The sequence below is a fragment of the Atractosteus spatula genome, chromosome 5 (genome assembly GCF_055471065.1).
Source record: "Atractosteus spatula isolate fAtrSpa1 chromosome 5, fAtrSpa1.hap1, whole genome shotgun sequence".
NCBI classification, from domain to species: Eukaryota; Metazoa; Chordata; class Actinopteri; order Semionotiformes; family Lepisosteidae; genus Atractosteus; species Atractosteus spatula.
The window spans coordinates 12,561,488-12,702,968 of record NC_142710.1 but is presented as its reverse complement, the minus strand read 5'-3'; the positions used below and the strand labels follow the sequence as shown (position 1 = coordinate 12,702,968).

The 141,481-nt window shown below is 49.5% G+C and overlaps 6 protein-coding genes and 1 non-coding gene across 10 annotated transcripts; 1 reads left to right on the top strand and 6 right to left on the bottom strand.

The window, feature by feature from the left end:
* Positions 1-30,789: 30,789 nt before the first annotated feature.
* On the bottom strand, positions 30,790-39,665 carry LOC148834152 (zinc-binding protein A33-like). Its single transcript, XM_088915746.1, has 7 exons — positions 39,535-39,665; positions 37,927-38,051; positions 36,970-37,086; positions 36,787-36,804; positions 34,081-34,098; positions 32,590-32,616; positions 30,790-31,612 (listed from the first exon to the last, which is right to left on the bottom strand). The coding sequence occupies exons 1-7, from the start codon at positions 39,663-39,665 to the stop codon at positions 31,026-31,028; spliced, it is 1,023 nt and encodes a 340-aa protein (XP_088771872.1). The 3' UTR covers positions 30,790-31,025.
* Positions 39,666-44,882: 5,217 nt separating this feature from the next.
* LOC148834151 (tryptase-2-like) lies at positions 44,883-54,105 on the top strand. Of its 3 annotated transcripts, none has more exons than XM_088916723.1 (6): positions 44,883-45,087; positions 45,290-45,401; positions 46,318-46,492; positions 48,616-48,869; positions 51,357-51,502; positions 53,441-54,105. In XM_088916723.1, exons 2-6 carry the CDS (start codon positions 45,350-45,352, stop codon positions 53,597-53,599), a joined length of 786 nt encoding a protein of 261 aa, XP_088772849.1. In that variant the 5' UTR covers positions 44,883-45,087; positions 45,290-45,349; the 3' UTR covers positions 53,600-54,105. The 3 variants fall into 3 exon arrangements, with proteins under 3 accessions (XP_088772849.1, XP_088772847.1, XP_088772848.1); XM_088916721.1 differs by having other exon boundaries at positions 48,616-48,875; XM_088916722.1 differs by having other exon boundaries at positions 44,906-45,024; positions 48,616-48,875.
* Positions 54,106-54,364: 259 nt separating this feature from the next.
* Positions 54,365-64,540, bottom strand: LOC148834150 (serine protease 27-like). Its single transcript, XM_088916720.1, has 5 exons — positions 64,356-64,540; positions 63,026-63,197; positions 57,182-57,453; positions 56,582-56,727; positions 54,365-56,234 (listed from the first exon to the last, which is right to left on the bottom strand). The coding sequence occupies exons 1-5, from the start codon at positions 64,399-64,401 to the stop codon at positions 56,067-56,069; spliced, it is 804 nt and encodes a 267-aa protein (XP_088772846.1). The 5' UTR covers positions 64,402-64,540; the 3' UTR covers positions 54,365-56,066.
* Positions 64,541-84,331: 19,791 nt separating this feature from the next.
* Positions 84,332-88,341, bottom strand: LOC148834149 (uncharacterized). Its single transcript, XM_088916703.1, has 3 exons — positions 87,881-88,341; positions 86,508-86,692; positions 84,332-85,537 (listed from the first exon to the last, which is right to left on the bottom strand). Exons 1-3 carry the CDS (start codon positions 88,131-88,133, stop codon positions 84,563-84,565), a joined length of 1,413 nt encoding a protein of 470 aa, XP_088772829.1. The 5' UTR covers positions 88,134-88,341; the 3' UTR covers positions 84,332-84,562.
* A 3,426-nt stretch (positions 88,342-91,767) lies between these two features.
* On the bottom strand, positions 91,768-123,641 carry LOC148834148 (uncharacterized). Of its 2 annotated transcripts, none has more exons than XR_016091073.1 (16): positions 123,329-123,641; positions 111,535-112,218; positions 109,431-110,237; positions 107,568-107,674; positions 105,854-105,920; positions 104,192-104,317; positions 103,143-103,199; positions 101,477-101,656; positions 100,706-100,977; positions 99,197-99,264; positions 97,333-97,523; positions 96,938-97,249; positions 96,058-96,369; positions 95,173-95,240; positions 93,845-94,035; positions 91,768-93,761 (listed from the first exon to the last, which is right to left on the bottom strand). XR_016091073.1 is itself a non-coding variant. In XM_088916685.1 (16 exons), exons 1-16 carry the CDS (start codon positions 123,351-123,353, stop codon positions 93,322-93,324), a joined length of 3,867 nt encoding a protein of 1,288 aa, XP_088772811.1. In that variant the 5' UTR covers positions 123,354-123,641; the 3' UTR covers positions 91,768-93,321. The 2 variants fall into 2 exon arrangements, 1 of the variants encoding a protein (XP_088772811.1); XM_088916685.1 differs by having other exon boundaries at positions 96,058-96,329.
* A 734-nt stretch (positions 123,642-124,375) lies between these two features.
* On the bottom strand, positions 124,376-124,448 carry trnaa-agc (transfer RNA alanine (anticodon AGC)). The gene has a single exon. It is a non-coding gene; the product is annotated as a tRNA-Ala (tRNA).
* A 3,858-nt stretch (positions 124,449-128,306) lies between these two features.
* On the bottom strand, positions 128,307-131,183 carry LOC148834146 (CD59 glycoprotein-like). Its single transcript, XM_088916738.1, has 4 exons — positions 130,956-131,183; positions 129,827-129,913; positions 129,497-129,628; positions 128,307-128,653 (listed from the first exon to the last, which is right to left on the bottom strand). Exons 2-4 carry the CDS (start codon positions 129,876-129,878, stop codon positions 128,553-128,555), a joined length of 285 nt encoding a protein of 94 aa, XP_088772864.1. The 5' UTR covers positions 129,879-129,913; positions 130,956-131,183; the 3' UTR covers positions 128,307-128,552.
* Between the last annotated feature and the right edge of the window lie 10,298 nt (positions 131,184-141,481).

Sequence of the window (141,481 nt, the reverse complement as noted above, 5' to 3'; positions counted from 1 at the left end):
TGCCGACATTGTACTAAATTGGGAGAAACATACAATTAAATTGTGTGTTATCCACTTTTGTTTTTCTCAGTGTTTTTGACAGCAAGCTAGAATGTACAGTATTACTTTGGTGACGGCTGTCTCTTCTTCGCTCCTGGCAGTATTTTTAATGTTTTAGTATTCTTTAAGCTCATTGTTTTTTCTTAGTTTCACCTTTGCAGTGGGCTGCACTGCTTCCCTGCGATACAGTTCACGCGTGACCGGTTTGGACATGACAGTGGGATCTCGGAATTTATCAGAATTCCCTGCAGAGAATAGCCTCCCCTATACAGTCACGTAATGCACTGCAATATGTCATTTGCATAGTTAAAAGACCTCCGTAGCTCTCCCTCGGTTGATATTTAAAGTACAAATGCATGGACTTTCAGTTTAATTTAAATAACATCTCACTTACATTGATCAGCTGAAAGAAAGCACACGAGTGACAGGCGAACAGTAAGCAGCTGAGACCAACAACATGAATCCCTCCCCCGCGCGCGGTGATGATCACAGCCCGCCGTCTTGAAACGGGCTGTAATGCGGTGGGGTCAGAGGGCATCTAACGCCTGTCAGTCCTCACCCCACCGACCCCGCACCGACCCAGATCCCAAGGGAGCGACGTGGCGCGTGCGGCGCTCGCGGGTGTCGAGACGCTCCTGTGTCTGTTTTCCAACAATTCCTAACACCCCCAGGCTCCCGTCGTAAGGAGCTGGTTCGAAACCACCTGGGACAATGCATTCACTTGTGTTGTCTTTTGCAAACAGAAATAATGTAGGGCGTGATAGGAATTGAAGTGCATGAGCAGTACAATATACTATCAGTATATAATATCAATATATTTCACGGTATATACTGTATATCGAACTGTATATATGTAACTATATATAATATAACAGTGCAATGTCCTATCAGTATATAATATCAATATATACTGATGGAAAAAAGAAACGCAACACCCCCTCCTCCACACTCTGGCCCTCCCGTCTGCGTGGAACAAGGTGAAGAGGACATCTAACAGGCTGACGAGTCCATCGCAGCCTCTGTCTGGCCCGAGCCAGTCGGGTGTGATGTCTAGGAGGTGTGAGCAGAGGGCCTCTGACAGGTCTCCTTGTTCTAAGGCCAGCAGCATGGAGCCTCACTGTCCTGTCACTGATGTGGGCAGTGTGTCTGCCGGCAGTTTCCGAATGGAGGCGTGGGTTCATATCCCACTTCTGACAAACATTTGGGCGGAGCGGTGGCACTGTGGCTCAGGATCTCCGCCGGTTCGAATCCCACAGCCAGCAGAGGAATCCTACTCTATTGGGCCCCTGAGCGAGGCCCTTCACCCCAGTTGCTCCAGGGGTGCTGTATAAATGGCTGACCCTGCGCTCTGACCCCCAGCTCCTCTCCCTGTCTGTGTGTCTCATGGAGAGAAGCTGGGGTCTGTGAAAAGACACATTCCTAATGCCAATATGGCCAATAAAGTGATCTTATCTGAGTTTCAGCAGCAGTACAGGTGGCAGATCTGAAACGATCTCTCAGATGGACCAGTCTGATGTGTGAGTCATGCTCTGGTGTGGTCACTTGAGGGGGAAGGCTTAAAACAAATTGACAACTTTTTGTGAAAGTACATCAGCTATAACTATAGTATTCTCATTCCAGAAAATGTTGCGTTTCTTTTTTCCATCAGTATATGTAACAGTATACAGTATATAGAACTGTATATATGTAACTATATAGAATATAAGCACAATATACTATCAGTATATAACAGTATGATAGTGAAAATGCTTGACTGAAGATATAATTCATATAATACATATAATTCATCTTAGCAATGAAACAGAAGACTTACACTGACAGTGTGGTCAGCCAGCAGGCCCAAGCTGGAGAAAGAAAGAAAGAAAAGTATGAGCATTTGAGATAAAAGCTTGATAAGACCCATCTTGGAGAGAGAAGTGCTCAAACCTCTCCGCCCAACCTTTTTCTCACTGCTTCGCTCAGGGTCCTGCGGCAGCCGGAGAATATCCCAGCCAGCAACGGGCGCAAGGCAGGGTACGCCCTGGACAGGACACCACTCCGTCACAGGCCAGACAGACAAGGGGACACACACTCACAGCGGGACCAATTCTCCCAGAAGCCAATTAACCGACCCGGTTAATGTCTTTGGACTGGGGGAGGAAACCCACATGAACACAGGGAGAACATGCAAACTCCACACAGACAGCACCCCAGGTCCGGAATCGAACCCAGGGCCCCAGCGCTGCGAGGCAGCAATGCTGACCACCATACACCTCCCAGACCCTCTGCACATCTTTGTCTTTCACTGGTTGGAAAACGATTCTGCCTGGTACTGTTGTGTCTACGGTCTAAAACGTCCTGTACTTTTTTCTGGTGTTTTAATTGGCCCAGGCTTTGGCCAAACGTTTCATCGGGGCCTCTGGAGCTCCTCGCTTCACCTCCAGAGCCATCCCTATGGGAGAGCATGCGCCAAGCTTCTCCTCCTCTGCGGCCCCCTTCTCTCTCCGGGGTCCCTGCCCTGCGGGCTCATGTCCGTCTGCAGCTCACACAGTGGCGAAAAGCTGCCCCTTTTGGACATGAACGCTCTGCCGTTGAAGAACAAGACTCTCCGGCTCTCGGCCACTCGAGTTCCCTTTTCTAACCGAGCCCTGCCACAGACTGAGGCAGTTTTCTAGGATATTCCTGAACGGCCTCCACCTGAATGAGGGTTTCCCCTCCCCCTACTTCTCATTAATGTAATGTGGAAGTGCTGGGAGGATGAATCCAAACCTAGCTCTAGGGATGTCAATGGCTCCCCCATGTGGCCGAAGGAAGAACTACAAGCCTCAGTTTATCAACAGCTCAGTTTACAGAGTGTCGCGGTTGTGAGGCTGGGTGCTGTGTGTATTTACTGCGCAAGAGTGGTGTAAAGGGCTCTCTTCTCGATATAAACCATGTGAGAGTGAAAATATGTAACTGTGTTGTAAAGGAATACATACCGACTCGAAAACACAGGTTTTTTATCTTCATTCTCCAGTCTCAGATGTGACACTTGGAAGAAATCTGAAAAAAACACACACACAAGAAGAATGAAGAGGTTGGATCTGTCTGCTAGCAGAGAGGAAAGGCACTGTTCCTCTCACAGTCACATACCCATGCCGTCCAGACAATTTCCATTTGCATCTTATTATATACAGGGGACCGCCATCTATCCATTTTCTAAACACTTCATCCAATTCAGGGCTGTGGCGCGGCCGGAGTCTGCCCCGGCAAGCAACAGGTGCAAGGCAGGATACAGGCTGGATGGGACGCCAGTCCATCGCAGGGTCACACAGACGCACACACACTCTCACCAGGGCCAATTTTCCCAGAAGCCAATTCACCTACCAGCACGTCTTTGGACCGTGGGAGGAAACCGGAGCAACTGGAGGAAACCCACACAAACCCAGACAGAACGTGCAAACTCCACACAGACAGCTCCACCAGCTCCAGAGTCGAGGCCCCAATGATAACCACTGCACCACCGTGCCGCTCGCAGTACACTACCCTTAAGGGTTAAATAATGGAAACGGTTTATTTCATGAATACAGTGGGCCACTTGGGTTCCTTCACTGACCAGATAGTTTCTTCTCAAAGACCAGACAGAGCAAAAGATCGTTTTCTTCTGTAGCTATTGGATTGGCTTGGAATCTCTTCTTCCACATATCAGACTGTGCCACCTCCGGTTGCTAGACGCAGTCCCTGCCTATGATGTACTCGTTACCAGAACCATACCCCCATGCAGGTGCCTGCCCTCTTCAAATAAACAAGGCACTTATCTGTGTAGTTCAAACTAAATTTTTTAGCAGGAGGTATCACAGAGCGTTCTTTATGAATAGCTTCCAAGAGATCTCTGACTGTCTTCTGAAGACTCAGCACGTATCTGCCCATCCATCATCAGAAATATCCTTTTCTTGGTGAAAGTCATGTCAACCCTGACCCTATCCCAGAACCCCTTGAGTCCTAGACCTAGGCCAGGCTGCTTATTCCTTGGATGGGACACTAGCCCGTCATGGAGAAATGGATCATTTAGAATAGCCAATCAATCCTAGCCAGTCCATCTTTGTTGGGTGAAGAGCATGGGTTCCTCAAACAGGTAGCCCGGACAACCCACTGTGTCACCCTGAAAGAAATACCTACTACTGCCCTGAACGCAGGCATCTTCTCCCAGTGCAGCCCAATTGGAAGAGACAAAAAGGTCAAATACTGCAAAAAAAAACATGCCAACACTTGTTACCTTTTCAGGTGATAAAATCGCATCTTAAAACAATGCCTCCAATTTTCTGTGCAAGGCTCAGCAGCGAGACGGTTTCAGCAAAAGTATCAACAACCGCTCAGGAAACTCATTTCTGTCGGGAGGGTTGATCTAAAAGATGATTTCGACTGTCCACACATCTACAGCCTTCCCTGCAGCTCGATCCAGACGGTGAAGGAGAACGAGTACGCCCAGAGGTTATCAAGGTGGCTTTCAGTAAAAATCGCAAAAATCAGCTGGACGCACGTTCTCTCTACTCCAAAATGTATTAACATTTTAGCACACGGTCACGCCCACGCACAATCAGACACAAGCCTCCTCTAATTCCTGCAAATGGCGACTCAATAACTAATCATCCAATCCGTCAATACCACACCACAGTATTTAAGGACTCCTCTCCCGTCAACACATTGCTCCGTATTGGGTATCCCACTGGAGCAACCTTAGTCTCTCCTTGCTCTCTGTGTGCTCTCTGTTCCCTGAATCTCCGGCTTATTGACCTCCGCCTGTTACGAAGACGACTTTGGGTTCTACTTACTGGTTAAGAACGCTGGGCTCGCACGAAACCTGTGTTTCGATTTTTCCGTTCGCCACACAGGGTCCTGCTTTGATTTCGGCTACTAGGCCGTAACACACACACACACAAGCCTTCGTCGGGACACACACGCCTCTGGCTGGGCAGGGAGATCGTATACAGGATGAGCAAGAGTTATATACCCGCTGCCGGGCCAGGTCAGCGCAAGCCCTGTGATTTTAAAGGAACAATCGTGGAATAAACACATCCATCTTTCCAGGGCTGAGAATCCAGATCCGCTGCAGAAACCATCCCAGGAAAGAGGGACACACGAGTGACAGGACAGTTGCTCACCAGGAATCTGCTGATCAATAATCAATTCACTCGGCATTAGCTGTAGGGTCTCATTTCTTCCCAAATAATAGTCTGGCTAAGTTGTCACGATCATCACCCCTCTTTTAGAGGGCGCTCCTACCTTTTTCATTCTGTTCCCCAGCCTTATGTATCCCAGCTGTTTCCTATCCCCGTTTCCCTATTTAAGCCTGGCGTCTCCGTAGTTCTGGGCTCACCTTCGGGAGACGGGCGTCTGAAGGCCCGCCTATCCACCGGGCTCAGGAGCAGTCCGAGGGCAAGGCCTGTTCCCCAGACGTCCTGACCTACTGAGTCCGGGGCTCGGAGCGCCCTGTCCCGTTATGGTTTTAACCCTTCATGTTCCTGTTCCCGTTTTTAATCCTCTTCGTCTCTGTGGGATCTCCCGGCACCTGGATTTTTGGACTGCACCCTGATTGGACTTCCTTTCTGATTTGTTCGCCTGCACTCCCCCCAGATAACAGTCTTCACTGCCCCCCTGTCCGTCATCCTGTCCATCCCTCGCCGTGTCCTTCCCTGCTGTCCTTCTCCAGCCACGTCCGGATTATACCGTCACGCATAGGGTCTGTCATAACACGCTTCGCGGGAGTCAGAACCGGCTCTGCTTTTGCTTATGGACGCTTACCTTCCAGGAGTACTTAAAGACACCAGCAGTCATGGTCAGAACGAGGAACAAGCTGATCCCCAGACTGGGGCAGCATGGGGCTGTGTCACTACCCTGCTGCGGTCTTTCTCAGCAGCAGGATACTGCGCCCCAGTCTGGTCAAGATCATCACGTGCTCACAGAGCCGACAGCCAGCTGAATGCCATAACACACTCATCGTCACGGGGGCCCTACTCTCCACCCCCCTCCCCTGGCTCCCTGGCCTAGCAAATATCAGCCCCTCCACTCCCCCGGCGACTCTCAGCCCCCCACAACCTGCTCGAAAAGGTCCCCAAACGCCCCTCTCCTGCCTCCGCACAAGGTCACGTTTAATCCCCCAGGGACACGCCTGCCTTCAGGAAAGCCCAGCCAGAAGCAGCCTCCCCAGCACGGCTTCAGAGCAGATTCCACCTGGGCTCGAGAACGGCCATCACTGGACGTCGCCAACGAGGGGGTCATCACACGCCCCACCCACCGACCTCCTGGCTTTCACCTCCCCAGACAAGAGCGGTCCACTCTGAATCTCTCCCGCCAGGAAGTCAGGAAGCCATTGGAGCTGATCTCTCAGCCCTATCCCACATCTATCAGTCACGGTACGAGTCTTGCATAAAGCCTATTCCGTCCTTGAGGGCCCTTCGCACCCTTTCTTTAATGAATTCCAGTGGATCCCTGCAGAGCACGGATACTGACTTCCCAATCTGACAACAAACAGGTTTAAGTTCGTGCGGCCTTAACCCTGCTCCACAGATGACTCTCCTGTGCCCGTGTATGCGGGGCCGGATGTTGGTGCTCGTAGGCCCGAGGCACTTTCACTCCGAAATGCGCAAAAAGAGGGGTGAACGCCAATTGAATGACGTCAAATGGCATGAGGCACTTCAAACTATTCTCATGCTAAACCGCGTGATTGATGGAGCGAGTCGAGCGACCGTCACTTTGACACTTCTAGTTTCTAGAACAGCCGCTGGAGAGGGTATGGTTGCTGATTTGGAGCACCTAGAGTCGAGCGCAAGCATGTTGTTGACGCTCGTTTTTCGTTAGTCACTAGTGTTTCCCTCCTTTGTAGGCCCTAGGCACAGTGCCTAATGGGAAATCCGGCACAGTGTGTATGTGTGTTGCTTATTTGTGTGTTTTTCTTCATATTGTCTGCTGCTGAAAAATGTACTGTCCCTTAGGGACAATTAAGACTCTCTGTGCTCCACTCTGCTGTCCTGGCCCATGTCGGTAGATGGGGACTCCGTGCCAGTCCTGTTCCTGGGGGGATGGGGCAGACTATGCAGGTGCGGAGCGGTGGCTCTGTGGCTCAGGAGCTGTGCCTGTGGCTGGAAGGTTGCCGGTTTGAATCCCGCGGCCAGCAGAGGAATCCTATTCCATTGGCAAGGCCCTTCACCCCAGCTGCTCCAGGGGTGCTGTATAAACGGCTGACCCTGCGCTCTGACCCCCAGCTTCTCTCCCTGTCTGTGTGTCTCATGGAGAGCAAGCTGGGGTCTGAGAAAAGGCACATTCCTAATGCAAGAGATTGTATAGGGCCAATAAGGTGATCTTATCTCTCTTACATCCCGGAGGACTGCCCTGTCCACAGACTCTGAGGAGGACAACACACCCTCGACACTGGAGCAATCGCTCGGCTCAGGGACTCTGCATTACAGAAATTCCCCACCATAATATCAAACAACAGCTCGCCGTCTCCTGCTGTCACCTGGGCAACAGCTTGCTGTGTTTTCTGTCACTATGCACGGGGTCAGGACAGGACAGCACAATACACACCCAGAACCCCGGTCAAGGGATGTGGTCGGAGCACAACACCTACATTTGTGAACTCAGAAGCCTTGCTAATGTCACAGCAGAGATGAATCACAACACACACCCTGAACATGACAGGTCTCATGCTTAGGAGCCTGAACTGCACTGCAGGGGGCAAAGCTTATGCTGGAGGGCACTTTCTTTGCTCCACCCAGTCAGTTTGCTCAATAGATATTTCGCCTCGCAATGGCTAAGTACAACATGAGCTAAACTGGAGGTGCCATTGTCAAATAGCTTGAATTTTTCAAACAAGCTTCACTTATTATATGAAGCTGTTGAAGGAGATGTGTGGCTCTGATATTTATGCCTGCAGCTTTACAGGAACAGGCAGAGACTCTCCTTGCTTTTTGCTGGGGACTCACGGTATTTTCTGTGTGCGGCTGATCACTCCATTGTCATTTACACAGCGTAGAGATTTTGGACTTCTGGATCCTGCTGCTCTTGTCCTGACACCTCAGCATCTGCTCCCAGCTGGCTCCTGCATCTAATGTCAAATGCGTCTGCTAAGCTTCGGTGGCATCAGCCCTCCACACACTCACTGATCTCGTGTCTAATTATTCAGCCGTGGACCTGCGGGCGCAGAGCTCCTGGGTACGAGCCATACAGTGCCACACCCTTTGTGCGACGGAGTCTTCTGTCCCTGTGTCCACAGGCCCTCCCAAAGACATCTGGAAAGCCCACTCCTTTTAGGTTTCAGCTCAGATTATACTTGTCATGCCTTGCCGTGAAAGGCACTTCAAAGAACTGTGAAGTCAGCAGTGCGCAAATGATGAAGAGAGCTGGTGACACCAGTGATACAGTGTACTATAGTATACTTCAAAGGAACAGGTAATAGGTTTATTCCATGCTGAAAAAATGAAGAAAGAAAACACAAAGTTTCAGGTGTGAGCACCTGGAGAAGGCTCCACGGCCGAAACGTTGTGATTTCTTCTCTTTTCAGCCTGGAATAAACCTATTACTTGTTCCTTTGCAGCCTACGCATGCTGACGCAGCTCCCCACCTGAACTACTATAGTATACTTTCCTAGTCACTGCTTCCTATCCAATCCGGAGAAGTGCGTACAGTTGCAGCCTGTGCATTTGACTCTCTTTATGGAGGAGGCAGAGCCAGCAACCAACTGGCACAAGGCAAGATGCACACTGGACAGGGGGGCAGTCCATCACAAGGAAGACACACACACACACTAGGCCCAATTTTCCCCAGACATATTTTAACCTACAGTACTAGTATGGCTTTTGACAGTGTGGAGGAAACCCGGAGCACCCAGAGATACCCCACACGGACAGGGGGGAACATGCAAACTCCACACAGATAGCACCCCAGGAACTGAACCCGGGGTGCCCCCAGCTCTGCCAGGCAGCCATGCTAACACCATGCCGCCCCGTGTGAGGGCAATATTCCAGCAACAACTACAAATGGAAACACTCTCACTGCCCCCTCGCAATGTTCCACTTACTGTATCACACACACACACCAACGGCAACAAAAACGCACAACAGGAAAATCTGGACGAGCGGAACAGCGCCCTTTAATGTGAATAATGACACCTAAGATTAGCCCGTCCCAGAGCAACAAAATTATTAACACGGCATATAATACCGTAGCTGTGAGATGAGCACTGCGCCGCCCGACACAAAGGGCTCAGGAAGGCGAAATACCTGTGGCCTGAGTAAGTCGACGTGCCCCACCCACCCTCTTAATAATTCATTCATGTCAGAAAACCGGGACAATGGAGGGTGTAGGAGTCCTCCGCGCGAATTGGGATCAGCTCAAAGGTCTGATAAATAAATCTCGAAATCAATTCCAGCCATTCCCGTTGGCGTGAAATAAGATTTGTTTTTAAAATGACGGATCTTTTTCACGTCATATCCCCCTCATCTGCGTGATGGTACGCAACAACACTTTATTCCAGAAGCGAAGCGCGGAGTATTATTGTTTCAATTTCATGCAGAACTGTGAGCTGTGTTGAAATTAACAAGTTTCCCGGGTCTGTCTCCACCTCGTATTCCCGATGTATTTTGACACTTAATTTTTAATGTAACAACTCACAATGTGTTTTTTTTTTTACCAGCGACTTCATAGCACACTATTCATATAATTTTGTTATTACATTTAAGTTGTTTTTGTTAAGCGCATCTCATCTCCAATGTAAATCAATAATAATAATAATAATAATAATAATAATAATTAGCAGAGGGATTAACAATTAACAGCGTATCCCACTCACATATATAACCCGCTTTCTATGCAATGTTATACACTTAGTGGTTTTATGCTTTCTTTGATCAATTCTTAAGATGCAATAATACTGGAGACTGAAAAGGGGCCCACTCTGCTGCACCGTTTTAAATGCGTTTACATTGTCACGTTCGATTAAGGCTTTTATTTCAGGCGAGCAAAAACGTCGATTATTTTATCGCGCATTTGGTTAGTTCGACCAAACTTCAAGGCTGAATTAGTCGCCAGAGAGTGCGCTGTGCCGTTCCCACCCTGCATTGTCTAGTTTTCTCGCTTTTCATAAACTGAGCTGTAAGGGAATGTAGCAACCAGACACCAGGGAGTCATTTCTTTAATGAATCTGGCCCTGACAAAGGTCATGTTTCTTTTCCTCCCCATTTGCTTTATCCAGAAGGAGCGGGAGGGTAGACACGGCGGGGACCGGGAAGAAAGCAGGCTCAGATAGTGTCCTGTCACAGCCTGAGGAACAGTGAGCCTGTCTCTCAGTAATGCTCCATGTGTTTGAATGGAAATGCCTTCTGTTGTGTCTGTGTCGTGCATGTCTGTCGATTTAATGTGAATTGTGTTTGCTTTGCTCTGGCAACACCGATTTATCCATTGGCCATGGCAAGAAAGCATCTTGAATTGGAATACGGTAGAATAGCGCCCGCAGACCGCCAGCGCGGTAAGCGCACTAGTGTTCACGGGAGCGGTAGGTTGCAGCGCGGCTGAGCGCCTGTAGCGATGACATCCTTCAACTAACCTACAGTACAGGACAGAAGTAAAAAAACAACTTTCAGTAGCTCCTAGGTTAATAATTTATGTCACATTCTCCGATTTAATCACGGCCCGAAAACAAAAAGTTGTTTTTTTTTAACGCGACCGGTTTTTTTTTCTCCGTTTGAGATCAAAAACGGCGTTTTATCGACTTACGGAGTATGCAGCAGTTGAAATGCGCCTTACATTTTCCACCTGTGTGCCATTTCCACAAGCGGAACGCGAGTCGAATATTGTGTGACAGCGCCCGAAAATCGCAGAAACAGCAACTAACCTGTCGGTTCAACCTGTCAGGACGGAACAGACGCGTAACTAGGGGATTATCTCAGTCTCCGGCAAACAGGAGTAGGCCCGCGGAGTCTTGGATGAGCTCTCAGCGCTTGAAAAAAACCACTACCAGCGTTGGTCTGGACGACCCGAAGCAATGAATATTATCTATATTCAATAGGTACACGCATGCGATGCGTACCTTGTAATCTCAGCAACCCCCCCCCCCAAAAAAAAGTCAACAGGTGTCTTACCCGGCTCTTTCTGTCGCCTTTCCACCTGTCCGAAAGGCGGGCGAAATTTACGTCGGACGCTGTATCGGTCGGTAAGCGCGGGTCCCGGTTAAAAAGCGAGCTGATCGTCCCTTGCTATGACAGAATAACGGGCCGGTCTGTTTCTGGCGCCGCACCTGCCCAGAACAAGTTTTAAAGGTGAGGTAGTCACACCCTCACCTGCGCTCCCCTGCCGCGGAGATCAGAGCGAGTCAGGCAATCAGAGGCGAGGAAAAGGGCCCTCCGCTGCATTGCTCTGCATTAACACGAAAATAAACACTAGCGAACGGATTTATACCGTAAGCTTTCGGAAGTGGTCAATTTTAAACGCACCTTTTCAAATCAACTTCTTTTGCAGTGCGTATACGAACTTTTTTTTTCTGTACCGACTTTTTCTGGATTCATCGCGTCTACTGCATTGTTTGCATTCGCGGTAGAGGCGCAGCGAAACATAAGAGATTCTTCTATAAATGTCTTCTCGAATCTTGCTCCTCTTTTTGTGTTTTTTTTTTTAAATAATTGAAAACTTCGTGAATCCTAGTAACGAAAAATATGCATTTTTGTTTTCAAACAGCGGGCGATTAAGTCCGATTAATTTCTCACGTAGGGGGCGGGATCTGCCGAACATCATTCACTTGTCCGAAAGTCCACACTGTACATCACAGGAACCGCCTGAGAACCCCGTGTTGGGATTCAATGATTCAATAAAAAATTCGCGGCCATTAGTCGACAAAAAAGACTGGAACAATTCATAGCACAAATCTCGGAAATCTAACACAAGATAAAAGATCTTATCTTATTATCTGACATAATATATATATGATAATAACATATTTGTAGCCTATGTATTGTTACTGTATTATAATATAATTCATTGTTAATATACTATACAAGCGCTTAAGTGCAGAGTCCAGAAAAGCACTATATTAGTGTACGGTATTATTATTATTATTATTATTATTATTATTATTATTGTTTTAATTGTTACTTAGTGCTGTTCGTTTCGAAGCGTTCAGAAAGGTGGGTGTTGTAAAAATGGGGTCACATTCCAATATATAACCTCGCCCTACCTGAAGGAGTGTCTGACGTTCTACCTGAAAAACAACCGAAATATGGCTTTTGAATACACTAATTGCTATTTGTTATTTTTAGTTGTGCAATAATCGCGGAGAGCCCGTCCTTATTTTGTTCCATATTAGGAGGGTGTGAATTTTGTCTCTGTGTGTGCGAGTACAGGCGGGGCGCACGCGAAATGGAGATTCTGTTTAGTTGGCTTGACACTTTTCATGTTCCCTGTATGAGCTACAGTGTGTGCTCGTTGGTACAGAGATGCAGCTCATCGACCAGTGTGTTTTTTTCCCCAAAATTTCGGGTTTTATTTCAAAGCAGTAGCAATGTTTTAATTTAAATTTTCTTGTATGTCGATGTGATAAAAATGTGATGTCATTCATTTAATATATAGTTCAGGTTCTGTCTTTTTTTCTTCAATTTTTTGTAGACCGGGTGTTTTTTTTACAGAGTAGCTGCTGTTCAGGTGAGACTGTTTTGTTTAAACTAGCCCATAACGCGCGTTCTAAGTGATCCGCCCGCTTGAAGTTAAAGCTGTTTCGGATCATTTCATTCCTGTGGAGAAACGTGGGCGATGTATACTGTAGGTAGTGTAGCAAAAAGTAACACTGTGAACATCGGAATTGCCAATTTGCAGATCACAGTTGACATAGGTGCTGTTTGGGGTTTTTCTTACCGAAGTCACCACCTACGCACAAAATAACTAAGTGTGGCGGTTTGCCGCGTTTGTAAAGAACGAAATGCGCGAGAGGAAATTTAGTTTATCCCGAACAGCACCTGCTGGGATCAAGCATTTTGAGCTGCACACATGCTCTCTTTTTCGAATCACCTGGATAGACGGTAACACATTTTAATGAACACAGACACAAACCCAAATAGGTTTTAGTATTTTCCACTGGTACCTATGATCTGCCCCAGCCCCGTTTGTTTTTTCCTGCTCAAAGGATGCTAACCCTGCTCTAAAATCTAAATCTTCATTTAGATTATCACTGTTGGAGTGAGTTAAATGAGTCATATTAATAAAATCTCTCATGTCAGTGCGTTGAGCGAGTTGCAGAAGCGACTTCACTGCCCCCCGTCGTCAGTGTTGGCCCCTGACTCTACCCCCCCCCATCAGCTGGTGTCCAACTAGGCGCGGTGGTGGCCCCTGACTCTCCCCCCACTCCCCGGGCTCTTCCACATGCACGCACCCTCGAGCTGTCCTTCTCAAGCACGCGAGACTCCGGTCTGCCCTGAAAGACCACAGCTCTAGCCTCTGTCTTTGTGGTTTCCCCTGGAGCAGAAAATCCTTGAAAACTGGCATTCAGCCCCGACAGGCCAGAGAGTTCACTGTCGGTGCTTCCAGCTTGAGTCCGCGTGTTGGAACATGCCTGCGCAAGGTGCAGATGAGAGGAGGCCACTGGTTCTGACTGATTTTTACAAGTCCTTGATCGATTTGATCAACCCGTGAAGCTAGCTGGGGACCAGCGTCAAAAACACAGACGAGACAGGGAACCTTATTCTAGATGCTTCGAAAACATGTTCATTAGAGATTCAAAAACCTACAGAGGACTTGCTGTATATGTTCTGGCCTGCCCACATCCGAATCCTGTCTTTTATCTTCACTCCATAGGAGCAGTGGGGGACCTTGTGGGACCACAGAAAGTGACTTTACACTGGACGATTTTCCAGTTCACGTGAGAAGACAGTTGCAGCGTTTCACTGTGTTGAAGCAATAACTGTATATGCAGTCTTCATTCCAGAAGGCCTGCATTCCTGCCTCGTACAGAACAATAAAGAAGAGTCCAATTCGAAATCAAAACATGGTTCAAAGTGATTCGCTAAAAGGAAATAGAGAAGTTCCAGGAAAACAAAAGCCCCAAAGTTTATTTTCAGTCTGATTTAAAGGTGCCAACGCTGCCACCGTCCCCCACCTGTCCCCGATCTGTCGATTATTCCACCATGTCAAAATTTCCCCATTCGAATACAGATGGCCGACGGTTTGTGAGGCCCGGAGCCGGGTCTGTAGAGGCCCTGAGCGAGTCACGGGCCGGCGAGGGAGAAATAGGACTGCGAGCGAGCCTCCTCTCAGCCAGCGCTCTGGGGAGATAAGGGCTGCGGAGGAGTGAAGGTGTACTCGGAGAAGACACCTGCTTTTCGGTGCAGTTTATTCCAGCTTCACTCATGAGCCTCGCCTGAACTTCATCGGATTTCTCTTACATGAACCTCCTATCCACCGCAGGCCACTGTGCAGCGTCACGCAGAAGTATCAGAGCTCTGCCAATCCTAAGGAAATCAATCATTTCCCACGCACCCCCGTGAAGGTACCCTTATGAGTCTTCATTTCACTGAGAACACTCTTTACACAGGCGACAGTTACACAACCCCCCTCCCCGGCGCTGTGATGACGCTGATCTTCTCTGGTCTTCTGTCCTTCTGTCTCCGGTGTCTCCCTGTGGCCTGACCTCAATCTCCTGTGCCTCCAGCTGATGTCAGCAGCAGGACTTTCCCAGAGTGACAAGGCAGAGCGTCCGGGTGGAGTGGTGGCTCTGTGGCTCAGGATCTGCGCTTGTGTGCTGGAAGGTTGCTGGTTCAAATTCCGTGGTCGGCAGAGGAATCCTACTCTGTTGGGCCCCTGAGCGAGGCCCTTCACCCCAGCTGCCCCAGGGGTGCTGTATAAATGGCTGACCCTGCGCTCTGACCCCCAGCTTCTCTGTGTCTGTGTGTCTGTGTGTGTCTCATGGAGAGCGAGCTGGGGTCTGGGAAAAGACACATTCCTAATACGAGAAATTGAATATGGCCAGTGAAGAGATCTGATCTCCTCAGTGACAGTCCTAAAACCGAACCCGGTGTGACGGCAGATGGTGTGTGGTGCAGGTCCAGTAGGATCTTTAACCCGCAAGCTTGACGCCAGTGGAGCGTCGAGATGTTCCAACCGACTGACGGGCAGCTGCAGACCGAGAGCATCAGTGGCTGAAAGACCTACATGTGTTGGTGAACTTCTACCGCTGCACCATCGAGAGCATCCTCACCAACGGGATCACCGTGTGGTATGGCAACACCTCTTCTTGAGAGAGAAAGGCACTGCAGAGAATGGTCAATATGGCCCAGAAGATCATCGGCTGCGGTCTCACCGAGATTAAACAGCTCTATGAGGACCGCTGCCGTGGTAGAATTCTGGCCATCACAGAGGACAGTCACCACCCCGGACATGAGCTCTTCACCCCACTGCCCTCAGGCAAGAGATATAAGAGCATACGGACACTTACCACTAGATTCTTCAATAGCTTCTATCCACAAGCACTGAGACTGGCGAACACATTTAGCCATCCCTCTCGGACCACACCTACACCATCACCATCTACCTCTTTATGATTTCTTATCTATTGCACATCTCCAGTCATTGTTTACACGTCTGTATTGTTTACATTCAAACTGTCTACATGTTTACTTGCACATTGTCTACTGTTTGTTTCTATATTGTCTTGATGCACTGTCTGCACTTTGTTTTGTTTTTTACACTTGTCTTACAATCGAGAGACTTTCTGTAACCAAGAATTCCATTGTACCAGTACCGGTTACATATGGCAATAAAATTCAAGTTCAAGTTCAAGTTCAAAAGACGGGGGTGGGGGGGGACAGGCCCGCGGAGACACAGAGCAACCAACAGAGAGAGTGGAGGACATGGCGCAGGGGGTACAGCCAAGGCGCTTGGGGCAACACCAGGGTATTCAAAGGGGAAGGGAGGATACCTACTGTAACTGCATCTTAAGGGCCGTGGGTCTAGTGGCCAGACGCCAGGCTCTGGCGTGGACACCCCCACAGTGGTGGCAGCGGCTCAGAGGGAGCAGGAGAACGGGGATGGGGAAGCAGGGGTGCGATCCGATAGGAAGAGCCAGCTCTCAGGCAGAGGGAGGTACGCGGCTGGGACGTGGGCCTGGGGGGGATATTCGGCACTGGGAGTGGTGCTGGCGGATGCTGAGGGCAAGGCGGAAATCTCTGAATCCAGGGAGCGCCGGCGGGAGCGCCGGTGGAGGCCGATGTGGGCGAGGGGGAAGAACAGATGACCGGGATGATACATCAGGCAGCTGTGGAGATAAAAGCAGAGTTCCGGGAGGTTCCAGATAAGGGAGAGAGAGCAGGCTTAAAGAAGGGCTGTCCGAGGAATGTGAATCAGGGCGGGTGGACGTGGGAGATCCCGCTGGCAGCTCCTGTAGGGAAATAATGGGTGGTGATGGTTTCCCCCATCTTGAATCTTCAGCGTAACCAGACAGGTCACCAGGCCGTGCGCCCCTGGCAACCGCGGGGCTTCCACAGCTCACCTCCGGTCCTCCACGGGGGCCTGGAGGAGTGTCTGGAGGTGGTGTGCTGGGTTCTGAGGATGGAGGGGTCAGCCGGCCTGCAATATGCGGACGACGTCCTGCTGGCCAGCGACACATGCAGGCGCTGAGAGCAGCCTTGCTTCCTGGAAAGAGGGTGTAAAGCAAACCTGGGGGGGGGGGGGCACAGGTGGGGCACAGGCAGGCGGTGTATCGAGGGTCAACTATCTCTCGAGGAGGAAGGGAGCCCACCCAGGACAGCGTGTTGCGTTCCGAGCCTGCTTTCAGGGGGAAAGGGGGAAGGAGAGGAGCCAGCGGCCTTTGGGAAACAACACGGGAGCTTTGCCGATGCGAGGGCGAAGACACGGCGCTCGTGATCTGTGCTGTCCTGAGGCTGACAGGAGGAGGTGCATCGTGGAACAGCACCAGGACTCCTTCCTGGGTGAAGAGCAGACAATGGCTGCTCCCTGCCCACAGAGCGCACCCTCCCCAGCAATGACAGCAAATTGACAGGAGAGTGGCACAGAAAAATGAAGCACAGTGGACTGACGTCTGCATGCCTGGAGGTGTGGGCTGAAGCATGCAGTGAATTCCCCAAAAGAGAAGCCCAATGTTTCGATTGTTTTCTTCAGCAGGTTTCTGAGACATGCGTGCTTTCTGCGTGATTTCAGCACATCGAAACGTCCTGTGAGGGAATGAAGGAGGCGAGGACAGGCGATGGAAGATTTTTCAATAACTGCTTTGGATAGCGACGGTTCGTTCAGGGGACAGTGATTATGCTTCTCAATGACCCCCAACTGAGATGCTAACACCACTTGTAGGCGTCATATTTATTGCTTTCTAAATATGTGTCCTGCAGTGTGTCTGAGATGTACTGCAGTGCGTATAGAACTGCAGTGTGACAGAGCTGTACTGAGCACTGCGCACTGTGTGTCTCAGTGTGTCAGAGGTTTACTGAGCACTGCACTCTGTGTCTCAGTGTGTCAGAGCTTTACTGAGCACTGCATTGTGTGTCTCAGTGTGTCAGAGCTGTACTGAGCACTGCATTGTGTGTCTCAGTGTGTCAGAGCTTTACTGAGCACTGCACTGTGTGTCTCAGTGTGTCAGAGCTGTACTGAACGCTGCGCAGTGTGTGACTCAGTGTGTCAGAGCTGTACTGAACACTGTACTATGTGTCTCAGTGTGTCAGAGCTGTACTGAACACTGCACTGTGTGTCTCAGTGTGTCAGAGCTGTACTGAGCTCTGTACTGTGTGTCTCAGTGTGTCAGAGCTGTACTGAGCTGTTATGTAAATCAGTGTGTGAGGTAATGTTGTGTAACTCAGTGTGTAAGTGTTAATGTTGTGTTGCTCGGGGTGTCGGAGTTATTGCTTTGTAACTCAGTGTGTCAGAGTTATTAATGTGTAACTCATTGTGTTAGGGTTATTATTGTGTAACTCAGTGTGTTAGGGTAAATGCTGTGTAACTCAGTGTGAAATAGTTATTGCTGTGTAACTCTTTGCCTTAGAGTTAATGGTATATATTTATTTTTAGCTGTGCCAGAGGAAAAAAGAAAGGCGGAGTATTTCTTCAGCTAAAACACTCCTTAAGGTCTGAAGTATTATTGAATCGCTGCCAGATTTTTAAAATATTCTGCTTAAAGCAAAATGGAACAGGTTCTTCGTAACCATTTCCAAATCAAAAACTAGAAAACAGTGCTTGAAAGCAATCATCAGTCCATGCTAAAAAAAAAGAGGATACAATATTTCACCTTAGAAATATCGCCCATATTAGGCCATTCCTATCGATGTCTGATGTCCGAGTGCCTAATTCATACATTTAGAACACCAAGGCTTGATTTTTGCAAGTGTTTACTCTCTGGGCTCCGTAATACTCTTCTCAGTTTCTCAATTTGCAAAAAGTCCAAAATTCTGCAGCTAAACATCTAACCCAAACCAGATCTCAGCAGCAGATCACTTCTATACTTAGATGTATCGGTTGCCTATAAAGTCACATATTCAATGTAGAATCTCGGGCTTTTGGTGACCGTGCCTTTGGTATGGAATCCCCTCCCGCTGACTCTCTGAGAGATGATTTCTTTTTACTCTCTTCAAATCTGAACTGAAAGCCACCTTTTCTCCAGGGCCTGTGTATGATTGCCTCCATTATATTTTGGACATTCTTGTTTATGTGTTTTTTATTTCATTGTACTTTTGTCTGTCTTTTCTTTATTGCTGCATACAGTATCCTTGGGTTTGGAAAATAGAAATGCAATGAAAATAGACTGTATTATTATTATTATTATTATTATTATTATTATTATTATTATAATTATATTGAATGACGACAAGATATTCTGCCCAGGAGCTACAGTAGATTTAAGCAGACTAAATATTTCTGACTAATTCTAATTGAATATAAAACCTAATGAAACCTTATAACACCCAGCTTTGTCAGATCTGCGTGAGAGCTCACTGACTTTGCTCTGTAAGGTTGTGTGGTTGTTTGCATCTCCGTTTTTCTCTCGTATGCTACACTCCTTCCGAAACCGGCGTTACATTGCAGGTCTACCTCTGTCTACCTCTAAAGTCCAGGTCAGATGTATTGCCGAACCAACCCTTGGGCACGTGAGAGATGTTCATGCTCAAAATAACACAGATACAAAAATAACAGAGAAATAACTGAGCTACGAAAAAAAAAGACACAAGAAGATACAAGAAGAGAAAGAAAATTAATAAATAACACACATAACATACACAAATACAATGTGATGCTACATCGCAGTGAAGATAGACTCCGCACATTTACAAATAAATAAAACATATTTTGGAGATGCAGTCTCCAAAGAACACACACAGGCAGAGCGACACCGCATTGCCACAGACCAGCGCCATCTTGAATTCCTGAACTCCAGTGGGCATGGCGGTGAGGTCTCAACAGCACCAGCGGAGGGGGGGTTGTGCAGCTGCAGGAGGCGCTACGGAGCTGCGCCCAACTGCCCCTCACCCCAGCCCACGAGGCAGAAGAATGTTGGATGAGATACTGAGTGTCTATGAGATACTGCTGCTGTAGGTAATTAGGACAGGGTGACACTCAGGCCACACCTTGCCCTTTGACCTGGTCTGCTTCAGCGCAGGGATGCTGATCAGAGGATAAGCGCTTGCCTGAGGAAGGACTGCAGGCGCCAGTGTCCTCCTTCCCACGAGGAGTGTGGGTCGCTGAGCATGGTGCTGGGAAGACTGCACGCCCCTGCTCGTTGTCGGCCTTGGCCCTGAGCCCCAGGCTGCTGCGTTAGCGGAAGAACCGCTCGGGAGGAGAGGATGGGCAGGTGGCATGGCGGCACAGCGCTGGGGCTCTCGGGTTCAGTTCCAGACGTGGGGCGCCATCTGCGCAGAGCTTGCACGTTCGCCCTGTGTTCGCCTTGGTTTCCTCGGGACGCCCCTGCTTCCTCCCGCAGTCCAGAGACAGGCTGGTTGGCTGGTAAATTCGCCTCTGAGAAAACGGGCCCCCTGTGTGAGTGGGTGTCTGTGTTTGTGTCCGTCGTCCCACCTAGGGTGTACCCTGCCTTGTGCCCATTGCGTGCTGGGATAGTCTCTGGCTGCCCCGCGACCCGGTACTGGATTAAGTGGTTGGAAAATGGATAGACAGGTGTGCGGAAGAGGTCTCATACAGTACCCCTCAGCTGGAGCTGTCACTGTTAGCCACCAGGACTGGCATTTCCATATGGAATACCAAGGTGCTGTTGATGTTCTGACGTTAGTGCCAATGCCACATGACTCTGATCATTTCCCTGGCTCTGTACTGCTGCAACCAAGCACTTTATTACCCTAGCCTGCCGCTGCCTCAGCCTCTCTGCCCCTGCCTATCCTCACTCCCTGATCTCCCCCTACGCCCCACTCCCACTCTCTCCCCTCCTCCAAGTCCACCGGAACCCCTCTCCATTCCCCCACTGCTAGATCCCACTCAGTTCCTGGGAAGCTATCTGTGAGGAGTTTGCATGTTGCCCCGGTGGAGGAAACAGTGGCCCACGGGATGTTCAGCCACGGACCACCTGGTTACAGCAGTTCACTCACAAACACACACACACACACACACACACACACACACACACACACACACACACTGGGAGAGCATGCAGACTCCACCAAGAAGACACTCCAGTGCAAAACCACAGCCAGGGCCCAGGAGCTGTGAGTCAACAACACCAAGCCCTCCACTGCCATGTGCCTGCTCATTATAACTGACAGCTTAAATATCTGTGTTTAAAGACACACCTCTTGCCTCACGGAGGTGATGTGGCACGGTTTTCACGTGCTGGTGCTTTAAAGCCTGCAGTAATGACACTTTAAAGTAGCGCTTCATAGGTGTGCACATTCAAAGCAAAAACGGAAAAATAAAGAAGGAAACAGGTCACACAAAAATGGAAACATGATTGCAGCGTTAAATCACCAGTGCCATATATCACCTTGATAATTAACATACCGGTTTGTCTTTGGACTGCGAGGGGAAGACCACACAAATACAGGGGGAACATACGAACTCCACACAGATAGCACTCCACTTATTGAACCCTGGACCCCAGTGCTGCAAGACAGCCAGACTCACCACCATACCACCTCAGACCATACAGACTGTCTTTCACATACACGTTTCTCACCTTCGTCTTGAGGTCTTACAGTACCAGTCTAGCAGTATATTAATTGTTTGTAATTTTGTAAGCTCTCCTCAGCGTGCACGCCTGTAGTTGTTATCTGACATCAGCCGCAGGGAAGAGTAAAGCTGATTGATGACAACGTGTTCCTCTTAAGTTTTGTAAGAGCTAGCAAGGAATTATGTTTGGATTAACTGGGGACTAAAAGTTACTCTCCCACATGAATGAGGTGGCAACAATGCGAGCTTTGTGAGGTATTTGTGTTACTGTATGTGGAGATCATAAAAGATAAGCACCGTTGTGCCAGTGTAAACGCAAATTGTTTTTTTTTCCATGGAATTGAAAAAAAGGCTGGTATTAAAAACATCGCTAAAATACATGAAGTGCATTTTAACAAAGTCTGTCTTTGTTGTGGCTGTTGCGCTGTACCAATACAATGTGACAGTAGAGAATGAAACATGAGCATTGTACATATTCATCAAATCTTAAAAACCACTCTGTATATACTGACTAAAAGATAGCTTGTCTTTTTTAGTACATTACTCTTTCTTTCAAGTGTCTACATTCTACATTCTTTCAAGTGTTGGTGAATTTAACCTCTTCTGATATAAACTTCTAACATCAATGGAGTTTACAGATGTTAGGGAGGAAGGTTAGGTCCTAATCTCACTCATTTCCACTGCCCTTGTATACTGTATATAACTGTGAGACTTCCCTTCACCTGTCTCACTCACACTCCCCACCTCACCTCATCTACACTCCTGCTGCAGCTCCCTGGTTCATTCCTGGCAACAGAGAGGTGGGCCGGGCACCCTGATGCTCTCAGCTAGACTGTCACTCCCTCAGTTTGGAGAGCAAAGTCACACTCAATACTCTCTCCACATCTTGCCCCTGTCTTGCCTTCATTAGGATCTACTGTAACTGAAATCATGGACACGTCTTTATGGTTGCACTTACTAAGACTGGGTTCCATAGAGCAGTATGTGGTCTGAAGTGAAAGAAGACATTTTTTGTTGCACATCTCAGTTCCCTCCATATCAATTAAGAGCAGATGATGTCACACTATCTTCAGTGCATACTGCTGGGAGAAGGGCCATAGATATTGATGAGATCACACTTTCTCCAGTGCATACTGCTGGGAGAGGGACTGTAGATATTGATGATGTCACACTGTCTCCAGCGCATACTGCTGGGAGAGGGACTGTAGATATTAAAGATGTCACACTGTCTCCAGTGCATACTGCTGGGAGAGGGGCTGTTGATATTGATGATGTCACACTGTCTCTAGTGCATACTGCTGGGAGAGGGGCTGTAGATATTGATGATGTCACCGTGTCTCCAGTGCATGCCGCTGGGAGAGGGGCTGTAGATATTGATGAGATCACACTTTCTCCAGCGCATACTGCTGGGAGAGGGACTGTAGATATTGATGATGTCACACTGTCTCCAGTGCATACTGCTGGGAGAAGGGCTGTAGATATTGATGATGTCACCCTGTCTCCAGTGCATGCTGCTGGGAGAGGGGCTGTAGATATTGATGATGTCACCCTGTCTCCAGTGCATACAGATCTATTTGTTCATTTAATCTGATTTATAAGAATCCACATCTTTGGTTGGTTAAAGAGGCTGGTGTTGGGACAGCATGTCATGAAAGCCTGTATGTTGCTACAGCATGTGTCTCCACATGGCATCACATGGCAGCCCTGTCTGTGAGGCTGCGGTGACGTAGCTCCAGCTCTCTACAGCCAGGAGAACAAGGGCAGGTTTCCACACGCAAGGCAGGAGCTGCTGGGTGAGCCACACAAGTTGAAACAGACTGTCTCACTGGTAAACAATTAGCTTAAACTGTTCCTCCTAATTAACAACCGCTGTAATTACCGTGCTGCTGGAATACGTCCAAATCGTAGAGCCCTGATGATCGCTTCAATGACTCAATGTCAAGGGAGCTTGTGGGTCGAGTTGCTGGGCAGAGAGGAATTGAAAGTGTGGCTCAGGGGTCAGGTGATGAAAAGACCACCCCGTTTACAAAGCCTAAGGCCAGACAACCTGAGCCTACTCTGACCTTGCTATAAAATAGCACTGGCCTGCCTTTTGTGGCACACCACTTTATGATTATTGCTTTTAGCCCTGTATAAAGAGATATAGGGCGGCACTGCGGTGCTGTGGTTAGCATTGCTGCCTTTTAGTCAGGGGACCCTGGGTTCAATTCTTGAAGTGGAGTATCTGGGTGGAGTTTGCATGTTCTCCCCATGTTCATGTAGGTTTCCTCTAGATTGCTCCAGTTTCCTCCTACAGACCCAAGACATGCTGGTAGATGAGTACTGGGAAAATTGGCCCTGGTGCAAGTGTGTGTCTGTCTGCCCTGTGATGCACTGGTGTCCCGCCCAGGGTGTGCCCTGCCTTGTCCCCAGGAAATACGGGGAAGGATAAGGAGACAGATGATGTGTAAGATTGGAGTTGGAGTTAAGTTATACATTCATAAGTTTTGTCTCGTGCCTTTTCTCATATGTGAACATTACACTGAACTTTCATTTTCTGTTACACAAACACAGGGAGAGCATGCATACTCCACGCAGACAGCAACCCAGGGTTTGAGCCCAGGGCCTCAGTGCTGCAAGACAGCCATGCTCACCAGTGCGTCACCTTGATGCCCTATTTTTATACATTTGCAGCTTACATATTATCAGACTAGGTATCATGTACATTTTTAATGCCTGTGTATCATTGCTGTACATGTAATGTTTTATTTCTATATACAGTATATGATACCATCACACTGTCCACTTGTGTGACATTGTAGGGGGGGTGTCCCTCCCTGCCTCTGATTTGTATCTGCTGCAGTTTGTAACGTGGGATAATGGTCATCCCGGTGTGTCCTGACTCACACTGCAGGTGTATCACCACGGGCGCCCCAGCAGACCCTCCAGCACCACCTTGTGGCCGGCTGTGACATTGCTCCGACCGGCACGAGCAGCGTCCGCTTATTCACGTCTGCTGACCATTCCACTGCACCTGTCACAGGTGTTACCTACACGCAGGTGGCCGAGATGCCTTCTCCTGCTTTGGGTCCCAGATCGATCAGAAATGAAGGGATGCAATTCCGTGAAAAAGTTGAAAAGCTCGGTGGGTGGGGGGGGTAGATGGTATAAACGGCCGACCCTGCGCTCTGACCCCCAGCTCCTCTCCCTGTCTGTGTGTCTCATGGAGAACAAGCTGGGGTCTGTGAAAAGACACATTCCTAATGCAAGAGATTGCATATGGCCAATAAAGTGATCTCTTATCTTATCTCCCTCAACACTGTTGTACTGTCTTCTCTGTTGGTGATGTCTGTCGCCCTTACACATACAGAAATCGGACTCTGGCCTGGGGTCACTACTGCTGACCTGGCCTGAGTGCATGTTAAGCAGACGCCTGTTGTTGTACGTGACATCTGAGAAATAGCTGAGAGGTGGGGATAACATCTTCAGGAATAGCCTCTGGGCCTAAAGTAGAAGCATTTTGTCAATGGTCACTCAAACACCCCTTCATGGTAATAACACAGGCTGACCGTGGAAGTAGCCAGCCTATGAAACCCTCTGAAACGCTGTTGTAATTCTGGGCCTGTGGGAAATACACCCTGTCTCCTTCGGCATTCGCCGGAAAAGGTCATTTTTCATCACAGAATTGAACTCCTTTCAAACCTTCACTGGATTGCACTGTGGCTCCTTGTATCCCTGCACCACAAACCCCCCCTCGAGGATATTAAACTGAATTGAATGCTGTTTTACCCCAGTGGCTCCAGTCCACCCAGCTGTATAAGAAAGGGGCTGGTGGGGTAACCAGTGTCCTATCCAGGGGCAGGAGGGATGGGGGGGGGGGGGGGGGGTTGTCATGAGCTCTCTCATCCACTTAAAGCTACAGACACCTGGAGAAGCTCAGGCTGGTGACTCCATGGCCCTGGTCTGGATGTGAATCTTACCGTGTGGTCAGGTAGGTCTGCATCGACGCCTACGTGTCACTCCTGCCCAGACACGCACACTTGGAAGCCCTCCTCCGTCGGTCTGTTTCCCAACAATCCGTGTGTCCATCCACACCTCCCATCAGAGCGGCCGACACAGCTCCTGGATTCACCCCTGCGGAGGACCTGGTCCCCCTGCGGCGCGCTGACGGGGAGAGGGCTCTGCCCTCGTGCTAAGCAGGCCCTGCTGCTTCCTCCTGTATGTTATTTAACTTGTGGCTGCTGTTCTCTGTTTAAGTATTTGGTGATTCCTTTAATGTCTGTGTATTGGTGTCCTGGCCAATTTTCCCATTGGCCCCTTACCAGTCATGGCCTCCTAATAACCCCCCTCTCAGAACTGATTCCATCACTCTGCTCTCCTCCCCACTGAGAGCTGGTGTGTGTGAGCAGACTGGAGCATCATCCAGGTGGGGCTGCACACTGGTGCTGGTGGAGAGGAGACTCCATCACCTGTAAAGCGCTTTGAGTGGAGTGTCCAGAAGAGCGCTATATAAGTGTAAGCAATTATTCTAATTATTATTATTATTGCAGCGCACATGCAGATTAGCATTTCATTGCACGTGTGCGTCTGACAAATAAACTGAACTGAACTGAACTGTGAGCTGTTCTTTCTCGGCCTGACGCGCGGCCCCTGCAGGAGTCAGTCCCTCAGGGGCATCGTGAAAGATCAGTTGATCAAAACAACATAAAGCATCTCTAAGAATCTACAGTACAGGCACACGGCGTTCAGAGCAAGGAGTCTCTTCTGGGGGGCCGGTACCAACCTAGGATCAAATAAGGTCACCATAAAACATACCGAAATGACAAGGTGAGGACAAAACTAAGTAATAGGAGGCGTCCAGCCGGCCGGCAATAATCGCTTTGATGCCTGGCTGGCGCACCTGTTAAATTTCGTGCCTGGAATTCCAGAATGAGCAACCAAGTGAGCTACACTGGCCGAGAGCTTCGTGACCTTCCAGATCTTTAAATTCTTCCCCTGTTTGAGCCCAGGGGCACAAGCGCACAGAGAGGCCAAGCAGAACAAAGGCACGTGGGTAATGAAGGGGGCAACGAGAGGCTTGTACCTGTGAGAAGGGAGTGAAGGTCATCCCTTTGTTCAGCGCTGTTCAGCGCTGTCACAGGTGACGCCCCCGTGGGCGTGTGAACGGTTAAGCCCCTGAGGAGGAGGAGCTGGACAGCTGGGGTTTAGGTAGCAGGTCCAGTAACGAGAGGACCGTCCGCGTTCCTTTCTAGAAGATCAGCCTCTTTGTTTCTGTTGAACAGGGTCACACTCACCTGTCTCACATGGCATCAGCAGAGTTTGGTCAGTGTTTTTATCAGAGGGTTTTTTTCCCATCTGTTTTCTGACCGTTTTATCCAGTACTGGGTAGCAGGGGAGCAGGAGTCTATCCCAGCAAGCAATGGGTATGAGGCAGGGTACAACCTGGACAGGACGCCAGTCCATCACAGGACACACACAGACACACACTTTCACAAACCCTGGACAGGACGCCAGTCCATCACAGGACACACACAGACACACACTCTCACACACCCTGGACAGGACGCCAGTCCATCACAGGACACATACAGACACACACTCTCACACGCCCTGGACAGGACACCGGTCCATCACAGGACACACACTCTCACACACTCTCACACGCCCTGGACAGGACGCCGGTCCATCACAGGACACACACTCTCACACACCCTGGACAGGACGCCGGTCCATCACGGGACACACACAGACACACCCATGACAGGACGCCGGTCCATCACAGGACGCACACAGAAACACACTCTCACACACCCTGGACAGGACACCATTCCATCACAGGACACACACAGACACACACTCTCACACACCCTGGACAGGACACCAGTCCATCACAGGACACACACAGACACACACTCTCACACCCTGGACTGGATGCCAGTCTATCACAGGACACACACAGACACACACTCTCACACACCCTGGACTGGATGCCAGTCCATCACGGGACACACACAGACACAAATACTGTCCAGGTTGTGTCCTGCCTTGCACCGATTGCTTGCTGGGATGGGCAATAAATAACTAGAAAATGGACAGATGGATATTGGGAGGAGAGCTCTAGCTTAGGTATTTCCTGACTTAAATTAATTTAATTTATGTTGCAGGTACCTTAGTCCTAGAGCAGCAGTCGCTGAAGAAAGCTTTCAACTCTGCCTGTGTTACTGCCTGTGTTTAATCTCTCTGCTGTCCAGAGAACAGGGAGACTGAGAGAGCGAGTGCTGCAGTTTTGGAAAGAAGACTGTTCTGGGAAGTGAATAGTTTTTTGTAGGGATTTCTCATTATTTATCTGTTTAACGCACAGGGAGTCTAAATTACAACTTTCCTGAAGTCCCTTTCAACCTGGAAGAACTTGCACCAAAAGTGTCAGGAGTGTCCTTGTGCAGTCAGTGAGACTGATGACATTTCTTTTCCTTACAGTAAGGGGTGGTGATGTGGTTTAGACTGTGTTTAATCACCATTATTGCAGATTCATTCTGACAATGAGGGAAATTCAGATGTCTAAATATTATTTATTTTCATGAGGTAGATTTAGTGCTGAATGCCCCGGTGAGCTGGAGCTATATGATCTGATTGTCCTTTAACAAATCGGATGCACAGAAACATGACCACAATCAATGACTGCAAATGCTGATTTAAAACCCTTAGTCAGTAAATATAAACAGTAGTTTATAAAATACACTCCGAATATTGGACAGGCTGGTTCCATTAGATCAGTTATTTGCACACGCAGCAGGGCGTGACCTGAAAACGAGGGAATTCGCCTGCAAGGAATCTGGCCTTGCCATTCTGGAACAGGTTCGTCGTGATCTGTCGGCAATATCTGCTGGTGTAAAACTTGTTTTAGGAGGAGCAATATTTTCAGACGCCTTTAATGTTTCCTGACCCTTTTGCTTGTGCCTTGCCTCTTAGTGACCCTGCACATCCCTGTCTGTAATAAGACAGAACCCAGATTTTTACAGAAAAGCAGCAGCTGTTCGGGGAATTTGTGAGCTCACAGGCGAGTGTACGTCCTGTACAGATAACACTACATGTACGTGTCCAGTAGAGGGCAGCATCTAGCTGTCACATTTAGACTTGGACATACAGTATACTGTAGATAGAGGAGTTAATTTACCATGTTCGTGTCCTATGGGATGCTTGATATGTTCTATCAGGACATATTAATTGTTGTATCAGGACATGCCCAGTACAACAGATAACACCACACAATGCAGATGGTACATTCCGAAACAGTAAACAATAGTGACAGTATGTAGAGTCAATAAACCTCCCAGTCATGTCTCAATGAGCTGAAGCCCTCCTTTTCCAGGACATTGACTCGGAAAGCAAATCACTCTGGGCACTTATTTCCTGTCTTCAGACAGGATGAGGTGTGGGTTTGCGGTTTTGGGGTGCAGTGTTACATTAACACCGGCAGAAAGAAGAGAAAAATACTGACACATTTTGTAACTCAATCACCACTCAATTCAAAGCTTATGAGACGAGAGACTGATAGACATTCATAAGCAATGATAAAGGAACAGGGGTGCCCAGATTTGGTAGCAATTGTGAGTTTTTAACTTTCATTTTCTTTTTTAATAGGTATTTAGTAGTTTGTCAAATTCTAATAAAAGCAAAACGAGCTAACAACATGGAGATGTAGGCATAGGACACTTAATACCTTGGCATGTATTGACAGGGCTGACGCAGATCAAATAAGAAGAAGATGGAAAGAAGAATATTTCCTTGGCACAGTCACAACCCCCCTCACTCACCAACAATGAGCCAGGGAGACAGCTGTGAGAATGAAGTTGGGATGGGGGAGGGTTAGAAAAAATGAGTTCAAAGTTGTAAGTAGGGGAGCATTAGAATCTGACTCCTCCAGAAGTAATGTGAAATATTAGATATTATTTCAGTACCTCAGCAAATTCTAATAATGGCAAAACACAGTGTCAAATAAAAAGGGATAGCGGGCTCAATACTTTAGCATTAACTCGCCTGATTGAGGAATCGACTTCACTGGTCGAAGATCATTGTTGGTGCACCCCCCTGAGGCGCTGAGACAGATTTGGAAAACAAAACTAAGAGCAAGCTGCAGCTAAGAGCTAAGCTAATAGCAGTTTCATGGAGTGCATGATGCAGGGTTGAGCTTGATTGAATGAGAAGACTCTGATATGCCCTGAATGAGAAACATGTACAATGCAGGACCTGCCAGAGGCTTCAACTCCGTGGACAACACTGTGGCATCCCAGAAGAGTAGCTTGGCAGTAAGAAGAGCACTATTGTTTGCTGACATTTACTAGATGGAAAGGATGAGGATGCATTCTGAGAAGAAAAGAGAGAGAGAGGAATTTATTTGCCATGTGCACATGTACTTTGGGATTTTTCATTCGCACCACTTACTTGCAATTGTTATTCTAATGCATTCTCCTTTGGGACACAGTGCAATAGACAACACTTTCTCAGACTGTGCACAGTACATTACTAAACAGTAAATAATAAACAATGACGGTAAAACACAACAACATTTAACAGGTAGTTCAGAGCAATAAATACACAAACACACAGGTCAATAATTACTATGTGGTAGCCAGGTAAATCAGAACTCCCAAAAGAAAGTGTGTGACATACGTATGCGGACTGGAAGCTTTGGGAAGGAGAAAAATCGAGGGCCAATGCCGCACCAGTTGGACACCAACCAAAGGGGAAGTTGAGGGGGAAGAAGCCCCAGTGAGAAAACGAGAGAGACTAAAGACATCGTACAGCAGTGCCACTGTGCCTCTTTGTACAATTGTTCTCAAAACAAGACACTGTCATCTCCCTGGCTGCTTGGATAATGGCAATTTTGTGTCTCTTTGTCAGGTCTCTCTCTGTCACTCAAACTGTGGCTCTCCTACAGTTCCCTGATGTGTTGTGTCTATTATTCTGGCCCCAGCTACCTCACCCAACTACTTATAAATAGTACACATTGAACTAGAGAGAAGAACAGTTGTCTAGTAATGGCATGATGGTAATGGCAAACCTTTGCATCCTCTTCAATTCTACATCTTTTAATTTGAGAACAATCCTTTAATTTCCATCCATCAGACACAAATGTGATCCCGTTTCCCCCCACAGTCCAAAGACATGACTGGCTTCTTGGGAAATTGGCCCTGATGTGAGTCTGTGTTTGTGTGTGTGCGCCCTGCCATGGACTGGTGTCCCGTCCAGAGTGTATCCTGCCTTGCGCCCATTGCTTACTGGGATAGGCTCCGGCTCACTCGTGATCCTGAACTAGAAGGTGTGGTTTACAAAATGGACGGATTGAAAATTGGTTCTGGTGTGAGTGTGTGCATGTATTCGTTTGTGCCCTGTGATAGTCTGGCTTTCTGCACCCCACAGAAAACGTTCAGGCTCCCCTGATGCCCTAATTTGGATAAAGCAGTTAGAAAATGGATGGATGAAGAAAAATGAGCTTTATTTATTTTTAGTTTTGCTTTTATTAACTAAAGTAAATCACCCTGGCACACGTACATTTGATAGTTCTGTTGCCCCTCAGAAAGTTCTATAATTTAAACAACTAAGAAACTGACTATATTGCACAGGAAGAAAAATAATTAACAGAACAGTCTGAGATCACATTTTAAAGCAGTTCAAAAGTTTAATTTTGCTAAATATTAACAGTCACTGGATAGATAGGGAAATTGTCATTTCACATTATCTTTGATTACGTGTTCTAATGTGTTCAGTCATAATGAAACTAAAACCTGCTGCAATAATTTGTTTCATAGTCCTGATATTATTCATCTCTTGTTGATTCATCCTTGTTGAGGTACAGGTACAGATCGACGCTGTGCACTCATGCCTGCGGAGCAAGTGGATCATCAGCAACTGGAACGGCTCCAGCATGGACAGCACCAACGGAGGGGTGGGCGGGGGGAAGAGATAGCAGAGATGATCAGAGGGGCTGAGTTTTTACCCCCCTCGTTGGTACAGGGGCTGAAGAATGGGTAGAGCTTCTCCCTGAAGGTGTCGTAAAAGGTGAACATGCGGGACCTGGCCTCCACGTTGTAGAAGGAGACCTGCCCCTCCTCATAATCCACGTACACCCCCACCTTCCGGGGCTTCTGGGTGATGTTGAGGAGGATAGGGGACATTGAGTTTGCTGTGTACGTCCCATCACTCAGCCACACAGTCCAGAAACCGTCCTCAGGGCACAGTGTGATCTGCCCCTTCCTGTCGCTGGACTCTCTGGCGACTCCTAAAGTCCAGCTGGTCTTCTCCCCCACCTCCACCTCCCAGTAGTGTCTCCCTGAGGTGAAGCCCTCGGCGCCCAGGACATTGACACAACAATAAAATCTCTCTGGATTGTCAGGGAGATCCTGTCGTCTGTCACCATGTCTGACTTTTTTACCATCGTTGGACAGGACGAGGTGGGGATGGGCTGTTTCGGCGTCCAGAGTCACATCAACTGGCAAAGAAAAATATTGATCTCATTCAGCATATGAGCACATGAAATCTTTCATTTTTTTAACTTAAATTGAACTGTGTAAAGTGAGTGAGGAGATTAAACAGATTTTTATAATTGGGGAGTGATGAATATCATCGAGAAATGGAGCAGGAAATTATCTCACCTTTTACTAAGAAAGGGATGTAACTGCAGGAACGAATAATCGTGCATGTTGTGCACCCTGAACTGGCAGTTAATGACCAATTCACCATGTGCTAAATACTCTTTGCATTCATGTCCACAGTGAATAATGGACAGATTCTCCACCCCAACATGAATAAAATGCCTATAGCGATGGCGGCAGGGCTGATCCCAGAGTTAGGAGTGTTCACAACATTGTTAAAGACACATGTACGCTATGCTCTGTTTACATGACCGTTTATTTCTCTAGCAGATGTATGTAAATGTATGATTTATGTTTAGCAGATGTAAGCCTCCCATCACACCTGTTTGCCTTCATTTCTTTGAGGATTTCTTCTTGAAGGGAGTGGGATTTCTTTTCCCGTCTTATTATTCAAAGTGTGCTGGAATCAAATAAAGGCCGATCAAGAATGAAAACCAACCCCGTGGTCAAGAATAAAACATAAAAAAAATGTTAAAAAAGTAACAAGTGTTTTGGGGCCAGTAGCCATGAATTCCAATTTATTCCAACTTCAGATTGTGTTTTTCCACGTGAATAAAGTGGAACAGTTCAACTAACGTTTTCCCAATCAGAGTTCTTGTTGGAAATCATATTTTCATAACTTATCTAAGCACCTGCTTCATTAACTTTCATGAAATGTTTCCAAATCTTCAGAAACTGAGAATTGAACAGTGATGTATTTAAACTGCTGTAATCAAACGCCAGAGCTGTGAGGCAGTGAGTTGACATTCATGACACTGCGACACTGTTTGATTCTTTCTTAAGTACTACATATCTGAAAATAAAATAGCCTCACCCGCATGCTTTCGCATCCTCTTGAAATCTGGGGGGAAAAAAATAGAGAATTAAGAGTAAAATTCTCCTTGTTCTTCCGCCTACCTCCCATTATTGTGGGGTTCTAAATATGGGGGCTGTAATGAAAATAGATATTGACGTCACACATCAGGCAGACGTCAGTCCGGTAAAGGAACAAGTAATAGGTTTTATCCATGCTGAAAAGAGAAGAACGAAAAAGGAAAAGAAACAGGAGGGCAGTACAGTATGTGCCTTCAGTGCAAAACTAATGGTAGTGACTAAATTAACATGTTCCTCATTACCCTCTATTGAGCTGGCTAACTGTAGGACACTGAAGCAGTTCAGGGAAAGAAGCACATTTAGCACTGAACTGGAGACCCATTTCACTTTTACATCCTGTAGATTGTTATACAGTTAGTGGAAAATACTGTATGTGTGCCAGGCCTCTTCCGAATGTTCACGAGGAAGCTGTTGCACTGCGACCTCCTGAGCTCGGCTTTGGCACTTGAGCTGCTGAGGCATCTGCAGTCCCCTTAAGGTCTTCTGCTTTGTTTGCCTTTTGGCATAAGAACAGGGAGTGTCTTGTTTGATTTTCAGACTGTGTGAAAATCTCTACTCTGCTTGTATAAATGAAAACCACAATCAACATTTGATTGCCACAGAATGCATTTCTGAGATGCCAATCCATCCCACCGTTTTCTGTTTTATCCGATCCAGGGTCACGGGGAGGCTAGAAGCTATCCCAGCAAGCAACGGGCACACAGTGGGGCACACCCTGGACTGGATGCCATGGCCAATTGTTCCTAGTAGTCAATCCACATAACAGCATGTCTTTGAAATGTGGGAGGAAATCAGAGCACCTGGAGGAAAATCACATGAACACAGGGAGAACATGCAAACTCCACACAGACAGCACTCCAGGAATTGAACTCAAGGCCCCCAGTGCTCGCCACTGTGCCACCATGATGATGCCAATCATTATGTCATAATATCAATGAAAGTGCAAGCTCAAGACATCCACCAGTAAGGAGCAGGACCTCAAATCTCCGTGATCACCTTCAGACAGCAGCTGCAACAGCTGGAACAAGAATGCCATACCAATATGATGGGTTCCAAGCGTCTAGTTGTAATATACCAACTCAGTACTGGAATCCTATGGGTTTGCCTTCTTTAATTGGTAGCATTAATATAACTTTTTTATAACTTTGCCGTGATAGCCTTCAGTCTTCAAATACACTTAATTAGCAGCTAACTTGAATGGCTCGCCAAAGAATTAGCAGCTGATTATCTACCAATATATTCACCATATAAACTGGAACAAGATCTTCTTCTCCGGTTAACTCACTGACTTGAAACTCTCTCTATACAGACCAGGCACAAACTGTGGTAGTGTAATATCGCTGGCAACTACATGCAGTGTTATTTGAGGTTGCCAGGACAAGGGGGTTTTGTGCGGGTGCAGCCACAGTGGTGCAGTGGCCTTTCTCCTCACCTTTAGGTCTGCATTTTTCTGAAAGAAAAAGGGAACAAAAAATCAGACAAATCAGACCAATCATTAAAAGAGAAAATACTGTATATTAGAAAAGCATGGACGCTTGGGTCTCAAAGCACTGAACCCTTCGCTGGTCAGCCATTTATACAGCACCCCTGTAGCAGCTGGGGTTAAGGGCCTCGCTCAGGGGCCCAACGGAGTAGGATTCCTCTGCCGGCTGTGGGATTTGAACCAGCAACCTCCCAGCCACAGGCACAGATCCTGAGCCCCAGAGCCACCACACTAGCCAGCACACCGCATTGATAGCTCACAGCGGCAGGACCCTGGTTTCATCTTTCCTCGTGCTCGCATGGGTTTGCTCCCACAGGCCACAGGCCACAGGCCACAGACATGCTAGTAAGCTAATTGGCCCTGATGCGAGTGTGAGAGAACCCCAGTGAAGATCTGGTGTCTCGTCCAGGGTGAACCCTGCCTCGCGTCCATCCGCAGACGGATTCACTAACGGGGCTGAGCAAGCCAAGCCCAGGGCTCAAGCCAGAAAATACCCAGAGAGTCCAGGGTGTACCCTGCCTTGCACCCATTGCTTGCCAGGATAGGCTCTGGTCCACCACTGGCTAACCCTATACTGGATAAAGAGGTTCATAAATGGATGGATGTATACATAGTTACGGAACAGTTCTTTCCAGACCCTATGCAGACGACACAATCCGCAATCCGGGGTGGAGTGAGGAAACACTAGGAAAAAGTCATGCAGGATTCGGGAATGTATATGGGGGGGGGGGCGTGTCCAAAGTGCGCAGGTGTCCAGGGGTGTGAGTCCGGGGCAAACAGCCCAAGGATGAGACGAACGGAAAATCCAAAAGACAGGGCAAACGTCCAAAAGCCAGGCGATCCATACGAGACAGACGGGTTAAAAACAGGAACCAGGTCGGAACCGGCGGAGGGAACGGAAACTTAAAAACATGACAGAGCCAGGCGATTACAGGCTGGCACGATATGGGAATCAGATGCAGAGCCCCGAACTGAGTGGGTGTCTGGCTTTTAAGGGCGACGGGAAGGAGGCTGGAGCAAGGGGCAGGTGCACAAAATCAGGTCCGAAGTGAAAGAGCCGGAGCGCCCTCAAGGAGGAGGGACTACAATCGTGACAGACATTAATGGGGCTGAAAGAGCATGTCATTCATCTAGCTAGGTTATTACTACTTAAATATGAGCTGGAAGTGAAGTGCTTCAGGGATCTGTGAGATTCCAGATCCGTACAGATGGGTGAGCTCTGTTAGAGGAGGAGCACTGTACTGGTTACAGGAAGGTAGACATGCACATAAACCTGAAGCTCAAAATCCATCACAGTCTTACAGTGCCACAGAAGGGGACAGAAGGAAGACAGGTCCCCTTGCTGGCCACTCCCAGTTCCGGTGCAAGGAGGGCACGTCACGTTAAGCTTCCTTTCTGTTTCTTATGGAATATTAGCATGGACCTCGGAACTGCAGAGAAGCAGTGTCCACCTCCATTGACTGCGCCCAGCACTTCATTGTTTGACACTGGGAGTAAAACACTTTTTCTGATTGTCCTTTGCTTAGTGATCGGTTGTTCCAGCGTGTGCATGGATTTGTTAAAGGTGATCTGATTCTGTGAAATAATGAGCTGTTCTGCTATTCAGGAAAGGGGGGGTGTGCAGACTCCTGTCCTGATAAAGATGAGATCATTTTAATGGCCATATACAATCTCTTGCTTTAGGAATGATCTTTTCACAGACCCCAGCTTGCTCTCCATGAGACACACAGACAGGGAGAGAAGCTGGGGGTCAGAGCACAGGGTCAGCCATTTATACAGCACCCCTGGAGCAGCTGGGGTGAAGAGTCTTGCTCAAGAGCCTATTCCCAATAGAGTAGGATTCCTCTGTTGGCCGCGGGATATGAACCAGCAACCTCCCAGCCACAGGCGCAGATCCTGAGCCACAGAGCCACCGCTCCACCCTTGCATCACGGTTTCCATGGTGTTCTTGCATCATGTCCAGTAGAGCATTGGAGCACCTTTCACATCAATGCTTAGCAAACCTCGCTGCCTCTTCATGAAATATGCTCCTAGTGGTTATCTTAGACTTGGAGGGAAACAAGTTAATTGACTTGAATGGTTTAAATCTGAGAGTGTAATCAAGTTTTACAGAGACGGCTTGAATGACACTGAACCATTAATTTGTTACATTAATTACTAATAAGTGTTACATTATTAAGTCTATACAAAACATAATTCCAAAGCGGATGGGGAGGATGGTACAGTGGCACTGGGGTTAGCATTGCATTAGCGCTGGGGGTCTGGGTTCAATTCCAGGGGGTGTTGTCTGTGTGGAGTTTGTATGCTCTCTCAGTGTTCATGTGGCTTTCCTCCAGGTGCGTGGGTTTCAGGATAGGCTCTGGTCCACCACTGGCTAACCCTATACTGGATAAAGAGGTTCAAAAATGGATGGATGTATACATTAATGGGGCTGAAAGAGCATGTCATTCATCTAGCTAGGTTACTACTACTTAAATATGAGCTGGAAGTGAAGTGCTTCAGGGATCTGTGAGATTCCAGATCCGTACAGATGGGTGAAGTCTATTAGAGGAGTAGCACTGTACTGGTTATAGGAAGGCAGACATAAACCACATAAAACTGAAGCTCAAAAACCATCACAGTCTTACTGTGCCCCGGATAACTGTTTCTCCTCACCTTCAGGTCTGCGTGGTTCTGAAAGAGAAAGAGAAAAAAAAATCAGACTGGATTTTTTCATCATTACAAGATAATATACTGTATATTGGAGACATCAGCAAAGCAGGGTGTGCTGTCGTTTCCGTTTGCATGCAAACTTCCTGCTCCTTGCCCATTCAGGCAGGAATATAAGGCTGATATCACCTCTGGGCATCTGAGCAGTCATTGACCACACATTCAGCCTTGCTATGAGAGAGGTCACTGAGCCCCAGGGGGTCCCCACTTGGGGTTCCCTCATGGACTCCATCAGAGCTCCAGCATCTGGAATTTTGTGCCGTATGAAATTTTACCAGATGATTGAATGATTTTCTCATTGGTGGGCTCTTAGCCCTTTGTGTTCGTACTGTGAAAGCCCCGGTAGGGACCCCATGCCCCCGATTCCTTGCTGCTCTGTCACCTGACCCGTTGGAGGAAGACGATTGGTCAGGTGACTGCTTCAAAAAACAGGACGAGGAAGCTTCCAGAGTCGGCTGGTGGGAGCTTGCTGCCAGAGGGGCTGGAGGTACTTTGTGCAGTATGCATTTAGCATAACCCTTACCTCTAAAACACACTAGTCTAGTACACACTTATTTCGCAACATTTAGAGGGCAAAGTATCAGTTTCCTAACCACTTTTTATGTGTTTATGGTTGTATTGTACTTCCACCTTTGCTACAATAAAGCAGATTTATGTTGAATCCTGACACTGATCAATTAACTGTGAGCAAAGGGTAGTTGTACTGTACAGTTTCTATTAGTCTATTATTTCCCATTACTCCCACTATATCTCAGCCATCCTTAGTTATCGTATTTATCCTGATTTACCCAAGGTTTTATGAAGTGTTGTCATTGTTAGAACAGAGTTCCTTGTTTTTCTCTGGGGGGCATCCAATGTAATCACGATTTAGCCCTTAACTAGCGTGAACAGGCCATCATCCAGTGTCCATTTATGAACTGGGAGCAGTGGGGAACCGATGGTTTGATGAGCCACAGCTGTTGGCTGACTTGTTCATCCAGCCTGCCTGACCTCTTTCTCGATAGAGAGAGGGACTGCACAGGCTCTCTCGGACGCCAGGGAGAGAATTTATCTTGATGAAAGCAATGAAATATCACTGGCAACTACATGCAGTGTTATTTGAGGCTGCCAGGACGACGGGTTTTTGCGCGGGTGCAGCCACAGTGGTGCAGTGGCCTCTGGGTGCCGCTGTAATGTAGTTGGAAATGGAGTCCACACTCTCTGCCGGATCTCTGAGGGGGCGATATGTGAGCAGCAGAAGGCAGACGGCTGGAATTGCCTGAGATATGGTGGTATGGAGCCATGTGCTGAGTGCTGGCCTGTGTGTTTGTGACAGAGAGGACAGTAGGTGAAGAAGACCTACAGTCTTCCCTGGTTGGGAAACATCATGGGAGAGCTGAGCTCCAGTGGGCTGCCAGCTGTGAGCTATGGGGTGATGGCTGCTGGCAGTATTTGCAGTGCTTTCCCTGGAGTAGGGAACTGTTGGACATCATTGAGTTGAGTGGAGAAAATATGCTTTTCTAAAAAACATATTTAACTTGTCAGGAAGAGTTATCTTGATCAAGGCGGACTGGAGTTTCACAACCGTCAATAAACATGTCCTGGTCAGACGTCAGACGTCTGGTCATTTAGTCTCATCTTTGGAAAAGCACAGACTAAAGCTCATCCCTGTACTCTTGTTGAGAATTGCCGTTCGCCTGCTTTTTCGCCAGCTTGTTCCGCAATGAGCGCACGTGACCTACTGTAAAACCACCCACAGTAGAGGTTTGTGTACTTTCAGAACCTCTTTCTCGTTAGTAAATGAAACAAAGACACAGGACCACAGGTGGACACTAACAGGGAGTTCTGTCAGGACACAGAAGAAAAGACAAAAGGCTGGGTAACTCTTGCACAGACTCAAACTCGAGGATCCTAATGGACACAGCTGTAAACGTCAGATATTTTAGCTATAGGCAAATATGCAACAAAGGAAGAAAGATCTTCCTATATGTGTTTTTTTTTAAAAACTTTTTAAGCCTTTTCCATTTTTTCCATTTCCATTTAAGATTCTTAACTGCTCTTAGCTTCCCTCTTGCATTTACCTTGCCTGCATGAGGCCTTCTGTGCAGACCCCTTTTCCTAGCCCAGTCTTTGAAAGGTGGTTACCTCTTCCTCTTACAAGTGTCTTTTTCTCTGTGAAAGCGATCCTGCTTTTTTTTCGTACAGGGGGTCCCTGCTTAATCTGCCCGTTTTTACTTTCTGATCCCCTACACAAGACAATTCCCAAACCGCCTGTGCAAATCTATTAGGTACACCCTAAAACAGAAACCAAAGGGTAAATAGAGCAGATTTCAGCTAAAACCATTACAAAATAGCTTTATATTGCATAGAAAGTATTATAGTTCAGGTGGGCACACACCCGAAGAAGCTCCTCAGCCGAAACGTTGTGTTTTCTTTCATCTCTTTTCAGCCTGCAATAAACCTTTTCTTGTTCCTTTATAAATTATTATTATTATTATTATTATTATTATTATTATTATTATTATCACATCTGAAGTAAAAAGTGAAAATAAATCTGATGAAGATAAAGTTAACTCACCACATTGTGCCAGCTTTTCCAAATTTAAGGCCAAGTCATTTTCATGAATTTCACGTAAAATTTGAATGGCCAATTCCACTGCGCCACGCTCTCCACAGACGGCAACCAAGCGTGTTGCCAGATCTATCGGATCACACCGGGTAATTTCTGCCCTGGGGAACTTTCCTCCTCGTCCCTTGTCAATGAGCTTGTCCTTAAATCTCTTGAGGCGCTTTTCTTCCAGGTCTTCCAGGCTGTGTAGGATGTGATCCTTGATGGTTTTTCCCATCTTGCACAGTAAGATATCTACTTGTTTATGTTTCCTACACCGTTCATGTCCATCAACAAAAGATGGAATCAAAGAGCAGCCAGTCTCAAGCTTACAAATATGAAAGAAATGGTATTTCAGGTGTAATTTCAATCAAATTCTCCTCTCTCTCTGCTGCTGTGTGTTGCTGTGATTGCTGTTGTGGGTGCTTTCAGTTTCACCTGAGCTGGGATTGATAATTAACAAGGTTAACTTGGCTGTTTAGCAGTCTTATTGTCTGGAGGTAGAAGCTGTTCCGTAATCTGTTGGACTTTGACCGAATGCTTCGGTACCGTTTACCGGATGGTAGGAGGAAAAACAGTTTGTGACTGGGATGACTGGGGTCCTTGAGAATGGACCTGGACTTCTTAAGACATCTAGCTGAGTGGATATCCTGGATGTTTGGTAGCTCACAGCCGGTGATGAGCTGCGCTGACTGCACCACCCTCTGCAGTACTTTGCGATCCCTGGCGGAGCAGCTCCCATACCAGGCAGTGATGCAACCAGTCAGGATGCTCTCAATAGTGCACCTGTAGAAGTTGGCCTGGATATGTGACAGCATGCCGAACTTCTTTAGCCTGCAGAGAAAGAACAGGCGCTGCCGTGCTATTTTGACCACGGTGTTGGTTGGTTGGTCCAGGTTAAGTCCTCTGAGATGTTAACTCCCAGGAACTTAAAACTGCTGGCCCTCTCCACTGCAGTCCCATTGATATAGATAGGTGTGTGATCTCCTCCCTGGTGTTTCCTATAGTCCACAATCATCTCCTTAGTCTTACTGATGTTCAGAGAGAGGTTGTTCTCCTGGCACCATGCTGCCAGGGTTTCAACCTCCTCCCTGTACGCAGACTCCTCGCCATCTGTGATCGGGCCAATGAATGTTGTATCGTCCGCAAACTTGATGATGGAGTTTGAGTCATGCCTGGTGACACAGTCATGGGTGAATAAGGAGTAGAGGACAGGACTAAGCACACAGCCTTGTGAGGCTCCAGTGTTTAGAGTCATAGAGGATATGTTGGTGCCCACCCTCACCACCTGCGGACGTTCCGTCAAGAAGTCCAGGATCCAGTTACAGAGGGAGGTGTTCAGTCCCAGGTCCTGGAGCTTGATGACGAGCTTTGAGGGCACTATGGTATTGAATGCTGAGCTGTAATCAACAAACAGCATTCTCACATGTGTTCCTTTCTTATCCAGGTGTGAGAGGGCAGTATGGAGGGCAGTGGCAATAGCACCCTCTGTTGACCTGTTCTGGCGATACGCAAATTGCAGTGGGTCTAGGGTGTCGGGCAGTGAGGAGGTGATGTATGCTTTGACCAGCCGCTCGAAGCTCTTCACGATAACTGATGTGAGTGCAACAGGGCGGTAGTCATTCAGGCAGCTGACTCTGGGTTTCTCAGGGACAGGGACAATGGTGGTTCTCTTAAAGCAGGAAAGAACTATAGACCGAGCTACAGAAAGAAAGATTGATTATGTCCGAGAAAACATCTGCCAGCTGGTCTGCACATGCCTTCAGAACACAGAGTCTTCCTGGCTGGATCTGTGTTACTGACCTCAAACCGAGAATAGAATGAATTGAGCCCTTCAGGAAGAGAGGCAGACTGTTGTGTCATATAGCTGCGTTCCGTTTTGTAGTCTGCAATGGTGCATACTGTATACAACTCCACATGGTCCGTGTGTTGCAGTTGTGATAATATGACACTAATTGTACTCTGTAGTTGTATTTAGCTATGGCAGGTGAAATTCAGATTATTTTAGAAATGCAATCACTCAGGAGAAGAGACGAAAACTCTTTACTAAAGTAAAGATGATCATGCCTGGTTCACAATATATGTGATTATGAATATAAAATTATTTGTTTAATTTATTATTAATAATACAATTATTAATAAAAAAATTATAAGACAAGGCAAGAGATCCTACTTACTTGACTTTGATCCTGGTACTGGTTGATCTTTGTGCAGTGACGTCTTTGAAGATCTATTTTTACCCTGGAAAAGTTTGGGTAGAGGGATGAATAGATTGAAGGGTGGAGGGATGGAGGGATGAGGATAATACTGGAGTTGATATATTCAAGGCACAGCAACAGGCCCTTTAGCATTGTTTCCCCCAGACCTGACTTATCGAGTGGGAGTGTGGAAGAGAGGATTGGGCAAGGTGGCTCCCAAGTCCTTCTCACCCTGCTCCCTTGAGCCAGCTTTCTGATCTCTGTACACAAGGTTTGCACTCTGCCTGTTCTTCCACTTACCCCCAGTGCTGTCTGTTTAGAGCTGATCCGACCCCAGTGGGTGTAGGAAGCAGCCCACGCAGGTGAGGACAATGGGAACCACTGCTGGGATACCAGGAAGATGGCTGGGATTAGAACTGATCTTACCAATTAAAATCGAACCAAACAGAAAATAGAAGTTCTTGTGAAAAGGGCTGTCATGCGTTGTCACTCACTTGCTGCCAGAGGGGATGCATTCTCAGAAACAGTCTATGTGGTCACCAGCCTGGGACCAAGATAGAAACAGTTCTGTGGTTTATTCTGACTGACAATGTCGAAATGGAAAATGATATATTTCACGGTACCTTATAAGGTCTTTATCTGAGACCCCCTATGGAGCCCTCAGCGTTTAGCTCACTGACTGACCACAAGCTCTCTGCCGGATCTCTGAGGGGGCGATATGTGAGCAGCAGAAGGCAGACGGCTGGAATGGCCTGAGATATGTTGAGAGCTGTGTACAGTGAGGACAGTAGGTGAAGAAGACCTACAGTCTTCCCTGGTTGGGAAACATCATGGGAGAGCTGAGCTCCAGTGGGCTGCCAGCTGTGAGCTATGGGGTGATGGCTGCTGGCAGTATTTGCGGTGCTTTCCCTGGAGTAGGGAACTGTTGGACATCATTGAGTTGAGAGGAGAAAATATGCTTTTCTAAAAAACACTCTTGCATTTACCTTGCCTGCATGAGGCCTTCTGTGCTGACCCCTTTTCCTAGCCCAGTCTTTGAAAGGTGGTTACCTCTTCCTCTTACAAGTGTCTTTTTCTCTGTGAAAGCGATCCTGCTTTTTTTTTCGTACAGGGGGTCCCTGCTTAATCTGCCCCTGTTTTTACTTTCTGATCCCCTAGACAAGACAATTCCCAAACCGCCTGTGCAAATCTATTAGGTACACCCTAAAACAGAAACCAAAGGGTAAAAAGAGCAGATTTCAGCTAAAACCATTACAAAATAGCTTTATATTGCATAGAAAGTATTATAGTTCAGGTGGGCACACACCCGAAGAAGCTCCTCAGACGAAACGTTGTGTTTTCTTTCATAACTTTTCAGCCTGCAATAAACCTTTACTTGTTCCTTTATAAATTATTAATTTGTATTATTATTATTATTATCACATCTGAAGTAAAAAGTAAAAATAAATCTGATGAAGATAAAGTTAACTCACCACATTGTGCCAGCTCTTCCAAATTTAAGGCCAAGTCATTTTCATGAATTTCACGTAAAATTTGAATGGCCAATTCCACTGCGCCACACTCTCCACAGACGGCAACCAAGCGTGTTGCCAGATCTATCAGATCACACCGGGTAATTTCTGCCCTGGGGAACTTTCCTCCTCGTCCCTTGTCAATGAGCTTGTCCTTAAATCTCTTGAGGCGCTTTTCTTCCAGGTCTTCCAGGCTGTGTAGGATGTGATCCTTGATGGTTTTTCCCATCTTGCACAGTAAGATATCTCATAGGCCTATTGCCACATGCTAGAGCCTCTAGTTTGACTGGAAGAACCAATACTATAACCTCACAAGGAACACGGAAGTCAGGCTCGCTGGTGTGGAAATGCTTGGTTTTGTCACCCTGCTGCATCAGCCATTTCTCAGCCATTGAGTATTCGCACTGTTATTTGACTACAGCAGGCAGCTGCTGGGAGCATGGCTGAGACATTTCTCCCTTAGGCTTACAGTCATTCTTTTAGGGCATTAGTCTTCAGGACACACCTGAAGAAGGCTCCACGGCCAAAACGTTGTGTTCTCTTTCTTCTTTTTTTCAGCATGGAATAAACCTATTACTTGTTCCTTTGCATGACTAATTGTGGCTCCTCACTAATACCAGCCACAAAACTGCAAAATCCCCACACTTCAGTCTCTCTCCGAGACAATTCACAATGCTTTTTCAGATCAAAACACACTTCCTTGGCCCTGTGCTGGAGGTGACAAACAGAGGATCCGCCATCCATCTTCAGACAGCGGATGGAGACCTGGGCCCAGGCTGACTATGGCTGATAAAGAGTAAAGAAAGTGATTTTAGCGAGGAGTGATACTGCTGGTGGGAGAGTGGGTGGAGGGATGAGAGTTGGATGGATGAACGGATTGGAGGGATGAATGGTTGATTGGGTGATTGGATGGAACGATGGACAGAGGGGGGATGAACGGAACGGATGAATGGATGGATGGGTGCAGGGATTGAGGGTGGGTGGATGGAAGGGTGAATGGATGAATGGGCAGAGGCATAGAAGGGTGAATGGGTGGAGGGATAGAAGAGTGAATGGATAGATGGAAGGGTGGGTGGGTGAATAGGTAGAGGGATGAATAGATTGAAGGATGGAGGGATGGAGGGATGAGGATAATACTGGAGTTGATATATTCAAGGCACAGCAACAGGCCCTTTAGCATTGTTTCCCCCAGACCTGACTAATCGAGTGGGAGTGTGGAACAGAGGATTGGGCAAGGTGGCTCCCAAGTCCTTCTCACCCTGCTTCCTTGAGCCAGCTTTCTGATCTCTGTACACAAGGTTTGCACTCTACCTGTTCTTCCACTTACCCCCAGTGCTGTCTGTTTAGAGCTGATCCGACCCCAGTGGGTGTAGGAAGCAGCCCACGCAGGTGAGGACAATGGGAACCACTGCTGGGATACCAGGAAGATGGCTGGGATTAGAACTGATCTTACCAGTTAAAATCGAACCAAACAGAAAATAGAAGTTCTTGTGAAAAGGGCTGTCATGCGTTGTCACTCACTTACTGCCAGAGGGGATGCATTCTCAGAAACAGTCTATGTGGTCACCAGCCTGGGACCAAGATAGAAACAGTTCTGTGGTTTATTCTGACTGACAATGTCAGTACGGTACCTTATAAGGTCTTCATCTGAGACCCCCTATGGAGCCCTCAGCGTTTAGCTCACTGACTGACCACAAGCTCAGGAAGTGGAGAAGGGCTATATTAGGTGTGCGCACGCGAAGCTGCAGCCTCTCCACCAGACACCCAGTCTCAGCACCTGCACTGCACTCTGGCACAGGGGGCGCGTCGACCTTCGACAGAGAGGAGGAGACCCGGCCCTCGCCCCTCCGGAAGAGAGCAGCTAGCATCCAAGAGAGCTCCTCTGCAGGTGCGCGCTGAGCTCTGATGAGCATTGACCTGCATCTGGACACGGAAAGGGTCGTTACCGGCTGTAAGTTCAGATCTCCAGCAGCTCTCTGCTGCCCATTAAGCTATGACTGTGTTGGTGTCAGGCGCCACACAGAGAGAGAGTGCCATAGTTTAGGGACCGTACTGCACTGTAGCCTTGTGATCTGCCCATCTTTACTCTCTGTCTCTTTTTCCTCTTTGACGGTGCTCTCTCCCTCTCCCTCTTCCACTCTCTCTCTCGTCAGGTTGATCCAGCTGAAGCTGCTCCGGTTCTGTCCAGCCCGGAGTGAGAGTCCAGTGGAGGGATGGGGTTTCTGAAAGAGCTGTCACTCCTCTTGCTGCTGAGCCTGCTGCCAGGTCAGATCCCAGGGGCACTGCTGTGGTTTGCCCTAATGATACGCCTTCAAGACTAACCGACTAATGCCCTAAAAGAATGACTGTAAGCCTAAGGGAGAAATGTCTCAGCCGTGCTCCCAGCAGCTGCCTGCTGTAGTCAAATAACAGTGCGAATACTCAATGGCTGAGAAATGGCTGATGCAGCAGGGTGACAAAACCAAGCATTTCCACACCAGCGAGCCTGACTTCCGTGTTCCTTGTGAGGTTATAGTATTGGTTCTTCCAGTCAAACTAGAGGCTCTAGCATGTGGCAATAGGCCCATGAGTGATATTCAGCGTGGATTTCGAAGAGGTAAGTGTCACGATTGTGATCCCTCGTCCGGCTCTTTCACATTTTAGTGGAAGATGTGCACCTGCCCTCAAGAACTGTATGACTGCTCTGGAATCAGTCCCTGCCTGAAAGTAATGTCCTACACAGAAAGGAACTGAATCTCTTTAGTCTTGAATAGAGAGGACTATGAGGCAGTCGTGTCAAAAGAATGAAAATCCTCAAAGGCATCGACAAAGTCAACCCAGCAGACGCCTACAGAATGAAACAGTGAATGGAAGTGCATTTAAATCTGAGGACAGGATGCTCTACTTTACACAAACGGTGGTAGGAGTGTGGAACAAATTGTTGAAGCCCATACCCTGGTTTCTTTCAAGAAACAGCTGGATGAGCTCCTCCAGTCAGGACAGGAGGCTCTACTTTACACAGAGGGTGGTGGGGGTGTGCAACAAACGGCCCACTTTTGTTGTTGAAGCCGATAACCCTGGTTTGTCTCGAGAACACAGCTGGGGGAGCCTCTCTTTACCAGATGAAAGCTGGTCTCTTTCACCCTGGGTCACTGATTCCACTCTCGCTGTCTGTCTGTCTGTCTGTCTGTCTTTCTTTCAGGCCCCGAGGCAGCTCAGCTGCAGACTGGCATTGTGGGAGGGAGAAACTCTAAGGAGGGCCAATGGCCATGGATGGCGGCTCTGTTTGTGAAGGACAAGCGCGGGGTGTATGAGTTCAATTGTGGGGGGTCCCTCATCCACCCGCAGTGGGTACTCACTGCAGCTCACTGCGTCAGGTCAGAGGTCATCTTAAATCTCTTCTTCTGTCCACTTATAAAACATCTGTCACGCCTGGTGCGGCCCTCAGTTGGAGAGTTATTTTTTTTCATCTAGTTGTCTTCTCCTTTTTCTCCGGGTGCTGCCAGTTAACATATTAAGCAAATGAGGCAGAAGCATTTGAAAGGGAAATGGGGGAGAACACTGAGAGATCAGGAGATGGCGAATGAGGTTAGTTGAGTGGTGTGGGGAACAGACATGTTGTGTGCTTTTCTTTTTTGCTTTTAGTTTGGTTAGTGTAGATACGGGTAGGACGTGGAAGACTTTTTTTTTGGTACGGCCTCATTGCTGGGCACGACCACCTCTATTTTCCGGTTCTAGCCTACCTAGTTGTTTTTGTTTAGCCAGTTAGTCTGTTTTTTTTTCTTTCTTTCCCCTCCCAGTTGGAATACAGATGTCCACGTCTGCCTCCCTGGGAGTTTTTTTGTGGTATAATGAAGTTGATTTGTTTTCTGGGGGATGCCCGATCTCTCGGGCATTCTTTTGTGTTGCGACTTTTGCTGGGACACGAGATGCCTTTTTAAGGTCGTTACCCACCACATGTGATGTGTCACACCATGATAGTTTCTTGATAGGAGCTGGAAACTATACCCCGTAAGTTGTGTTTTCAACCCATAACCTTTCACCTTTCAACCTATAACCTTTCACCTTTCAACCTATACCTTATAACCACCTGTTAATGTGTAAGATTGAAACTAAGATTGTTCCAAGTTATTTGCAAGCTAAGTTTATGCCAATTGTTCCTTGTAACTTGCATCTGTTTCTTATATCTCCGCTGTTAATGGTGGACATGGCTGTATATTGATTTGGTTAAGTTCACAAACATTTTTTGGTTGAGTATAGCTTATTTCTGTACTTAGTGCAATGATAAATAGGCTGCTTGTATTTGTATAGAGGTGCTGCCCCCACCTGGGTGACGCACAGCACATCAGGGGGAGCAGAGAGAAACTGTTGCACCAGCTGAATTAAGGGCAGCTTTTAGAGAGGCCAGACTCTCCAATCCCTGACTGGAGCTGAATCCAGACACTGGGGTTCACACAGGTTTCCAGGTCTCTTTAAAGCAGAAGCACCTGAAGAGCTAGGAGACACTTAATACTTCCCATCAAATTAGTAACCAGCTGGTTTGTCTCATTTAAAAGTCGAGTTAGAACAAAAACCAACACACTGACTGGTCCAGGACTGGACAGCCCTGCTGCAGACACACTGACCCCTCCAGGACCAGGACTGGACAGCCCTGCTGCAGACACACTGACTGACCCCTCCAGGACCAGGACTGGACAGCCTTGCTGCAGACACACTGACTGACCCCTCCAGGACCAGGACTGGACAGCCCTGCTGCAGACACACTGACTGAGCCCTCCAGGACCAGGACTGGACAGCCCTGCTGCAGACACACTGACCCCTCCAGGACCAGGACTGGACAGCCTTGCTGCAGACACACTGACTGACCCCTCCAGGACCAGGACTGGACAGCCCTGCTACAGACACACTGACTGAGCCCTCCAGGACCAGGACTGGACAGCCCTGCTGCAGACACACTGACTGACCCCTCCAGGACCAGGACTGGACAGCCTTGCTGCAGACACACTGACTGACCCCTCCAGGACCAGGACTGGACAGCCCTGCTACAGACACACTGACTGAGCCCTCCAGGACCAGGACTGGACAGCCCTGCTGCAGACACACTGACCCCTCCAGGACCAGGACTGGACAGCCCTGCTACAGACACACTGACTGAGCCCTCCAGGACCAGGACTGGACAGCCCTGCTGCAGACACACTGACTGACCCCTCCAGAACCAGGACTAGACAGCCCTGCTGCAGACACACTGACTGACCCCTCCAGGACCAGGACTGGACACTCTTTGTATGACTCCAGTTCTTTCACCTACAGTATTTGTAATTTAGCCCAGAGATTGCTGCACCCACACAATAGCATCCTTGAGGATCAGGCCCGTTCTGCAGTGTTTTTTGTGCTTTTACCTGCTGGACATGGCTCAGTGAGGACAACAGCGGCTCTAAACCACACCGCTCGAGGCCCAGGGCTGTCTGACGGCGTGGCTGTCTCCCTCTGGTCTCGGCAGCAAGCACAAAGTCAGCTCTTTGAAGGTGTACCCGGGGATGTACCAGCGGGACGTTCGGAAGGCGCCCAGGGAGGTGACGAGGGTGGTGATTCATGACAGTTATGTCAACGAGCTGAGGTTCGACCTGGCCTTGCTGCAGCTCCGTCAGCGTGTCCGCAGATCCAAGCACATCCGGCCCGTCAAGCTCTCCCGGACGCCCTTCCCCCCGGGAACGGAGTGCTGGGTCACTGGCTGGGGCCGCACAGGACCAAAGGGTAAAGGTCAAGAGCTGATAGCACTGCATCACGATCCTTTAATACTGTACCTGCGGTTCAAGTCCAGGTCACCTGCCTCTGCTCACCTCATTATCTCCTCTCTGTGTGTGTGTGTCTCCTCTATCTCTCTCTCACTGTGTCTCCTGTCCTGTTGTGTGTGGGATTCTCTGTGATCTCCTCTCTCTCACTGTCTCCTGTCCTGTTGTGTGTTTATTACTGAGGGATTCTCAGTGATTTCCTCTCTCTCACTGTGTCTCCTGTCCTGTTGTGTGTGTTTATTACTGAGGGATTCTCTATGATCTCCTCTCTCTCTCACTGTGTCTCCTGTCCTGTTGTGTGTGTTTATTACTGAGGGATTCTCTGTGATCTCCTCTCTCTCTCACTGTGTCTCCTGTCCTGTAGTGTGTGTTTATTACTGAGGGATTCTCTGTGATCTCCTCTCTCTCTCACTGTGTCTCCTGTGCTGTTGTGTGTGTTTATTACTGAGGGATTCTCTGTGATCTCCTCTCTCTCACTGTGTCTCCTGTCCTGTTGTGTGTGTTTATTACTGAGGGATTCTCTGTGATCTCCTCTCTCTCTCACTGTGTCTCCTGTCCTGTAGTGTGTGTTTATTATTGAGGGATTCTCTGTGATCTCCTCTCTCTCTCACTCTCCTGTGCTGTTGTGTGTGTTTATTACTGAAGGATTCTCTGTGATCTCCTCTCTCTCTCACTGTGTCTCCTGTCCTGTTGTGTGTGTTTATTACTGAAGGATTCTCTGTGATCTCCTCTCTCTCTCACTGTGTCTCCTGTCCTGTTGTGTGTGTTTATTACTGAGGGATTCTCTGTGATCTGTTAGTATACTGAATATCTTCTTTATTTTTGCGTATATAATGTCTAATTACTGTATTTGTGTCCACTCTTTGCCTGTGAGAGAGACCACACCTTTATTTCTGCTGGTGCGGGTAACTACCCTTCCTGTAGAATAAAAGGGTAACTTGATAAAAGAGCGGTGTTCCATGATCTATCAGTAACTGACCAACTTAGAACACAAAGATCAGTATAGGTAGAACAGCAGGTCCTGTCTGCTGGATGCAGTACTATCATTGATCTCTATTAAAACTGAACCCTGTGTTAATCACTGCAGGAAAAAAGAGATCCAGTCTTCTGGTTAAAAAGAAAGCAGTTGTCACAGCAAAACCTTCTCTGTCACAATGAAAGCTACAGTAGCCCTGTGCTTGCAGTACAGTAGTTACAGTCTTTTTGAGTTGCCAGCTCAGTTCACCGATCCATCTGTTTCTTAACTGCTTCATCCCACTCAGGGTCAGAGGGGGAGCACACGGTGGGGTACGCCCTGGGCAGGACACCAGTCCATGGCAGGGCGCGCGCGCACACGCACGCACGCACCCACGCCAACGGGCCCGTTTTCCCAGAAGCCCGTTGTTATGCATTCCACTCGCGTCTCTGTCCCGTCCTGCATCCCCCCGCCCACACCCTTTAGCAAACGCTCACGCCGCAAGTAATACACCTGCAGTATCACCGTTTACTCCCCTCACTATGTCAGTCCTCCTCTCTCCTCACGTCCCCGCTCACTGATGCGGATACTCCTAGAGCTCCCCAGTGCGCGGTACTCTCTTCCTGCCCACACCTCGCTATGTGATCTTTTAGTCTGCTCCTCGTCTTCGACTTAGCCTTACGTTTTGGATTGTTGCTCCCGTGTACAGACCTATTCGCTCGCTTCCTGGTTTTCGTTTTCGCTTAGCGATTCGGCTCGGTGACTTCCTCTCTCCCCCCCCCCCCCGAGTCCTGCACAGGATCCGTTCACCCTACCTGCCCGACCCTGACAGAGACGCAGATTAGAAAGCCTACTCTCTACTTGTTAGCAGATGTTTGTTTTGTTTGTTTTTTTTCCTGCGAGCGAAAGAAGTGACATGCCCAGGTATCCCCCTCACAGGTACTGTACAGGCTCACTATTCTAATCAGGGTCGGGCAGATCGGGTGAACGGATCCTGTGCAGGACTCGGGAGAGAGAGAGAGAGAAATCACCAAACGAAAACGAAACCAGGAAGCGAGCGAGTAGGTCAGGACACGGGAGAGACAACGAGGGAGCAACAATCCAAAACAGAAGGCTAAGTCGAAAACGAGGAGCAGACTAGAAGAGAATACCGCGCACTTCGGAGCTCTAGGGGTATCCGGAATAGTGAGCAGAGAGGAGGACTGAAACAGTGAGGGGAGTAAACGGTGATAGGCGTATTACTTGCGGCGTGAGCGTTTGGTAAAGAGTGTGCACGTCACTTGCAAGCATTCTCCTGGCTGTGGGGGGACTCCAGAGGCAAGCCACGTGAACATGGGGAGAACATGCAAGCTCCACGCAGACAGCACTGCAGGGTCCCAGGACTCTGAGACAGCACTCCGCACCACACTGCTGATGTGACCCCCCTGTTTTAGGTCCTTTCTGTTGACAAGGTATGTGTATCAGTCCAATCCGCGGTGCTTCTGTCCTCCTCAGTGAGCCTCAGATCCCCAGGGATTCTCCAGGAGCTGAAGGTGACCCTCCTTGATCAGGAGAGCTGCAAGCAAATGTACCCACGTGACTCAATCGAACCCGGCAATCTCTGCGCCTGGGGCAAGAAGAAAGGCAAAGGGACCTGCCAGGTCAGCTGTACCGCCTGAAAACACGCTGCACACTCGCACGGACAATGCAGTGAGCTGACTGCCTGAAAACATGAAAAAAACATACTGAGGGACACAGGACACACGAAATGAGCACACTGTAGAGTTGTTGTAACATTGCTGGTTTATTAGATTCCTACTGTACTGGACTGTAGCTCCTATTGTAACAGGACTGTTCTACTGTACTGGACTGTAGCTCCTATTGTAACAGACTGTTCTCCTGTACTGGACTGTAGCTCCTATTGTAACAGACTGTTCTCCTGTACTGGACTGTAGCTCCTATTGTAACAGGACTGTTCTCCTGTACTGGACTGTAGCTCCTATTGTAACAGACTGTTCTCCTGTACTGGACTGTAGCTCCTATTGTAACAGACTGTTCTCCTGTACTGGACTGTAGCTCCTATTGTAACAGGACTGTTCTCCTGTACTGGACTGTAGCTCCTATTGTAACTGGACTGTTCTCCTGTACTGGACTGTAGCTCCTATTGTAACAGGACTGTTCTCCTGTACTGGACTGTAGCTCCTATTGTAACTGGACTGTTCTACTGTACTGGACTGTAGCTCCTATTGTAACGGGACTGTTCTACTGTACTGGACTGTAGCTCCTATTGTAACGGGACTGTTCTCCTGTACTGGACTGTAGCTCCTATTGTAACAGACTGTTCTCCTGTACTGGACTGTAGCTCCTATTGTAACAGGACTGTTCTCCTGTACTGGACTGTAGCTCCTATTGTAACAGGACTGTTCTCCTGTACTGGACTGTAGCTCCTATTGTAACAGGACTGTTCTACTGTACTGGACTGTAGCTCCTATTGTAACAGACTGTTCTCCTGTACTGGACTGTAGCTCCTATTGTAACAGACTGTTCTCCTGTACTGGACTGTAGCTCCTATTGTAACAGGACTGTTCTCCTGTACTGGACTGTAGCTCCTATTGTAACAGGACTGTTCTCCTGTACTGGACTGTAGCTCCTATTGTAACAGGACTGTTCTACTGTACTGGACTGTAGCTCCTATTGTAACAGACTGTTCTCCTGTACTGGACTGTAGCTCCTATTGTAATGGGACTGTTCTCCTGTACTGGACTGTAGCTCCTATTGTAACTGGACTGTTCTCCTGTACTGGACTGTAGCTCCTATTGTAACAGACTGTTCTACTGTACTGGACTGTAGCTCCTATTGTAACAGACTGTTCTACTGTACTGGACTGTAGCTCCTATTCTACTGTGGTTTTCCCTCATATGTCATGTCTGCTTGGAGTAGTGCAATGTGTACTGTTTTTCTCACACTTGCTTCCACTGGAGCCCTGGACAACATGTGCTAAAATCGCCACGGCATCCACCAGAGTTTCTGCTGGACCTTGTAACAATTACAGTAGCTGGTTGCCCCAACTTCTCGTTCTGGCAGGAGAACAGTACCCCCTGCGCGTAATTAAGCACTTCACTTACTTCATCAGTAGGATGATTTTTAGAGTGGTTCTTGTGCCACTTCTATGCTTAGTCTTAAAGTTTCATCCTCTAGTCTCAGGGACGCGAGATCTCGGTATTCCTGGGCTTTGACCTTGCTTGCTTTGGGTTTTCCCCTGTGCAACGCTCTTGACCTCGATCTGCCCGTCTGCCTCGTCCCTGTGTCTTTCCTTGCTTGCGTCTGAGACTGCGTCTGCCACTCTGGGTTGTGTTGGCTATGCCAGTCTGCCTGCTCAGCACAGATTCCTCGCTTTTCCTGTGCCTGGCTCCTCCTCCCTGACTCAGACTGCTGTTCCCATTCAGGTATGAGCACCACATCGCAGTTTTACACAATTCAGAAGGTTTGTGTGTTGAATCTGGGGCGGCTGTGTTCAGGAAGGATGCGTGGAGTTTTGGAAGGCACTGGGCTTGGCCCGTGAGCGTAGGAAGGCTCACTCTTGCGTCTCTCTTGTGCAGGGGGACTCTGGGAGTCCGCTGGTCTGTCAGACATCTGACTCATGGGAGCAGGCAGGCATTGTGAACTGGGCGGACGGATGTGCACAGAAGGCCACAGTGTACGCCAACGTGACCCACTACATAGACTGGATCACAAAGCACGTGGGCGGCCTGGACTGACACAGAGCCAGGTTACAGCCACCTCCGCAAGTCTGTAACGAGCTGATCATACCATGAAGACACATCACACTGGACTGTTCCTCTATACTTGACTTTAGCTCCTATTGTAACAGGACTGTTCTACTGTACTGGACTGTAGCTCCTATTGTAACAGGACTGTTCTACTGTACTGGACTGTAGCTCCTATTGTAACAGACTGTTCTCCTGTACTGGACTGTAGCTCCTATTGTAACAGACTGTTCTCCTGTACTGGACTGTAGCTCCTATTGTAACAGGACTGTTCTCCTGTACTGGACTGTAGCTCCTATTGTAACAGACTGTTCTCCTGTACTGGACTGTAGCTCCTATTGTAACAGGACTGTTCTACTGTACTGGACTGTAGCTCCTATTGTAACAGGGCTGATCTACTGTACTGGACTGTTCTACTGTGATTGTTTATCATATGTAATGTGTGCATTACAATCTCTCCTTTTTTATACAATTAAAAGATTTGCAACTTGAGTACATGAAGGTCTTCTATGTCGTCTGTCACTGCGGCAGTATTCTGAGCGCACCCACAGGAAGATGGTTTGGGCCCAGGAGGCCTCTGGACGGGCACAATGCTTTGTAGAAAAAAACTCGAAATAACCAGAACACAGTATGTCCTCCTAGTGCAGCTTCAGCAACCCTAATAAAGCACTGCTGCTTCTCTCTGTTCTTGTGAAAGCTTCACATTCCTCCACCGAAAGCAGGATAAACAAATAATGCACACCTCCAGACCAGTGGTTTGAATGCTTCATGTTTATTGGGTTGAGCAGAGACGCAGCAGAGCGAAGCCAAGAGCAGAGCTTACACCATAGGGAAGAGGACTGGACCAGGGATACAGAGGTGGGCAGGAACGGGGATACAGACCTCATATCCCATATCCCAGATGGAGAGCAGTGCACGTCAGCTAAAGTACAGGGGAGTTTTAATGGATGATGGAGCAGGAAAGGACACATGGGCGACCCCCAGCAGGACTGAAAGGACCTCGGCCTTGACATAGACATCATGCAGAATATATTTCAGAAACCACCCTGCTCTTTCCACCATTGGTTTCAACTGATCAGATCTCATTTAGGCTTTAGATGAGCAAAAACAGTGAGTGTGATCTCTCACAGAAACAATACTAGGTATACTAGATCACTGTCAACGTGTAGATCTTGCTCGAGGGCAATGTCCGTTAACTGAAATACAAGGATGTTTCAATGAATAAGGAAAGCAAGACCCATGGATGAAATTTAGGCAGCTCTGAGGAGCTGGCAGGCCATTGTGTGTTGGAGGCAGGTCCTCACAAGCGCACTACCCATCCACAGAATCAGTCTGAAGGGGCCTGGTCTCAAGGGGGGCATTTCCCACCCCTGGCAATGCACAGTGTCACTCGCTTTTCCTGTGCTCAGGGAACAGCGTGAGAAGCCAGCTCGTGCAGATGCATGGACCCTCCCCCCAGTCACATCATGAGAGATGGGGCGCACGGCTGTTCATAACGGGGCGTTCGAGTGGCACAGTGCCCACAGAAGAGTGCGGTCTGGTGAATGGAGGGAGAGCTCATGGGTGACGTTCATTCATACTGTAAAGGACCTCAACATTCACACAGGCACGGAGGAGAGCCCTGGCGGCAGAGTGGGATTAACAAAGTGGGTATCATCTGGGCACTGAAACACCTCACAGGTGCTCTCTGACCCACCCCAATGGGGTTCTCTGTGTTGCTCTGGACGGAGACAGCAACCCCAGCCCACACACGCCAACCAAACAGCCAGTTACGCCTCCAGCTACGCATGATAGAGAGGGCTGCCATGAGAGCTCCTGCCATCTGTCTTATCGAAATATCCTGAAAGTGGTGAAACCACTGAAAGTGTCTGCATGTCCTGGTGGATCTGTCACTTTGGGAGAAGTACTTTTGCAAATTGGACCTGGTTGGGGAAAATTGCCCAACTTAATTAGCTAAACCACTGGGGTGAATCAGATCAGACTAAACGCCCTCTGGTGGGTAATAGATGGTCAAGACTGGTACAGAGCGAGGGACACACCCTCTCCACTGCGAATCCGACTGCTCAGGGTGACACCTTTGTGCCCCAAGGGTAACAGTAATAGATTTATTCACCCTGCAATTTGTCTTTTGTAGGAGAAATAGTAGAAATAGTCATGGCCCTGACCTCTTTGGTGGTGATGGTTGTTGTGCTGTATTGTTAAGCTGGACTCAGCCAGTAAACTACCATCTTAGGGGAAATCAGTCAAGCTGGTATTGAATTTGAAGTAAAGAGTCTTCTCTGCTTCATTCCTTACTGAGGGCAATGCCACATCAGTCACTCTCCCACTCACACACACACACACTCTCCATTCCTCCGCCTGTGCTCAGTCAACAGACCTTAATCTCACCAGGCCACGCAGCAAAAGCACAGCAGCAGCAATGAGCTCAGGAGCCAGCTGGGGGCGCTGTCCACGGGCTTCAGTAGCCTGTGTCTTTTGTCTTTTTTCGGATCCAGCGCAGGAAGCTGGAGACCCGGGTGTTGATTCCAGGGAAGTTGGGGCGAGCACAGCCATCCCCAAAGCTCACAATGCCAACCTGCACCCAGCCCCTACGCTTCTTACAGACCAGAGGGCCCCCAGAGTCACCCTGGACAAGAGATGAGAGAAGATCAGATGATAACCTGACCACACACACCTGTACACCTGACCACATCCACACCTGTACACCTGACCACATCCACACTTACCTGTACACCTGACTACACACACTTACATGCTTGACCAAACCCATACCTCTGTATACCAGATGACTCACACACACCTACACACTTGACCTTATTGTAGACACAGTATACACACACACACCTGTACAGACTCTTACTGGAGACACTGTATACACACACACACCTGTACAGACTCTGTACACACACACCTGTACAGACTCTTACTGGACACACTCTACACACACCTGTACAGACTGATGCTCTGACTCACCTGACAAGTGTCTTTCTTCCCTTCTTTGTACCCAGCACAGACCATTTCGTCCATGATAGTATAGTTCTTTAACATCACCTGACAGTCCTTATTGTCTAATACAGGAAGACGAACCTGCTGCAGAGTCTGGGGGCTTTGCAGAGGTACTGGGGAGATGAGAAGCTCAGTGAGGAATCAGGAAGAATTCTCAATCAGAGACTTTGCAAGAGGAAGTGCTGCATGCATTGTGGGTAACTTCAAAACAGCCCTTCCTTAAGGCACATATAATGAATCTATTCATCCATTCCTTTTCTATCTGCTTCATCCAGTACAGGGAATTCAGGAGAGCCGGAGCCTATCCTGGCACCCTGGACGGTACACCAGTCTATCACAGGGCAAACAGACACAAACACAGCAGGGCCAGATTTCCTAGAAGTCAATTAATTTAACAGTCTTTGGAAATTTGATCCTAGGGCCTCGGCACAACACAACTTTGTCACCCTCTAATAAATCTGTATAGAAAAAAAACAGAAGCTGTTTTCCTGCAGTAACAATCTTTTTTTTTTTGGCGCTCAAGCACACGTGCGCTTTCCTCTGCAATGTCCAGTATTTTGAACTCACCGTTTTCCTTAGTGTCCCCCCAACCGGTGGCCCAGCAGTTTATGTTGTTGGCAAAGTCATCATTACGCCGAGGAAGAGGAACGGGACTGATGTAGCTGCTGAATGTCACCTTCCTGTCCAGCTGCACCACGGCGATGTCATACCCGGAACTCACATCTCTGTACTTCTCGTGGAGGATGACATTCTTCATCCTTAGCTTGACTTGGTTATTGCTGGGCTTTTCCAGCTGATAAGCTCCCAGGGTCACCAAGCAAGTGCTTTGGTTATAGCCCCTGAGGAACAAGAAGTCCATCGATCGATTGGTTAATCAACCCATCCTTTTCCTTACTGCTTCGCTCATTTCAGAGCCAAAGCCTATCCTAGCAAGCAACGGGCGCAGGGCAGGATACGCTCTGGGTGGGATGCCAGTCCATCACAGCGCAGACACAGACACAGACCACTTCCTCCCACAGTCCGAAGACCTGCTGGTACGTGAATTAGCTTAGGAAAAACTGGTCCTGCTCTGGGTGTGTGTCTGTGTCTGTCAGGCGTGTCATAGACTGGCGTCCCACCCTGGGTATATCCCGCCTTTTGCCCATTGCTTGCTGGGACAGACTGACTCTAAAATGGATCAAGTGGTTAGAAAACGGGTGGATGTTGCCTTACAGACTGGACTTAAAGTGCATTCAAAGTTGTTGTTTTTTTTAATTCATCGACTGAATGGTTGGATAAGTCCCCCCCTTTAGAAACAGCAAATATTAAATTAGCTCTGGTGTAATCACAATAATAATAATAAACTTAATTTTATATAGCACCTTTAAATGCGGCTTCTCAAAGTGCTTGACAACAAACATAAAAAATACGCAAGATATGCACGATGGCAATACACAGTGAGAGGAGACAGTAGATGGAGGTACTGAATACAGTAGGAGCCGAGCAGTAAAGAACAGAACCAGTTAAGTACGGGCTCTTCTAAAGAAGAAGGTTTTGAGTCTGGATTTGAAGGAGTTTAGAGAAGGTGACTCTCTAATATCCTAGGTGTAACAAATCGCCTTCAAAATCAAACACAATGTTTCTTAGCCTCCACCTGCATGAAACTGTAGTAATGCGTGTGACTCCCACAGGCTCACCCTGCTGGGATGTGAACTTCATAGCAAAGACTCAACCATGAGCACCAAGGTGCTTTCAAGACAACTCCACAACAAAGATGTGGAAAGGCATCGATCAGGTATGGGCATAAAAACAATTCAAACTCCTTGAATATGCCTTGCAACAGAGAAACCCACTGATGTAAGGTGTTACTGTATGTGATATGTCTTGATTGTGTATGATATGTCACATGAAGTGCAGTAGCCAAACAGAAAGCAGTAACCAGTAACCAAGGGAAAACAGCTTCAGCTGGCACAAACTCGTCCACATGCTTACCATACTGTCACTCTTGGTGCTGCTTGCCATTGGCTTTGAGCAGCATCATGTATCAGCACTGCCGTTTGCAACATGTTTGCAACATGTTTTACTCATCAACACTGGTGTGTGTTAGTGGTGCTGTTTGACAGTGGTGTTGATCAGTGTTAGTGGTGATGTTTGGCAGTGGTGTTGATCAGTGTTATTGGTGCTGTCTGGCAGTGGTGTTGATCAGTGTTAGTGGTGCTGTCTGGCAGTGGTGTTGATCAGTGTCAGTGGTGCTGTCTGGCAGTGGTGTTGATCAGTGTTAGTGGTGATGTTTGACAGTGGTGTTGATCAGTGTTAGTGGTGATGTTTGGCAGTGGTGTTGATCAGTGTTATTGGTGCTGTCTGGCAGTGGTGTTGGTCAGTGTCAGTGGTGCTGTCTGGCAGTGGTGTTGATCAGTGTTATTGGTGCTGTTTGTCAGTGGCGTTGATCAGTGTTATTGGTGCTGTTTGTCAGTGGTGTTGATCAGTGTTAGTGGTGATGTTTGGCAGTGGTGTTGATCAGTGTTAGTGGTGCTGTCTGGCAGTGGTGTTGATCAGTGTCAGTGGTGCTGTTTGTCAGTGGTGTTGATCAGTGTTAGTGGTGCTGTCTGGCAGTGGTGTTGATCAGTGTTATTGGTGCTGTCTGGCAGTGGTGTTGATCAGTGTTATTGGTGCTGTTTGTCAGTGGTGTTGATCAGTGTTATTGGTGCTGTTTGTCAGTGGTGTTGATCAGTGTTAGTGGTGATGTTTGGCAGTGGTGTTGATCAGTGTTAGTGGTGCTGTCTGGCAGTGGTGTTGATCAGTGTTATTGGTGCTGTCTGGCAGTGGTGTTGATCAGTGTTATTGGTGCTGTCTGGCAGTGGTGTTGATCAGTGTCAGTGGTGCTGTCTGACAGTGGTGTTGATCAGTGTCAGTGGTGCTGTTTGACAGTGGTGTTGATCAGTGTTATTGGTGCTGTTTGACAGTGGTGTTGGTCAGTGTCAGTGGTGCTGTTTGACAGTGGTGTTGATCAGTGTTATTGGTGCTGTCTGGCAGTGGTGTTGATCAGTGTTAGTGGTGATGTTTGTCAGTGGTGTTGATCAGTGTTAGTGGTGCTGTTTGTCAGTGGTGTTGATCAGTGTCAGTGGTGCTGTTTGTCAGTGGTGTTGATCAGTGTCAGTGGTGCTGTTTGACAGTGGTGTTGATCAGTGTTAGTGGTGATGTTTGGCAGTGGTGTTGATCAGTGTCAGTGGTGCTGTCTGGCAGTGGTGTTGATCAGTGTCAGTGGTGCTGTTTGGCAGTGGTGTTGATCAGTGTCAGTGGTGCTGTTTGTCAGTGGTGTTGATCAGTGTTATTGGTGCTGTTTGTCAGTGGTGTTGATCAGTGTTAGTGGTGCTGTCTGGCAGTGGTGTTGATCAGTGTTAGTGGTGCTGTCTGGCAGTGGTGTTGATCAGTGTCAGTGGTGATGTTTGGCAGTGGTGTTGATCAGTGTCAGTGGTGATGTTTGGCAGTGGTGTTGATCAGTGTTATTGGTGCTGTCTGGCAGTGGTGTTGATCAGTGTTATTGGTGCTGTCTGGCAGTGGTGTTGATCAGTGTTAGTGGTGATGTTTGACAGTGGTGTTGATCAGTGTTAGTGGTGATGTTTGGCAGTGGTGTTGATCAGTGTTATTGGTGCTGTCTGGCAGTGGTGTTGGTCAGTGTCAGTGGTGCTGTCTGGCAGTGGTGTTGATCAGTGTTATTGGTGCTGTTTGTCAGTGGTGTTGATCAGTGTTATTGGTGCTGTTTGTCAGTGGTGTTGATCAGTGTTAGTGGTGATGTTTGGCAGTGGTGTTGATCAGTGTTAGTGGTGATGTTTGGCAGTGGTGTTGATCAGTGTTAGTGGTGCTGTCTGGCAGTGGTGTTGATCAGTGTTATTGGTGCTGTCTGGCAGTGGTGTTGATCAGTGTCAGTGGTGCTGTCTGACAGTGGTGTTGATCAGTGTCAGTGGTGCTGTTTGACAGTGGTGTTGATCAGTGTTATTGGTGCTGTTTGACAGTGGTGTTGATCAGTGTTATTGGTGCTGTTTGACAGTGGTGTTGATCAGTGTTAGTGGTGCTGTCTGGCAGTGGTGTTGATCAGTGTTAGTGGTGATGTTTGGCAGTGGTGTTGATCAGTGTTAGTGGTGATGTTTGGCAGTGGTGTTGATCAGTGTCAGTGGTGCTGTCTGGCAGTGGTGTTGATCAGTGTCAGTGGTGATGTTTGGCAGTGGTGTTGATCAGTGTTATTGGTGCTGTCTGGCAGTGGTGTTGATCAGTGTTAGTGGTGCTGTTTGGCAGTGGTGTTGATCAGTGTTATTGGTGCTGTCTGGCAGTGGTGTTGATCAGTGTCAGTGGTGCTGTTTGTCAGTGGTGTTGATCAGTGCTAGTGGTGCTGTCTGGCAGTGGTGTTGATCAGTGTCAGTGGTGATGTTTGTCAGTGGTGTTGATCAGTGTTATTGGTGCTGTCTGGCAGTGGTGTTGATCAGTGTTATTGGTGCTGTCTGGCAGTGGTGTTGATCAGTGCTAGTGGTGCTGTTTGACAGTGGTGTTGATCAGTGTCAGTGGTGCTGTTTGTCAGTGGTGTTGATCAGTGTTATTGGTGCTGTTTGACAGTGGTGTTGGTCAGTGTCAGTGGTGATGTTTGTCAGTGGTGTTGATCAGTGTCAGTGGTGCTGTCTGGCAGTGGTGTTGATCAGTGTCAGTGGTGCTGTTTGTCAGTGGTGTTGATCAGTGTTATTGGTGCTGTTTGTCAGTGGTGTTGATCAGTGCTAGTGGTGCTGTTTGACAGTGGTGTTGATCAGTGTCAGTGGTGCTGTTTGTCAGTGGTGTTGATCAGTGTTATTGGTGCTGTTTGACAGTGGTGTTGGTCAGTGTCAGTGGTGCTGTCTGGCAGTGGTGTTGATCAGTGCTAGTGGTGCTGTTTGACAGTGGTGTTGATCAGTGCTAGTGGTGCTGTTTGTCAGTGGTGTTGATCAGTGTTATTGGTGCTGTCTGGCAGTGGTGTTGATCAGTGTCAGTGGTGCTGTTTGTCAGTGGTGTTGATCAGTGTTAGTGGTGCTGTCTGGCAGTGGTGTTGATCAGTGTTAGTGGTGATGTTTGGCAGTGGTGTTGATCAGTGTTAGTGGTGCTGTCTGGCAGTGGTGTTGATCAGTGTTAGTGGTGCTGTTTGTCAGTGGTGTTGATCAGTGTTATTGGTGCTGTCTGGCAGTGGTGTTGATCAGTGTCAGTGGTGCTGTTTGTCAGTGGTGTTGATCAGTGTTATTGGTGCTGTCTGGCAGTGGTGTTGATCAGTGTCAGTGGTGCTGTTTGGCAGTGGTGTTGATCAGTGTTAGTGGTGCTGTCTGGCAGTGGTGTTGATCAGTGTCAGTGGTGCTGTTTGTCAGTGGTGTTGATCAGTGTTAGTGGTGCTGTTTGTCAGTGGTGTTGATCAGTGTTATTGGTGCTGTTTGTCAGTGGTGTTGATCAGTGCTAGTGGTGCTGTTTGACAGTGGTGTTGATCAGTGTCAGTGGTGCTGTTTGTCAGTGGTGTTGATCAGTGTTATTGGTGCTGTTTGACAGTGGTGTTGGTCAGTGTCAGTGGTGCTGTCTGGCAGTGGTGTTGATCAGTGCTAGTGGTGCTGTTTGACAGTGGTGTTGATCAGTGCTAGTGGTGCTGTTTGTCAGTGGTGTTGATCAGTGTTATTGGTGCTGTCTGGCAGTGGTGTTGATCAGTGTTAGTGGTGATGTTTGGCAGTGGTGTTGATCAGTGTTAGTGGTGCTGTCTGGCAGTGGTGTTGATCAGTGCTAGTGGTGCTGTCTGGCAGTGGTGTTGATCAGTGTTAGTGGTGATGTTTGGCAGTGGTGTTGATCAGTGTCAGTGGTGCTGTTTGACAGTGGTGTTGATCAGTGTTATTGGTGCTGTCTGGCAGTGGTGTTGATCAGTGTTAGTGGTGCTGTTTGGCAGTGGTGTTGGTCAGTGTTAGTGGTGCTGTTTGGCAGTGGTGTTGATCAGTGTTAGTGGTGCTGTTTGGCAGTGGTGTTGATCAGTGTCAGTGGTGCTGTTTGTCAGTGGTGTTGATCAGTGTCAGTGGTGCTGTTTGTCAGTGGTGTTGATCAGTGTCAGTGGTGCTGTTTGTCAGTGGTGTTGATCAGTGTCAGTGGTGCTGTTTGTCAGTGGTGTTGATCAGTGTCAGTGGTGCTGTTTGTCAGTGGTGTTGATCAGTGTTATTGGTGCTGTTTGTCAGTGGTGTTGATCAGTGCTAGTGGTGCTGTCTGGCAGTGGTGTTGATCAGTGTTAGTGGTGATGTTTGGCAGTGGTGTTGATCAGTGTCAGTGGTGCTGTTTGACAGTGGTGTTGGTCAGTGTTAGTGGTGCTGTTTGGCAGTGGTGTTGACCAGAGTTACTCACAGGCGCTCAGTATATCAGTGAAAGGGGTTCCGGCTCAGACGAGACACTCACTCATGAAAGCAGTGTGCCGCAGTGAGGACCCACTGCTCGCTGATCAGGGAGCCTCCACACCTGAACGCTTTGTTGCCGACCACTGTCATTACATAAGCCTGCCAGGGCCAGGCTCCCTCCTTCGCATCCTCACCCCCAACGATGGAGCTGCGGGCCAGCGGGGTGCCGGACACTGGGAGGAGAGAGGGAGAGAGCAGCAGTCTGTGTGAGGAGGACACTGCCTGGCCTGCAAGAGCCCTGCAGCGCACCTGGGCTTCAGGGCTCAAGGGACTAGCCTGAGCTGAGCTGAGTCCCGGCGGTTTCACAGGACGTGATCCCCTTTCAAGAGGACCCTGGAGAGGCGATGTCATTGTGTGGGGTTTGACCCCCGCCCCAGATTTCACTGGAACCCCCATGTCACCTTTGTCCCTGGATTCATTTGAGCAGTAGAGAGGAGAGGAGTTTATTGCCACGTGTGCACATGTGTGCACTGGAAGTCTTATTTGCGCTGTTCTCTCGGGACGAGCACAGCACAGAAGACAGCACCACACAATGCAGACAGTACATTACGAAACAGTACGCAACAAATAGCAACAACCAGAACAATAAATACGTTGCAGAGGGTAAAAAAATATGTGGCGGTCCAAGTCAAAAGTCCATTGAGTTCTGAGGCCCTGCAGTTCGCTCGTAAGGACGCACACTGCTGTAGGGTAGAAGCTGTTCGGAATCCTAGTGGTCTGTGCTTTAATAGTGCAACACCACTTGCCAGAGCACAGGGGGGAGAACAGTTTTTGCTACGGGGCGGAGGGGTGGTTCTGTGGCTAAGGATCTGCAACGCTGGCTGGAAGGTTGCTGGTTCAAATGCTGAGGCCGGCAGAGGAATCCTACTCTGTTGGGCCCCTGAGTGAGGCCCTTCACCCCAGCTGCTCCAGGGGTGCTGTATAAATGGCTGACCCTGCGCTCTGACCCCCAGCTTCTCTCCCTGTCTGTGTGTCTCATGGAGAGCAAGCTGGGGTCTGAGAAAAGACAAACTCCTAATGCAAGAGATTGTATATGGCCAATAAAGTGATGTTATCTTAGTTTGTGGCCAGGATGGTTGGGATCCTGAATGATGTACTAGGCTTTACTGAGATAGCAGAAAGAGGATATGAGAAATACAAATTAAAAAAAGAAATTGAAACATGAATTGTGGTTTGAAAAAAAGAAATACAAATAAAACTGTGTCTGAAAGACTACAATCTGGTTAAGGAATATTTCTTGCAATCGTCTGGGCTGTCTTTTGCTGCACACTGCTCCTATAATTCTCAGGATCAGGGTAGGAGGGATAACCTTAGGATTCTTAAAGTCTTACCTTCAGTCAGGCTCAGGATCCAGAACAGCAGCTGCACGAAAAACATCTTAACCCTCTCAGCCTTTCCCTGCGTTCACAGATCTGGCTCTCCCCAGCTCTTGCCTCTTAGTGACCCCAAAGATCTCTTCACAGCTACTGCTTCTCAGTGCTCACTTAGGTCTCCCTGCTCATCTGCAAACACAGTTCACAATCACTGTGCCTTATATAGCCCTCAATGACACACTCGTGCAGCAAGACACGCACACGCGCACACACACACACACACACACACACACACACACACACACACATTCGGGTCTTGCTCTGACAAACGTGACGAACTTTGAATGTTCAGTTTCTTTACTGATTGCCAGCCAGATCTCTTTTTCTAATAATTCTTCAGAAGAATCCAAATTCACGTTAGGTCAAGTTCACATTTTTTGGTAAAGCAAAGCACACACACGTTTAGATTGTATCAGAGCCTGATTTGTAATTTATCTGTTTTAGTAGCTGTTTAGGTGGATGCATTTGAATAAAAATAGGAAAAAAAGTATTTACAAAGTTTACATTGTGCCAAAAACATGAGCGTCTCCCCATTTCTTTCAGCACGGACATTAAAGTCTTTGAGCTGCATTCTGATAAGACTTCAATCATTAGGGAGTGAAAACGTCATTTTAATCCCTTCAGCGAGTGATCTGCACAAATAAGCAGCTTAGTCATTTTTGAGTGAAAATACCAACATCTCTTAGTTTTCGGGGGTCACACTACAATGATTGAGAGCAAAGTTTGAGCACTGTTCAGGGGGATCCTAACTTCAAGATGTTCGAGCGTGTTCCCACAGATGCACCTCTGCACCTCATTTAAGTAAATCAATTAATCAATTAAACTGTAAACCGGTCAAAGCTGAGAACTCCCAAGTCTCTACAAACCGCTGATCTCCATGTCCTTGGTGGGGCAGCCCTGAGACGTACTGCTGAATTGTTCTGTGTTGATTGCTGCTATAGACATGACTAGAACAGTTTTTCCATACATCTGTTTTCTAACGTTTATCCAGTACAGGGTCGCAGGGGACCCGAAGTCTATCCAAGCAAGCAATGGGTGTAAGGCAGGGTACACCCTGGACAGGACGCCAGTCCATCACAGAGTACTCACAGACTCACACCGGGGCCCATCTTCCAACCCAACTCAGAGCCCCAGCACTGCAAGGCAGCAATGCAAACCACTGTAGCTTGTGGTTTGAATTGCACTCATCATTGCTAGATCTTTCTTACTCCGAAACATAAAAAGAGTGTTGCAGTCTGGCTTTAACTTGCCAGATTGCCAGATAGCTTTATCTCGGATAAATCTGCATCAGCATGCAGTTATGACTCAGCACATGTCACAAACAGTTCTTTCCGTGTCACGCCCGACATCCCTCCCTAGAGGGCGCTCCATTGCTCTCATTATTGTCCGTGTGATTAAGCTCTCCAGATGTACCCTTTTAGCGTTATTATTTAAGACCAGCTCCTCCAGTCCTCGGGGCTCATCATTAGGGTAAGATGTCGCGAGGCCCGCCTAGCACCAGGAAACCCTACGTCCGTCTCCTGAGGGCATAGGCCTCATCCCCGACACCTCCCGCTTCCCGAGCCCGGGGTCTGGAGGATCTCGCCCCGTCACCCTTGGACCTCCATGTTTTGTTTGTCTGTGTGCTCCCCCCTCCCGGGGATTTTAACTTTGTCGCGTTCCAGGATGGATTCCTTGCTGATGGACTCTCGGACTGTGCTTTGACCTGCCCTTGGACCCGTTTGGATTTGGATGCCGTTTTGTCTTCCCTGTACACTGTCTCACGGACTGTCACTATTATTTTGTGCACTATTAAACCCCTGTGTGTTCCCTTTTACCACGCCTCCTGTTTTCTCCAGCTCTTACCGCATCGCATAGGGTCTTCTACAAGATCTGACACGGATTTCAGTCCGTGTTCGTGACATTCCGGGCCCTGTGCAGACCACACGATCCGGAATTGTGAAGAAACACTGGGGAAAAAAGTCGTGCAGGAGAGGGTCTGGAGACAGGGGGCGTGTCCAAGGGGTGCAGGTGTCCAGGGAGAGTGAATCCGGGGCGAACAGTCCAGGAGTAAATCCAAACGGGTCATCCAAGACAGAAGGTAGAGTCCAAGGCCAGGGGATCCATCCAGGGAATAAAACCATGAGCCGGGTCGGGACCGGCAGGGTGGGGAATCAGAAACAAAAGGTTAAAAGCATAATGGAGCCAGACGCAGCAGGATCCCGGGCTCTCATGAAACGGGACTCAATGAGGAGCCAGGAGCGAAGTCTGCGTCTGGCTTTTAAGGGGGAACGGAAATAGAGAACAGGTGCAGGTAATGGGAGAAAACGAGGAAGGGCTGGAGCGCCCTTAAGAGGAGGATTAGCGATCGTGACAGCACGGCTAAAGTCCATTTAGGATCATTTTCCTGGAGTTACTGTAGAATGCAATACCTCAGTAATTACATGGTAGTTCATTAATATTCCAGCAATAACTTTGTTTTATGGGTTCGAGTCCAGTGCTTTTTCTAGTGTTGCACTTTAGTGGCAGCCACATGGAGTGATGGCTAGGGCTCTGGACCAGAAGGTTGTGGGTTCGAATCCCAAGAAAGACACTGCTGAGCCGGGTTCTTCACTCTGACCACTACAGTAAGAGCACTAAACAGGGATCCAGGTCAGCACTGTAAACAAGAATTTGCCATCAATGGCTCGTCTTCTTAAGAAACAGGAATAGTTTCTGCTGCAATGAGGTATTTCAGTACGTCTATCTGTTCTGACACTTGGAATGTAATATGGTGCAGAAGACTGTAGGTGAGACACCCCAGTTCAGTTAGTACAGGAGACCCCAACCCCGGTCAGAGAGAGCCCCAGTCCAGTTAGCACAGGAGACCCCAGCCCCAGTCAGAGAGAGCCCCAGTCCAGTTAGTACAGGAGACCCCAGCCCCAGTCCTGGAGAGCCCCAGTCCAGTTAGTAGAGGGGACCCCAGCCCCGGTCAGAGAGAGCCCCAGTCCAGTTAGTACAGGAGGCCCCAGCCCCAGTCAGAGAGAGCCCCAGTCCAGTTAGTACAGGAGACCCCAGCCCCAGTCCTGGAGAGCCCCAGTCCAGTTAGTAGAGGGGACCCCAGCCCCGGTCAGAGAGAGCCCCAGTCCAGTTAGTACAGGAGACCCCAGCCCCAGTCCTGGAGAGCCCCAGTCCAGTTAGTACAGGAGACCCCAGCCCTGGTCAGAGAGAGCCCCAGTCCAGTTAGTACAGGAGACCCCAACCCCGGTCAGAGAGAGCCCCAGTCCAGTTAGTACAGGAGGCCCCAGCCCCAGTCAGAGAGAGCCCCAGTCCAGTTAGTACAGGAGGCCCCAGCCCCAGTCAGAGAGAGCCCCAGTCCAGTTAGTACAGGAGACCCCAGCCCCGGTCAGAGAGAGCCCCAGTCCAGTTAGTAGAGGGGACCCCAGCCCCGGTCAGAGAGAGCCCCAGTCCAGTTAGTACAGGAGACCCCAGCCCCGGTCAGAGAGAGCCCCAGTCCAGTTAGTACAGGAGACCCCAACCCCGGTCAGAGAGAGCCCCAGTCCAGTTAGTACAGGAGGCCCCAGCCCTTGTGTTGGGGCACAACAAAATCCAACAGGGTTTGCTCAAATTTGTTTTATTATCAGTACTTGAACAGTAAAGCAAGACGTCCTTTTTCAGAGTCTAATCAGAAATCTAGAGTTTAATATCCAACACGTATAGACGTTTGTTTACATACTTCAAATCTGATCGTAGCATAGTGCTTATTAACTCACAAGGTCAAGGACTGTGGATAATTGATCAATTAAAACTCTCACATAAAGGGAAGCTACAGTAACACCAAAATTAAACTGTTCGATGATTTTTCATCGTACAACTTCTCCACTTGACTTACAGTACATAAAGATAACAAGAAACCCCGGTTACGGCTGTTTACAAGAAGTGTTGTTTTTTTAGAAGACCGAGCTTTGACATAACCTCTTATAACCTCCCTTAGAAATCTGTGTGCGTTTCTACCATTTTAGAAGAGTGGCTTTGATCCACCTGTGGGCAAAGTACTGCCTGCCAGCCAGTTGTAACCGGCCCTTGAGGTAAAAAAATAAATTAGTCAATATTCCACTTTGTTTGGTGCCGTTTTTTCTCACATTTCATTATTCGTGCCGTTGAATGGCGCATGGATCGTTTTAACACAGTGATTCCAAACTGTGCATCGCGCCATTGCCGGTCAGGGGCGTCTCAGGTATCGCCAGTCAAAAATGTCATTACGATAGAAACCCGCTGTTCGTGCACACAGAATGTACGAGTCGTGCGCTGCCGAGCTCGATTGTGTCACTCGACAGCGGGCAAGAGAGTCGGCCGTCTGTAAGCAGCGTACCAGTGGACCGCTTCTTGGGTGTTCATGTTTCTATGAGCGGTCATTTTGTGAGTTTTTTGTTACGCGATCGCAATTGAGAGGATTTTAAATACGAGTAAAAAAAAAAACCGTGGAGGACGTGGAGCCTAGTTCTGAAGAGAAAAGGCAACGCAAATGTAGAAAGCATGACGGCAGTTTCTTGAATTTCGGTTTCACAGCACGATTGTGGACACTGAAGAATGCTGTCTGCCTCAAAGTGTGGGCTGCTGAGAGCGTATATATTGAAACGTCATTTGGAAACTGTTCACAGTAGTTTGATAGGTAAGCCTGGCGAGTGTTTTTGGCGCAAGTTTAATGAAGGACCAGAAAGCTGCTTTTTCTAACCAAACTACAGTCCCCAGCAAAGTTCTTCTTTCATCATCCAAAGTTGCGTACCGAGTAACACAATGCAAAAAAAAACTCACACTGTTGGAGTACCAAGGAAAAAGCAACAGCTCTTTGATTTCTGCTTCCCTTGGCAATATCCTGCTTTCATGAAGCTGGGTTTTCAGCACTTGAAATGATCAGATCCAAGTTCAGCTCAAGAGTCGGTGTTGAGAAGGTGATGCACGTTGCTGTTTTAAAAATACTACCCAGTATTTTTGATTAATTATGTTAACATCATTTATTAAACAAGACCACCTACCCATTAAGAGGCACAAACAAAAAGACATTGTTGTAAGATTTAAAAAAACATTGATGTCAGATTTTAACCTTTTTATTTAGTCATTTTATTTGCATTTTACAAAGATGTCGACTATTTTTTAAGTTTTTCAAATTGTTTGCACATCCAAACAATTTCAATAAAATAGTATTTTTACTATTTTGATCAAGCCTATTGGTTTTGAAAATGATTAAAAGTAATACAAATCGGATCAACTTTGTTTTTATTTTGACCCATCATTTCCTTTTCAAATGTATAATCTTTTGTAAAATAGCGCACTGCCACAGAAGGTCGCACCCCATCCGTATGGTGTGGTTCATTTGTCACATCTACAACGTTTCTTTTTCTGCCTGTCTGCCCTGATCGACGCCCGCTCTGAAGTGGCACATAACCTATACAGTATATACCTCAATATGCAACCCTGCAGGGGGCGGAGCAGTGGCTCTGTGGCTCAGGATCTGCACTTGTGTGCTGGAAGGTTGCTGGTTCAAATCCCACAGCCGGCAGAGGAATCCTACTCCGTTGGGCCCCTGAGCGAGGCCCTTCACCCCAGCTGCTCCAGGGACGCTTTCAGATTAGATCAGATGAGATGTAAAACAGAGGTCCGGACTCTCTGTGGTCAGTAAAAATCCCAGGGTGTTTCTCGAAGAGAGTAGGGGTGTTACCCTGGTGTCCTGGCCAAATTTCCCCCTGGCCTTTGCCAGTCATGGCCTCCTAATAACCCCCCTCTCTGAACTGGCTTCACCCCTCTGTCTGTCTGTACAGTACATACCTTCAGTGAGTAGTGTTATTGCAGAGGGGACAAAGGACTTCTTATACATGTTTGTATGTGAATTTGGTCTCCCTGATGGGAGTATTGCGAACAGAGAATGGAGTGGGTGTGTGGAGTCAGCTGTGATGTTTCCTTACCATTCTGAGAACTGCATTATGGTACAGTATAAATCGCAAAAAAAAACATTCTATAAAATCATCAACTATTTTTCCTGCTATTTTCACAACCCTGGACAGTTCGGCTTTGCTTTTCAGCCCCAGGTTTCCAATCCACACTGTCGTGTTAAATGCCAGGCTGCTCCCACCAAGGATTTTATACGCCACCTCTAAAGATCTCTTCAAGTTCTCTAGTCTATGAATTCAAAACAGCCGCTGGTTTTCTTTCTTATAAATGTTGTCTCTATTGTCACTGCAGGACTGCCCTGACGGGGTGCCAGCCTGCAAAAACTGTCTGCCCAGTTTGCCGATCTGCTGCCTTGCTGGGAATTTGGCTTGGAATGCAGAAGTCTGGCTCTTTAATAATAATAATAATAATAATAATAAACTTTATTTTATATAGCACCTTTAAAGGTGGCTTCTCAAATTGCTTTACAGGATGACAACACCAATAAATAAGGAGAATACACAAGATTAAACACAATTACAATACACAGAGGAGACCGTGGATGGTGGTACAAGGAAGAGCAGAGGGGTGAAGAATGGAACCAGTTCAGTAAAGGCTCTTCTGAAGAAGAGGGTTTTGAGTCTGGATTAGAAGGAGTTTAGAGAAGGTGACACTCTGATATCCTTGGGGAGAGATTTTAAGAGCTTGGGGGCATCCCAGGAGAAGGCCCTGTCACCCATACAATGGAGATGGGCTTGGGGGACAGTAAGGAGGGCAGAATTAGAAGAGCAAAGGTTGCGAGGTGGGGAGTAAGGCGATAATAGTTCAGAGAGGTACTGAGGTGCCAAGCCATGCAGAGCCTTATAGGTGAGCAGGAGGATTTTAAAGTCCACACGGAATTCGACCGGAAGCCAGTGCAAGGACTCCAGGATAGGAGTAATGTGAACACTTGCACTCGACCTGGTCAGGATTCTGGCTGCTGAATTTTGGACATACTGCAGTTTAAGAGCTCACAGTCCCGGTATGATCTGTAGGCACCAGCCAAGCACAGAGGTACTGCTGGCCCCATCAAGATGACTCTCTCATACGAAAACTGCACCAAACAGTACTATCAGATCTGACAGATGAACACCACCCTCCCCTCTGGGTGTTACAGCTCACAGCCCGACCACACCAGCTCGATAAAGAGAATGTTTACAGACCACAAGCGATGGCTGGTCACAGCTTGTGGTTGATGTCTTGGTGTGAGAAAGATCTTTGGGCCTATCACTAAACCCCCCTCTCTTACAGGAAGAGGGAAGATGGCTGATAACTGCAAAACTGCAGAGGTCTGTTTTTGGTCACACAAATTAAAATTTCTAAAAAGATAAGAACACCAGAAAAGTTCCAAAGGAGAGGAGGCCCATTTGAAAAGTTTGCAAAGTAATTAATTCATTAATCCCAGTATCTCACCCAGCTGTTTCTTGAAAGAAGCCAGGGTATCAGCTTCAATAACATGTCTGGACAGGTTGTTCCCCACCCCCACCACACTTTGTGTAAAGGAGAGCCGCCTGCCCTGATAGGAGAATCTCACCAAGCTGCTTCTTGAGAAAAGCAAGGACATTGGTTTCAACATCATGGCCGGGCAGCTTGGTCCACACTCCCACCACCTTTTGTGTAAAAATTCACACCTTCCTGAGTGGAGTTTGTGATTCTTTTCAGCCGGTGTTACTGTTCTGGATCCCTATCTGATTGCCCTTATTTCCCTATTCTGTCTCTGATACAGAGCTGCTCCTGGTCCTTCTTCAGATGCCTGGCCGGTACCTGAATGCAATAGAACAGCATTTTCCAAACATCTTAAAGTCATTCAGACTTAAAGGGGAGCTGTAAGGCTATTTTTATATTTCGGGGGGTTAGAAAGCATCGGCATTGATGAGTGCATTTCGAAACACATCGAAAGTCAACTGCACGCAGTAAGTTGTAAGACCCCCAATTTACATCACAAAATAGACCAAATTTCCAGGTCTGCGCTGTGCCATATCACTATCACTGTCTTCATTTCAGAATGAGGCAGCAAAACTTCCAGTGATGTGTTGCGGCCCCACGATATTGTAATCAAGCAGGCCTGTGAACACACCTCTTTTAATCCAATAGAAATATCGCTCTCGACTTGGAGGTGGTTTTACCAACAAATACTACTTAGTTGTTAACTCTGCATGCAGAACGTGTTGGAACACTGACATGTCTGCTGCACAACCTGTATTTAATTCGCTGCATCGCATTACGCATTACGTTGGTCAGCACAGTGACTAGTGAGCAGGAAGGGCCTCTTCATGTCACAATTCTCACAAACCCTCGCTCTCGCCCAAGGCGATACCAGGGGTGTGTGACAACAGTGGGGAATGTGAGAGTACAGTGACTAGTGAGCAGAAAGAGCAGCTTCATGACACAATTCTCACAAACCCTCGCTCTCGCCCAAGGCGATACCAGGGGTGTGTGACAACAGTGGGGAATGTGAGAGTACAGTGACTAGTGAGCAGAAAGAGCAGCTTCATGACACAATTCTCACAAACCCTCGCTCTCACCCAAGGCGATACCAGGGGTGTGTGACAACAGTGGCGAATGTGAGTTTGCAACCACATAGCAACTCACAGTACTGTCAAAAAGTTCCTATTTTGGGGCTAATCTGACAATTGTAAAAAATGTTCTACACCGTCAGTGAATTTATTCTGTTACTGGGATTTCATAACCTGTCTGAGAAATTGAGACAGCAGTTCCCCTGTAAGTTTCTGAAACGCTTTGTTTGAAAAATAAAGGCTGTTCCAAACATCGTGATTAGATTTCTTATGTCTTCGGCGCTGCTTCTTTAGTCTCCTAAGAGCACAGCTAGTAGATCCACTCGGAAGGCAGAACCGTAAGAAGAGACCCATCACTCAGTCTGGGTCCAAAACAAGGCTACTTCTGGGCAGAACCAGAACTTCCTCTGTTGGGCCAAACCTTCAGGGGAGGAGAAGTGAGCTCTCCAAACCCCAGAGATTCAGCCTTTTACTAACCGGTAAGATTTTATGAGGCAGTTTAAACTGAATAATTGTAATAGAGAGATCCATAATGGTCTTATACAGTATATCAGGTTAAATACTTGATTCTATGGAACTGGCATATCTGAAATATATCCCCAGCTGTTCTGTTTCTTTACTGGACCAGACCACAAGCCTTTAATCTCTGTACAAGAGATGCAGACCTTCTTATTTATGTAAATATTGTTCAGCCACAGGTGATCCTTTATACAGTATATGGAAGGAAAATAGCCTGTATTTTGAGTATTCCATCTATTCAAGATATTGTTCCATGTTTTAGGTATTGCTGCCACAAGCTGTTTAAATCATTGTACCCTACAATGTATCATTGCACAGGTTAAAGAAGGCGTGAGGGTGCCATTAGTGTCAATGAGAGCTTTAATAAAGATAACACTATTTCTGCATCATTAAATTCCACACAAGGGAATTTCCATTTACTATGTATGAATATCTGAGTTCAGCTGGAGGATCTGCTAATGGACAAGCTGCTGCTCATCAGCCAGTGTCTCAGGGCTTTAAACTGAAACTCTAACCCATGTTGCCTCATCACTTCTGAGAATCCTGATGCTCTGAGTCACAGATCTTTTCTTATCATTCTAAAAACCAACAGGGCTGCAGCTACAACAAGAGAAATAAGCCATTTTCAACAGCCGTCTGGTAAGATCTCAATAATTCACTATGAACCCATACCTTATTGAAACGCAGTTTAGGAATCAAGGCAGGTTTGAGAACATCATTCAAGGCTCTCAAGTCGATTCATTTTAGGCCACCCGCACTGTACTTTATCATTCCAAATAAATGGAAAAATCTTTTGTTCATATGACTTAAATAGACCACAGCTGTAGATGAAAGACGTACAGTATGTTGTAAACTTTCACATTTTATTGAAAGACCATTTTATTGTCAGATTACACTGAAGCAAAAAAAGATCTTCTTAAAGAATCCGCACACACAGAACAGCACTTCTCATAGCTTGGTTAGAGTCCTGACGTATCTGAGAAACAACTGAGATCATCAGCTAAAGCCAACAGCGAAGACAATTTAGGCTTAAGTCTGTATCATTGGCAAAACGTAGCTGCTTTTAAATCAAGATGATTAATCTCTAGACCTGTGACTGGGTCATTGAGTCTACCCTTAATGGCAATATTTCTGTTGCAATTATGAACAGATATGGGGGAGAGGGGACATCCTTGTTTCGTTCCTCTTAATAAGGGGGTATTCTTCTAGAGATAAACCCATTATTCAAGATTAATCTTCATCCATTTCCTGGAGGATTCCCCAAAGGTCACATAATCTAGACAGCTAAATTGATCATCAAGGTGCACTTTATCAAATGCCTTCTCCAAATCTGCTAGAAAACTCAATCCTAGAATATTATAATATTTTATTATCTCCACAAGTTTGCTAATATCATCTGCAATATATCAGCCCTGTGAAAACTCCAGACTGGTCCTGGTGTATCATTCTATGCAACACTTTTCTTCATGGATTTACAAAACACTTTGCTGAAACATTGGTGTCATATCACTGGAAGGTCTCCAGTTCTACAAGCTTACAGTGTCCTAATAATTCCCTTCTGCATCCTGTTTCAGCACATAGAGCTATCAGTCCTTCGATCTGTGTACCTGTAAGCCTGCTTTGCCACACGGGAAGACAAAACATGACAGGAGTGGCTCTTTAATAAATTCATGAAAAGACTGTGTCTTGTAATGCTTAAAAGACCAAATTGCTTGAGACAGGTCCTCCTTAGTAATAAGACCGTCACGTGACTCTGTTTCTTCTTCCGATAACTTTAAGTCCTCTTTATCTGGAAAGATTTATCTGCATGCGAGAGAGATACAGGCGATTGCTGAAAGGAACAGAGCTTTGAGAGCACACGATCGCAAGTGGCTCAGCAAGAGCTTCATGAGTACCACTTATACGTTTTGTCATCTTTTTCTTAGGAATGCTGTATTGGAGATTTTAAAAATAATTGAGTACATTTCTCAACTTTTTTCCAATCATCTAGCTTGATTTGAAAAAAAATTGAGATGTGTTCTCCTAAAAAGGTCTTTTTTCTTATTTGCTATTTTTTCTGATATAGCTCAAGGAGTTGCTTTCCTATTGTCAGCATGCCCGAGTTTCTGAGAACTCGATGAAGTTGTTTTTCTTCTGCGGGGGCTTGCTTTCATTACCCTGAGCTGTAACTTATAACGTGCCCACAAGGAGCACTTTTGCACACTGTACCCACGTCATGCTCCAAATATCTCCTTGCTGTGGTAAAAGTTTGTATTTTCTATCACCAGTAACGGGTTAAAATTCCGAATATCCACACCTGCTTGGAAACTGTCATCCAACAGGTTGCTGGTCAGACCTGAAAGAATCAGCAGTTGTTGTTTGTTAACTTTTGACACTGTTGGAAACCATATAAGAAGAGGACCGATTCTTGTTTAGTACTCGTTAATCTCCGCACATCTACAATATCTGAGATAGCAGTCAAGGCTTTGGGATGATCCTTCCCAATATGCATTTTTTCTTCCAAACTATTGCAGTGTTTAAAATGGAATCAAAATCTCCAAACATAATGGCATAATCATCGCTGTCTAACAATCTAGCAAGGATCCTGTCATGAAGCGTTCTTTCAGGACCCTAAGCAGATAGCACAATCCGGGGAGGAGTGAGGAAAACACGAGGAAAAAAGCATGCAAAGGGGCTGGAAGGAAAACAGGGGGCGTGTTCACGGTGCGCGGGTGTTCGGGGGAGGTGCGGCCCAGGAAAACAGTCCAAGGGAGTCCGAGGAAAATCCAGGAATGTAGCAAAAGTCCAAAGCTGGGTGATCCATTCTGACAGTTAAAAGCCGGAGCGGGATCCGGCGGAGAATCTGGGAAATAAATGGGGGGCCACGGGACCAGACGCTCCCTAATCCCAGACTCAGATGGTCAGGACGCCGTGATGAAGCCTGTGCCGTCGAGTCGCTCCTGGACAAAGCTGAGCCCCGATCGCCTGGCTTGTCACGGACGTCCAAAGGGACTAACCGTGGGGAGCAGGAGAGCGGAAAAAGACCCATATGCGTAGCGTCGAGACGGGAAAAAGGCCCGGGCTCATTAGTGCAAAGAGTTCAGGAGTGCCGTATAGAAACCTGTGCCCTCAGGGAGCGGACGTGGGGGCGACCTGGTGCTAGGCGGGTCTCAGGACATCTGAACGTCAATGCTGAGCCAGGACAGAGTGCAAGACCCGGAAATATATAGCCCAAGGGAAAGAGAGGGACAGGAAGGACAGCAGACCGGAAACTAGGGACAGGACAGAGAAGGAGCGCCCTCTGGCTGCAGAGGGCGTGACAGGCTCCTATAGCACGGCAGGCAGGAACCGGAGGCAGGTGCAGGGGATGAGTACAGAACAAGGAAGAGCTGGAGGGGTTTACGAGCGTGACAGATCCAAAACAGACAGAATGATCGGCATTTGGTGCAGACTTTATAAATCGATAAGGGTAATGCTCTTTCTAGTTTAAAGTCTTATTGAATATAATCCATCTGGCTTGTAAATCTATGTGGCTTGTGTTTTCTGTAAAGATTTTATTATCTGTAAAATCGCAACACCTTTAGAACTATTTTATCCATGTGGAAACTATACAGGATATAGTTCAGCTCCATTGACCGACAGCAGAGTGGCGCAGGGGAAGCGTGCCTGGAATCGTTCGTCTGTCGAGTGAGTCGAGCCTTTCGGCTTCCTGCCTTGAAGCCGGAGTCTGTCCCAGCATGCAACAGGCGCAAGGCAGGACACAACTTTGTTCAGCCAGAGGTGATTCTTTATACAGTATATGGAAGGAAAATAGCCTGTATTTTGAGTATTTCATCTCATTTTCCATGTTTTAGGTATTGCTGCCACAAGCTGTTTAAATCATTGTATCCTACAATGTATCATTGTACATTCCAGTGTATCCCCTATTCCAGTGTATTGCATGTCTAATGGTGCCATATTGAAAAATTAATCATAAAAAAAGAAAAGAGGTTTCACAACCCAAAGCAAGGCTTGGAAAGGTCAGAGGACCTGCTTAGTGTGTAAAACACTTACTTGCAGCATTGTGGGTGCTGTGGTTTAAATGCTATTGGCTTGTGAACAGAATCCCAGTATCCCAGTTCATTGTGCCACATTAAATAAAAGCTCGAGAAAAAGAGATTCAGAACGCAAAGCTGTGTCAGTGTTCTGTGTAAAAAATCGGTTTGAACAAAAGAATATTTTAATATTCCTGCTGTCAGTAGTATTGTGAATATAGTTGACCCTTACCTGAATGAAAACAGGACATAAAGAAAGGGTTTCAGAAAACAAACAAAGCTTTATTCCCGTGCTTACAGTCTGGGTAATTGGAGACTGCGCTGTTCTGCTTCCTATGGTCATATACGGGTTTGTCGCACGAAGCCGTATTGAGCAGTATTTCTCGCGTTGTGAACATGTGTACACAGCGGTCCCCCCGGGTTCCAGTTAGTGCGTAATTACACACCGATGAAAAACAGTGTCAAAAGCAGCACTGAGATCAAGAAGGATGAGTATAGAAAGAGAACCAGAATCAGCAGCTATTAGAAGATCGTTGGTGACTTTGACCAGGGCAGTTTCTGTGCTGTGAAGCTGACGGAAGCCAGATTGGAGGGGTTCGAAAAGGTTGTTTGTCATGAGGTGGTCATGTAACTGAAATGTGACAGCACGTTCCAGAATTTTTGCAAGAAAGGGTAAGTTGGAGATGGAGCAAAAATTGTTTAGATTGTCGAGAGCCATGTTAGGCTTTTTTGGCATGGGGGTAATGGCAGCAGTTTTGAGGACCGTTGGTACAATGTCAGTGCTCAAGGATTCATGTATAATATTGAGGACAACGGGGCAGAGAGAAGAGAAACAGGACTGGAATAAGGTGGTGGGAATGGGATCTAAAATAGAGGTGGTGGGTTTCATATGCAAAACCAGTTAATCCTCATTAATGCTCAAGAAAGAAAGGAATTCTGAGAAAATGACTGTAGATATCACTTGTTTGGTCTGAAAGAGCTATTTATAATAAAAACAGATGAAACAGTAAGAGTCCTGATTATTGAAAGGAATCAGCCTTTTGAGTAAAGATTGCTGTAATCCAGCCTCACAGAGGACCGAGTCACCCCCTCTAGTGGCGAAATGAGGTACAACACCCTCCCACTGCTTGAATAGCAAATCGGCAGTTGGATCCAACGAGATAGCTTCCTTCATTCCTTATTGGTAAGAGACTGCACGGAGGACTGGATGTGATGCCACAACACCTACTTCTTTCCCTTACAAAATATCAGCTCACAATATTCAATAAAAATACAGAAACAGAAGGCACATTAATTATTCAAGGAGGACGTGGGCTATGCTTGTTTGGTATCAAATGAAAATGCAAGAGTTGGGTAGTTCAGAAACTCCCCCCTCTCCAGGCAGGAATCCATCGACTTGCACCCCTGGGCCATGCTGGATCAGCCCCTGGGCCGGGACACAGCTCCTGCACTGACGAATCCTCAGGGGTCAGGTGCTGCCTTCTTCCCCACTAGCCAAGAGATAAGCAATGGGACAATTCAATTCAAGCTTTGCTGCCCCCTAGGGGAAATTTGTTTTACGGCACAGTCAAACACAACCCAGTGACAATGCACATCAAAAGGGAAGAGAATACAGCAGTGTTACAGGAGAAAGAGACAAGAGACAAGGTGGTTACTTTGCATTGTTTAAGAGTGTGATTGCAGTGGGGATGAAAGATTTCTGAGTCTGGTGGTTTTACACCTGGGGGCACAGAGGCGTCACCCAGGTGAGAGAAGTGTGAATTCACAATGGAGGGGGTGAGACACACACTCCCTGATGCTTTTGGCTTTCTTAGTCACCCTCTGTGTGTAAAGGATGCTTAAGTTGATTTGATTATTCCTGATTATTTTGCCACTTATATTGACTAATTTACCCAGCCTATTACAATAACTGGTACTTATGTTGCCAAGCCCACAAGTGAAGCAGTATGTTAAGACACTTTAAATGAATGATTGTGTAAGAATAGTTTTATCTACCTTAAAGTAGCTGAGTTTCCAAAGAAAGAAGAGTCTCTGTTGGCCTTTTTCATAGATCGTGTCACAACATTTGTCCCATTTCGGGTTTTTGTCGATGACCAGTCCCAGGTACTTACAGTCATCGACAATTTCAACAGGCTGACCATCAATTGTAGTGGGTTGAGGGGGTGTGGTATTTTTCCTAAAATCAGTAACCTGTTCCTTTGTTTTTGAAACATTTAACTTTAGGGAGAACTCGTTGCACTAGTGAGTAACATCATTTAGAATGGGCCCATGATGGTATGCTGTGTCCTTTGATAAACTGAACAGAGCTGTGTCATCAGCAAACTTAATGAGATGTCTATCTGTGTGTTTGCTCATGCGATCATTAGTGTACAAAATGTACAGCAGAGGGGACAAGACACAGCTCTGTGGTGATCCAAGCCTGGTGAAAACACCAGGCTTCTCCAGTCTGTGCACTACTGCACCTCCTACAGGGATAGTTCACATTTACCTTGTGCTTGGGTTCACTGCTTGATAGAGACGGTGTAAAATGGTTATCTGGATAAGAATTTAATGTCACTTTATGCCTTTTGCCTCACATTGGAATTCATGTTTACCGGCACTTAGTTGTTCTGTAACGTAGCTACTTTCCAACCTTTTCTCTTTCTCTCTTTCCATAAGCCTTTTTGTTTGTATTATTTTTTTTACCTAATAAACTCCTCCATTTGAAGAAAACAAAGGCAGTCCTGAGTCGAATTCCCGCAGATCAACCTCACCACTGTCTTGAGTCACAGCAGTCCCTGTACTGACTAATGCAATCTGATGTACGCGTGAATAAGTACAGGTTGTGCAGCAGACATTTCACTGCAGAAATGTTCCAACGTGATCTGAATGCAGAGTTAACAAGTAATATTTGGCGGCAAAACCCTCTCGAATTGGAGAGCAATATTTCTAGTGGGTTAAAAGAGATGTAGTCACAAGCCTGCTTGTTTACAATGTAAAAAGGCCACATCACCCTCATCGGAAGTTTAGTTGCCTCGCTGTGAATCACAGAATATGGAGCTACACATACCTGTCTTTTTTCGTCTATTTTGTGATGTAAACTGGACGTTTTACAAGTTGCTGTGCACATTTTACTTTTATTGTGGTGTGAAATGCACTCATCGATGCTGATTCTTTCTAACTTCGAAATATAGCGTTGCAGTTTGCGGAGTGTCTAATTTAAGACTTGTTTAGGTTTATCTCAGCACACACATGTACCCGACTCACCCTTCAGACCACAACCGGTCTGTTTCAGTCAGCACATCATCAGCCCTCTCTAAATGAGCTGCCTGAAGATCGTGCTAAGATTGCACTCAGTACTACCAATTCTCTTAATCCTTCACAGCTCGATGGGTCTCAAATGCCAGGTCCTCTCCTTGGTTTGCTGATGAGCTATGAATTATGGACACCCCTGGATGCAGGCGTGTATGTGGGGGGGGAAAGGGTTCTCAGTTCACCTTGAGGCTTTATAAACACCATTTATCCAGTCACAATAACGACCTGAGGTCGGCCCGTTCTGTCACGGAAAATGACTTTACATCTCTTTTGGAACGTAAGCCAGCTCTTAGTCCCTGTTAGATCTCCTTTCACTCCTTCTGTCAAGTTATGGAACAGGTTCCTATATCTTGTTCAGAATAAGATCAACACTACTGGGCAGACCATAACAAATGTAACTGATAAGCCTTGCCAATTCTTTATTCTTCAGTTTACTCTGGAGCCATGCTTTCAGACTTTCAGAGCTTGACCCCTCTCTGCTCTGACTCATTTAGCTCTGAATGGAAATATGAACAACAGTTTTCTATATGTAGTTCTCAGGTAGGTAGGAGGGGTTTCTCAGAACTAGCTCCTACCATTTGTACTATAATAATCTCATCCCCTTCATCAACTCCCCCACAACTGAGCATGACCCCTCTTTTGAAAAAGTCTTGCCTCAGTCAATGTCGATCTTAAAATTTTACCCCTGCTTTAAAGTTTCCACTTAGCAAAACTACCGGAACACATGGAAACATCCCAATTGCTTGTATAAAGTCTTAACTCCTTGTGCAAAACCTGTCCATCGGGGTTTAGGGCTGCCTAGAGTCCTGAAACTGCTGTGGTGAAAGCTGCTAATGACCCTCTCCCCTCTGCCGATGCTGGCTCTCCCTCCACTCTCACTCTCTCAGACCTTTCAGCAGCGTTTGACACTGTCATGGAGCTTATAACAAAAGATCAGGAGGGATGACAACAACCAAGTTCAATCAGCCTCAGCTGTCAGTAATCAGCCATCGCTCCTGACAATCCATTCTTCTCCCAAACTCTAGAAATACTTACGAGATCCCTATCTCTCTCTCTTGTATGTCTCTTGTATCCCACCTCCACCTCTGCAGCTGCCCCTTGCATGGGGGTCCTGGTCTCCTTGTCCTAAGGCCCGGGAGGCCAGCCTTCAGCCAAGCGGTTTCAGCCAAAATTTCACCCCATGATGCTTTCAGCTTGGGTGGTGTCATTCCTAGTGAAATCCATGAACCGACTCAAGCATTATGCAATTCTAAGGGGGCAAAGTACTGCAGTGGTTTAAGTCCTAACTTTCTAACAGACAATTTGGCAATATTAAATCAGATCCTGCCCCTGTCATCTCCGGAGTCCCCCAGGGCTTAATCCTTGACCCTCAACTTTTCAATGTTCATGTGTTGCCCTTAGGCCAGGTTATCAGAGCAGAACTCGACTACCACTGTTATGCTGATGATACTCAGTTCTGCCTGCAAACAGATACATCACCTAACCCTCAGACTGCTCGATCAACACTGATCGAACGTCTTGAAGATACACAGTGGTGGATGGCTCAAAATGATCGGCAAATAAAGAAGAATGAAGCCCAGATGATTTTGATCGGCGTTCAAGTCTCAGAATTAGACCGTCTACAAGTCACTTGCGGTGATACAGAAACTGTTCCCTGAAAATCTGGGAAAGCCTTCCAGGTGATTTTTCACTCCTCCCCGACTTTCGAATCACATGTCCACAAAGTCTCCAGCACATCCTCCATCCATTTGTGAAACACATCCTGTTGAAGACCACTTATCCCTCTTTCTGTGGGCTTCTGTCTCCTCAAGCCCAGACTCCTACAACGCTTTGGCAGCTCGGACCGTCTCAGAAAGGACTTCAGAAAGTCCGGCATGTCCAGAGCCATGCTGCTCGACTGCTGACCAAGTCTGATTTCTCCTGTGCTGAAACTCTAGCACTGGCTACCAGTCTCTTACAGAACTGACTTGAAAACACTCTTATTGATGAGCCAGGTGCTGCACGCGAGTGGTGAGCGTGACTCCGCGCAGCGCACTGGGGAGATAACTGGCCCTTGGAATGCTCTCGGCAGTGCTACGCCAAACCAGGGACAGAGGCGGACAGGTTTCGCAGACGTCTGCTCTTTATTGTGCACGTCTTGGAACGGAGAATGGTAAAAACCCGCCAAGGTACCTCAGTGTTGTAACAACGTCGTAAACATAAGTAGATGCGGTTTTCGACATACCGGGCAGGTCTGTCGCCTGTTCAAGAGTCCCAGTTTGAATCCCACGGCCGGCAGAGGAATCCTACTCCATTGGGCCCCTGAGCAAGGCCCTTAACCCCAGCTGCTCCAGGGGTGCTGTATAAATGGCTGACCCTGCGCTCTGACCCCCAGCTTCTCTCCCTGTCTGTGTGTCTCATGGAGAGCAAGCTGGGGTCTGAGAAAAGACAAAGTCCTAATGCAAGAGATTGTAGGGCCAATTAAGTGATCTTCAAGAGTCCCAGTTTGCTCACTTAGTTCCGCTGGCTCTAGGCTCTTCCAAATTTGACGGAACCTACACCCTAAATTAGGGGACTGTGTGTTTGTGGGGCTCAGACTGCGGAGGCTGTGAGGTTCCCTGCGGATCTCGGGGGAGATAAGTGTGGAAGAAGCGGGCCACTATCCCTCTAGCTAAGTAACGGCTCTCGGAGAGCTCTGGGCAAACCTGAGTTCATGGAGGAGTAAGGCTGGCCGTGGAGAGGGCACCTCCAATCATCTGTTTCTGTACAGAAGAAAGTGTCAGAGCTCTGCCAATCCTAACGCAATAACTTCCCACACACCCCTGTGCGGGTGTCCTTATAAAGCCCTGTGGCTCTGTGCTTCTCCAGGAACACTCCTTACGCACCGTACAGTGAGAGGGTGGTCCTCCAGCACTGTTAAGAAAAACCCCGATCAATTCTGCGGTCTCTGTGTGGCCTGACCTAAAGTCCCAGTGGAAGCCGCTAGTTTTTGAATCACTCTTCCCGACTCTTCCAATTAAAGACTCCCCCTTTCTGCTGATGTTTTTAAATCTCACCTCAAAACCTGCTTTCAATCGCCATCAATTCTTAACTAGTTCTTTCTGTTCATTGCACACTGATACCTGCTTTTTTTTTACCGTACTGCGGAAATTGATCGAACGTCTGTGTAATTGACGAACATGGTAAACACGGATGCTTATATTTTCACAAGCCTGCACAGCTAATTCCATTCTTCAGTCTCGGCGTTCTCCATCTCATATCTGTAATTCCTGTTTCTGTTAGTCAAGCTCGCGCCCATTCATCGGGTCTATGTTTTGAAATTCCTTTGCAGCCTTGGTTGCAGATTCTTGGGAGTCTGTAAAAACTGACCAGTCCACTAACTGTACCAGAGTCTGGATCATGAGATCAGTGGTCCTAGAGGTACCCCACTACTAACATCACCACCCCCTGAGCCATCACCCTTCATCTGTACTCCACTTCCCAGTCCAAAATCAGCCAGTACTGGGCCTGCAGTTTCAGAATAAACGTTTCACTCTTCGCTTTACAGAGCTACACTTTTAACTCCGTATCCTCTCACTTTGCTGGCCTCATCGATTGTTTCCCTACTCCATCTAGGAGATGTACGTGACGACACAACATCCACACTCATACTTAAGTCCATGAAGACGGGAATAAGCTACCCCTCCATTGGTGCAAAAAGCACATTTAATCCTTAAAAACAATTGGTTTTTAATAAAACATGACACACTGGACACTCCTGGAGTTCCGTCAGCATGCCCACAGTATCTCAGCAGTTCACGCATTTCCAGTCCAGGTAAGGTTTCGCCCACATTCCCGCCTGCTCTCCCCTGCACTCATGCAGCCCAGCAGCCGTGCAGCCGTGCAGCCCGGAGGTGAGGGGCCCAGCCCCCCGCAAGCGCTACGTCTTCTTGCCGCAGGTGTTGAGCAGGTGCACGCGCAGGTTTTCCGAGCGGCTGAAGCCCTTGCCGCAGTGGGCACAGCGATGCGGCTTCTCGCCCGTGTGCGTGCGCTCGTGCCGGCGGAGGTCCGTGGTGCGCCGGAAGGGCTTGCCGCAGTGGGCGCAGCGGTGCGGCTTCTCGCCCGTGTGGATGCGCTGGTGGATTTTGAGGTAGATGTTCTCCGGGAAGCCCCTGCCGCAGTGGCCGCAGCGGTAGGGCTTCTCCCCCGTGTGCGTGCGCTGGTGCTTCTTGAAGTTGGCCTTCAGGGAGAAGCTCCTGCCGCACTGGGCGCAGCCGAAGGGCCGCTCCCCCGTGTGCGTGCGCAGGTGGTCCCGGAGCGAGCCCTTGACCCGGAAGCTCTTCCCGCACACCGCGCAGCCGTGCGGCCTCTCGCCCGTGTGCGTGTGCCTGTGCCGCTTGAGGTCGGCGGGGCGGCGGAAGCTCTTGTCGCAGTGGGCGCAGCGGAGCGGGGGGGCCGCGCCCTCGCTCTCAGCAGGCGGGGTGGCGGGGCTGCAGGGCCCGCGTGGCGGCGGCTGCTCGCTGTCCGGCCCCGGGCACCATGGTCTCGTCAAACTGGCCGCCCGCGACCCCTCCTCCTCGCCGCGGGCAGCCTGGCGCTCGGGCTCCTCTTTGACACGCCTGCGGTCCGGCCCGTTAACTCCGAGGTCCCCGGAGCCCAGAGGGGGACCCTTCCAGCTCTGGACGGGCTGCGGCTCCGCCTCCTCTTTCACACAGAGGGGCTGGGACTCCTGCTCCTCTTTACAGCGCACAGGCCGCTGCACAGCCCCAGACGGGCTTGGGCCACCCCCGCCCGTCTTGGCACGCCTATCTTCCGCCACGCCTCTCTCCCCCTCCCGCGGCCCGTCACCGTGCTGACTGGCCGGCTCCCCGGAGCCCTGCTGCAATCCGGGCCAGCGCTCGTCCGCGGCTGGGAGCTGCAACAACAGAGGAAGAGCAGCGTTTAATCCAACCCGGATAGTGGCTCGCACGCGCAGGCGGGCGCAGCTCGGGCTGACCCGGAACCCGACTGGACAGCCCTGCTGCAGACACACTGACCAGTCCTCCAGGACCAGGACTGGACAGCCTTGCTGCAGACACACTGACCCCTCCAGGACCAGGAGTGGACAGCCCTGCTGCAGACACACTGACTGACCCCTCCAGGACCAGGACTGGACAGCCCTGCTGCAGACACACTGACCCCTCCAGGACCAGGAGTGGACAGCCCTGCTGCAGACACACTGACTGACCCCTCCAGGACCAGGACTGGACAGCCCTGCTGCAGACACACTGACTGACCCCTCCAGGACCAGGACTGGACAGCCCTGCTGCAGACACACTGACTGACCCCTCCAGGACCAGGACTGGACAGTCCTGCTGCAGACACACTGACTGACCCCTCCAGGACCAGGACTGGACAGCCCTGCTGCAGACACACTGACTGACCCCTCCAGGACCAGGACTGGACAGCCCTGCTGCAGACACACTGACTGACCCCTCCAGGACCAGGACTGGACAGCCCTGCTGCAGACACACTGACCCCTCCAGGACTAGGACTGGACAGCCCTGCTGCAGACACACTGACTGACCCCTCCAGGACCAGGACTGGACAACCCTGCTGCAGACACACTGACTGACCCCTCCAGGACCAGGACTGACCGACCCCTCCAGGACCAGGACTGGACAGCCCTGCTGCAGACACACTGACTGGTCACATCAGGCCCATTTTCCTAAAAACCATTTAACCTACCAGTATATCTTTGGACTGTGGATAGAAACCAGAGCAACCAGAGGAAACAGCTCAACAGCCCTTCCCCCTTTCTATTTTGCAACACGAAATTAACTTTTTACTCGTTCCTAAATTTTAATTGGCGTCTTGAACTTTTGTTCAGCTTGTCCCCAGCCTACCCCCGCCAGCGGCTCTCCGGCCTCTTCCCGGCTGCGAGAGAGGGACCTGCTTCCTGGAATCCGGACTGCAGGCCGCTCCGGACTGAGCCCGCCTGCGGACGCCAGCTCTCCGTCTGTCCAGAGAGCGCTGCTCCAGTCCTGGCCGAAGACTCGCTCGATCACGGGGGAGCTGCCCGTCTGCGCCGCTGTGGGGAGACAGAAAACCACATCAGGAGCACTAAGAGCCCATGGTGCTTCTGTCTGAGCAGGGCTGCCCCAGCCTGGTCCCAGAGGGCCAGTGCATCTCCAGGTTTTCACTCCAACCCAGACCCAGCTGGTTACTGGCTTCATTGGAGCAGTTTAGCAGCTTCTCTCAGATCTGAAGCAGAGACCTGGAAACCCTACAGACACACTGACCCCTCCAGGAATAGGACTGGACTGGACAGCCCTGCTGCAGACACACTGACCGACCCCTCCAGGACCAGGACTGGACTGGACAGCCCTGCTGCAGACACACTGACCCCTCCAGGACCAGGACTGGACAGCCCTACTGCAGACACACTGACTGACCCCTCCAGGACCAGGACTGGACAGCCCCGCTGCAGACACACTGACTGACCACTCCAGGACCAGGACTAGACAGCCCTGCTGCAGACACACTGACCGACCCCTCCAGGACCAGGACTGGACAGCCCTGCTGCAGACACTGACTGACCCCTCCAGGACCAGACTGGAGACCCCTGCTTAGAGTAAAAAGTCTTAAAGCATCACCTTTTACCAAGACTTCCAAGAACTAATACAATGAACTTGATCATAAATTTACTGCCTCAAGTAATGCCCGATGGTGTCATCAGACTACTGGTTACAATTAAAGTACATCACAGCAAGGCAAAAGAAGGTGCAGATTTCCTCTGCTCTGCAACACTGCTCAGAACGTCAAAATGTCGGTTTTGCAAGTTTCTCGATGAGCTTGGAAACCTTCACAACACTTTGCGTTTTTTGTTTTAAATACTAATAAATGTCATGCAGTTAGTCATCAGTAGTCGGTAATGAAGCGGTCCTTCAGTTGAACTAGCCTACTAGAGGGGATTTGTTTAATCAACTTTCTTATCATTCACGACCCAATTAAAGTCCGCTGTCCCGGGCGCTGATTACAAGTGGAAGTGGAAATAAGACACTGACGCCTTCCTTGTGTTTTATTGACCACCTGGCAGAGACGCTTCTGCACCACAACAAAAGCACGTGGGAACGACAGCTCCGCCCGGTCCCGCCCGCCTGCAGCGACTGGTGGGCTCTTTGGGAATAATGAAAGACTGCAGGTCTGCGCGGCTTCGTTCACAAACGATGCACGGCGCGACACTTGTTTTCTCGTACACCTCTTCCCAAGCTCTCACCATCGGCCGTGCCCGTGGGCTCCGTCCCGGCTCTGTCCACGCAAACCTGCACCCCCACGCAGCGGCTGGTCACGCACCGCGCCCCCTGGCCCGCCTCCAGCCGCTCCAGCCTCTGCCTCAGGGTCTCGTTCTCCGTCCGCGCCCGAGACATCTCGGCCTCGAACAGCTTCGTGATCTCGCACAGGCCGGCCCTGGCCAGGCTGTCCAAGACGGAGGCCAGCCGGGCTTGGAACGCCGCTACGGAGCCGGACATGCCGCCGTCTGCCGCGGACAAAGCCTCTCGCAAAGTCCCCGGGAGCAGTGCTCTGGTGTGTGCGGGGAAAAAAGGAGAAAAACACCGCCTCCCCCTCCTGCAGGAAACGAAAATCAGCACAGCGGTGACACAGCTACCGCGCTGGTGGTGCGCTCCGTGCTTTTAAACACACACACACACACGTCGCCGCCACGAAATAACCAAAACAATCCCGATCAACACACCGAGGAGGAAAAGTTGACGTGATCAGAATGTTGCGTCACAAAGGGAGGGGTGACGCGCTCGCTGGCTGGCCAATCACCGCGCACTAGGAGGCAGCTGCACGCAACTGAGCCGCGACGGAGGCGCTTAATCGAATCAGAGAAGAGCTCTACGTCAGAGTCCCTTTAAACCCCTGAGACACAGCAGCGAGATGTCTAAGCGAAGCTACTGGCGATTCAATGGAGAACGGGGCTGGAGAGAGACAGTAAAAGCTTTAAAACTTGAAGATTCATCCTGATCTTTGAGTGGGCGGGCGGGCGGGGGGCTGTGCTGATTCTATAGGAAACGGCTACCGTGAAGATCTGTACTGATCCAAGTCAGGACGGAGTACGGAGACAGGTAAACCGGAAAGTCTCAAACAACTCAGCGGGTCAGGTCAGGTGGAGCTTCAGAGCCGGCCGTCGCTCAGCAGTACCGGCTTGAGAACTGCTACTGTTCCAGGTCACTCTGAAATCGTGAGCGTGAAGCACGTCTGGGGTTTGACGAAAAACAGTCAACGACTCCGATCATACATCTAAGGACTGATATGTCTCCTTGTCAGCTGTTTAAAGATGGCTCTGCCTCAGGGTTGTGCGTTGAAGTGTAAAAAATGTTTTTAAAAAAAACAACTGATGCCACCTTACCACATCAGCCAGGTTGTGCTTCTGAGACAGCTCGATCCATTTTCTGATCACTTCATCTACTACAGTCTTGCTGGGGAGACAGAGCCCATCCTCGTAAGCTACAGGCACAAGGCAGGATACACCCTGGACAGGACACCAGTCCATCACAGGACACACACAGACACACACTCTCACACACCCTGGACAGGACACCAGTCCATCACAGGACACACACACACACACTCTCACACACCCTGGACAGGACACACACAGACACACTCATACACTCTGGCCAGGACACCAGTCCATCACAGGACACACACACACACACACTCTCACACACCCTGGACAGGACGCCAGTCCATCACAGGACACACACAGACACACACTCTCACACACCCTGGACAGGACGCCAGTCCATCACAGGACACACACACACACACTCTCACACACCCTGGACAGGACACACACAGACACACACTCATACACTCTGGCCAGGACACCAGTCCATCACAGGACACACACACACACACTCTCACACACCCTGGACAGGACGCCAGTCCATCACAGGACACACACAGACACACACTCTCACACACCCTGGACAGGACGCCAGTCCATCACAGGACACACACACACACACTCTCACACACCCTGGACAGGACACACACAGACACACACTCATACACTCTGGCCAGGACACCAGTCCATCACAGGACACACACACACACACTCTCACACACCCTGGACAGGACGCCAGTCCATCACAGGACACACACAGACACACACTCTCACACACCCTGGACAGGACACCAGTCCATCACAGGACACACACTCTCACACACCCTGGACAGGACACCAGTCCATCACAGGACACACACAGACACACACTCTCACACACCCTGGACAGGACGCCAGTCCATCACAGGACACACACAGACACACACTCTCACACACCCTGGACAGGACACCAGTCCATCACAGTACACACACTCTCACACACCCTGGACAGGACACCAGTCCATCACAGGACACACACAGACACACACTCTCACACACCCTGGACAGGACACCAGTCCATCACAGTACACACACTCTCACACACCCTGGACAGGACGCCAGTCCATCACAGGACACACACAGACACACACTCTCACACACCCTGGACAGGACGCCAGTCCATCACAGGACACACACAGGTATCCCTTCTCCAGTTCTTTGGTAGATACAAACCACTGCAATACACACACGATGCAGATCCACAAAGCAAAAATGATCAATGAAAACTCTCTTAAAAGCAGGGGGGTCTGCTAAAGAGAAAACACGTTATTTCTTGAAGAAAAAACAAGGATTGAAAGAGGATTTCAGCTGCAGGTGGATCCTCTAGAAGTGCGTGAGGTAAGGAGGAGAGCAGGTTCAGCCTTGTTGCTGAGGATACCCGCCTGTCCAGGACCAGAGCTCTCGGCACCTCTGCCTCTGGAGCAGCAGAGCTCGTTAAACCCTCACAGCACCCTCCCACAGCTGGAAGACAGAAAACTGGCCCTGGGGGGAGTGTGTGCTCGTCTAAAAGTAAGCGATTCTGGACAATGGGCTCCTTTTCAACCAGGGAATGCACTGTGATAGCGTCGTCGCATCTCAAGCACTGGAGAAAGTTTACCAACGAGGCCAATCTGGCAGGGCTGGCCTGTGTGGTAGATAATAGCATATCGACCCCCACCATCGCATGCAGCTGTTGCTCAAAAGAAGCCAGGGTATCGGCTTTAACAACGTGGCTGGGCAGCTTGTTCCACACTCCCACCACCCTCTGTGTAAAAACTCCCCGATAGGAGTGTGTTCCCATCAGCCCTGCAATGGACTGGTGTCCCATTCCTGGTTGTACCCTGGCTCCAGCTCCCCCACCCTCCTGCATCTGATCAAGCGATGAGAAAACAGATAGATGGGCCAGATTTCTACTTGGGACTGTATGTGTGAGATGTTAAGTGTTTGTTCCAAATAGCGTCTTGTGTTGATCTTCACAGATCTGCTGGAGAAGTCTCGCGTGACCCCCCCCAGCTCAGGTCTGAAAGAGACTATCGCATCTTCTACCAGATAATGGTGGAAGATGTGATAAACAGGGACCTGTTTCTGGCCTGAACAGTAAACTGCTACATCTGTTCTTTTTCTTTTCCTGTTTACAACCGCTTTTGTGCAATATATGCCAGGGACCTGTGCAATACATTTATATTTATATTCAGATTGTGCAATACGACTTTTCTGTGTACTGTTCTGTTCTGGTTTGTTCTTTGTGTGTTCTGGACTGTGAGTAACTCTTCTTAGTGCACTTCTCACTGTGCTGATTGTATTGTATTGTATGTATTGTATTATTATTATTGTATCACGCGTTAGACTGTGGCTGTGTTGTCTGTGTTAAGCTGCTGTTGCACTGCAATTTCCCTCACGGGATCAATAAAGGATCTATCTATAATGCAGTTAGAAAATGGATGGCCGGAAAACTAGCGATGGTAAAGGAACCGGCCGTGGGTCCAGATCACTTTCCCAGCCTTGGCCGAGTCTGTAAAAAGACGTCAAGATGCGCGCGTGTGGTTTTTACACGAGATGGGTCTGGCGTTGCCCTCGTTTCCTCCTGCGGACAAGCGAGACTCTTCCAGCCAGTACCTGTACAGTGGGGATCTCGAACCCGGCCCCCAGGGGAGAGAAGGCAGTGGCCAGCCCAGGGCGGCTGGCCGAAAAACGCACGCGCACAGTAAGCAAATGCAAACAAGGAGAGCATGATTATTGAAAATGTTTTATGTACACGTTTATATACATCGCGCAGGCTGTTATGGTCACATGGTGCATGCCGACAGAGACAGTAGGAGTAGTGCGCCGCTTTTTCTCTAGGGGCTTTTTAGTATTATACCAAGTGTAGGACAACAACCCAGGCCCTATAAACAATTCCAACGAAGAAAAATAAAACAGAAGTGCTACACACAACGGTAGCGTCACGCACTCACATGCTCCTGTACGGGCGCACACACACACCTCACACTGACCAGACGCCGCACTGAAATTGAGTACTGTGTAGAAACTGAGAACTGTTTAGAACCAGCAAGAATGTCAGAACAGGGAACCTCAATAAGAAAGACACACACACAGCCGATGGTACATCCCGGTTCCCTCCCCCCCACCCCATCTGCAGTGGTGCAGTCCGGTGGAGAGCAGCCAGGGGGCGGGGCTTGTCTGGGCTGGAGACTGGCCCCTCCCCCCTCCCCAGAAGGGACCACTGAAAGGAGCCGCTCAGCCCAAACAGGAGAGGCAGGAGGAAAACCGCCAAAACTCACACAAGCGCAGAGAGAGAACATGCTAACTATGCGTAGACCAGCCTGCCCGAGCTGGATTCGAACCCGGGACTCGGCAGCTTCGAGCTGCGAGACAGTAGCGCTCACAGTCAAGCCACCCAGCTGTCCAGTGGAATGTCGATGGGCTGGCTGGACTGAAAAAGACGTGCAAGGGATTCAGCGGGCGTGACCAGACACGCCTCTCTCCTGCGACTCCACACACTTAGACCTTCCGCCATTTTCAGCGTGGGCAGTGTTTACCAACGGCACCGCCGCCGCACAGCGGGGTAAAAACACCTTTTGCTTGTGCAAAAACAATGACTTTTTTTAAAGACCTTTTCCTCCTCAGCCTGGTTAATTAGTCCTAGGCAGCCTCGGAACTAAGGATTCTGGCAAACTAAGGCCAATCGTTAACAGTGTTGGGGAACAGTAGAAATCAACCAGAAATTGGGGGAGAATCGTTTGTCTCAAGTGACGACGATCTACGTCGTGCGTCTAGTGACGGTATAAAACAACACTTCTTCTTGGAAGCAGTTTCCACCAAAGCCCATCTGCAACTTCGATTTTAAACAGCAATCCCTTACGGGAGGAACTTGTAACCGTCTCGGATGACTCTTCCTCAACACCGATTATACAAGACTTCCATGCTCCAAAGCCCCACTCTCCGAGATCTTGGGAAAGTATATGCATTGACGTGACACAACAATATTAAATGGTTAGGGTGGCACAGTGAGCCCAGACAGGGACCGATTCCTGAGAACAAAGCGAACGTGTGGCACAGACCCCCTCCCGGGCAGAGCTCGGCGTTTTCAGGGTGGTGGCGAGACACTAGCCCTTGTCTCACTGGGGTCAGTAATTACAGCGCTTTGCGTCTCTCGCTCTCGCTCTCTCTCGCTCTCTCTCGCTCTCGGGGGGAATTTCCTGGCGGTTTCTGCCAACCCCAAGCCGGGGGTCCGGAGCGCGGCTGTCCCGCTCCGCCCCTGCCACGGATGGTCGGCGGGCCCGGCGCTATGGCCTCTCTGCGGCGTGCACGTGTTTGTGTCTCTTGAGGCCGCCCAGCTTGTCGAAGCTCTTGCCGCACTGCGCGCAGCGGTGTGTCCTCTCGCGCTCCTCGCCGCTGGGACTCGGGGACGGTCCCTCTCCCCGGTGGGTCTCCTGGTGCGTCTTCAGGCGACGCTCCGAGCCGAACCGCTTCCCGCAGTGGGAGCAGCGGAGGGGGTCCGGGATATCTTCGGTGCTCTGATCCTCCGCAGGGGAACTGGGCGCCTCCGGGACCGCAGGGCTCTGCTGTCTCTTCGGCGGCTCTAGGCTCTGAGTGGCGAGCGATCCAGAGGTCATCAGCCGCGAGTACTCCTGGGGGTGGATCCTTTTGATGTGCTTGAAGAAGTGAAACTTGGCAATGAAGGTGACCGGGCACTTCGGACAAGGGAACTCCTCAAGACTCTCTCCTGGAGAGAGAGAGAGAAAGAGCACAATAAGCAGAGAGTCTTTGAGGAAGAGATGTGTGCGTGAGAGAGGCGTGCGTCATCACCTGTGGGCCTGCACTTCCTCTCCCAGATGTAGTCCCAGGTGACGCCCAGGTGTCTGGCGTACTCCTCCCCATAGCACACCAGCAGCTCACAGCCTGGCGAGATGGCCTTGCAGGTTCGGAACAGGATCTGGCTGCGGTACTGAATGGCCACCAGGTTCTGCTCTGCCTCGTTGCGGGCACAGTTGACAAACCTGAGGAGCGAGAGACAGACGGAAGGAACTGAGTCTCTTCAGTCTGAAGGGAGTGTCCCACACTGACAGGCTGGAGGATCTGAGTCTCTCTAGACTGAAGGGAGTGTCCTACACTGACAGGCTGAAGGAACTGAGTCTCTTCAGTCTGAAGGGAGTGTCCCACACTGACAGGCTGGAGGAACTGAGTCTCTTTAGTCTGAAGGGAGTGTCCCACACTGACAGGCTGGAGGAACTGAGTCTCTTTAGTCTGAAGGGAGTGTCCCACACTGACAGGCTGGAGGAACTGAGTCTCTTTAGTCTGAAGGGAGTGTCCCACACTGACAGGCTGGAGGAACTGAGTCTCTCTAGACTGAAGGGAGTGTCCTACACTGACAGGCTGGAGGAACTGAGTCTCTTTAGTCTGAAGGGAGTGTCCCGCACTGACAGGCTGGAGGAACTGAGTCTCTCTAGACTGAAGGGAGTGTCCTACACTGACAGGCTGGAGGAACTGAGTCTCTTTAGTCTGAAGGGAGTGTCCCGCACTGACAGGCTGCAGGATCTGAGTCTCTCTAGACTGAAGGGAGTGTCCCACACTTACAGACTGAAGGAACTAAGCCCTGAACACAGAATTTACTGATGTAAGTATACAAAATCCTGAAACAAGTGCGAAAGAAACAGACTTTTACTCAGACAGATTCGTACATTGGAGAAACAACAAGACGGGAAGAGAGCGGTGCCATCTGTACGCACTGAAAATCGACAGAAACGTGTCACTGTGTGTACAGCTCTTCTCTGGTTTATTGCTACAAAAACGTATTCTTAGCAAGTACAAATTTAAGTCGGGAGCTGCGTGGGCATGCGTAGGCTGCAAAGGAACAGGTAAAGGGTCATTCCATGCTGAAAAAAAAAGAATGTTTTGGCTGGGGAATTTCTTTTCTTTTCAGCCTGAAATAAGCCTCACCTATTCCTTTCGAGTACAAATTTAGTTGACTGTGAATTCCTGCCGTCGTCTTTGTGAAGCACTACGCGGGCTGACGGCAGCGTCTGCCCACAGGGGCAGGGGGACAGTATTCCACTGTAGGGGCCCTTCCCTCTTGGGTCAGAGAGACTGTGACTAGTGGGCTCCTCTTCCGTACAGCAGCTGCAGACGGTTCTCACCTCATCCAGTTCGAGTTGGTCTCGCTCTTGGCATCGATGTACTCGATATTTTTCATTCCCTTGTAGATCTGCGGAAACAGCACAGTGTCAGCAGGCACGCCCAAGCAGCAGCTTTCGGGAGAGCAGGAGACGGGTCAAACCAGACGGGGCTGTTCTGCCAAACGAGCCCGTTGGGTTCTTAGTTGTTGCCAATTGCTTGGATGATCTCCCCCAGATGTTTCCTGATAGAAGTCAGGGTATCTATCGGCTGCACCAACATGGCTGGACAGGCGGTTCCACACCCCTACCTTCCTCGGTGTAAAGCAGGTGCCTCTTATGGTTTCTTCTAAATACACTTCCCTGTAGTTTCCACTTACCTTTGTGCGCCCAGCATGTCGAAAGGACAGCTAGTTAACAAGTGCAGAAACTAAACGGGTGCGGCCAGATGCCTTTCATCAGTATAAAAACCCGCTGAGCTAGTCACTTTGGCACAGTGTGCCTTTCTGAATTTGTTTGACTAGCACCTGTTTCTGCAGCCTGCCTTTACCATTAATTACCCACGAGGCTTCTGGAGATATGCCCGTCATGTATATGAATAAAACTGCTTACTGGTTAATTTACAAAGTTCTGCATTCACTCTTTCTTTTCAGGGGGTAACATCATTCTAATTATCCTCGCTGTGTTCTTACAGAGTTGGGTATACGAGTCAATACCAGCGTGAGCACTTATAGCAGGTACAGGGTACGAGCTGACAGCGCTACAGGCCCTGGTCTCAGTATCCACACTGAGGACTCATAAACCCAACTGTACGAGTCAATACCAGTGTGAGCACTTATAGCAGGTACAGGGTACGAGCCGACAGCACAGGTCTCAGCGGGGCTGTGAGCTCGGGCCTCAGTGACTCACCATCCAGGAGTACCCGCTGAGCATGGCCTCCTCCTTGCTGGTGGGCTCCCCCTCGTAGGGCCCGTAGTGCGCCCCTCTGGGGACGAGCGAGTCCACGTTGAAGACCCCCAGCCCCGCGCCGGGGATACTGGAGTTCCGCAGGCTCAGGCCCGGAGGCAGCGTGAGCCGAGCCCTCCGCTCCAGGCCCACTTCGGCCGGGGTGTCCCCGATGAAGGTGGCCGGACCGTGCTGCTTGCACTCCTTGATGAAGGAAGATTTGCACTCTGCACAGACTTCCAGGGACAGACGAATAACACAGCGTTAGACTGGTCACTGAGTAGGAAAAAAAAGTGAACACGCAATTTGGAACATATCCCTTCCAGGTCAGGTTGTTAAAGTAAAATAAAAAGACGTCAACTAGCAAAACAAAGATTTTGATGAGCAGAGAAGAGGTGGCTTTGAAAGAAAGCCACCTGCTAATGGGAAAAAAACCTGGAATGTGCACCTGATCTGAACGATGAAAGACGGACGCATTTTAAAATGCGGAAAAACTAAGATAATGCGCTGGCAGGGCTGAGATAATGGTGGCATACAGGCGTTGTCACATAGTGGTGGTAAGTGTGGGATACAGATTCCCTAAAGGTCTGTCAGACTGCAGTGGGCTTCCTACTGTGGTTTTGGTCAAGGCTGAAGTTAGAGCGAAAAGGGGAAGGAGATGAGAGGTACTGAGAGCTGGCTTTGAGAGAAAGCCGCCAGGTAAAGGGAAAAAAAAATTGGTTCGGAAAGATGAAAGTCAGACCACTTAAAACACAAAAAAATAAGGTGCCATGTTAGCAGGGTTACACTTGTGGTGGCGTGCACTGGCGTGGTCATATCCAGTCACAACAGCAGATTTACTTACACAAGTAGTCATCAGCCTTTATGGGAGCCTGCTGGTGCCTTTTCAGTTGACTTTCTGAATCCAAGCATTTCCTGCTATGAGAGTCCCGAGTATCTTCGGTGCTCTGAGCCTTTGTAGGGGCACTGGGCACCTCCGGGACCGCAGGGCTCTGCTGTCTCTTCGGCGGCTCTAGGCTCTGAGTGGCGAGCGATCCAGAGGTCATCAGCCGCGAGTACTCCTGGGGGTGGATCCTTTTGATGTGCTTGAAGAAGTGAAACTTGGCAATGAAGGTGACCGGGCACTTCGGACAAGGAAGCACCTCAAGACTCTCTCCTGGAGAGAGAGAGAGAAAGAGCACAATAAGCAGAGAGTCTTTGAGGAAGAGATGTGTGCGTGAGAGAGGCGTGCGTCATCACCTGTGGGCCTGCACTTCCTCTCCCAGATGTAGTCCCAGGTGATGCCTAGGTGTCTGGCGTACTCCTCCCCATAGCACACCAGCAGCTCACAGCCCGGCGAGATGGCCTTGCAGGTGCGGAACAGGATCTGGCCGCAGTACTGAAAGGCCACCAGGTTCTGCTCTGCCTCGTTGCGGGCACAGTTGACAAACCTGAGAGGGCGAGAGACAGATGGAAGGAACTGAGTCTCTTTAGTCTGAAGGGAGTGTCCCACACTGACAGGCTGCAGGAACTGAGTCTCTTTAGTCTGAAGGGAGTGTCCCACACTGACAGGCTGCAGGAACTGAGTCTCTTTAGTCTGAAGGGAGTGTCCCACACTGACAGGCTGCAGGAACTGAGTCTCTTTAGTCTGAAGGGAGTGTCCCACACTGACAGGCTGGAGGAACTGAGTCTCTCTAGTCTGAAGGGAGTGTCCCACACTGACAGGCTGAAGGAACTGAGTCTCTTTCATCCTGAACAGAGACGACGAACGCGGGGGCCTGACGCAAGTGTTCCAGGCCATTGACAATCTGAATTACTTTCTTCACTGAAACACAAATCAGAGGAAACAAGTGGAAATTAAGTGGAAGAGTCATCCAAAACTGAGAATAGAAGCCACTTTTCTACACAAAGGGCCATGGAAGTATGGGACTACCCTATCAGGTTGCTGAAGCCGATACCCCAGCTTCCTTCAAGAAACAGGGATGAGACCCTTCGATGAATCTACGTGTAACTATCCAATAGAGCTGACTGGCTGAATGCCCCCCTCTCATGTTACTGTGCCCCAGCTGTGCAATGCAGCAGTTAAACACTGAAGAGACAGACTTGTGCCCAGACAGAAGCACACATACGTAAGGAGAAAGTAAGAGATGGGAGGATAGAAAGGGGGAAAGGTGATTTAAAACGAGATCAAAATCGTCGTCGTTATCAGGCCCATTTTTGTTTTGCAGTTACGAACAGCCAACCTGTGAAAAGGGAATGAAAGGAAAGAGAAAAGAAAAAAGGGCAGAATGACTGCTACACAAACGCAATGTCTTCCCGAACAGCTTCTGTCCTTCCGAAGCCATGAGCGGGGCCAGTCTGTGGGGCCCACATCGGCGTGGCACGACAAACTGCGCTCTCGGCTCGAAGGGCCGGCTTTAGAGCCCGAGGGCTGGGGACCGGTGCGCCGCGTGCCGCAGGGGCGCGCTGGAAGACAGCGGAACAGCCAGGGGCAGAAGGCGGCGGGCGGGGTCATTTCGGGGTCGAACCCCGTCGCGGACGTCGCTGCGTGTCCCCACCTCGGAGATGCCACGCTGGCCTTATTTACAGCTTTCTTGTTCCCCGTTAGGCATTGCCGGCACCCCTCTTTAACACGCGTCGTGTAACGTGCCCCATTTTCTCTCTTGAGCACAGCACAAGACTCGCATAGTGGGTGAGTCAACTGGAGGGCTGTGGGTTCGAGTCCCACCGACAGGGAGGTACTGTACCCCTGTACCCCTGTTTCTCTCGAGCACAGCACAAGACTCGCATAGTGGGTGAGTCAACTGGAGGGCTGTGGGTTCGAGTCCCACCGACAGGGAGGTACTGTACCCCTGTACCCCTGTTGCCCCAGTCCAGCTCTATAAGGGGGGCAGGCAGTGGAGTCCCACGTTTCCTGGTCCGCTCAACGCTACAGAACCCAGGCCCCCTGGCCCGACGAGACACAGGAGCGCTGGGGCGGGCCGGACCATCACAGTCAGGATTATAGGTTGTGGGGAAAGGCCGCCTCACTGGTCAGGAGCTACCATCTCGGCTAAAACAGGAGCCACTTGGAAGGGGCTCGAGCAGATACTCCACGCCGGGGTACCATGTCGGCAGTTCTCACCTCATCCAGTTAGAGCTGGTCTCGCTCTTGGCATCGATATACTCAACTTGATTCTTTCCCTTGTAGATCTGTGGAAATGCAGTGCAGTGTTAATATACGCAAAACGTGACAGCTACATATGTCAGCCGATCAGATAATCAAATATCTGACTTCCTGTTGTACCAAATACTTCCAGTTATACACTCATCAAACTCTCCTTGAGGGTCCGCGGGTGCCAGGGTGTGTGATTATAAACACAAGAATTAACGAAACACTACAGTTTTACAGCTCACCCAATTTCTACAGATATGGAACCATTCCGTTGTTCAATTAAACAGCTGGTTTGTTTGATGTCATTTCGAATGAAAATATACGCAGCCTTCTTCAGCCTTCAAAGACCGGACATTTCTTGACTGAATTGATTAGAATAGATTACTTGCCTGATTGTTTAACAGCAGGTTACAGGTGACGGTAAACATTACAAATAAATGCTCGAGATCACTAGAAGAGGAGCAAGGCTGGAGACACCGATACTGACTTGACTACTGGCTCTCCAGAACCGGGGCTGCGAACCCCTGTACTGACTGGACCAGGTCTCTCAGAGCAGGTAAGGAGACAGATGCCTGAGCTGACTGGACCGGGGCTCCCCAGAACCAGGTCTGGAGACACCCCCACTGACTAGACCAGGGCTCCCGTAGAACCTAGGGACCCCTAAGGTGAAGGATGAGTCCACACCGCTCCACACTGACCTCCTGCCTGTAGGGCTATAGAGTCAGTGAGTAAATAGTTGAACATGAATTTACTTTGCAAGAGCACCACTCTGCAGCTCCTAGTGGCTAAATGCCTCACAAGGGAATGGCACAACCAGTTGTGCGAAGCCCATAGAGTGTTACTGTGCTGTGTTATATTAGCCATGCTTTCAGCTTTAAGATCAGTGTGTCCACACAAAAGCTTGATGGGTTCTGGTCTCGGCATCCACACTGAGGACTCATAAACCCAACTGTACGAGTCAATACCAGCGTGAGCACTTAAAGCAGGTACAGGGTACGAGCCGACAGCGCTACAGGCCCTGGTCTCAGTATCCACACTGAGGACTCATAAACCCAACTGTACGAGTCAATACCAGTGTGAGCACTTATAGCAGGTACAGGGTACGAGCTGACAGCGCTACAGGCCCTGGTCTCAGTATCCACACTGAGGACTCATAAACCCAACTGTACGAGTCAATACCAGTGTGAGCACTTATAGCAGGTACAGGGTACGAGCCGACAGCGCTACAGGCCCTGGTCTCAGTATCCACACTGAGGACTCATAAACCCAACTGTACGAGTCAATACCAGTGTGAGCACTTATAGCAGGTACAGGGTACGAGCCGACAGCGCTACAGGCCCTGGTCTCAGTATCCACACTGAGGACTCATAAACCCAACTGTACGAGTCAATACCAGTGTGAGCACTTATAGCAGGTACAGGGTACGAGCCGACAGCACAGGTCTCAGCGGGGCTGTGAGCTCGGGCCTCAGTGACTCACCATCCAGGAGTACCCGCTGAGCGTGGCCTCCTCCTTGCTGGTGGGCTCCCCCTCGTAGGGCCCGTAGTGCACCCCTCTGGGGACGAGCGAGTCCACGTTGAAGACCCCCAGCCCCGCGCCGGGGATACTGGAGTCCCGCAGGCTCAGGCCCGGAGGCAGCGTGAGCCGAGCCCTCCGCTCCAGGCCCACTTCGGCCCGGGTGTCTTCGACGAATCGGGCCGGGCCGTGCTGCTCGCACTCCTCGAAGAAGAAGAACTTGCACTCCGGGCAGACTGGAACCGACAGGGACAGCGGACACGGCGCTGGGTCAGACAACACCAGGCACACAGGAGGGGCGTGTTCGGCTTAGCTCTAGCTCATCAGTGCAGCCTGAGACTCCCCACTCCACTGCTGCAGACTCTTTCAGGATCTACAGGCCTTTAGGCCAGTTAATGGTTTTTGGGGTGTAGATGAGCTCTACTTGTCCTAGGGGGCCCAGCTGGGGGGGGGGGTGCAGTAAATTCAGGTTCGAGATGGGATTCGGAACCCGGGCTCTCTGTGACCAGGGTTGGGGACCCCCCCCATGCTGACTTGATCCCTGATCCCCCCCAGCTTTTCTAAGCCCTGACACCTCGTCAAGACACTGGGCGCGGGGAGACCCAGCCGGCTCGTCGGTAGGGCCCCTAGAGGCACAGGGACGGGGCCCCCAGGATTTTCAAAGGCCCCGTCCAGAACAGGAGGCCGAGCTGTGTGGCGTGTGAATTTGCCCGTCTTGGCCAAAGACTCACTCACAGAAGTACTCGTCGGACTCCGCCAGCTCGCTGAAGTGGACTCGTCGTTTCTTCTGCGGGTTGTTCTCTCTTGGGGTGCTGCTGGTGGTGGCGGTGCTGCTGGTGCTGGCGGTGCTGGCGGTGCTGGCGGTGCTGCTCTGCTGCTGGAACCTCTTGTCCTCAGACAGAACTGTCACAAAAACTCCAATACACACACACACACTCATTACAGCCCATCCCGTACCCCAGAGCCCCACACACCCCTCACGACGGCCCGTCCTGTACCCCAGAGCCCCACACACCCCTCATGACAGCCCGTCCTGTACCCCAGAGCCTGGCACACCCCTCACGACGGCCCGTCCCGTACCCCAGAGCCCGACACACCCCTCACGACAGCCCGTCCCGTACCCCAGAGCCCCACACACCACTCCTGACAGCCCGTCCTGTACCCCAGACCCCCACACACACTCATTACAGCCCGTCCCGTACCCCAGAGCCCGACACACCCCTCCTGACAGCCCGTCCTGTACCCCAGAGCCCGACACACCCCTCACGACGGCCCGTCCCGTACCCCAGAGCCCGACACACCCCTCATGATGGCCCATCCCGTACCCCAGAGCCCCACACACCCCTCCTGTACCCCAGACCCCCACACACACTCATTACAGCCCGTCCTGTACCCCAGACCCCCACACACACTCATTACAGCCCGTCCCGTACCCCAGAGCCCGACACACCCCTCACGACGGCCCGTCCTGTACCCCAGAGCCCCACACACCCCTCATGACAGCCCGTCCTGTACCCCAGAGCCTGACACACCCCTCACGACGGCCCGTCCCGTACCCCAGAGCCCGACACACCCCTCATGATGGCCCATCCCGTACCCCAGAGCCCCACACACCCCTCCTGACAGCCCGTCCTGTACCCCAGACCCCCACACACACTCATTACAGGCCGTCCTGTACCCCGACCCCCACACACACTCATTACAGCCCGTCCCGTACCCCAGAGCCCGACACACCCCTCACGACGGCCCGTCCTGTACCCCAGAGCCCCACACACCCCTCATGACAGCCCGTCCTGTACCCCAGAGCCTGACACACCCCTCACGACGGCCCGTCCCGTACCCCAGAGCCCGACACACCCCTCACAACGGCCCGTCCCGTACCCCAGAGCCCCACACACCACTCCTGACAGCCCGTCCCGTACCCCAGACCCCCACACACACTCATTACAGCCCGTCCCGTACCCCAGACCCCCACACACACTCATTACAGCCCGTCCCGTACCCCAGACCCCCACACACACTCATTACAGCCCGTCCCGTACCCCAGAGCCCGACACACCCCTCATGATGGCCCGTCCCGTACCCCAGAGCCCCACACACCCCTCCTGACAGCCCGTCCTGTACCCCAGACCCCCACACACACTCATTACAGGCCGTCCTGTACCCCGACCCCCACACACACTCATTACGGCCCGTCCCGTACCCCAGAGCCCCACACACCCCTCACGACGGCCCGTCCCGTACCCCAGAGCCCCACACACCCCTCACAACGGCCCGGCCCGTACCCCAGAGCCCCACACACCCCTCACAAAAGCCCGTCCTGTACCCCAGAGCCCCACACACCCCTCATGACGGCCCGACAGATGCGAGGTTTCCTGCAGTTCAGCCCTGCCTTCCTTACCTGCTGGCCTTGTCGGTTCAGCCGAGCTCTTCGCTCTTCCTTCCTGGTCCAGAAGACCTGTGGGGACAAACAGGGATTCAGCCGGAGCGCCACTCTGCAGGATCCCCCCTTCAGGTCACTGCACCAGGCAGGACAGCGACGGGATGGGGGGCCTGGACACCAGGTCGCTGTAGACAGTGGTGCTAGCAGACCAGTAGGGGGCACTCTTCTTTCTGGACCAGAACTTCCAAACCAGTGGCCCAGTATGGCGTGAGTCCCCCACACACCCAGTAATGCGACTGGGGACTGGATGAGACAATAAATCAAGGCCCATTAGCCAATTAATATATTAACCATGGTTACTGATCACTGGTGATCCCAGGACACTGTCAGTAAGAGTAGGGGTGTCCTGACTGCTGGTCAGTCCAGATCCCAGGACACTGTCAGTAAGAGTAGGGGTGTCCTGACTGGTCAGTCCAGATCCCAGGACACCGTCAGTAAGAGTAGGGGTGTCCTGACTGCTGGTCAGTCCAGATCCCAGGACACTGTCAGTAAGAGTAGGGGTGTCCTGACTGGTCAGTCCAGATCCCAGGACACCGTCAGTAAGAGTAGGGGTGTCCTGACTGGTCAGTCCAGATCCCAGGACACTGTCAGGAAGAGTAGGGGTGTCCTGACTGCTGGTCAGTCCAGATCCCAGGACACTGTCAGGAAGAGTAGGGGTGTCCTGACTGCTGGTCAGTCCAGATCCCAGGACACTGTCAGGAAGAGTAGGGGTGTCCTGACTGCTGGTCAGTACAGATCCCAGGACACTGTCAGGAAGAGTAGGGGTGTCCTGACTGCTGGTCAGTACAGATCCCAGGACACTGTCAGTAAGAGTAGGGGTGTCCTGACTGCTGGTCAGTCCAGATCCCAGGACGCCGTCAGTAAGAGTAGGGGTGTCCTGACTGATCAGTCCAGATCCCAGGACACTGTCAATAAGAGTAGCGGTGTCCTGACTGCTGCTCAGTACAGATCCCAGGACACTGTCAGTAAGAGTAGGGGTGTGGGAAGCTGAGTGGTGTTAAACTCACCCGAGCAGTCGCTGAGCTCTGGCTCCTCACTGTAATCGACTCTCTGCTTCTTCCGGAGGCAGTACCCTCCTGTGGTGCTGCTTTCCTCGGAGGATTCTGAATGGGGCCTCTTGCCCTCGGACTGACCTACCCCCCAAGACCCCAACACAACTCTCATTACGGCCTGTGTCTCTCCGGGACCGACCCGTCCCCCCACACTCCCTACGGCCAGTGTCTCTCAGGGACCGACCCGTCCCCCCACACCCCCTACGGCCAGTGTCTCTCCGGGACCGACCCGTCCCCCCACACTCCCTACGGCCAGTGTCTCTCCGGGACCGACCCGTCCCCCCACACTCCCTATGGCCAGTGTCTCTCCGGGACCGACCCGTCCCCACACACTCCCTACGGCCCGCGTCTCTCCGGGACCGACCCGTCCCCCCACACTCCCTACGGCCAGTGTCTCTCCGGGACCGACCCGTCCCCCCACACCCCCTACGGCCAGTGTCTCTCCGGGACCGACCCGTCCCCCCACACCCCCTACGGCCAGTGTCTCTCCGGGACCGACCCGTCCCCCCACACACTCCCTACGGCCAGTGTCTCTCCGGGACCGACCCGTCCCCCCACACTCCCTACGGCCAGTGTCTCTCCGGGACCGACCCGTCCCCCCACACTCCCTACGGCCAGTGTCTCTCCGGGACCGACCCGTCCCCACACACTCCCTACGGCCAGTGTCTCTCCGGGACCGACCCGTCCCCCCACACTCCCTACGGCCAGCGTCTCTCCGGGACCGACCCGTCCCCCCACACTCCCTACGGCCAGCGTCTCTCCGGGACCGACCCGTCTCCCCACACTCCCTACGGCCAGCGTCTCTCCGGGACCGACCCGTCCCCCCACACTCCCTACGGCCAGTGTCTCTCCGGGACCGACCCGTCTCCCCACACCCCCTACGGCCAGTGTCTCTCCGGGACCGACCCGTCCCCCCACACACTCCCTATGGCCAGTGTCTCTCCGGGACCGACCCGTCCCCCCACACTCCCTACGGCCAGTGTCTCTCCGGGACCGACCCGTCCCCCCACACTCCCTACGGCCAGTGTCTCTCCGGGACCGACCCGTCCCCCCACACTCCCTACGGCCAGTGTCTCTCCGGGACCGACCCGTCCCCACACACTCCCTACGGCCAGTGTCTCTCCGGGACCGACCCGTCCCCACACACTCCCTACGGCCAGTGTCTCTCCGGGACCGACCCGTCCCCACACACTCCCTACGGCCAGTGTCTCTCCGGGACCGACCCGTCCCCACACACTCCCTACGGCCAGTGTCTCTCCGGGACCGACCCGTCCCCCCACACTCCCTACGGCCAGTGTCTCTCCGGGACCGACCCGTCCCCCCACACTCCATCTCTCTCTCTCTCGTGAGCCAGCCTGCTAATCCCCACTAAATCCCGACTGCCTCATCATGAGGGAATGCTGGGAATCTCCCCCCACCCCCCCGCCTGTTTCATTCCACTCAGAAGTACTCCTCAGACGGTTCTGCCCCCCCTCGCTCCCGCAGTCTGACGAGAGCAGAAAGGATGGGGGTGTTCCAGCTCTGGGCTCTGAAGGGCGAGCCTGACCACTGCTCTCCCCTGCCAGAGGCCCGCCGGAGCCCCATGCGGCTAGACCCCCCCTCGCTCCGCGCTCTCACCTGCTCGCTCCGCACCGCATCCGGCCTCGGCTCCGCGCTCTGTCGGGAGGCGGGTCTCCGTGGCCCCCTGCGTGCAGAAAAAGGGTTCGAGATCACCGAGGTATCGCCTGGCGCAGTCTCAGGGGGTCTCCGACGGCAGGGTCCCGGACCAGAGCCCCCCGGGGAGCTGCAGGGTCCCGGACCAGAGCCCCCCGGGGAGCTGCAGGGTCCCGGGACAGACGGACCACAGCCCCTCGGTTCATCCCGTGACTGAACCGGAACGTCTGCCACAGGAAGGGGGTGAGCGAACTGGATTGTGAGCTTGAGACGGGTTTTCATATTCTGTATTTTAATAAAATGAGTTTGTGTGTCAAATACGCAGCCTACGTACTTCGCTACGTCGATACAGCGCGCGCTAATACTCGAGCGTGCAGACTCCTCTCGAGCTTTCAGAGACGCAGCCGAGCGCCACGCTCGCCAACAGAACAAGCGGTCGAAATTGAATACCTCACAAAAATCAAGTACTATGTCCTGGCTGAAAGGAACAGACGCCAAGAGTACTGACGCCGGCTCCGACAGATCACGCACACCCGCTGAGAACCAGGAGGATTATACATCGGCCACATCAAAAACAAGAGGACACCCTGAGGAACTGTCCTGTTGCCTTGTCTGGGAAGGGGGTGGGGAAGAGAGGGTTTTCAAAATACCCCAGGTTTCATGTTCATTGGTAAAGTAACTGGGATGAGGTTTAACTGTGTGAAATGCGTAAGCCCCCTCTGCCACAATAACAGTATCCTCTGTTTTGCTGCCAGATTTTACAAAAGAATCTGTTCATTTGGGTGACGAACTCTCTCCTCGCGTTGCCTTCTTGCGTTTGTCCGAGTCAACATGAGCTCGCGAGTCAAGTACACCTTCATTTGCCACGGAGACAGAAGTACCTGGCTTACACACCAAACTTTCAGCCTCCCAGTCTGCTCTGCCGCTTCGACAGCACGGAAACGGATTTTTTTTTTTTTTTTAGTTCCGCTGTGAATTTACACTTGCGCTTTGGCACCGTGTTCGAGGGCAGGAAAACGAGAAACAAAACGGGGAGCCTTTCGAGGGGCCGCTTCTGCACTGCGCAGGCCGGGTAAAGACACGGATATCGGTTCCTGATTTCGCTCTCTCGTGCCGGAATACATACGCGTACAGGACGAAAACTGAACGAGGACGCGGGTCGCGAAGCGAGCTAGAGAAGTAAAGAAACTCTCTCGCTCTCTTTCTAACCTCCTCATCCACTATCTTTACAATAATCCGTTAATTATTCCTCGCAGTGAAAATAATGGGATCGAAATCCCGGGCATTTCTGGATATTTGAAAATCCCCCCCCCCCCTCCCCCAGACGGAGATATAAGGATCAAAATAGAGGACGTGGCCGGGCAAATCCGGATGTATATTAATCCCGTCGACACTAGCTCCGACACTGAACCCGACACAGACAGCACTGCTAGTGTTAGCAAGCGCCGGAAAACAGCTACAAGGCGTTCCGATCCAAACGAACTAAGTGCTCAGTGATATTTTGTATTATATGCGTGTGCGAGTTGTTGGTCATTGAGATTTTCTGGGGTTCCTATGAGAAGATGACCTGGAGGTGGCACTTGGTTTGATCAGGGGTGGTACTTGGTCCAAGAAGTTTGAGAACCGCTGCACGAGACTATAACCACCAGAAAGGCTGAAAAAGCAGAAAAAAAATGACCTGGGGTGTGTTCAGGGGCGCCAACGGTCTCATTCTGGGGGTTCTCATCTGACGGACAGGCGAGCTGCTGGACCCCGTTCTGCAAGGTGCCTGAGCGCCTGTTTGCACTGTGGAAAATAAAAAAAAAAAGCCCAAAACAAACACAATTAACAAACACACAAAGGTGAGGGAGGAGAGGCCCTTTGGCCTATGCGAGTTTGTTTGGCTGCCAGTGCCTTACTTGTCCTAACCCTAACCCTAACCCAACCACACGGCCCCCTTCACGCTATGAAGCTAATTAAATGGAAGATTACGGAGACTGAGCGATCCTGTGCCATCGCCTTCCCCATGTATGGGATAGCTACGCTTGCTCGGGGATGTATTAACATGGCTGCTTCTTGAGAAAAATTAGCTGAGGAAACCTCTGAGGGGACGAAAGCTATAAACGATGAAATGGTAGCTCTCCGAACGGTTGCTATGCAAAACTGGGTGGCTCTTGATTACTTGCTGGCTGCACAGGGTGCTGTAATAGGTGCTGAATGCTGCACCTATGCTCCTGACACTTCTGAACATATCGCTGATTTAGCCCAACACATTTATGACGAGGGCCAAAAGTGCCACAGCTATAATCCTGATGATTGGGGTATATCTACATGGCTCAAGTCTGTGTTCGGGAATTGTGATTATCTTTGAAACTTCAGCTTATTTCAAGGCTGTAAGGGAGGGCAAGCATCATGACCTCTGGAATTCTGGGCAGACAGATAACCACAACTTCTCTTAATGGCCAATTGTTCTGAACACGATCTTAACCCTACACCCTGACAAATTCCTTGTAGCCATGGAAATCTTGACGTTACCGGGCTGTGTAGAGGTAACTGCGTGCTTTGTATTCTCTGAACACCCCAACTGTTGGAGGTGTTCCTTGTAGGCACATAATAAAGCCTATCTGTTTTCACTCTCATCCCGGAGCAAGAACTCTTCTGTCACAACAAGGCTGCCTGCCTCACCCGAGCTGATTAAACAAGGATCAATCCAGAGCCCGAGAGCTATTCCTGTAGGAAATCCTTCAGCAGCTGAGCAGGAGAGGGCTTCCTGCAGATCCTGCTTTTACCGAGCTCTGTACACACAGCAGCATGGCATTGAGACTGCCCTGCAGGACAGACTGGACAAAACCTGCTGGGGCTTTCCGGCTCTGTGATACTGCACAGCAAGACGCAAGCAGGTTTGTTTCAGAGTTGAACAGGCCTTCTCTTAACGACCTCGTTATGAACGGACTCCCACTACTGCAGCTTTTACAAAGTCAACTCATGCCTCACTTCTACAGAGCTTGAGACCTTGAGCCAACACATTCCAGTCATTATCTCAAGGCCGTTTCCTTAATCTATAACTTAGACAACAGCTGGGCAACCACAAAAGCATTTCCAAGGCCTGCAGCTTGAGAAGCACTGATGCACGTAAACAAAATAGTTCTTTTTCTGCGCTTTTTGACATCTCATCCAGCAGTTTCTGGAGAGAAACCAGAGTACAGGCGTCAACAACAGCTTGTTCCACACCCCCACCCCCCTCTGTGTAAAGAAGGGCCTCCTGTTCTGACTGGAGGAGTTCACCCAGCTGTGTCTGGAGAGAAGCCAGGGTATCGGCTTCAACAACACAGCTGGGCAGCCTGTTCCCCACCCCCACCCCCCTCTGTGTAAAGAAGGGCCTCCTGTCCTGACTGGAGGAGCTCACCCAGCTGTGTACCGAGAGAAGTCAGGTTATCGGCTTCAACAACATGGCTGGGCAGCTTGTTCTACCCTCCTGCCACCTGATGGTATTCTGCCCTGGGTGCTCCTAACTCTCTCTCCAGCTGGAAGCTGAAGGAAGCAGTGAGGCGGCGACACTTACACATGACGACGACGGTGGGCTCCCCCTGTCCCTCCTCCCTGTCCAGCTCCTCCTTGCACCCGGTCTCTCCCTCCTGCGCCGCCCCGGGCCCGTGGCACACCGTGTACCTCACCCTGCGCAGGAAGGGCTTGATCTGGGCAGGCACCGACTCAGACGCCCGCTCGGAGGTCACACGGGCGCCTCCGGGGGTCCTGCGGTCGCTGGCGGGCACCCTCGCGCCCTCGGGTGTCCTTTCCGCCTGAGGCCTGGAATCCGGCCTGCTGTCCTCCGCGTTTATACACACGCCCCCCGACACCTGCACCAGCTCCTCCTCAGCCGCCTCCCTCTTGATGGGCCCCCCTGCCAGCCCGGACACATCCTCCTTCACACGGAGAGACTGGCGCTCTCCTGGCGCCGGGCGGGCAGTGCCCAGGTCAGGGCGCTCGTCTTTGATACGGAGAGAGGTCCCCCGTGTCTCTCCTGGCGCAGGGTGGGCACGGGCAGAGTAAAGACGGGCAGTGCCCAGGTCAGGGCGCTCGTCTTTAACCTGGACAAAGCTCAAGAGGGAGCCCGGCACTGCTGAGTGAAATCCACTCCGGTCATCGACCTCCTGCTTCACCGTGGCCCCTCGCAGCTCGGAGACCCCTGCCCCGGCGTGGGCAGCGTCCCGGCGGTCCGGTCTGGGGACCCGACCCCCCGGCGCCCTGCTGCTCTCGGAGGCCGGCTCCGCGGAGCTCCACAGGGAGCTGCACCACTCCTGGTCAAAGACCCTCTTGATGACGGGGCCCGGCCCCTGCGCGCCCCGGGCAAGGGCCTCCTCCCGGGCTCCTGCAGAAAGACAGGGGAGACGGCTCTCTCACTCACAGCCCTGGGGCAGCAGAACACGCGGGAACGGTTGGTTAAACACCCCCGGGGGGAGCAGGGAGGGGACCCTTCCACAGCCAGCCCCTAGGAGGGGCGAGACGAAGCTTCGGCGACTGGATGAAACCTTCTGCCCCAGCCTGGATACACCCAGGAATGAGCGAGTGTTCACGCACAGCCGGATCTATCAGCTGTCGGCCACGAAACCCCCACCCTCACGCAAGTGTATTTTATTTCTGGACGTCAGGGCTTTGAAGAAAGATATGAGATGTGAGAAAAAGGGAGTTAACCGATTTCCTTCGGCACAAAGAGTTCTTCTGGTACAAAACACGCTTCAGCACTTTTGAGGTACGGCAGGGATGGGAGTTCACTGATAAGAGATTCCCAAGTGCGAACTGGAGACTCCCTAACCGTGGGAAGATGAGACCGGCCATTCAAAGTGTTCAAGGTCTTGGGAATGTCCGAACACAGGTGACCTCCCCCCCCCCCATCACCAAGGTAACAGTTTGCGTCAAAAACGGCTGCAGTTTGCTATATAAACTGGAGCTCTGCACCTATAAACTTCGAACAATTCTGAATGTACTGTTCCTCGCATGCAATAAAACTCACTTGCCTAGCTTCATCTCGGGGTCCAGAACTTACTTGTGTGTTGTAACAGCTTCATTAAAACATCTAAGTGCCTCTCCTTGGGACGATTCCCCCCCAGTCAGGGGGTTTGGGCTTTCTGAAGTCCGTGAATAAAGTGGGGACAATACTGAGATACTGAGACAGAGCAGCCCCTTCATCCAGATGCACAACAGCCTAGTTTGACTGAGAAAGCTGAGAAAAGCATGTAAGTCTTTACACAAAGGGTGGCAGGAGTGTGAAACAAGATATACCGCCATGCTGATGAAGCCAAATACTCTGGTACTCTTGCTGGAGTATCCTTCTACCAGGAGGGGCGGCGGGGGGGGGGGGGGGGGTCTTACTTTACACAAAGGTTGGTAGGGGTGTGGAACAAGCAGCCCAGCCATGTTGTTGAAGTCAATTCCCTGGCTTCTCTCAAGAAACATCTGGATGAGAGTCTCAAACCAGGACGGGAGTTAATTTTTGCTTTACAAAAACTCTTACTTTTCACGGGCGGGGGTCGTACGTCTACTCTGAGCGCAGGGGGGCACTCAGGGGCCTGACTACTCGAAGAATAGATATGGTCTGCTGCCTCTTTCTCATCGCCTGATTGGCACCTGGCGGAGAGAGGATGCCACGTGGCGGCAGCCCTACTTACTCTTGACAGGCGCGCTGCTCTCCCCCGCGGTGAGATCCGCGCCGGGCCCGAGCTCTGCCGCGCTGCGTCCAGGGCGAGCGCTCCGACAGGACAGCGACTCAGCACGGGCGTCGCCGTCGCGCCCGCCGCCGGCCGCTTTGGCAGCCGGGCATCGCGGGTTCCGTCCGGCTTCCCGCTGGGCGTGCCGGCCGGGGTCCAGATTCCCGTCCCCCTCGTTCAGGGCCATGAGCTGCTCGCACACGCCCGTGTAAATCCGGACGAGCCCGTTTTCCTTGGGCTCTCTCTTCCCGGGCTCCTCGGCCTCGGCCGGCCCGGCCCCGCCCTCCCGACCCCAGAGAGGGGCCCCCACCTCCTCCTGCTGCTCCGCCCCCGGCGCGGGGTGGACGAGGTAGAGGCAGGAGGCGCCCAGCCCGGGAACGTCATCCTCCACCTGGACGATGTTCAGCTGGGAGTCCCTCACGGCGGCGTGGAGGGCACTGGGGCTGATGTCGCTGGGGTCCACGACCCGCTCGGGCGCGGCGCACGACTTCACCTCGGTGCTCCCGGGCACGAGGCCCGCCGCCGCGTCCTCGCCGGCCGGCTCCTCCAAGCCCCACAGGGAGCGGCACCACTCCTGATCGAAGACCCTCACGATCACCGGCCCGGAGGGCTCCTCTTCGGCGACGGCGGGCTCCTCCACAGCTCCTGTGGGCAGAGGGGGGGGGGGACGCGGCTCTTTACGGCTCTCAAGACGCAGGCAGATCGCATGCAGCGCCTGCCTGCATAACATCACTTTATTGGCCATCATCAATTTCCCTACGGGATTAATAAAGTATTATCTATCTATATACAATCTCTTGCATCAGGACCTACGTTTTCCGCACCGACCCCGCCACCCCCCTCCGGCTGGCCCAGAAGCCCCGGAAGGTGGGGGTGTACGTGGATTACGAGGAGGGGCAGGTCTCCTTCTACAACGTGGAGGCCAGGACCCACATGTTCACCTTTTACGACACCTTCAGGGAGAAGCTCTACCCATTCTTCAGCCCCTGTACCAACGAGGGGGGTAAAAACTCAGCCCCTCTGATCATCACTCCTGTCAGTCCCCCTGAGTGACACACAACATCTGTGGGAGGGGCAGCATGTATAATAACTGCTGTGTCTTTTGGCTTCACTGACTTGCTCTAGATTGGTTGTATTGTCATCACACTGAGGACGGTTTCTGGACTGTGTGGCTGAGGGATCAGATCAGATCTCTTTATTGGCCATATACAATCTCTTGAATTAGGAATGTGTCTTTTCCCAGACCCCAGCTTGCTCTCCATGAGACACACAGACAGGGGGAGAAGCCAGGGGTCAGAGCGCAGGGTCAGCCATTTATACAGCACCCCTGGAGCAGCTGGGGTGAAGGGCCTCGCTCAGGGGCCCAACAGAGTAGGATTCCTCTGCCGGCCACAGGATTCGAACCGGCAACCTTCCAGCCACAGGCGCAGATCCTGAGCCACAGAGCCACCGCTCCGCCCAGAGCAGACCCGATCTGTGGCCCAACAGCCTGAAATCAAGACCTGTCTCAACTTTGCCTTCACTCACACACCGCAGCACACCCACCCCCCACCCCGAGAAAGACACGCTCGAATAATTCTGAAAAGTCATTGCAGTTGAAAATGTAGAGGAACGGGTTGGACAAGCGTGCACAGTAAGAACAGCTGTAAATAAGACAAGATCGTAAGATCAGATCACTTTACTGGCCCTCTACAATCTCTTGCATTAGGAATGTGTCTTTTCCCAGACCCCAGCTTGCTCTCCATGAGACACACAGACAGGGGGAGAAGCTGGGGGTCAGCGCGCAGGGTCAGCCATGTTTACGGCGAATCAGCTCTGGTGTGACCAGCTGCCTCCCCGTCACACAACAAGCTCAGCAGCCGCCTCCGGCGTTCAGCCGGCGGGAGGCTGGGGATCTGGAGCGACGCCTTTCAAAACGCGGTTACTGCCGAAGCAGCGCAGTGACAGCAGACATCACACGTCACGGCACGCCCTCGCGAAACGCGCTTACTTCGTTTCCTCGGAAACCGCTCAAGAAGGTGAAATCTCCAGCCGGTTACGGAACCGACGAGCGTTTCCCCAGACACACAGATTTCACGTCAATACAGCACAGAACAGCACCCACACAGGGAAAGATCAGTGTAAACGTGTGTCAAGTCATTAGTGAGGAAGAATTTTAGCATTTGCCTTTTTTTATTAAGTATATAAAATAGTGACTATGCTTTTTGCTTAGCAACAGTATAAAAGGATAATTCAAGCATATTATTTGACCTTTTGACATTAATATTACAAACCACAGAATGTCTAGCTCATTTCACACTTTTTATTTATATACTTCCTTTTGTCTATATGCAAGGTAGAACTGCTTCTTAAGAAGAACCTGGTCAATTACAAAGAAATGTTTGTAGAGAGAAAAACAACTCCTAATATGGAAACTTAGAATGAGCTTTCCTGTGTGAATTTGCTGTATAAAACTCATTGCATTTATCATCTCGGTGGAGAGGTTACTCACAGATCTGTATGAGAGGCTGCTCTCAGATCTGCATGATTATATCCTCCCCATGCGCATGAATAAAGGACTCTGCTTGACCACACCTCACCTGAGTGAAGACTTTTCTTCGACAATTTCTTGGCGCTGCGAGCAGGGTCACAAACCCCTGTGGAGAGGGAATTTTTCCTAACGAGTGAGCGACAACAGATCACAGTGCACACCATAAGGGAGCCTTTTGAAATTCCCTGAGTGGTTGCTGTTGTCGCTTGATCGTAGAAGGGATTTTCCCAATTCAACAGGGTACGTGACCCGAGTTTTATTGTGTGGTCAGGTAGATTCTGAATATTGTAGGTGGGTTAGAGTCCCACTAAGCCCGGGTTAGAGTCCCGGCAGGAACAGGTGGGTTAGAGTCCCACTAAGCCCGGGTTAGAGTCCCGGCAGGAACAGGTGGGTTAGAGTCCCGGCAGGAACAGGTGGGTTAGAGTCCCACTAAGCCCGGGTTAGAGTCCCGGCAGAAGAAAAAAAAAAGGATTTTTAAGTTCATGAACTGTGAAGCTAGGGTAATAGGTGCAAGGGAAAATATTTATCAAACGAAAGAGGCGCCAGGGATAATAATTGATTTTTGCATATAGTAGAATATAAGTGTAAGTATATATAAAAAAGAGAAGAAAACTGCAGAATTATATTTTGAACTATGTGTATTACTTATAAGGAACTTATTAACATTTGTGTAGGAGACAAATGTAGTTGGATCACTAAACCTCTGCTGTTTAAATAATATAGGTAGTTTCTTAGTAAATATGGGAAATAATCAGAGCTCTCAAAATGTGCCAGTACCTCAAAAGGGAACTTGCACATGATTTATATATGACAACTAGAGGCCCATAACTATGAAGGATCTTTGTAAGTGGTCAGAATGGACAGGGGAAAGTGGAATTAGGAAAAAGAGGTTTCCTGAAGATGGGATACATGACAGGGATAAAATAGAAAGCTTAAGGGGAAAGTCAGAAGAGAAGGAGAAGAAAGGAAAGAAAGTGAATTGGAAAGCTTATATGTCATGGAAAGAGGAATCACAGAAATGATGGGAAGCTTCAAAAAAAGGCTAGTCTTGAAACTAAAGAACAGCAAGCTGCAGCTAAAGTCATGGCCATGCGTACTAGAAAGAAAGTCTCTTTCTAAACCGAAATTAGAAAGCGGCCCGGAGCCAGAGCCTCTTTCCTCTGAGCACGATCATGATGACTGGAACCCTCACTATTATAAACCACATCGCCCACCTCCACAGGCTTCTCCCAGTGCACCTCCACCAGCCTATTCTGTTGGCAAATGGGGAGTTGTAATTGATCCTCCATCTGCAAACATGCGCTCCCAAACGGGGCGCTGTCAAATTCAAGAATTGCAGCAACGTCCACCTGCACAATCAGACAGAGGACCGGTACCTGGTGCAGTGGGAGAACACCCACTGGGTTCTGGGTTTTCAGGGGCAAGTGGCTTTGTTCGTGAAATGCCAATGTGTGCTTTTCCAGGTCCAGAAGGAACTACATTGACCTTGGTCTCGTAGTGAATGATTTGCATTACTCAAGTCTTTTCCTAAATTGCCTGATGATCGTAAAGAATTTGAAAGAAAGTTAAGCCTTGTTATTGATTGTCATCAGCCTAATTACAGTGACACAACCTTGTTGCTAGATCATATTGGTCCTAAAGGTTTACAACGTCCTCAAAACAAAAACGAGGAGGCAGATTGGCCGATACATGACCCGAATGATGAAGGTGGCTTTGATGAGGCTGTGTGAATGAAAATAAATTTCCTTAATGACTGACTTGATCTGTATTTGGTTCAGTTAAACAGTTAGAGCTCTGTGACCATCAAGCCCCATAGCTCTAGATGAGATTTTAATGTGCTAGGCTTCTCTTTGCTAGGATGCTCTCAGATGCTCTCTGTGTCTGACTGCTGTGAGCAGATGTTTTTTTCTGCAGCAACATATACTGTAGGATGGCGGTTTAGACAGGGTAGACTGACTTTGAGACTCACTGCCAACTTCCCTTCATTAACCTGTCTGCCTTTGTTGCGAGTCATGTAAAGAGACAGCCCTTGTTGAAATTGTCCTGTATCTATTATAGGAAAACTATTGAGACCATTGACAGCTCACACTAAATAACTACTGTATGTCCTTACTGATTCGCTCTTCAAGGCAGTGTGTTTTTTTATCAAGTTAAATTGGCTTGTGTTTTGCGTTTGTGATAAACTTCTGATGGCTCTTTGATCTGTTGTGAAAGCTGCTAAAATGCCACCCTCGTGCTCTGCTCAACAAGCTGAATTGCTTGTTCCTACCCATGCATGTTGCTTAGAAAAAGAAAAATCTTTTAATATCTTTACAGACTCATTATATGCTTATGACGTAGTGCACGATTTTGGCACTCTGCGGAAAGAACAAGGGTTTCTTACTTCAAATGACACCCTTATCTAGCATACAAGTCTAATTTCAAATCTGCCGACTGCTGTACTCTCACCAGCTTCTACTGCAGTCGGGAAGTGCGAGGCGCGCACAGGAAGATCAGAAAGAGTTTTTGTTGGAGCGCACTCAGACTCCTTCCTTAAGTGGCATGGCGGCTCTGCAGGCAGCTACTGATGAGAGGGAACAGGAGTCTTGGGTGGGCTCTGGTTGCTGTTATAATACTGCTAAGGGACTGTGGGTCTCCCACGACGGCCGCGTGGTGGCACCCCGTTCTCTACTCCCATGGTTTGCCCGCCTGGCGCACGGTGAGGGCCATACGGGCAAAGGGGGGGGATGTGTCAGACGGTGCAAACTCAATGGGTTGCCCCTGGATTCACCAGTGTAGCAGAACAGCTGAGAAAACAATGTGTAATCTGCCAGCAGCACAACCCTGGAAAGGGTCCAAAAGTTGCCACCTCTGCACATCCTCCACCATGGGGACCTTTCGTACATACTGTATACATATTGATTTTGTACAGACGCCGAAGTGTTGTGGGTACGAATATGCGTTAGTGATTGTGGATATGTTTGTTTTTTTTAAATGAGCTGAGGCATACCCTTGCAGAAAAGCGGATACCACTAGTGTTGTAAAAATTTTAATGAGAGATGTGGTGTGTAGATTTGGGAGCCCAGGGATGATTTCTAGAGACTGAGGAACTCATTTCACTGGATAAATCATGAAAGAAATGTGTAAGGCCTTACAAATAACACAGCACCTACACTGCCCATATCACCCTCAGTCTGCAGGAGCAGTGGAGAGACAAAATAGAATCCTGAAAAACAAATTAGCTCCAATTTGCAAACAAACTGGCTTTAAATGGCCTGATGCGCTGCCCATTGCGTTGATGGACATGCGGTCATCCACGAACAGAAGGACTGGACTCTCGCCACATGAGGTTCTGATGGACAGGCCTATGAGGCTGCCGGTATCTCCTCCCTTAACATTGAAGGAAATGGATATTCATCACATGGATGATGCAATATTGTCCTTTTGCATTGGTCTAATTCGAGCTGTCAAGGCTTTTAATCCGCAGGTGCAAGCAGCGCAGGCCGAACCAACAGCCGAAGACCGTCGCTCCTTTCAGCCGGGTGATTTTGTCTGCATCAAGGATCACTGACGAAAGAACCCACTGCAGCCTAGGTCGGAAGGAATGCAAATAATAGCACATTAAACTGTTCCCTGACTTGGGAACCACCACTGGCCAGATCAGGAGGCCCTGAAGCACATGACACCAGTCCCGTGCCACGGGGAAAACATCGCAGGCCCGGAGTAGAGGCCCAGAAGAAGATGATGGGCAGAACGTGAATTAAGTACAGACTGAAAAGAAACTGCGAATTGATGAGCACACCCATGATAAGGGAGTGAACGGCATAAATACATTTTTAGCTCCGTCACATTTGTATGCGAGCAGAGAGAATCGGAGTTCGTGTTGGGTTTGCACAGCGGTGCCCCAAAAAAACTGCTGTCAGGGGGGTTACCCCTGGGAGTGATTCCCCTAGATGCAAATGATCATTGTGGTTGGTTTGTTCATAATAGGATGTTTGGCAGGAACGGAACAAAGAGACATTTTACAACTTCAGCTCGAATTGTTCTGCAAAACGGTACAGCTGAGGCAGGGGGACAATGTGTAGATTTTTCTAAGAGTTATTGCCCAGCTGTTGACCTATCTTGTAAACCCCCTAAGATTATGCTGGGCTCCAGTCTACCTGTGCCGTAAGAACTAAAGGCACAAGATTTTTAGGAAATTCCATCCGTCGATTTAATTTCACGAAGAATGTAACGAGTGAGAAAGAGGATGCCTCAATAACAAGAAGAGAAGTCACATTTCGATATGGTCCTGGTGACAATGAGACCTTTATGATAACTCGCTTTAAAGAAGCCACACCTCAGCCATCCTTACACGGTACTTTATGGATTTGCGGGGAGCACTGGCTGCCTGAGGGACGGTCGAGATCATGTTATTTAGGATGTGGTTCCCCGTATCAGGGTACAGAGAAGGCCCCTTCCAGTCTAAGCCTGTTCGCCAGAAAAGGAAGATCATGGAATCTGAAAGGTTCTTTGCTATTGCCTGTTTGCCGTATGGAGGGGCCAAGCCGGCCCTTGAAGCTACAGTATAAATAAGGCTGATTCGTTGGAGAGATCGGCAAGTGAGACGACCAAAGGTCTTCAATCAATAAATGTGGAATTGGTGGCACTGAGGACTGTTGCAATGCAGAATCATATGGCACTGGACTACCTTTTGGCTGCCCAGGGCGGTATGAGTGCTGTGACAGGCTCCGAGTGTTGCACCTATATTCCAGTGATTCTGAACATATCGACAACCTGGCTGAGAAGAAATATCTTAACTATAATCCTGATGATTTGGGAATTTGTAGTTGGGTGAAGAGTTTATTTGGACCCTGGGGTGCTACCCTAGTGCAGTATATTTTCTATGGGTTTGTGATTTTGGTTATCATTATTGTTAGTTCTGTGCTTAAAGAAGCTACGCTCGCTATGTCTTATCAAAGTAACTAATCTTAAGCCTGTCCGAACATCTCCAACTCTGCTGCAACCTTATGAAAGTGAAGATGAAGCATTTTTGGAAATGTGTGTTATAGAAGTGTAAAAGAGTGTAGTTGTCTCTAAAAGGACAAAAGGGGGGAATGAGGAAGAATTTTAGCATTTGCCTTTTTTTATTAAGTATATAAAATAGTGACTATGCTTTTTGCTTAGCAACAGTATAAAAGGATAATTCAAGCATATTATTTGACCTTTTGACATTAATATTACAAACCGCAGAATGTCTAGCTCATTTCACACTTTTTATTTATATACTTCCTTTTGTCTATATGCAAGGTAGAACTGCTTCTTAAGAAGAACGTGGTCAATTACAAAGAAATGTTTGTAGAGAGAAAAACAACTCCTAATATGGAAACTTAGAATGAGCTTTCCTGTGTGAATTTGCTGTATAAAACTCATTGCATTTATCATCTCGGTGGAGAGGTTACTCACAGATCTGTATGAGAGGCTGCTCTCAGATCTGCATGATTATATCCTCCCCATGCGCATGAATAAAGGACTCTGCTTGACCACACCTCACCTTAGTGAAGACTTTTCTTCGACATTAGCCGGTGCATAAACGACGGGTAGGACAACAGGAACACTGCTGCTCACTTACGGTCCAGTGCTGTACGGTAGGTACAGCTTGACAGTTGTTCACACACACATAAACACCGGGTACTATCGTGGTCAACGTGCACAGAAGACACGCAAGTCTTTACTCCACCAGAAGTTCAAACGTAAGAAAACTGTCTGAGAAAGATGCCTGAAGTGTCTCAAAGAAGTATCACAAGTACCAGAGGATCAAAAGAAGAAGTCGTGAACATCCGATCTCTCTCCCTGTGCCCCGCCTTTTCTGAGTGCGAACCATCTGCCCGTCTTCTCCCAGGACTGCAGAGAGCTCCACTACTGTAACGAGCTGGGCGGCCAGACTCACAAGACCAGGAGACTCAAATCAAGAACAGGATCAGGTCCCAGCAAGGTCTGGCTATGCCAGACAATTATAAGTATTAACAATTCAGTAGTTAGGCTCTGAAGAAAGATATGAGATGTGAGAAAAGGGGGGTTAACTGATTTCTTTCGGCACAAAGACTTCTTCTGGTACAAAACACGCTTCAGCACTTTTGAGGTACGGCAGGGATGGGAGTTCACTGATAAGAGATTCCCAAGTGCGAGCTGGAGACTCCCTAACCGTGGGAAGATGAGACCGGCCACTCAAAGTGTTCAAGGTCTTGGGAATGTCCGAACACAGGTGACCTCCCCCCCATCACCAAGGTAACAATTTGCGTCAGAAACAGCTGCAGTTTGCTATATAAACTGGAGCTCTGCACCTATAAACTCTGAACAATTCTTTCACTTGTTCAGCTTCATCGCGGGGTCCAGGACGTATTTGTTTGTTACAACAGTTCTAACAAATGAGATAGAGGGGTGAGGTAAGTAGAAACTCCTGTCTCTGGTGTGACTCCCTGTCTAGCTGAGAGCATCAGGCTGCCCAGCCCCCCTCTCTGTTGCCAGGAATGAACCAGGGAGCTGCAGCAGGGGTGTAGATGAGGTGAGGTGGGGAGTGTGAGTGAGACAGGTGAAGGGAAGTCTCACACTTGAAGGAAAGAGTTAAGAGCATATTGGAGCTCTTAGCTGTTGTTGGGCAGAAAACGTGCCTGAGGAGTGACAGGAGTTGTCAGATGAGATTTGTGGAGCTGAAATTGCGCCGCACCTTAAAATAATGTTCAAGGACTAGTGGGGAGTGGATAGCTGGAGTTGTTAATAAGCTGTCTTTGTTCTGCAACATCTTTGCTTAATGCCTTATTGCACAAATATACAACTCCTATGGAGTGGTATCCCTCCTCAAGAAAATCGTCCTCCTCTGTCCTTGTTTTTTGTGTAACTGCTTGATTCTATAAATGGGAAAGTCCCAGCTCGTACTTTGAATTGACTACAATTCAGGACACCGGTCCATCACAGGATACACACTCACACACACCCTGGACAGGACGCCAGTCCATCACAGGACACACACTCACACACACCCTGGACAGGACACCAGTCCATCACAGGACACACACAGACACACACCCTGGACAGGACACCAGTCCATCACAGGACACACACAGACACACACCCTGGACAGGACACCAGTCCATCACAGGACACACACAGACACACACTCACACCCTGGACAGGACACCAGTCCATCACAGGACACACACAGACACACACTCACACCCTGGACAAGACGCCAGTCCATCACAGGACACACACAGACACACAGACACACACAGACACACACAGACACAGGACAGGACGCCAGTCCATCACAGGACACACACAGACACACACTCACACACCCTGGACAGGATGCCAGTCCATCACAGGACACACACTCACACACACACACACCCTGGACAGGACGCCAGTCCATCACAGGACACACACACACCCTGGACAGGACGCCAGTCCATTACAGGACACACACAGACACACACTCACACACACACACACACACACACACACACACCTGGACAGGACGCCAGTCCATCACAGGACACACACAGACACACACTCTCACACACCCTGGACAGGACGCCAGTCCATCACAGGACACACACAGACACGCACTCTCACACACCCTGGACAGGACGCCAGTCCATCACAGGACACACACAGACACGCACTCTCACACACCCTGGACAGGACGCCAGTCCATCACAGGACACACACAGACACACACTCTCACACACCCTGGACAGGACGCCAGTCCATCACAGGACACACACAGACACACACTCTCACACACCCTGGACAGGACACTAGTCCATCACAGGACACACACAGATACACACTCATACCAGGGCCAATTTACCCAGAAGCCAATTAACACACCAGCATGTCCCTGGACTGTGGGATGAAACCGGAGCATCAGGAGGAGACCCACGTGAACACAGAGAGAACATGCAAACTCCACACAGACAGCACCCAGAGGAATTGCACCCGGGGCAGCAGTGCTCACCAGATATTGATTTTAATTCAACATACAGAACAAAAGCCATGTTTACAAGATTAAACTCAGTGATAACTATGCACCGTTCTATTTTATCATTGATATACACTTTCACTCTTGTTTTCAACATTTTTCTTACTATACTCTTTTAGCTTTCACGTCTTTAGACAGCACTAATAGAGGTTCCGAGTCCACACTGGTAGCCAGTCAACCGAAACCTCTTTTCCTCAAACTTCACCGGTGTAAGGTGCCGAACGCTGCACGGGACGCATGTTGAAATTACTCTGGAATAATTCAATGGGTTTCGCCCTGAGTTTTAGACAAAGTGGACTGGATTCTGTTTTGGAACGTGTCATTCACACGCAAAGCAAGTATCTGTTTCACCTTTAATAGCGCAGGTGTCTCGTACGAACCTGTCACGCAGTGAGGACTGCTGTGTTGTCTTGTTTTGAATCAGACCAAGACATTGTCCGGTGGCACACGTACGCGGAGAGGGGTTACGCAAATTTCCAAATGGTCTACAAAACGGATGACTACTTCATCTTTTTAAAGTTCTGTTTTGTTTTTAATAAAACGTGATTTAACATTCACCCAAGGCCTGTTTGTTGTGACGCACCGACCCTCAGTACCAACCCCCCCCCCATCGCCTGGACAACGTGACGCGGCTTCAGTCCCACGTGACTTATCACATGACGCGATTCGCCGGCGCCTCCGTAACGAACCGGCGTTGTTTTACAAGGTGTTCTTGCCGGATTGAGCACACGGCACACCCAGTATTTTCACGGAGACATTCTTGCACGTTATCCAAAACGACGATTTAGCACAGGGGGGGAACTGAAAGGGGGAGTTTTGCGGACCACATCCAAGATGGCGGCCGTGATAAATAAACCAGCAGGTTTGGGTACAGAAAAGCCATGTTTGTGAGGGGCAGACGTGGTCCGCCCAGGCTGCGCCGCATCTGCTCAGATTTAGACGCGGAACGTTCCGGACCTCTATGTTTCAGGTTTACTCGATGAAATCCGCAGACCAGCTTTGTCTGCCCGTCCTTGAGAGACGTGGGCAGCCCGCTGTCGTTGCGCAGCGAGCGAGTTCTGCGCCTCCGGAGGTGCTCCCTCCTGCGCACAGGTCTGCGTTAGGAACTACGGGACCCACTCTCTTCAGATCCAACCCCCCCTCCCCCCCAAAGCTCGACCATAAAAGCCATTATAGAAAAAGAGGAGGAGGAGGAGGAGGAGGAGATGCTGTCTCGAACTCACCATGTGCAGCGGCTCCCGTCCACATCGTCTGCCACTGCGTCCACGCCGGGCTCCGGTCACTCCTCGGAGCACATCCGTGTTGTCGCTCGCACGCTCCCGGCTAGCAGCTTCACCTCCCCAGCTCTGCCCGGACATAAATCATCGGTCATGCTCAGCCTCGCGCTTGCACGGAGCCGTGTTTTGCACGTGGGGGGGGGCTACAACCGAGATTTTGTTTTTCCTCCGTCTCTCCCCCCCCAGCACTACCACCAACTCCCCCTCCTCCGTCCGTGCGTGCGTCCGTCCGTCCTTTCCCCCGGAATTTCTGTATCACGAAGGAGGTCTCCGTGATGTCACCTCGGAGGGGCGGTACGCGGTGTGTGTGTGTGTGTCTCTCCCCTCCAGAGGCTGAAACAAGGCGTCTCAGGGTTGCAAATGTTTACGCTCAGACAGCCCCGTGCGCTGTTGTCCGCGACAAAACAGAAACCACGAAATCATCGACTTCGCCCCAAACGCCTCTTAATTTGAAGTTCTGCCCATTTTAATTTCCAGACTGTGGGTAAAACGTGAAAATCGAACTTCTAATACATTTTCTGTATTTTTGTATGGAATATATTTCAGAAAATCGCAAACCAATTTTAAAAACTCACAATAACACAAACTTGCACTGAGAAAAGGTGATTGCACTTTCTGCTTATTACTATGGCCCTCCCCCCTGATTTTAAAATCATCTCACAATTCTGACACCGAGGTGTGAGAGACTATGTAGCAGACTGTCAAAATCCTGAAATACAGGACATTTTACTGTATCGTTTTCTAAGAGAAGATCACTTTATTGGCCATATACAATTTATTGCATTAGGAATTCGTCTTTTCGCAGACCCCAGCTTGCTCTCCATGAGACACACGGACAGGGAGAGCAGCTGGGGGGTCAGAGCGCAGGGTCAGCCATTTATACAGCATATATATATTTAAACAGCTGGGGTTAATCCGCGGGATTCGAACCGGTAACCTTCCAGCCACGGGCGCAGATCCTTAGCCACAGAGCCACCGCTCAGCGCGAAAAGCTGGAGGATGCGGGCATCGATCCCGCTACCTCTCGCATGCTAAGCGAGCGCTCTACCATGTGAGCTAATCCCCCTGGCTGTGCTGCTTATAACCCTCTGAACATGGCATGAGAGAACGCATCGGCAAACGGCGATTGCACTTTCTGCTGATTTGCTATGGCCCTCCCTCCTGATTATAAGATCGTCTCACAATTTTGACACCGAGGCGTGGGAGACAATGTGATAGACTGTCAAAATCCTGAAGTACAGGAAATGTTACTGTACTGTTTGGTTTTTTTTAAAAAAAGCAGACCAACAGAAGGTGCGCTATTTTGTTGACTATAAATCCTCACATGCCATGTGATCTTCGATTTTCAAATTTCATACAGAAATGCAATTTGGACAGTCACTACTTGCTTACATCTTCCCCTTTACTGAGGATATGTACGGTAACAGCATCCGGCGTAGTACATTTAAAAAAAGACCGAAGAGAGCCATCTACCGGCGAAAGGCGACATAACATCACCGCAGCAGCATTTAAGGCGGAACGAAACGCGCCAATTAGGAGCTGGCGAATAAGACGCTACAGTCCGCGGCTCCGCCAGTTCCCCGCTCTCACCGTCCACGCAGAAGTGCCGTCCAGTTGTGAGGCTGCGAGCTACAACCCAATTACACGGGAGGCGTGCTGACATAGATCGTCGTCCGCTGCAGTTGCATGTCCACGGGTGCGCTGTTCGGCGCCCCGGAAGTTTGAAAGGCGTTCGCACTGGGGCTCAGTTGAATTTGTTGCCGGACTGCCTCCCCGCTTGTCCTCTTGCCTCCAGTGTATTTAAATCCGCAGACGCAGACGCTCCGCCACTGCTGGTGCCGACTTGTGCTGCTGCTGCTGCTGCTGCTGCCGCTGCCCGGTGTTTTATGTTTTTTTGGGGTGTTTCCTTAATGTCTTTGCAGTGGAGCACACATGTGAATAAGCATTTCCTCGCGCCTGTGCGCTTGACAAACTGGACATGCTGGGGGCGACTTGGTGACGGGCGCTGGCTCTTCACCTCCAGTCTGGTCAGCTGGGTTACTGATCTCCTGACAGATGGAACCCAGAGGGTGGGAGTCAACAATGTCTTAGCCATCAAAAGGCATTCCTCCACTGAGTCCGCCCCCCCCACAGGATGTGTTTTGTCTCCCTTACTCTTTGTCCTTTACACTAACAATTGAATGAGCTATCACCTCTCAGGCCACCTCATCAGATCTGCCGGCCACTCTGTCATTGTTAGCCTGCTGCAGGCAGACGAGAGGAGCCAGGGACCCGTCGTCGATGAGTTTGCGGCCTGGTGTGAACAAAACTGCCTCAAGTTCAAGGTGTCCAAGACCAAAGACATGATAATTGACTTCAGGAAAAACACCCAGCACTCCCACCCTTACCGACATGGGGGGGAGCTTCAGTGGAGCTCGTAGAGCAACGCGAGTACTTGGGGACTGTCCTGGACTTCAAGCTTAATTTCGAAGCCAGTACTGACCTGGTCCTCAGGAAAGGTCAACAATATCTTTTTTTCTTGAGGAAGCTGAAGTATTTTAAGGTCGATGATTCATTGTGGATTTCGTTCAAACTTTTCCCCCTGATCTGCTGGTTTGGTCACCTGACTCTGAGAGGCAAGAACAAACTGGGCAGACTGGCGAAAATGTGTCAGAAGGTCACTGGGGCTGATCTTCCAGCCCCTCTCCTCCGTCTCTCATTCACGTGTTTCGCGAAAAGCAAAATCTATCAGGGACGATCCTTCACCCCCCATTTTGGGCGGAGCAGTGGCTCTGTGGCTAAAGATCTGCACCTGTGGCTGGAAATTTGCTGGTTCAAATCCTGCAGCCGGCAGAGGAATCCTACTCTGTTGGGCCCCTGAGCGAGGCCCTTCACCCCAGCTGCTCCAGGGGTGCTGTATAAATGGCTGACCCTGCGCTCTGACCCCCAGCTTCTCTCCCTCTCTGTGTGTCTCGTGGAGCTGGGGTCTGAGAAAAGACACATTCCTAATGCAAGAAAATTGTAAAAGGTTAATAAAGTGATATTATTATTAATCATTTCCAGTTAAACCTATCAGAACGTAGATACTGACCCCCCAGCCCCCAAACCAGCAGACTCAAGTCCTCATTCGTACCTGTAGCCATATCCTTACTTGACACTTGACCTTCTGTGGAAATACGTGTGTCTATTGCAAAGGAACAAGTAATAGACTTATTCCATTACTGAAAAAAAGCAGAGAGAAAAAACAACGTTTCGGCCGCTGAGCCTTCTTCAGGTGTGAGCAGGCTCCACGGCCGAAACGTTGTGTTTTCTTTCTTCTTTTTTTCAGCAGGAATAAACCTATTACTTGTCCCTTTGCAGCCTACGCATGCTGACGCAGCTCCCCACCTGATGTGTGTATATTGTTGTTCCTGTCGTTTTTCTTCTTCTGTCCATCTGTACACCAACACTGCTGCTGTAAAACAACCCCCCCCCCCCCCCCCAGGGATGATCAAGACTCTCTCTCTTGGCTACCAAGCTAGGCACTGTTAAGAAGGCTTTTGTTACGAACAACAGTACAGCACTGGTCTTTTAAAGCAGGAAGTTGCTTGTTCTAATACTTTTAAAAACATAGCTCGAGCGACCGGTTGAAACGTGTCTTATCTATTTGTTTAAAATTGAAAGTTGATTTAAAAAGGATAAAAATGAAAAACTGCTTAGATTGTTTCTTCAGTTTGAAAAAGTATTGACTAAGTATTATGATGTGCTATAATAGTTAAAGCCTTTTTTAAAGAAAAAGCAATCATTTCCTACTGTTGCCTTCTTAAGTCTAAAGTAGCAACTCTTGTGGTTACAGTAAGATATTGGAGACAGATTTAATTTTACTATTCACACAACTGCACAAAAAATACTCTTGGACTAAATGCCTGCAATATTTGTCCAGGGTGTTGTCCTCATATCCAGTAATTTGACAATGTTAACTATTCAGAGTGTGGTACTAATGAAGCGGTTCCTTGTAGACAATCTCATGATCACCTGAAAATCAAGGCACTATATCTGGGGAATAAGAGCAGCTCGGAACCAATAAATTTAACTTTGGACCATTAGAGGCCGACATCTAATTTCCCCCTTGAACAAGAATTTCCTCTGGGGCCACAGGTCAGAAAACTAAACTCTCATAGCCAGAGCACAGCTCAAGGTGAAACCGAAGAAGGAACATCGCTGCTCATCGAAGCGTGAACTAAAACCATCCCAACCAAGGCTGTGTGAAGATTATTCCAAAAGCGAGAGCGATCATTTCTTTAACACGCCGAGTTCAGGGTTCTGTGCATCTTGCAAATGTTGAAACTGTATAGGGCTGTAATTAAGACGTCAGTGTCATGCTACAGGACAGTTCTCAGATCATCATATGGTCATACTATAAGGCGGTACTCAGGATATCCTGGTCATACTATAAGACAGTACTGAAAACATCATGGTCATTTTATAGGACAATACTGAGGACATCATGGGCACAGTTATAGGGCAGAGACACATACACTGTCACTATCAATCATCTCAGCACCCACACACCTAACAGAGGGGGTCAGAGTGTGCTGAGCTTGTCTGTGCACCCGCACACTCTATCAGGCAGCAAAGCCAAGTTCCTCTGGCGGTTTCCTTCTCACTGAAGCTTTGTCTTCTCGCACTCTCACAGAGGTTTATGAACGATCAGTGTGGAAATAAAAAGCAGACGTGTAAATATGTCAGTCTCAAGGCATTCCCACGATCCCTGCTTCTCGTAACTTACAAAGTGATGCACGGAAATCATTGTTGAAGGGAATTACAGAAAACAGATGAAATTGAGTAAAAAAATAAAAAAACAAACGCACTCAATAGCAAGGGAGGTGAGATGAGTCATTAATCATCTCGATCAGTCATCTCAGCACACACACACACACACAACAGAGGGAGTCAGAGTGTGATGTTGATTCCAATCCAGTTTATTGCAGGAGAGTTTAACATCAGAGTAGGGGCTGTCTGCTCCACACACAGCAGTCTGACACAGACACAGTGTCCAGGGACTGTGGGCTCCACACGGGCTCCACAGCACCACAGCCCTACTCCCACTCATGCCACTCGCCAGAATCAGGTAAGAACGACCCCCTGGGACAACACGAGACTCCCGGTGCCCGACCCAGAGGGGTCTCTCCCCCGCCCCCCCTGCCACGGCTCAGTTACAGAGGTCGGTCCTACAGCAGGAGGCTTTGATGACGCCTCCCATGTTCAGGATGGGGCAATCCGAGGACTTGCCACACCTCCGGAAGTAACCCGCTGCAGAGAGACAGAGAGAGGTGGTTAGGCTGCGCTCTCGCTGGGCTGAGCCATTTCCCTGACCTTCAAGACGGCACACATAGCTGACACGAGGAGTGTCAAACAGATAGATTCAAGATTTCTTTATTTGCCATATACATCACGTGTATTGGAACGCATACTCATTCAGCTGTACCCAGTAACATTAGAGAAAAAAAATAGGCACAAATGAAAAACAGACATGGACAATAAAATTAGACAACAGACATTATAATACACTGGTATATTAAAGACAAATTCTGAAAAATAACTGATAGACACACACTGTCTGTATTAGCTGATAGAGAGACACTGTCTGTATCAGCTGATAGACACACACTGTATTAGCTGATAGAGACACACTGTCTGTATCAGCTGATAGAGTCACACTGTCTGTATTAACTGATAGACACACACTGTATTAGCTGATAGACACACACTGTATTAGCTGATAAAGACACACTGTCTGTATCGGCTGATAGACACACACTGTCTGTATCGGCTGATAGACACACACTGTCTGTATCGGCTGATAGACACACACTGTCTGTATCAGCTGATAGAGTCACACTGTCTGTATCAGCTGATAGACACACACTGTCTGTATCAGCTGATAGACACACACTGTCTGTATCAGCTGATAGAGACACACTGTCCGTATCAGCTGATAGAGACACACTGTCCGTATCAGCTGATAGAGACACACTGTCCGTATTAGCTGATAGACACACACTGTCCGCATTAACTGATAGACACACACTGTCCGTATTAGGTGACAGAGACACACTGACCAAGCCAGCAGACAGACCCAGTATCTTGACTTACAGGCAGGAGGGAGGAAGATCGCTGACACACAGACGTCATTCAAACCCGTGCACGTCTCCACCGTGGTATGACAGCTGCCAGGCCTCCCCCCCTGTCCCGGAGCCAGGCAGTGGTAACACCTCAGGGCCTCTCCTGCAGGCCAGGGGGACAGAGACACTGAGGCTCTTGCACAGAACTGGACGTCTCTCCCGAAAGCAACAGCAGCCGAGCCTCCCCACCCCTGTGCTTCTCGCCTCCACCCTGCCCCAGCCAAGCCACGTCACTCTGCCCCTTTCTCTGCACAGCCGACGGTCTGACTGTGCGGGACTGCTCCGGGGGACGTGGACTCACCAAAGGAAAGAAAAACCAGCAGAAAAGCAGCCAGAAGTGCCAGGGATTTCATCTCTGCAGCGTCCGAGCCTTTTCCTGAGCAGCACACTGCAGGGTGAAAGAGCAGCACAGGAGCACTTTAAATGTATGAAGGACTTCAAACGAGAGGTGGTCGTTTTGCCCCCACCTGACTCACGTGGCTGCTGGTATCTCATCTGAGTGTCTCATCCAGCTGTTTCTGGAAAGAAGCCAGCATATCGGCTCCAGCAACTTGACCGGGGCAGCTCGTTTCACACTCCTACCACCCTCTGTGTAGAGTAGTGCCTCCTGTCCTGACTGAAGCACATCCTACTCTCTGTCTTCAATTCCTCTTGTTGATTTTTCACTGTTTATTGTGAAGAAATTCTCAGGGCTGGCTTTGGTCAAGGCATTTAAGGATTCAGAATATTTGTCCCCGAGTATTCTTACATGTTCAAGACTAAAAAGACTCAGTTCCTCCAGCCTGTCAGTGCAGAACACTCCCTTCAGACTAATGAGATTCAGTTCCTTCAGCCTGCCAGTGCAGGAAACTCACTTTAGACTAAAGAGACTCAGTTCCTTCAGCCAGTCACTGTGGGACACTCCCTTCAGACTAAAGAGATTCAGTTCCTCCAGCCTGTCAGTGCAGAACACTTTTTGGTGCTCAAAGGGTGCTTTTTTCTGGACAGATTCTGTAGCAGTAACATTTTGTGTATAAAATTTTGACCAAAATTCTACACAGTATTCTAAATAAGCTTTACTAGAGCATTATAGTGCAGGTGGGCAGCTGTGTCAGCATGCGTAGGCTGCAAAGGAACAAGTAATAGTTTATTCCAGGCTGAAAAGAGAAAACACAACATTTCGACTGTGGTGCCTTCTTCAGGTGTGAGCCTTCTTCAGGTTCCTCACACCTGAAGAAGGCTCCACGGCCGAAACGTTGTGTTTTCTTTCTTCTCTTTTCAGCCTGGAACAAACCTATTACTTGTTTACTAGAGCATTATACAGTTTTCACAGAACGTCCCTTGATTTAGAGTGTACACAAAACAGCTGCATTGCTCTTTCAAGTACGCACTGAACTCCTATCAACAACAAAGGTAATCAAGATAGAATGAATAAGAATCAAAAGACCTACCTTTTCTCCAATGGATGGACTCTATTAGGATCTGGTCTGTGGCGAGTAACGCGTCCCTCTCTTTTATAGGCGATCTCCTGGTGTTTCGAAACAGTGTTTTGCACAACCCGAACGGTAAAACCCGAAAACAAACATTTGATGAATTCCAGTTTAAACCGCCTTTTCCTGTGTTCAGCTCTGTGTGTACTCAGAACAACACGCGTTTGGAACACAGCCCACCACGTTTCAGCATAACGCCAAACCACAACCCGAGAGCTGAGAAAACAAACGCTCGGATACCACGCCCCCCTCGCACTAGAGAGTGCCGTGTTGGACACGCCCACGTCATTTACCACGCCCAGGTGGACCTCGGGACCCGCCCACATTTCCGGCCCCGTTTCACAGGCGAGTCCAAGACGAGTTTGGATAAGATCCTACCGCATGCAATCTGTTGTTTTTTTTTTTCAACAAAGACAACAATCACGGCTGAGCAAAATGTACCCAACTTTTCGTAATCGTGACAAAGTACATTAAAACAGAGCCTGGAGCAAGAACCGTCGAAATACAAACGTGAATATTAAGTTGCACATGATTAAAAACAGCAGGAGAGGCATCTTTTGAAAAAGTACACCGCACGATTTTAGAACAAGGTGCTGATCGCGGTGTTTTCAGGCAAGAGTAAACAGTAAAGCACATACATTTGTTGTCCATGCTTCTATTTCTGCACAGCAAACCTTCTTACTCCAGCTGCCTAAGTCTCTCGGTTTCTAAAGTGATACTGAAGTGTGTTGCTCTGTCACTGTGCCGTACTGCTGTCTCACTGTACTGTGTCGCACTGTGTCTGAAGTGTGTCGCTCTGTCACTGTGCCTTACTGCTGTCTCACTGTACTGTGTCGCACTGTGTCTGAAGTGTGTCGCTCTGTCACTGTGCCGTACTGCTGTCTCACTCTACTGTCGCACTGTGTCTGAAGCGTGTCGCTCTGTCACTGTGCCGTACTGCTGTCTCACTCTACTGTGTCGCACTGTGTCTGAAGTGTGTCGCTCTGTCACTGTGCCGTACTGCTGTCTCACTCTACTGTCACACTGTGTCTGAAGTGTGTCGCTCTGTCACTGTGCCGTACTGCTGTCTCACTCTACTGTCGCACTGTCTGAAGTGTGTCGCTCTGTCACTGTGCTGTACTGCTGTCTCACTCTACTGTCGCACTGTGTCTGAAGTGTGTCGCTCTGTCACTGTGCCGTACTGCTGTCTCACTGTACTGTGTCGCACTGTGTCTGAAGTGTGTCGCTCTGTCACTGTGCCGTACTGCTGTCTCACTGTACTGTCGCACTGTGTCTGAAGTGTGTCGCTCTGTCACTGTGCCGTACTGCTGTCTCACTCTACTGTCGCACTGTGTCTGAAGTGTGTCGCTCTGTCACTGTGCCATACTGCTGTCTCACTCTACTGTCGCTCTGTGTCTGAAGTGTGTCGCTCTGTCACTGTGCTGTACTGCTGTCTCACTCTACTGTCGCTCTGTCTGAAGTGTGTCGCTCTGTCACTGTGCTGTACTGCTGTCTCACTCTACTGTGTCGCTCTGTGTCTGAAGTGTGTCGCTCTGTCACTGTGCCGTACTGCTGTCTCACTCTACTGTCGCACTGTGTCTGAAGCGTGTCGCTCTGTCACTGTGCCGTACTGCTGTCTCACTCTACTGTGTCGCACTGTGTCTGAAGTGTGTCACTCTGTCACTGTGCTGTACTGCTGTCTCACTCTACTGTCGCACTGTGTCTGAAGTGTGTCGCTCTGTCACTGTGCCGTACTGCTGTCTCACTCTACTGTGTCACACTGTGTCTGAAGTGTGTCGCTCTGTCACTGTGCCATACTGCTGTCTCACTCTACTGTGTCGCACTGTGTCTGAAGTGTGTCGCTCTGTCACTGTGCCGTACTGCTGTCTCACTCTACTGTCGCACTGTGTCTGAAGTGTGTCGCTCTGTCACTGTGCCGTACTGCTGTCTCACTCTACTGTCGCACTGTGTCTGAAGTGTGTCGCTCTGTCACTGTGCCGTACTGCTGTCTCACTGTACTGTGTCGCACTGTGTCTGAAGTGTGTCGCTCTGTCACTGTGCCGTACTGCTGTCTCACTCTACTGTGTCGCACTGTGTCTGAAGTGTGTCGCTCTGTCACTGTGCCGTACTGCTGTCTCACTCTACCGTCGCACTGTGTCTGAAGTGTGTCGCTCTGTCACTGTGCCGTACTGCTGTCTCACTCTACTGTGTCGCAGTGTGTCTGAAGTGTGTCGCTCTGTCACTGTGCCGTACTGCTGTCTCACTGTACTGTGTCACACTGTGTCTGAAGTGTGTCTCTCTGTCACTGTGCCGTACTGCTGTCTCACTCTACTGTGTCGCACTGTGTCTGAAGTGTGTCGCTCTGTCACTGTGCCGTACTGCTGTCTCACTCTACTGTGTCGCAGTGTGTCTGAAGTGTGTCGCTCTGTCACTGTGCCGTACTGCTGTCTCACTCTACTGTCGCACTGTCTGAAGTGTGTCGCTCTGTCACTGTGCCGTACTGCTGTCTCACTCTACTGTCGCACTGTGTCTGAAGTGTGTCGCTCTGTCACTGTGCCGTACTGCTGTCTCACTCTACTGTGTCACACTGTGTCTGAAGTGTGTCGCTCTGTCACTGTGCCGTACTGCTGTCTCACTGTACTGTGTCGCACTGTGTCTGAAGTGTGTCGCTCTGTCACTGTGCCGTACTGCTGTCTCACTCTACTGTCGCACTGTTTCTGAAGTGTGTCGCTCTGTCACTGTGCCATACTGCTGTCTCACTCTACTGTCGCTCTGTGTCTGAAGTGTGTCGCTCTGTCACTGTGCTGTACTGCTGTCTCACTCTACTGTCGCACTGTGTCTGAAGTGTGTCGCTCTGTCACTGTGCTGTACTGCTGTCTCACTCTACTGTGTCGCACTGTGTCTGAAGTGTGTCGCTCTGTCACTGTGCCGTACTGCTGTCTCACTCTACTGTCGCACTGTGTCTGAAGTGTGTCGCTCTGTCACTGTGCCGTACTGCTGTCTCACTCTACTGTCGCACTGTGTCTGAAGTGTGTCGCTCTGTCACTGTGCTGTACTGCTGTCTCAGTCTACTGTGTCGCACTGTGTCTGAAGTGTGTCGCTCTGTCACTGTGCCGTACTGCTGTCTCACTGTACTGTCGCACTGTGTCTGAAGTGTGTCGCTCTGTCACTGTGCCGTACTGCTGTCTCACTGTACTGTGTCGCACTGTGTCTGAAGTGTGTCGCTCTGTCACTGTGCCGTACTGCTGTCTCACTCTACTGTGTCGCACTGTGTCTGAAGTGTGTCGCTCTGTCACTGTGCCGTACTGCTGTCTCACTGTACTGTGTCGCACTGTGTCTGAAGTGTGTCACTCTGTCACTGTGCTGTACTGCTGTCTCACTCTACTGTCGCACTGTGTCTGAAGTGTGTCGCTCTGTCACTGTGCCGTACTGCTGTCTCACTCTACTGTGTCACACTGTGTCTGAAGTGTGTCGCTCTGTCACTGTGCCATACTGCTGTCTCACTCTACTGTCACACTGTGTCTGAAGTGTGTCGCTCTGTCACTGTGCCGTACTGCTGTCTCACTCTACTGTCGCACTGTGTCTGAAGTGTGTCGCTCTGTCACTGTGCCGTACTGCTGTCTCACTCTACTGTCGCTCTGTGTCTGAAGTGTGTCGCTCTGTCACTGTGCCGTACTGCTGTCTCACTCTACTGTCGCTCTGTGTCTGAAGTGTGTCGCTCTGTCACTGTGCCGTACTGCTGTCTCACTCTACTGTCGCACTGTGTCTGAAGTGTGTCGCTCTGTCACTGTGCTGTACTGCTGTCTCACTCTACTGTGTCACACTGTGTCTGAAGTGTGTCGCTCTGTCACTGTGCCGTACTGCTGTCTCACTCTACTGTGTCACACTGTGTCTGAAGTGTGTCGCTCTGTCACTGTGCCGTACTGCTGTCTCACTCTACTGTCGCACTGTGTCTGAAGTGTGTCCCTCTATCAGTGTGCAACTTTGAAACTGCTATTAGGAGGATGGTTCTGATAAGAAAGGTTACTGCTGACCTTGTACTTGATGAGGAATACAAATAGCTTAAGTCTCAAATAGAAAAAAAATTCAATCTTAATTCATTTCTATTTGTTAAGCAAACTTCTACTTTAATCAGAAGATGTCTACGTAATTGAAGTACAGTATATCAGAGTTTTCTAAAAACAGGTAGTTACAACTGGCCTTCTGCACAAAAACAATTCTTTGGGATTCTTAAAACAAGCTATTCTTTGTGTCTGCAGCGCCCTGATCTTATCAGCAGCTGATAGTGTTTTGCTGAACATGCTGTACAGAGAAAGAATTGTTAACCCTTCAGCGGTGAGACAGCAGTACAGTACAGAGACAGGGTGGTACAGTACAGTGAGACAGCAGTACAGTACAGTGACAGGGCAGTACAGTACAGTGAGACAGCAGTACAGTACAGTGACAGGGCGGTACAGTACAGTGAGACGGCAGTACAGTACAGTGACAGGGCGGTACAGTACAGTGAGACGGCAGTACAGTACAGTGACAGGGCGGTTCAGTACAGTGAGACGGCAGTACAGTACAGTGACAGGGTGGTACAGTACAGTGACAGGGCGGTACAGTACAGTGAGACAGCAGTACAGTACAGTGACAGGGCAGTACAGTACAGTGACAGGGTGGTGCAGTACAGTACAGTGAGACAGCAGTACAGTACAGTGACAGAGCAGAACAGTCGCAATGACTTCCTGAAGAAATGGCGCAAATAAAAGTGTCCAGTCTCATGAAAAATGGACAGCAGAGAGATGCAGCAGTGCAGGGGAACACTCCCGGGACTCGAGTAAAAGAAACAGAACAGCTCCCACGCCCCCTGGCCGGGTCACGAGCTGTATCGCAGTGCTCCTGGTTCAAATCCCAATAGACACAGTTCAGCCCGTATCTGCTGGTGACCAGTGCCTTCAAAGCTCAGCAGAGACTGCTTTGTGACAGCACTGCTTTCATGAGAGACCGCTGACCTTCCACTGCATTACCAGTGACGTCGACAGGCAGGTAGCCCAAACTGGTTCAACAGTTAAGCAACACCTACCAGTTCGGACCATTGGAAACCCGCGGCTAAATTCCTCTGCCACCAAGTGCAATTTCCAGTTGGGCACAAGCAGAAACTACACCGAAGAGCATTTAAAATGGAGAGCCGGAGGCGCTACTTTACACAGAGGGTGGTGGGAGAGTGGAGCAAGCAGCCCAGCCATGTTATTGAAACTGATTCCCTGACTTCTCTCAAGAAACAGCCGGATGAGATCCTGGGGTCAATGAACTATTACCAGGCCAGATGGGCAGAATGAACTCCTCTTGTCTCTGGGCTGTCTTGTGCTCTTTTGCTTCACCTGGGACTGCTTTGCACTTGACCGATTCTGATTGTGCTCTCTATTAGAGACGCTAAAAACATAAGTAAAGATAAGCAAAGTAAAAGCAAACGACATTCACAGCATAACATCAGGTGGGGAGCTGCGTCATCATGCCTAGGCTGCAAAGGGACAAGTGATAGGTTTATTCCCTGCTGAAGAGAGAAGAAAGAAAACACAACGTTTCGGCCGTGGAGCCTTCTTCAGGTGTGAGGGCACAGATGTCGAACATATATCGGCACAGATGGAAAAGTCAAATGCCAACCTGCTGTGTACACCTCCATCAGGACTAGCCATCATTCTCTCCTTTTTCGGACTACTTTTCTGGCTCGTTGTCCACTCTTGCACAGTAGCACTCGGTGTACTCCTGTGATGTACGTTTCTTCCCAGATCGGCAGTCATCCCCAAAACAAACACACAGATGACAAACGGGAATGAGCTGGCTCCGAGCCTGTTATCACCCCGAGCCGCTTCTCGCACGTTCAACCGGGCGCTACCGGGGGGCGTGGAAGGACCGGTGAGTGGGCGTGTCCTCGGCGACGAGGGTGTGGTTATCACCGTGGGGGCGGGCATAGCGGAACTTCTGCGGGGTGGGGGGGCGTGGTTTCCATCGCCGGGGGCGGCCGCTTGGCTGTAATCCTCCGTTTTGACTGTTTTGCTTTTATCTTCTTCCTTTCTTTGCCGGCAGAGTTTCGCAAAACGAAAACTACTTTTTTTTGTCATCATTACGTAAGAATAGGGGCAGAAGCTACAGTATATAAAGAGGGACGGGACGTGTGTGTCGCTCATCTCAGACTGACACCCCGTGTGCGCTTTGAGCTGGGAAGTCAACACGGTGTGCGGTTCTGGCTTCAGAGCCGCCGGCCTCTGGGCGCCTGAGAGGAGGCGGTTCGACTGCTCTGAACTCGCCGTTCCGAGGGCTGATTATTATTATTTTATTATTCTTATTAACTCAAAGGAAATTGGGCTGCGTTCTGGCCCGATGAGCCGATTTGTCTCAGATGTGGAAATCGTTTCTTATTCTTATTCTTGAAGCGGTAGCATGAGCTCATTCCTCTTTTGAAACGAAACTGCAAGTATTCAGTGAAAATTAAATACTTATGGGTATGATTTTGACATTTTCACTCTGTACAGACCCCAATATTGCTGTCGTACTCCAACAAGATGAAGTCGCTGGTGTTCCTCGCTGCCGTCCTGCTGCTGTCTCTGAGCTGCGGTGAGTTCGCTCTGTCTCCGAGCTTCATGTGGCTCGGTGTTATTCACAGTGGTCACTCACTACCCCTTTTATCAATACAGCAGGTACTGACAACAGTTCTCCTCTCTCAGGCAGACTGGTCATTTCAGACAGGATCAATGACACTGATCACACAGATAGACTGGTCATTTCAGACAGGATCAATGACACTGATCTCACAGACAGACTGGTCATTTCAGACAGGATCAATGACACTGATCTCACAGACAGACTGGTCATTTCAGACAGGATCAATGACACTGATCTCACAGGCAGACTGGTCATTTCAGACAGGATCAATGACACTGATCACACAGACAGACTGGTCATTTCAGACAGGATCAATGACACTGATCACACAGATAGACTGGTCATTTCAGACAGGATCAATAACACTGATCTCACAGATAGACTGGTCATTTCAGACAGGATCAATGACACTGATCTCACAGACAGACTGGTCATTTCAGACAGGATCAATAACACTGATCTCACAGATAGACTGGTCATTTCAGACAGGATCAATGACCGTCATTATGAGTTTCAACTTTGAACAGCACTGGGGGAAAATTGGGGGCATTGAACACAAAAACGTTAGTTTTTCCATGGTTTAACGTGTACGCATGCAGTCATCGAGAAGTAAAAGCAGAAATTCCATACTTTTGCCTCATATCAGTCTTTTGATACAATTAAAATTCCATTAGTCAATTCGGTGTCTGAGTACTGAAGGAAACATCACAAACAAGGAAGAAGGGAGAGAGATGAAGCATACTCTTTTAGGGTGCCAGGTGTTGGCAGAAATCAAGTAGAAAGACGCGATTCAGTGATGAGGTGGAGTGATGAGAGAGAGGCCATACCTACCCACCAGACTCTCTCCTCTTGACTCTGTCCCCCTGGCCTGCAGGAGAGGCCCTGAAGTGTTAAGTGTTACTGAGAAAAAGTGTTTTATCCTAAAAATGTTGTTTACGGACAGAGCTGTGCTGCAGAAGCAGCTGGATACTTAGAACAAAGTGTGATAGCACCCAACTCGTCAGGGGCACGGGATGTTTTAATAATGTTTATCTCGGCTGCTTGAAGAAGGGAGGATGAGAAACTATTTGAATAACTGCTCTTCTTTGCTTAAAGCAGAAACCTATAAGGAATGGAAAATGACTGCTTTGCCTGTCCTTGAAGTGTTGCATCAGCTTAAAAAAGATATAAAACAAGGGCTCCCCCTGCTTGCTTTGGAATCAGCTTTCACTTCTCTGCACAGACGGGTGATGGCTTTTTCCCACATTGCAATACGAATCAAGACCTTACTGAGTGAGTGAGAAGACTTTCTGTGGCTCCTTTATTCTAACCGTAAAAGTTTCCACGACACTGCTCTGAACTCGCGGTTCCGAGGGCTGATTATTATTGTAATATATTCGGGTTCGGCGAGGACGGACTCGGTGACTCAGACACTCGTTGAGTGAAAAACTGCGCTTTATTGGACTTCGGCACAGCCAGCACAGCACTACCGCGCCCGCAGAGAGAGACAGAATCCGGCTCCAAATACTTGAAAGTGTAATCCAACCCATTGCCCTGTACGGCAGTGAAGTGTGGGGTCCCCTCACAGACCAGGAGTACACTCAATGGGACAAACACCCCACAGAAACTCTGCACATGGAGATCTGTAGAAACATCCTCCGTGTGCAGAGAAAGACACCTAACAACAGGTGCAGGGCCGAATTAGGCCAGTACCCACTATTGATAAACATACAGAAAAGAATATTAAAGTATTGGCTACACCTAAAAACCAGTGACCAAAATTCCTACCACCACAAAGCCCTGCTGAGCCAAGAGCTGAGCCCAAAACAGAGCCCCCTGAGCCAGCTGGCCCTGAGTTGTGGTGCTCTAGCAGTGCTGACCTGAGCCACACCGACACTAACCAGCCTCAGGACAGCACTGCTAGAGCACCACAACTCAGACTCAACCACATCACAGCACAGATCAAACAGCAATATCTCCCACACTGGGACACACACACACAAACACAACATAAACTGGAATGCTACAGAACCCTAAACAGACAATACACACTAGCCGGATATTTGACCAAGATAAGAAACAGACCCTGATGAAGTACAGGCTCAGTGACCACAGTCTGGCCATAGAAACTGGGCGACACAGGCAGACCTGGCTGCCCAGAGAGGACAGGCTCAGTGACCACAGCCTGGACACAGACAGACCTGACTGTCCAGAGAGGACAGCCTCAGTGACCACAGCCTGGACACAGAAACTGGACACAGACAGAATTGGCTGCCCAGAGAGGACAGCCTCAGTGACCACAGCCTGGACACAGAAACTGGACACAGACAGACCTGGCTGCCCAGAGAGGACAGGCTCAGTGACCACCGCCTGGACACAGACAGACCTGACTGTCCAGAGAGGACAGCCTCAGTGACCACAGCCTGGACACAGAAACTGGGCGACACAGACAGACCTGACTGTCCAAAGAGGACAGCCTCAGTGACCACAGCCTGGCCATAGAAACTGGGCGACACAGGCAGACCTGGTTGTCCAGAGAGGACAGGCTCAGTGACCACCGCCTGGACACAGACAGACCTGACTGTCCAGAGAGGACAGCCTCAGTGACCACAGCCTGGACACAGAAACTGGGCGACACAGGCAGACCTGGCTGCCCAGAGAGGACAGGCTCAGTGACCACAGCCTGGACACAGACAGACCTGACTGTCCAGAGAGGACAGCCTCAGTGACCACAGCCTGGACACAGAAACTGGACACAGACAGAATTGGCTGCCCAGAGAGGACAGCCTCAGTGACCACAGCCTGGACACAGAAACTGGGCGACACAGGCAGACCTGGCTGCCCAGAGAGGACAGGCTGTGCTCCCACTGCCAGCGGGGAGAAATAGAGACAGAGGTGCTCTTCCTACTGCACTGTGACAGATACTCTGGGATTAGACAAACATTCTTCCCTAAACTCAGAAATCTAGTCTCAGAGTTCCCACACCTGCCAGAATCACAACGGGTCCCAATCCTACTGGGAGAGGGAAGAGGGAACTCAGTGGAACTGGCAGCCCAGTATGTGATCTTCTGTCCCAGCCTGAGGAACAGTGAGTCTGTCTCCCAATAATGCTCCATCTGTCTACAGTATATGTCAATATTTTGTAAATAAATGTCTGTAATATGTCTGTAGATTTTATTTTACTTTTGTTTTTTGATTTCTTTCATGTGAATTTTATTATTTTTATTTGCTTCGGCAACACCGATTGTACCCATCGGTCATGCTAATACAGCACCTTGAACTGGATTGAATTGAATAGAATTGAAAACAGAGACAAAATTCACAGAAAGCGAGCAACACACTGGGGTCTATTTGGGTAGCTACACAGGGATAGGGTGGCAATTGGGCACAAGTATAACAGGGGTGCGAAACCAGGGAACTATTTACACGAAGCTGGGCGATCTCACCAGACTGTACGCCCGTTTTGCAGTGGGCCAGCCGCACTGGTCAGCGGCTCTCCTCGGCCCCGCCCTGGCCACCACTACTCCATTATTATTATTATTACTCCCGTCCCGCCCCTCGCCGCGCTCCCCAGCAGCTCTTCGGCCGCAGCGCCAGGCGAGGGCGCTACAATATTGTTCCCGGTGTCTCGAATCCACACGAAGTCCGTGTGATGGTAAACGTTATTCTCTCGTTTGCAAAATTTGACATTCACACGCTTAGAGTAAAACAGAATCCGCAAGCTTTAAAGAATGTTCTAACTCATTCAAGCTGTACTCTAATTCACTGAAAATATTAAAAAATAAGACTGGTGAGTTGGTCTACAAAAGTCTTTAAGCACAAACTTACTGAATGTAACCACTAACACCACATAACCTCTGTACTCCGGACAAAGTGTTTTCTTC

Excerpts from the sequence above, each read along its gene's own strand:
- LOC148834152 (XM_088915746.1), bottom strand. The coding sequence starts at position 39,665 with ATGGGAAAAACCATCAAGGATCACATCCTACACAGCCTGGAAGACCTG. Across the intron at positions 38,052-39,534 it reads CCCAGGGCAGAAATTACCCG|AGATCCGGCAGAGAGTGTGG; the intron begins GTGTGATCCGAT and ends TCGCCCCCTCAG. Across the intron at positions 37,087-37,926 it reads AGCCTCAAATAACACTGCAT|ATGCTGGAGCTCTGATGGAG; the intron begins GTAGTTGCCAGT and ends ACAAAATTCCAG.
- LOC148834151 (XM_088916721.1), top strand. The coding sequence starts at position 45,350 with ATGGGGTTTCTGAAAGAGCTGTCACTCCTCTTGCTGCTGAGCCTGCTG. Across the intron at positions 45,402-46,317 it reads GCTGCTGAGCCTGCTGCCAG|GCCCCGAGGCAGCTCAGCTG; the intron begins GTCAGATCCCAG and ends TCTTTCTTTCAG. Across the intron at positions 51,503-53,440 it reads AAGGCAAAGGGACCTGCCAG|GGGGACTCTGGGAGTCCGCT; the intron begins GTCAGCTGTACC and ends TCTCTTGTGCAG.
- LOC148834150 (XM_088916720.1), bottom strand. The coding sequence starts at position 64,401 with ATGTTTTTCGTGCAGCTGCTGTTCTGGATCCTGAGCCTGACTGAAG. Across the intron at positions 57,454-63,025 it reads GCGGCACACTGCTTTCATGA|GGGCTATAACCAAAGCACTT; the intron begins GTGAGTGTCTCG and ends CTTGTTCCTCAG. Across the intron at positions 56,235-56,581 it reads GGAAGAAAGACACTTGTCAG|GGTGACTCTGGGGGCCCTCT; the intron begins GTGAGTCAGAGC and ends TCTCTTGTCCAG.
- LOC148834149 (XM_088916703.1), bottom strand. The coding sequence starts at position 88,133 with ATGTCCGGCTCCGTAGCGGCGTTCCAAGCCCGGCTGGCCTCCGTCTTG. Across the intron at positions 86,693-87,880 it reads GCCCACGGGCACGGCCGATG|CGGCGCAGACGGGCAGCTCC; the intron begins GTGAGAGCTTGG and ends GTCTCCCCACAG. Across the intron at positions 85,538-86,507 it reads CCGGAGAGCCGCTGGCGGGG|CTCCCAGCCGCGGACGAGCG; the intron begins GTAGGCTGGGGA and ends CTGTTGTTGCAG.
- LOC148834148 (XM_088916685.1), bottom strand. The coding sequence starts at position 123,353 with ATGTGGACGGGAGCCGCTGCACATG. Across the intron at positions 110,238-111,534 it reads GAGCAGCGCGCCTGTCAAGA|GAGCCCGGGAGGAGGCCCTT; the intron begins GTAAGTAGGGCT and ends GTCTTTCTGCAG. Across the intron at positions 99,265-100,705 it reads TCAGCGGGTACTCCTGGATG|ATCTACAAGGGAAAGAATCA; the intron begins GTGAGTCACTGA and ends GCATTTCCACAG.
- LOC148834146 (XM_088916738.1), bottom strand. The coding sequence starts at position 129,878 with ATGAAATCCCTGGCACTTCTGGCTGCTTTTCTGCTGGTTTTTCTTTCC. Across the intron at positions 129,629-129,826 it reads GCTGGTTTTTCTTTCCTTTG|GAGAGGCCCTGAGGTGTTAC; the intron begins GTGAGTCCACGT and ends CCTGGCCTGCAG. Across the intron at positions 128,654-129,496 it reads GATCTTCCTCCCTCCTGCCT|CGGGTTACTTCCGGAGGTGT; the intron begins GTAAGTCAAGAT and ends GTCTCTCTGCAG.